This window comes from Schistocerca nitens, chromosome 3 (genome assembly GCF_023898315.1).
Source record: "Schistocerca nitens isolate TAMUIC-IGC-003100 chromosome 3, iqSchNite1.1, whole genome shotgun sequence".
NCBI classification, from domain to species: domain Eukaryota; kingdom Metazoa; phylum Arthropoda; class Insecta; order Orthoptera; family Acrididae; genus Schistocerca; species Schistocerca nitens.
In genome coordinates, this window is record NC_064616.1 from 860,020,729 (window position 1) to 860,164,907 (window position 144,179).

The 144,179-nt window shown below is 41.0% G+C and overlaps 1 protein-coding gene across 9 annotated transcripts; it reads left to right on the forward strand.

Annotated features, from left to right (window-relative positions):
• Positions 1 to 29,790: 29,790 nt before the first annotated feature.
• Positions 29,791 to 93,029, forward strand: LOC126248892 (serine-rich adhesin for platelets-like). 9 transcript variants are annotated; one of them, XM_049950353.1, is made up of 4 exons: positions 29,791 to 29,922; positions 60,413 to 60,473; positions 79,565 to 79,625; positions 89,270 to 93,029. In XM_049950353.1, the coding sequence occupies exon 4, from the start codon at positions 89,296 to 89,298 to the stop codon at positions 92,131 to 92,133; it is 2,838 nt and encodes a 945-aa protein (XP_049806310.1). In that variant the 5' UTR covers positions 29,791 to 29,922; positions 60,413 to 60,473; positions 79,565 to 79,625; positions 89,270 to 89,295; the 3' UTR covers positions 92,134 to 93,029. The 9 variants fall into 9 exon arrangements, with proteins under 9 accessions (XP_049806310.1, XP_049806313.1, XP_049806311.1 ...); XM_049950357.1 differs by having other exon boundaries at positions 29,877 to 29,918; XM_049950358.1 differs by lacking the exon at positions 29,791 to 29,922 and adding an exon at positions 30,171 to 30,385.
• The last annotated feature ends 51,150 nt before the right edge of the window (positions 93,030 to 144,179 follow it).

A 144,179-nucleotide genomic window follows, 5' to 3' on the forward strand; every position in this document is an offset into this window, starting at 1 on the left:
TTAGTTAGGTTTAAGTATTTCTAAGTTCTAGGGGACTGATGACCATAGATGTTAAGTCCCATAGCGCTCAGAGCCATTTGAACCATTTTTGAAGTATACAAGTATTTATAAACAGTAGAAGCAGGATTGCAGCGAACTGAGCACTTAACCAAATGCAACATAGAGTACCTGTGTAATGAGTCATTCCAGCTGCATAGCTGAGGGTAATATTTTTTAAGCAATTTATTGCAGAATTAATGTAATACCCACACGATGATCTCTGTAGTCATACTGTATCATTAGAAGCCCGCGAAAGTAGTACTATGTTCGTTAAATCGGATTACTCAAGCTGAGGCCAAATAAAGACAAGCGACGACGCCACAACACTATCTTTACTTAAGTCGGTAGATGAGACCGATGACCACGCTGTCTGGTCTCCTTCCCCAAACAACCAACCAACCTTAAGTCGGTAGTCAGCGCTAAATTATGTGCGCCACCATTAACGTTGCTGTAAGCAGTTTTACAGCATAACACCACCACAACTACTGACAACCTGAACCATTATCATCACGCAGTTGTAACTCGCAGTGATTATACAAGTTTCTCATGTTTGTCAAGAATAGCGGAAAGCGCCTCTGAAGTTCCATTTCCATTACGCCTAGGTCGGAGAGAATCCTAAATATCAATAATAGGTCACCTAGCGAAGAGAATAGTCCACGTATTGTCTCAAGTTCTTGCAGTTTGGTGTTAATGCAGTTCCAGATGGTTTCACTCTAACGGGTTCTTTTGGCTGTCGGAATACTCATATGGGAATTATAGAAGTGTAATTGCTAGAACGTTCAACTACCTTAATAACACCTCATTCTGGATTGAATACGACTCGGAAAGCAACGTTAATTTGACGTTTCCATCCATCTCCTGACGTCTTACTGAATGAAGTCTGATGTGCACGCACAGTTGTGTTGCCTGCCGCAAGGATTCTGTGGCAGCTGGCAGTCATTGCTGAATATCCTCACTGCTCTAGGGGAACTCGTCTTTGTTGCATTTCTTCCATGCCGTAATTAGCACAATAACATAAGGCGTGTTCTGCTGAAGAACTTGATGCCCACAAGTCCTTAAATAAGAATCTCCTAGCGTGAGTAACGCATGAAAGAAACAGACTTTTGGACAAAAGAATGGATAGCTCCCTGCTTTTTGCGTTTCCGATAGCGCCTACGATAAGAATCTGGTGTCATATTATGTTTCAGAACCCTAAACTGTTTATTTTTTTTACCTCATACTAAAACAAAAGTTATGATGTGAGAAGAGGAAATAACTTATATGCTTCTCAGGAACTTAAGTTTTTCGTGATTATTTTCCCACTTCATACTAAAACAAGGTCGTTAATTGTAAGAGGAAATGAAATATGCGCTTCCAAGACATAATACACTCCTGGAAATGGAAAAAAGAACACACTGACACCGGTGTGTCAGACCCACCATACTTGCTCCGGACACTGCGAGAGGGCTGTACACGCAATGATCACACGCACGGCACAGCGGACACACCAGGAACCGCGGTGTTGGCCGTCGAATGGCGCTAGCTGCGCAGCATTTGTGCACCGCCGCCGTCAGTGTCAGCCAGTTTGCCGTGGCATACGGAGCTCCATCGCAGTCTTTAACACTGGTAGCATGCCGCGACAGCGTGGACGTGAACCGTATGTGCAGTTGACGGACTTTGAGCGAGGGCGTATAGTGGGCATGCGGGAGGCCGGGTGGACGTACCGCCGAATTGCTCAACACGTGGGGCGTGAGGTCTCCACAGTACATCGATGTTGTCGCCAGTGGTCGGCGGAAGGTGCACGTGCCCGTCGACCTGGGACCGGACCGCAGCGACGCACGGATGCACGCCAAGACCGTAGGATCCTACGCAGTGCCGTAGGGGACCGCACCGCCACTTCCCAGCAAATTAGGGACACTGTTGCTCCTGGGGTATCGGCGAGGACCATTCGTAACCGTCTCCATGAAGCTGGGCTACGGTCCCGCACACCGTTAGGCCGTCTTCCGCTCACGCCCCAACATCGTGCAGCCCGCCTCCAGTGGTGTCGCGACAGGCGTGAATGGAGGGACGAATGGAGACGTGTCGTTTTCAGCGATGAGAGTCGCTTCTGCCTTGGTGCCAATGATGGTCTTATGCGTGTTTGGCGCCGTGCAGGTGAGCGCCACAATCAGGACTGCATACGACCGAGGCACACAGGGCCAACACCCGGCATCATGGTGTGGGGAGCGATCTCCTACACTGGCCGTACGCCACTGGTGATCGTCGAGGGGACACTGAATAGTGCACGGTACATCCAAACCGTCATCGAACCCATCGTTCTACCATTCCTAGACCGGCAAGGGAACTTGCTGTTCCAACAGGACAATGCACGTCCGCATGTATCCCGTGCCACCCAACGTGCTCTAGAAGGTGTAAGTCAACTACCCTGGCCAGCAAGATCTCCGGATCTGTCACCCATTGAGCATGTTTGGGACTGGATGAAGCGTCGTCTCACGCGGTCTGCACGTCCAGCACGAACGCTGGTCCAACTGAGGCGCCAGGTGGAAATGGCATGGCAAGCCGTTCCACAGGACTACATCCAGCATCTCTACGATCGTCTCCATGGGAGAATAGCAGCCTGCATTGCTGCGAAAGGTGGATATACACTGTACTAGTGCCGACATTGTGCATGCTCTGTTGCCTGTGTCTATGTGCCTGTGGTTCTGTCAGTGTGATCATGTGATGTATCGGACCCCAGGAATGTGTCAATAAAGTTTCCCCTTCCTGGGACAATGAATTCACGGTGTTCTTATTTCAATTTCCAGGAGTGCATATCCTTGTGTGCTACTACTGCATACATGAAAGCCCTGCAGTTAATTTTTGTATGTTGGATAAATTTTGATATCACCTCACATTCCTTTGTGAGAAGGTTCCTATTTTCTTGGTTTTCAAATAGAGTGGACATTTCATCACTGGTTAATATTCTGATGACTAATGACATGATACCCGTTGCAATTGCTCCATGGCACCTGTGAGTAAAGTCCCACGTTGGTTACTATAAGAACACGCAGGCAGTGATATCCGCTCACTGCAGTCAGAGCCAAGGTGATTTCTTTCTGTTTATGGCGAAGCGTCTGCTGCAGTGTCCACAATCAGCCAACATAAACAAATCGTGGCGGCATTGGGCACTGCTGATCGCTGCGCTTGTCGCGAGCCTCGACAACAAGAGCGCACTGTCTCTGCTAACGATACTATGGAGTTAATACATATTACTTAACGTAATATGCAGGACGTGGGTTGGGTGAAAATTCAGTCTGTAACTTCCCATAGCATTAAAATACTTTACAGTCATATTTGATGCAATATTTATTGTTGGTTGTCTCTCTAATGTTAATAGTATTGATTCAGATTGTGCATGCACACGAATACACACACACACACACACACACACACACACACACACACACAGTCATTGGTTCCAGTGAGGGTGACAACTACGGTTTGTTGAACAACACATGCACCCGTCAGTTGCCCAGTTGGCGTCGAGTGGATGAGTTTTTTCAATTACCTTGCATTGCAATAATTGTAAGGAGGAGACTGAAAGTAAATGGACTTGTATGCTAAAAGCTGAGACAAACAAAGCTTGACCGATTATCAGATAATTGTCCACATGGGTTTTGTGGACGAGTATACTTCTAGTAGCCGCGCGGGATTAGCCGAGCGGTCTGGCGCGCTGCAGTCATGGGCTGCGTGGCTGATCCCGGCGGAGGTTCGAGTCCTCCCTCGGGCATGAGTGTGTGTGTTTGTCCTTAGGATAATTTAGGTTAAGTAGTGTGTAAGCTTAGGTACTGATGACCTTAGCAGTTAAGTCCCATAAGATTTTACACATATTTGAACATCTTTTTATGCTTTTAGTAACCAACCCACCCACGATCATTACTTAAGATTTCTCGAATGCGTAGGGGAATTGATTTCATTAAGTCGTAGACAGTGCAGCGTGATGGTTTACTTCCCAACATATGTTTTCTATATACACTCCTGGAAATGGAAAAAAGAACACATTGACACCGGTGTGTCTGACCCACCATACTTGCTCCGGACACTGCGAGAGGGCTGTACAAGCAATGATCACACGCACGGCACAGCGGACACACCAGGAACCGCGGTGTTGGCCGTCGAATGGCGCTAGCTGCGCAGCATTTGTGCACCGCCGCCGTCAGTGTCAGCCAGTTTGCCGTGGCATACGGAGCTCCATCGCAGTCTTTAACACTGGTAGCATGCCGCGACAGCGTGGACGTGAACCGTATGTGCAGTTGATGGACTTTGAGCGAGGGTGTATAGTGGGCATGCGGGACGCCGGGTGGACGTACCGCCGAATTGCTCAACACGTGGGGCGTGAGGTCTCCACAGTACATCGATGTTGTCGCCAGTGGTCGGCGGAAGGTGCACGTGCCCGTCGACTTGGGACCGGACCGCAGCGACGCACGGATGCACGCCAAGACCGTAGGATCCTACGCAGTGCCGTAGGGGACCGCACCGCCACTTCCCAGCAAATTAGGGGCACTGTTGCTCCTGGGGTATCGGCGAGGACCATTCGCAACCGTCTCCATGAAGCTGGGCTACGGTCCCGCACACTGTTAGGCCGTCTTCCGCTCACGCCCCAACATCGTGCAGCCCGCCTCCAGTGGTGTCGCGACAGGCGTGAATGGAGGGACGAATGGAGACGTGTCGTTTTCAGCGATGAGAGTCGCTTCTGCCTTGGTGCCAATGATGGTCGTATGCGTGTTTGGCGCCGTGCAGGTGAGCGCCACAATCAGGACTGCATACGACCGAGGCACACAGGGCCAACACCCGGCATCATGGTGTGGGGAGCGATCTCCTACACTGGCCGTACACCACTGGTGATCGTCGAGGGGACACTGAATAGTGCACGGTACATCCAAACCGTCATCGAACCCATCGTTCTACCATTCCTAGACCGGCAAGGGAACTTGCTGTTCCAACAGGACAATGCACGTCCGCATGTATCCCGTGCCACCCAACGTGCTCTAGAAGGTGTATGTCAACTACCCTGGCCAGCAAGATCTCCGGATCTGTCCCCCATTGAGCATGTTTGGGACTGGATGAAGCGTCGTCTCACGCGGTCTGCACGTCCAGCACGAACGCTGGTCCAACTGAGGCGCCAGGTGGAAATGGCATGGCAAGTCGTTCCACAGGACTACATCCAGCATCTCTACGATCGTCTCCATGGGAGAATAGCAGCCTGCATTGCTGCGAAAGGTGGATATACACTGTACTAGTGCCGACATTGTGCATGCTCTGTTGCCTGTGTCTATGTGCCTGTGGTTCTGTCAGTGTGATCATGTGATGTATCGGACCCCAGGAATGTGTCAATAAAGTTTCCCCTTCCTGGGACAATGAATTCACGGTGTTCTTATTTCAATTTCCAGGAGTGTATGTCCAAAGGTCGCTTGCTTTTGTAGATACTGGTCCCTTTAATCCCACAAACCAACCAACCTTTAGTAGATCCACGTGGCAATGGCCTTGTTACCTCTGCCCACATATTCTCTATCTGGTTGATGTTTGGTGATCGTGGAACAAACGTCAACAGCTTTATCCTCTCTTGCCCTGAAACCAATCTCGCACTTCTCTGCTATGATGGATGGTGCTCCGCTCCTGTAAATAAACTGTTATCTCGTTAGTTCATGTATTTATATTTAAATAACGTATTTGTAATAAGCACATTGGATTATTATTTTCCACATTGTTTAAGAATTCAGGCCCTGTCATGTATAAGTGATCTATATTCAACAGTCCGATTAAGAACGTGGTTTACCCAGTCTATCATATGATGAGAGTCGCAGTCAGATATCCACATTAAGACTGCCTGGCTGAATCCGATTAGACCGATCTGGTATCGAAATGGAATTACAGAAATCGGATAATTTGAACGTCTGTATTGCAACAATGCTGCGCACATAAATTCCTATGATGGAGTAACAGGTAGCAACTGTCTAAGAAAAAGTGAGAAATATGTCTACTAGCAGCAATGTAACGTAATTATAAACCACATTTATGTGATGGAAATGCTGAATCGAACAATACACATCTATTTCAGTGGTGGGAAGATACACCATATGGGATTTGCTGATGACATAATGACAATAATAATAATAATAGTAATAATAATAATCGCGTGTGGTGGATAGGGGAAACCCTCCCCCATATGGGTGGTACCGAGGAAATCAAATACTAGAGGTGAACCAAATACTAACACTATGCTGAACGGCTACTCAATCCATTGAACCAAAATCCAGACACGTCTGAGTGAAAATCACCGCTACTCTGATCACCGTCTGTTAGCTCAATGAGCTTGGCTGAAAATATTTGCTTTCAAAGGCTTCAACACACTCTGGTCCTGTTCGGTCCTGGTATCACCCAAGCAAAACCAATGAAACACAAGCAAACATGACCTATGCAAGCAAAGTCAACTTTACTCCAGGTGGTACACAACCCGGCTGTCGACAGGCGGCAGTTGGATTTTCGGATTCTGGGGAGTCCAGGTTAGCACGGCAGAGAATATCGAAGATCTCTGGTAAATTTCCCTACAAGCAATTAACATGCATTTAAAAGTAAACATCAATACATTGATCCAAACACGAAAACTAAATAATCCCACAAAAGAAATCGACCGGCAAAAAATTCTCATCCTTGCTCTTCAAGAACCACGACTAACTGACAATGAAATCTTGCATTAGGGAAACCATTGCATCTTCAAGGGTCAAATACAACAAAAGGTAGCGAAAGGCGTACCAATCTTCGGCATTGCATTTCTCGAACACAGATGTATCATCAACTCTGTCAAAGAAATCACACCCATCAACAATCAAAAGGTTCAAATGGCTCTGAGCACTATGGGACTTAACAGCGGAGGTCATCAGTCCCCTAGAACTTAGAACTACTTAAACCTAACTAACGTAAGGACATCGCACACATCCATGCCCGAGGCTGGATTCGAACCTGCAACCGTAGCAGTCGCGAGGTTTCGGCTGAAGCGCCTAGAACCGCTCGGCCACCGCGGCCTGCCCATCAACAAGCGACTTATGACTATGCTCATTCAGAGTCCCAGTAAAAAATATACACTCATCAATGCACGTGTCCCCACCAACATCGAAAATAAGAAAAACACCGAAAACGTCGAAAAATTCTGGAACACACTCGAAAATACTATGAGAAAAATTCACCAAGATGACGTGAAAATACTAATCGGAGACTTCAACTCTCTATTTGGGACAGAAAAAGCCTGTAGAAAAATCATTCGTACAAATTCAACACACCGAAACGCTTAGACCAAAGGCACGCGTCTGACTGACATTTGCCAACAATTCAACCACAAAAGGATGTCTTCCCACTTTAGGAAAAAACCAGTTACCAGGTAACATGCTTAGCTACCAGGTGCAAGCTGCTTTCGTTCGCCTTTCGAGACTCGCTGAAAGCCAGATTTTTAATTCTTTTGTAGCACAGCTACAAGCAGGCAGATAAAAACTCAATAAGGGAATCGTAAGACAACGCTCGAGCAAAATTCGTCTTGCTACTTTCAGTAACCCTTAGTGTCAGAGCGAAAACCTTACGGTACTTCCAAATTCATAATGCCACTTTTGTTTTCTGCCGACGTATTTTTTGTTGTTATGAATACATGATTTTATCTATGAAATGTCACATTTTCATAATACTTACGAATGGAACAGGAAATGAAATAAATACAGATCTTTTCGAAGTCAAAAGTCGGTAATATACTACTAATTCGTGTTAAAATAGGCTCAATCGTCTCACAGACACTTAATGCTTTATTAAGATAGACTGCCGTCGTGATGTTTCTGTAGTAAGCTGAATTTAATTTATATTAGTACAGTGACTATTTTAATTGCATTTTCCATTAGTTTACTAAACGCAACAGTAATTATCGAAGAGAAATTAATCATCAGCAGAATTTTCTTTCACGATATCTAAAACGATCTGACAATGCTAAAGTTGTTTACAAATTCTACGCCTGTTGAAACCTACTGGTTCTAACGATGTCATTAAACCAGAGTAGTTTTAAGAGCATTTTCGTCTAGAAATGAATTGCCTTGACGGTTGATCGATCAAGAGCGGGAAAGGTAAAATTTTACAAAGATATGACGAGAGGGACAAGTGCTTGAGTGAGAGAGGTCTTCCCTATCAATACAATTTCCTGAGAGACGACTTTCCTATCAATCTCCTGGATAGTTTTCTTTCTCAAAGCAACATAGTGCGTTGTCATGCAGTAGCACAGGTGATGTAGTTTTGTTGTTCGATTTCCTTACACTGCGACCAAAAGGTGTCTTAGTTGTTGGCAACAAATTCCAGCTGTGTTGCACACACCCTGGGGGCAGAATTCGTAGCCCAAAACACACTTTTGGATTTATCAGATGTAAAATATTATGTTCACACTACTCTTTCCTCGAGTTTACGACTTTTGGTGGGGCTCAGCCTTTCATTTCTTCTTAGGAAGTTAACGATAAAGACATCATAACGCGTCACCAGTAACAGTACTGCATAGGAATGCTCGATGAGTGACCTGATGACGTTCAATAATAGTCACTCCGTTGATTTTTGTTGTTTCGAATTAGAGCATGCAGTACTCCTACACCAGACTTCTGAACTTTGCCTGTTGGATGCAAATGTCGCATGATGGTAAAATGGTAATCTATCACACATATCAGTAGGCGAAACTTCCTTAATGTGGAAAATCATTCGTGGCAGAACGATCTTTGTTGAAACACGAATATCTTTTCTGGCGTATTTTTCACCCCTCTGTTATACCAAAAGTAAACGTTGTGTTGCAGATGTTACACCTTTTTCCACTTGCGACTCAATTTTACAATGCTTAACTGTAGTTCATGATTTTCAAGTATGCAAAATCCAATGCTTAACTGCAAGATGATAACTAGAACTTCTAATTCGAAAATGACAGTTGATACATACACTGACAGCGTGGCGCCGCGTTCACATGGGCGGCGCCGGATTTCAGGCGGCGGGTGGCGTCTGGCCGGTGGCCGGTAGCCGCTGCAGCGCGAGGAAACGCTCGAACGTAAGCTGTTATGATCGCGACGCAGCCACGAGCTGTCCTGCGGAGTTGTTTCTGGAATACTTGTTATTGCTGCTGGGTAGAATGTTAAGCGAATTATCTTCGTCAATCAGACTCATAACTTTAGACCGAAATGTGGTTAAAAAAAAAGAAAAGAAAACAGTTGGACGCGAACAGGCGACCATAAGTTTAGAATGCACGAAGATTACCACTTCTTTTTTTTTGTCTCGTTTTTGTTCGTTGAATCTGCTCGGTGCGGACGTCGCAAGACACCCGTTTTAGTTCGTCGTTGATCCATTAACTAAATTTTTTTATTACAGAGGGTATCTAACCCTCTGGCCGAACACGCTGAGTTACCGTGCCGGCTACTAGACCACAGGCTCACACAATCCGAGAACATCTCGGAAGTGGACAACACTTCCTCCTAACACTTCCGCATATAACAGTGTTGCCAGATTGTGCAGATGGCCGGGGCGGTCAGTTTTATTGGCCACGTTAAGTGAATGACTAGGACTTCGTCTCTGTGGCGGCCGGCCGGCGGGCAGTTTTTATGTCTAAGACCGTACACTTGAGATATTTCGTTTCCCATGAAATGGTGGCAGACGATGCTGTGGCGTCTTCGAATCACGAGCTTTGTCAGTGCAAGATATCTCAGCACAGCTGAGCGAACGTTTTCTTCCTGCTGCCCGTCTAATGGACAATGGCAATACTGTAGAATACTTTTGACAACAATGTGACCATCGATTTATCTTCGTGAGTGGTTCATAATTATGTTAGTAAATTCACTCGATATTTTTATGTCCTTTAAATTACATTTGCTGCATGATTCACATTGAAGACGTAGGGAATGTATGTTATTTGGTCCAGGAAACACGTTCCCACAGAAATTGATGCTTATATTGACATTTATGTTTCGCATTAGTCGTCTTATCCATCACATGGATAACGAGGATGCTCCGTTTTGCTACAGTTGTTTCATAGCTAATAAGGGAACCTCCCCATCGCACCCTCCTCAGATTTATTTATAAGTTGGCACAGTGGATAGGCCTTAAAAAACTGAACACAGATCAATCGAGGAAACAGGAAGAAGTTGTGTTGAACTATGAAAAAAATAAGCAAAATATACAAACTGAGTAGTCCATGCACAAGATAAGCAACATCAAGGAGGGTGTGAGCTCGGGGGCGCCGTGGTCGCCTGGTTAGCGTGAGCAGCTGCCGAACTAGAGGTCATTGTTTCAAATCTTCCCTCGAGTGAGTCGTTAAATTTTTTATTTTCAGACAATCATCACCACACGTACTGTTTATCAACAAATGTAGGAAGTAATCATACAAATGTTCGACAATCGTTCGATCCCTTAAGGAACTTTTCGATGCCTTACAGTTCGGAAAATATTCATTGACATTGTTATTGAAGTCGCGAGCTGTAGTTGCTGGATTCATATTGCCCACGGAATGCATCTCACGTATTTAATGCACTCTCGTCCAAAGTATCGAACAGTCAACTGCCAGCCAGGGAGCCTCGTTAGCAGGAATACTCTCTCTTCCGTGCGCTGTAGTTGACTGACGTCATGTGTTTCGATGTTTGTTTAGGTGTAGCGTCATCATACTATAACGCAGTTACCTCGCATCGAACGGACGGACGGACAGATAATAATTGCCTGAAAATAAAAAATTAAACTTTTCACTCTAGGGAAGACTTGAACTAAGGACCTCTCGTTCCGCAGCTGCTCACACTAACCACGGGATCACGGCGCTCCTGAGCTCACTTTATCCTTGTGTTGCCTGTCTTGCGCATGGACTAATCAGTTTGTATATTTTGCTTATTTTTTTCATAGTTTCACACAACTTCTTCCTGTTTTCTCGATTGATCTGTGTTCGGATTTTCAAGGCCTATCCACTGTGCCAACTTATATCTAAATCTGAGGGGGGTGCGATGGGAATGTTCCCGTGTTAGTGGTATTGTGTGTTGGTGGCGTTGCCAGTTTAGATACTGTGCGTGTAACACACAATAAATGCGTTGGATGCCTCCTGTGATCAGTTTACTTGAAAAACGTTTGTTGTCATCGTAATTTATTTAACTGGCTCTCCGACTTCCAATTTGACAATTTGTGGAAAAATTGTTTACCTAGTTTCAAACATTGTCTGACAAAAAACGTAGGCATGAAGGAGTCAGTAAAAGCAATTTCTCGCTATTATAGCAAACTTTTGAATCCACTGGATACTTGAATTCTCTATATTGATTCTGAGAGTTTTGTTATTTCTCTTGTTATTTACTGTCTCAATGTCATCCGTGAGAATAAAATTAAAGGCAGTTGGATTAGGTTCCTGATCTATAAACTATGATTTAATATTCTGCGCTGCTAAATAAATTTTGAAGGTTATATTCTTTACGTAAAATAGAGTATCGGTTTCAGTCCTAGGATTGACGATAAACTTCAGAAATATAATTACAGAATAGTGGCATATCGATTATGGCTCCTCACCATCAACAATAGTTGTTACCCATAGTTTCGTATTTGCTATTTTACCGTCGTTACCCTTTAGAGACCAACCTGATCTTTCCACAATGCCATTTTTGACTTGCTTCTTAATATGTCTTATAACTAGAGATTTGTCGAAAATATTAACTGTTAAATACGCTATTCCACAAATTAAAAACTTTCAGTTATTCTTCATATCTTGAAACTTACTACCGTTGACTTTCACCGAAGAAAAGATACATAATAATAAAATGAAATCAAAGATTACAATGTCAAAGCATAGTGTGAATGGTTAAAATGAAATGAACTAAAAATCATCTTCTTGTCTAAAACACGTTACTCTTCCAGAGAACTTCGGCACCTCTCAAAATTTTTTACACCTCTGATGTTTAGCCACATGTGGACAAATAGTGGGGCTCATGATGCAGCACTGTTTAGCCGTCACAAAATAAAGCCTCAAAAATCAGTGAATAAAAGTATTCTTCTACTGTTGCTCCGAATCGCATATACCAAGCGCCCTCTGCTGCGACAACGACTCAAAGTCTATTGGGTATTTGATTTTTCTCTGCTTTTTCGGGCCTCCTTACCTCTCCTTCTAGCCCAACCTTTGTTCTCCAATTACACCTTCATCGGCGAGCTTCTCCTCAATATTTTTCATTTGTGCTGAATTGTTTTGTACCCTTCTTGCATATACACGTGTGTCATGTATTTTTTAGAGACTGCATGAATATATAAGGTGAGTATTTCTTCTCTTATCAAATTAAATATTACATATCTTGCTGTGAATTAATTTGTTTGTCCACATTCCACTTACTGCGTTTCCTTGAAATTATATAAAATACACGTCTGAAAAAAAAACTTGAAACAGCTGTTGCAGCTGATTGGTGAAGAGCTGAAAAAAAAAACACCTCTGCTGATGCTGCTTAGTATCGCGTATAGCCTCCTTCGGCTTCCACAACAGCTCGAAGTCTGTCGGGCATTGAGCCCACAACTCCAGCCACATAACTAGGATATTCAAGTAACTCATTCCAAGCGTCATGAACCACATCAGAAAGCTGTCGGCGAGTCGACGGTGACTGCCCCTTTTCTCGTATTACTCTGACCATTTCTGCCCAAATATTCTCAATGGGATTCATGTCAGCTCCTTTAGGTGGCCATTCCATTACAGCAATATTACTATGGTCGTCGAACGACCTCTTAACCACAAGTGCCATATGAATAGGCGAGCGATCTTGTTGGAACATGATCTGATCATCGCCAAATCTTGCTGTCACAGAAGGCAACATCACCTTCTCCAGAATTGATATGTAATTGCGTGCATCGAATCTTCCTTCCACTTCCCACAGGAGCCCACACCCTTCGGCCGATATCCATGCCCATACCGTTACCGACTCCCTGCCACTCCTTCGGCAAATGTAAATATATTTTCGATTATACCTAGCACCTTTAGGCCGGTAAACAAGTACTTTTCCGGTTGATGCCATAGAGAAAACTTTCTCGTCCGTGAAAATCACTCGCCTCCAAAATTGGAGAGGTTTGTAGACATTTTCAGCAGCAAAATAAAGGCGAGCTCCTCTGTGGGAAACAGTCAATGTCTCTTTCACAGCAGCGCTTCTTGCCCTCAGTCCACTTTCCCTTAGACGACGAGTGACGGTCTTACTGCTAACATTGAGACCCAAAGTTTGCTGAATTTGTCGTGCGTTGACAAATGGGTGGTTCTCACTGAAACGGCGTATCTGCACATCCTGAGCTGCTGTTGTTTTGCGGCGACGGCCATGAGGCCTCCCATTCAGGTTACCACTCTCTTCCTTTCGTCTGATCCACCTGGCTACCGTCGACTTGTGAAGACCCATAGTTCTTGCTATACAGCCATTTGAAGATCCCTTGCCGGCCGCGGTGGTCTCGCGGTTCTAGGCGCGCAGTCCGGAACCGTGGGACTTCTACAGTCGCAGGTTCGAATCCTGCCTCGGGCATGGATGTGTGTGATGTCCTTAGGTTACTTAGGTTTAAGTAGTTCTAAGTTCTAGGGGACTGATAACCACAGCAGTTGAGTCCCATAGTGCTCAGAGCCATTTGAACCATTTGAAGATCCCTTTGCATGGAATGCTATTATAGCGCCCTTGTCTGCCTCAGCCAGATGGGCCATTTAGCGTTGACTGAATGATTCGTCGCGGTTAATATCTGCTGCGGAAACGGCGCTAGCAGGAAACAGACTGCCTCCTCCACGATGGCAGCCACAACACAGTGGCCAAGTATGTATAACACGGAAATCGATGGCATAAACGAGACATCGCAAGCCCCTACCCGTGTCATTACATAGTGGAGCAACTTAGAATCTGTAATTTTTCTCAGAAGGGACTGGTCCACTCTTGTCATGTCTTATCCTGATAAATATTACATGAAATGAAATGTTTACGTTTTGCATATCCGGCAGGCCTAACGCAAGAAACATTTCTGAAATATCTTAGGCAACCTGAAGGACACTTCGTGAATTTTAGCTGTAGAAGATTGCCTTATAAGAAGGAAAACGTGTTTATCCCCGCTCGCCGTGTTTCCAAGTGGCGCAGTTTACTCTGAGGCATACATAATTCTCGCCGGGCGTAAGAAGCGACTCGACTAACGAGGGGAACTCGCCAGGTGTCATAGGCTGATTGTCCGGAAACTTTGCTCAGTGAAGGAGAGGACAAAATAAGAGAACATGTGTTTCGACTTATCTGCAGACACTCGACCGTTTCCGAGAAAACGACGGTCAAAGTTATCAACGCGCTGTTGCTGTAGTGTAGATACCTTCTGCAGCCGAGAACGCAATTGAAGCGGTGGCTCAGTGGCTACCGTCGTTCCTGCTTAACTTTGATTCCCGTGTTCGAGACCATATTGGGTATTTTTATTATTATTTTTTCCTGCCTCTCTATCAGATTTATCTACGAATGTTTTTTTCTAATTTATGTTGAAATAATGTTGTCATTATTCGCCAATTAACTTTATGTGTAATTAATGAATTAAAAAAATAATAAACGAATGAGACAAGCTGATCTAAAATCATCTGGTCTGCCTCATGTATTGTTATATCCAAATGGTTTATAAATGTTAATCTCCATTCAGATCCGATGATGGCATACGTTGAAACCGGTTATCCAGTAAACAGTATTTAAGCGATCTTGGCTTCTGAATTATTTCTACAACAGAGTGATCGCCCCACTACGCACTAAGTGTTCCCTTTTTAACTTATTTCTGTACACAGTAAATTAACTGACGAATAACGACAACATTGTTTCAACATAAATTGGAATAGACATTCGTAGATAATTCCGAGAGTTAGAGGGGGGGGGGGGAGAGGGGGAAGGAAAAACCGGGTTTCAAACTCGCAGCGCAAAGTTCCGAAGTCGCTATGGTAGCCGCAGAGCCACGGCTTCAGTTGAATCCTTACCCGCTAAGAGGTATCTACACTGTAGCAACAGCGCATTGAAAACTTTGACCGTCGTTTTCTCAGAAGCGGTAGAGTGTAAGCAGATAAGCCGAGACACGTGTTCGCTTATTTTGTCCCCTCTTTCACTGAGCGACGTTTCAGCAAGATCGGGGTATGACACTTGGCGTGTCCCCTCGTAAGTGGCGTGCGTTGGGATTCAGTAGACAGAATGTGTTCACTTTCCTCGACTACTCATTGACATGTTGGGGAAACTTTCTTTCTTGCAGTGGCACATTGCATTATGAGGGCTGGTTTTTCTGATAACGATCTACTAATGGATTTTGCTCCTAAATTACGTTACTGTGTAGTAGATCTACTGCAACCAGTCAGTTCATCTCAGTACCCAGTAAAACTTAAACTGGAACGATAGAAAACATACTTTTGTGGGGAAGGCAAACGAATGACTGCGTTTTATTGGCCGCACACATGTCAACTGAAAACACTGCCTACACTACGTTTGTCCGTCCACTGCTATAATATCCTTGACAGACCTGATTGACTGTGCACGCAAAAACGTCCAAGGAACGGTAGCACGATTTGTAATTTCACGAAATAGGGGAGAGAGGGTCCCAGATTTAATAATCGAGTTGGGGTAACATTCATGAAACCAAAAGCATTTTTCGTTGCCACGAGATCTTTATACGAAATTTCAATCACCAACATCTGTTCTGAATGCCAAAACATTATTTCCTCGGGACCTTACGCAGGAAGAAACCATAGTAATAATGTAATACAAGGCTCACAAGAAAAGATTTAAGTGGTCCTTTTTCCCGCACACTGTTAATGAGTGGGACGGTAGAGAAATAGTCCGAACCTTCTGCCAAGCACGGCCGTGCGCTTGTAGACGCTACAGTCTGGACCCGAGCGACCGCTACGGTCACAGGTTCGAATCCTGCTTCGGGCATGGATGTGTGTGATGTTCTTAGGTTAGTTAGTTTTAATTAGTTCTAAGTTCTAGGCGACTGATGACCTCAGAAGTTAAGTCGCATAGTGCTCAGAGCCATTTTTGAACCAACAACGTAAGTCTGGATTGCAAAGAAGTCCTGTTGATGTAGTCATGTAGATGTAACAACGAAATTATGTTATCTCATTCTGGAAACGAAATTATGTTGTAATTGCGACATGTGACTTTCATTTGATTTGAACATCGAAGTTGTTTGCTGTTTATTTACTTTTTGTTCATTAGTTTCAGCCGTATACGAACACCTAGGCGCGTTAAATTGATATTGAAATAAAGTGTCATGCATGGACCAATAACAATAAATTCTTGCCTACTTGTTATGGTACTGCAGAATCTGCCAGCGTCTTCAGAAGTGGATATCGCTTACGACGTTCCTAGGGTGTTTATAAATGGATATTGCAGACGACTTAGAACAAAGTTTGAATGTAGGTTCGTAAATGTTCCGTGATCAAACGATATGAGTTGCTGGCGAATACAGTTTATCCTCACTAGACAGTATATATTATCATTACACATGAGATGAATAGGGTTTCGCCGGGTGCGGTGGCCGAGCGGTTCCAGGCGCTTCGGTCACGAACCGCACGGCTGCTTCAGTCGCAGGTTGGAATCCTACCTCGGGCATAGATGTCTGTGATGTCCTTAGGCTAGCTGGGTTTAAATAGTTCTAGGTCTAGGGGCTGATGACATAAGCGGTTTGGTTGCATAGTTCTTGAAGCCATTTTTTAACCTTTCGCGTAAATTTTCTTTACATAAACGGCCGTATCTTTAGATTGCGTTGCCATAGAAGCTCACTTTTTTACACCACCAAGGGACCAGGTACCGCAAGAAGTGCGATACATTTCCGCTTATTATGTCTACCTGTTCTGGAGGTAAACGGGTTTTAAGGGTTGGGTAGACCGATAGACGGTCAAGAAAGTGAGACTAGTAGGGTACCGTTTTTATCGGTTTAGGTGACGAAACCCTAACAACGAAAACAGCTACGACAGCTACTGAAGATGAAGGCCGCATAAATAACACCCCCTACTCTTTATCCGAAATGTGCTAGTTGCAGTCGATACATCAGCATATTAATCGTAGCTACGCTTTCGATCCAAATCACGTTTACAGGAATGCAAATAGAATCCATTTGCCTATACATGTGGTAATTCACATCCCAGTATTAATGCCACCGCGTTTTACAAGTGCGAACATTCCCATTGCTAGCTAGCTTAAGAAACACTTCGGCTAATGAACGTTTTCTGGCTGTGGCGAGTCTAGTAGAGAATTCGAAACAGTGTATAATACCGTTGGCAGCTATGTAGCCGTTTATTTCCTGGGGTGGTGCAGAATTATCCTACTAAATTTACTCTCTCATAACATTGCTAAATTTGCAGTTTCATGGTAGGTCAGCAACGGTAATCCAGTATGACTGGTATGAACGTTGACACAGACCGTTTCGCGGCCGAATGCGGATAATATTTTGCTAATTCGTAACGATCTGGGGTTCTTTGTCTTACTAAAACAGTTATGTTATCTCGATAAGTTGAAATGCATTTTTTTTTGGTACAGTTCATACCAATTAGCGTTTCTTCTTTCAGTTCTGTCTTATATTTACGTGTTGTATTTAACACACTAATCAGCATTAATACACTTACAAATGATTGAAAACAGCCTAAAAAAGTTCAGATAGTTTGTCAGTTTCACGCCTGTGCATAGTATGTTGGTAGCACTCCGTCGCCTTCCCTGTTATGCTGTGTAGAAGACTTTAAAGCCGTGCGGATCAGCATAACGAAAAGGCGAGGGGTCTCGCTCGTTTTGTCCACGACTGTACATACTCCACAAGCCACCATATGGTGCATATCAGATGGTACCTTTTATCATTAATAATTATTTCCTTTCCTGTTCCAATCGCAAACAGAGCAAGGGAAATGAGAGTGTCTATATGCTTCTGTACGAGAAGTAACTTAACTTATCTTGTCTTCGTGATCCCCATGCGTAATTTACACTGGAGGTAGTAGAATCATTCTGCAGTCAATTCAAATGCTGATTCTGTAGATTTTCTATGTAGTGTTTCGTGAAAAGAATCTTGTCTTCCCTCCAGGGACTCGCATTTCAGTTCACAAAGCATCTCTGTAACACTCATGTGATAATCGAATCTACTGGTAACAAATCTAGCATCTCACTTTTCAATTGCTTCGATGTCTTCCTTTAATCTGACCTGACAGGTATTCTAAACACTCGAGCAGCACTGAAAAATGGGTTGCACCAGTGTTCCATATGCGGTCTCCTTTTTAGATGTACCATGCTTTCCTAAAATTCTCTCAACAAACCAAAGTCGATCATTCACTTTCCCTGTTACTGTCCCCAGTCTTGTTTCATTTCATATCACTTTGCAACGTTACGCCTAGATATTTAATCCACGTGACAGTGTCAAGCAGCGCACTACTAATGCTGTACTCTAACATTATGGGATGGTTTTTACAACTTATCTATATTAACTCGCATTTTTCTATATTTACAGCAAGCTACAATTCATCACACTAACTAGAAATTCTGTCTAAGTTATCTTGCATTCTCCTACGGTCACTCAACGGCGACAGCTTCCGCTTCACCACGTCACAATCAGAAAACAGCCACTGAGTGCTGCTTGCCCTGTGTGTCAGATCATTTATGAAATAAGAGCAGTCCTATAACACAATAGCAGTCCTATAACACTATATGTCACTGCTTGCTACACCGTTGTCTCTGATGAACACTCGCCATTGAGGACAATGTACTGGGTTCAATTACTTAAGATGTCTTTGAGCCACTCGAAAATATTTGAACCTATTCCGTATGCTCCTGCCTTCATAATAGTCTGCATTGGGGCTCTGTGTCAAACGCTTTCCGGAAAATGCTTTCTGTCCACACTTTATCATAAACAGTGGAGGCTAAAGGCTTGCTCAGCCTGGAAAGGAGGGTAGACAGGAATCTGTAGCAGATCTGACGATATGGTATAATACTAGTCCAGGCACAAATCTTTCAAAGCACTTTGTTCAGCACCCATGGTCGAACATGAGGCCCTGTAGCAGAAGATGCCCATGTTAAGTCGACATCATCAATTACGAATGCAGTGAGCACATGATCATCGAGATTAGACCATGCATGATTTGAAACGTATTACCTGATTGGATGAATCACGTTTATTGTTACACCAGGTCTATGAACATGTCAAGGATACACAGTCATCCAAGGGAATGTCTGTTTGAAACATGCAACACGCCATGGACACAGGGCAGTGGGGGCGGTATTATGCTATAATGGACAGTCATTTGGGCTGCCATGTGATCTGTGGTAGTAATCGAAGGGACAAGGGAGCTGTGGGCTACATGAGAATTACTGTGGACTACTTGTGTCCTTAAAGCACGATGTCTTCCCTGACAGTACACAGATCGTCCAGTAGGATAACTGTTGATGTCACAAGGTCATAATCGTGCTACAGTGATTTGAGGAGCATCATAGTAAACTGACGTTAATGTCTTGGTCACCAATTTGTTCTGATCTGAATCCAATGGGAAACGTATGTAACATTTATTTATTTACGTTGTGAATCTTTGAGGTACATATACTATACCCTTGGATGTTGGACAAACTGACATTACATTAATATACTGTTACATTGATTGTATACATTACATTTATAAGTTGTTACATTGTTATATTGTTACATTACATTTTTATATTGTTACAACAGAAATTAACTTATTTTTCAAGACACTGTAAACTGAGTAAAAACAGTTTTCCAAGAGATATGAAGTTAAAGTTTTTTAAAGCTATGGATTTTGTTTATGGCCTTTAAGTTACTTGGCAGCTTATTAAACAAATTTTTAACCTGAGTGATATACACCTTTCTTGCACAGTGTGGTATAACAATGATGTCTGAGTATGTCACTATTTGCCTTGTATGGTGTTCATGTACAGATTTATTTTGAATAACTTTATTTCCATTTTTAAGCATGCTTTTTTTAGGTACATGACAACTTCTAGTATATAGATACATGGTAGGGGTAGAATCCCCGGTTCTTTAAAGAATGGTTTGCATGATTTTCAGCTGTTAGCATTTTTCATTATCCTCACAAACTTTTTTTGTTTCTGGAATGTAATTATGCTATGAGGAGAATTTCCATCAGAATATTACGCCATATCTCAATTGGCAGTGTATGAAAGTATAATACACCGCTCTAACTGTTTCAGGACTTGTGTTGTTTCATATAATCCTCATCGCATAAGTCATTTTCGATAGTTTAGAATTTAATGATGTGATATGGGAATTCCATTTAAGATTGTCTTGTAAGTAGATGCCAAGAAATTTTGTTTCATTGACGCTGTTAATTCTTTGGTTTTCCATGGACATGTTAGGTTTTAATGGCTTTTTATTTTGTTATGTATGTTTATTCCTCATAAACCGCTCTGTGACATTTTCATTTGTGACTTTAGCATTTAAACTTAGAGCCATTTCATTTTCACCTTCAATTAATATTCTCATGTCATCCGCAATTAGCACTGGTTTGGTGTGTTGAACGTGTAGGGGGAAGTCGATTATGAAAATTAAGAAGAGAAAGAGGCCTAAAATTGAGCTTTGTGGTACCCCGTGGGTTAATGTGGAAGGTTTCGATTGGTAAGCTTGGAGTTCGTTTTTTCCAATGTGCTTTAGATCTATTATCTGAGAGCGATTTTCTAGGTAGGATTTCAGACACTCGCGTGGTAGGCCTCTTACACCACCTCTTACACTCTAACTTTCTTGGGAGAATTTCGTGGTCTGTTAAACCAAATGCTTTTGTTAAATCCAGGGAAATCCCCGAAACATTTCTGTGATTATTCACTGAATTTAAAATACGATTTATGAGGCTAAAAGTGGCTGTTTCAGTACTGCACTGAGGCCTTAAGCCATGCTGGCATTCTGAGATCATATTTTTTTGTTACAGAAATCAGTTAATTGTGACAAACTAGTTTTTCAATGATTTTTGAAAAACCTGAGAGGAATGACCATCTGCTGCCGATCGCCCTTTGTGCGAAAATACCACTTGATAGTGAAAAATAGCATATGTCTAGCAGTGGTGCGAGTATCTGTTCAGCTGATACTTTTATAATATAATCTGGCACATTGTCATTGGACGAAGGAACATGGATGTATTTTTAAACTATTTCCAGAAATTTCCTGTAATATTTTGTTTGATATTTTTCCCATTTGTTCCTTCACTAGCTCACCAGCAATATTGGTGTAGTAAGTATTGAAGTGGTTAGCAACTAATTTTGGATCAGTGATCTTGTTGCCTGCCTGTGACAATACAATATTTTTGTGTGTTTCCACCTTTCCAGTAAGTCTCTGTACCGTGTTCCACATTGTCTTAGCTTTGTTTGATGATTCCATAATAAGTTTGTCATTTTCCCTTAATTTTGTTTCCCTTATTACACGACTCAAAGTTAACTTGTATTTTTTGAAGTAGTGAGCAAATTCAGGGCTGCTATCTGTTTTTGATTGTGCAAAAAGTTCTCTTTTTCTTCTACATGATACTTTGATCCCTGATGTAATCCAAGTTTTGGGTTTACTGGGGCCTTTACAAATTATTTTCTTATTTGGAAATGCAATTTCAAAACAATACCTGTAAATTTCCATTAAATTATCCAGCTTTTCATCTGTGTTGTAACTGTTGTAGATTTTATTCCACGAGTGGGTACTTAGCATATGTTTGAAGTGCTCAATATTTTGCATGCTGAAGTTTCTCTTGTAGATAACACTTCCATTCCTAGACAAGTGAATACTTCTGCATACGGCAAGCAGCTGTTCATTGTGGTCACTGTAGCCAGTATTAAAGTTTAATGAGGTGTGCATGTTTGTGTTTACAAAGATCTGAGCACTAAGTGTAGCACTACTTTTTGTTATGTGTGTAGGGGAGTTTATTTTATTGCACAGGTTATATTCGTGAATAATATTAAGGAATTTTTCTCTTTGGGAGCTGTGTGTTAAGAGGTCAATATTAAAATCGCCACACAGAACTATAGTTTTGCAAGAATTTTTAAGTTCCCTAGTGCAAGGTCAAGTTTTTTTCAAAGAAAATGTTTACATTGCTGTTGGGTGATCTGTAAACACACATTATTATAGCTTTTCCTGATGTTATTTCAACATCTGAGGCTTCAAAGTGTTTTTCGCTTCCTAACTGATTTACACAGTCTATTATCTTATAGTCTATGTTTTCTTTTACATTAAAGCAGCTACCTCCAAGCTTTGATATTGATCTGCAAAAGTTGTTTGCCAGAGTGAAACCGATTATGTTTGAATGCTGTAAATGGTCCTTCTCTAGCCATTGCTCACAAAAACATAAAACTGATACCTCCTTCCAATCATTGCTAAGAAGCACATTTATTTCATCAAGTTTGTTTGGTAGGGACTGTACGTTTTGATGAACGACTTTTAAAGTGTATGTATAAGTTTGTTCTGTAACACATTCCCCTGGGGGACATGCACTCTTGGTGACCTCTGGTTACATAGTGCACTATCAGTGTTTTGTTTTACATGTCATGTTGCCATATGACACACATCATTGGTTGTTTAGAGGTAATATAAACTGTTCCGGCGAGCAGTGGGACCATAGAAAGCACACGAATTACTACGTAGAGTTAATCACAGACTTGGCTCGTGAAATGGCAGTGTGCACAAACGCAGAGATGGCAGATGCCCATTTGATGTATGGATTAGCTGACGGCAATGGCGGTCGCGCTCAACGTTTGTAGGGGGAGTGTGTGAAGGTGCCGCGACAGGAAAACGTTTAAAGCCATTGTGTGTCGAGTTAGGGTACGTGGGGCTAAATGCCTGATACTCGCGACTGGTGGAGGCCTAGACATATGAGGATACTGAAACAGGAGGTAGCAATTCGTCATGAAGTTGACGACGACCCTATTGCCACTACAAGACTTGTAGCTGCAGCACTGAATGTTGACCACATGACTGGTGGGTGTTACAAGACGACCAGGTGTATCCGTACTATTTACAGCATGTCCAGGCACTGTCAGAAACTGATTTTTCTGCCTGGTTACTCTTCTGCGAATACTTCATTAAACGAAGTGTCAACCTTATTTTTTGTGTAACGGCGGTGTTCACAGATGAGCCGTCGTTTCAACGAAATGAGATTGTAAATTTTCACAGTCGGTACGTATGGGCAGAAGTCAATCCACATGCAACTGTTGAAAGCTAGTTATCAACACAGATTTTCTTTGAGTGTTGGTGCTGGCTTTGTTGGTGAGTGTTTGCTAGGGCCTCACTTTCTTCCACCTAGGCTCAACGGACAAAGCTATCATAATTTCGTAGAGAATATTCTACCCGATATGTTAGCAGATGTGCCTCCAACTGTATGACAAAACAGGTACTTCATGCATGATGGAGCACACCCTCTTTTAGCGTTAATGTCAGTTGGCTTCCAAATTACAGATTCGGTAACAGATGTGTATTTAACCCCAGTACAAGACGTTCAGAGTCTCTGTGCCAGTATTATGGACAGCTGTGAAACCATGCACATACTCCAGGTATACATCAGTGCATCCGAGATTCACTATTATGGCAGAGTGATGCTTGTGTAAATGCCCATGGAAGGCATACTAGTTTGAAAAAGAGTTGTATGTGTATGCTGGTGCATTCTGCTTGTGTATGTTTCCCATGTTAAATGAGTTGGAGAAAATGAATTGTAATATAGATACAAAGTTATTCAAGACCCTTTTCATATAACATAACTTCTTTATCTACATGTGAGGAATTTGATCTGCAATTTGTGGCACATATTTTTGTTGCAACCTGTTTACATATATAAAACATAAAGAAAGTAGGAGAGGATATGACAAGAATTGGGCAGGAAGCACTATCCCACCACACACTTTAGTAAATTGGGAAAACTGTGGGAAACTCAAGTCTGGGTGACCAGACAGGGAATGAACACCACTCTACCCAACCGCGAGCCAACTTCATGAAGAGTGTCAAAGCCACCTGACTCGTTGTATGATTGGAAGGAAAATGACAAATTCACAGTCTACATTGCAACTGCATCATACACGAGAAGTAAATCAATGACATAACCAGGACATGAAATTTTGATATGAAACACCGCAAAAAAATAATAACATTATATAACACTGCTGAAAAATTCAATACACAAGAATTTGCTGACATTATATCAGCCGTAACTAACGTAGCAGCAGAGCAGGCGCTCTGAGGAGGGTATTGCACACCATTTGAAACACAGAGATCAGAAAACATGTAGCACAAAAGTTCTTTTTCAAACACAAACACAGTATAGATGGTACATCAGTTTGCAGAATCAGAAGAACACAATAATAAATGAGGGCCTAGTGTTCCTATAAGCTAACATATTCACCTACAATGTAGAAACACATTTCAACAAGAAATGATTTTAACTCTGTTGTAAAGGCTGTTTCCTTCTGCAATCTCTTTGTGTAAGGTGGCAGGCTATTATCAAGAATGACACCAAAGTGGCTCACATGTCTTTGGGTATGAGTTGTTCCAACTTCTATATGGAGGAACCCATATTTCTGTGTGTTATGACTATGGTAATCATGGTTGGTTTGCAGGTCATCAAGTCTAGCTCTTCTCATCAACACACTTTTGTGTATGAACAGGGAGCATACAGTAAGCAAACAGAACTTTTTAAATACAGGCTTCCAGTGAGACCTAGTAGAGCTGTGTGACAAGATTTAAATACCCCTTTCATGCACTGTAAAAATTTCGATGAATTGATTATCGATTTTACCCCAAAAACTATTCCATGAATTACAAAGGACTGGAAATAGCGAAAATAAGCTACTATAGCTCCATGTGAGATGCAAACTTTAGAAATAATTCTCAAAGCAAAACAAGTATGTGTTTAGTAACATGATCTTTGGAGTTTAACTCTTGATCAACATGTATCCCTAAAAATGTTGTGCATCATGCCAATTTCCACCCAGTACTAGTTGGAGATCTTGATTTTGATTCATCTTTACAAATTGAATATAATTTGTTTTCTTAGCATTATGGTCGGTCTCTTAACACTGAATGCAAGAACTTGAGGACTTGATCGTTTATTGTGGACAGGGATTCTTTAACATTGCTTACTATTCCACTAGCTTCAGTTGCAAAAAATATGATCTTGGCTGCAGTTTCTGAAATGTGTATATTATTTAAATAAATAAAGAACAAAAGGGGACCTAACATACAAGACTGTGGTACATCTATTTCGACTTTGTTTGTTTCAGATACTACCCTGATTTTATGATTAGAATCAGTAGATGTGAGCTCCCTAACCTGTGATCTATTTTGCAAATATGACTGAAACCACTTGTTTTATATTCAATTTATCCCCATTGTTTCCAGCTTATCTCGAATAATTTCATGACTAACAGTGTCGAAAGATTTAGAAAGGTCTAAATTAACTCCTACAACAATATTGTTGTTATCCTTGTTTCTACCTGGTTCGTCTATGTAAACAATTACCACTCTTTCTATGCTTCTAACCGTTTGAAAGACATGGTGATAATTATTCAGAAGACTGTGATCGTTTCAGTTAATTTAGAGAATGCTGAGAGGAGTGAAGTGAGTCGATAACTTCCAATCTTATGCCTACTACCAGTCTTGAGTAAAGGTATCGCTTTCGATATTTTTGATCTGTTAGGGAACATTCGCTAACTGAATGATAAATTAACAATTGTGAGCAAAGGGCTCTGCAATTTGTGAAGGAGTACCGATTATGTCACTGGTACATCATCCACAACCACTGACACTTTGCAGTTCGGGCTTTTAATCACTGTTACTACTTCATGTTAACAAGCTGGAACTAACCTCATGCTGTATGCAGGTGCACGATTTCTAAGTTTGTCCTGATTTCAGAAATTTAAGCTAAGTGTGTGGAAAGCATTTGTTAAGCAATCATTTATGTAATCTGGCTGCTCTGTTTTGCCAATTTTGATATTATCAACGTTTGTAAGTGTTAATTCCTGTTCTTCATGTATCTCACCTCTTTCACTTGGTGCAATATCTTGTACAGATTTTGATTTATTGTCCAACATCCTTACTACACTATTGTTTCTAAGTAGTTTTGGCTTTTCAGTTACCTGTGATATATTTGTCATAAGTCTTTATCTATTTTATAAAGTGGAGCTGTGGCTCTTTTCATTTGACAAATGAACATTTTTAAAACCCTACAAAAAATCTTAATGCCTGATGTAATCCAGGAACTAGACTTAGTAATCCAGCATGAATGGACTCTAGTCAATTCCTTTGGAAAACACATTTCAGATTTGACATGAATGTTTAAAAAAATCGTTAGTACATAAGTGTAAAAAAGTGTCTAAACAGGACTCATTACTTAGATTAACGACAAAGCTAATGAAATTTTCTGCAGAAAAATCACTTCTGTTGTGTTAGAAAAAAGTAAAGTCATTTCCTTCATGGGTTAATGCTGCCTATTTAAGGACGAGGTTATTATGATCAGATAGCTTTAAGTCAGTATTAATAATTTCTCTCTCTGTAGTGTCCATATTTGAAAACGTGTTGTTCCATCTGTTATTCTTGTGGAACTTTGGCCACTGGGTTGCAAGTCTTATTTCAGGTGACGCCACACTGGGTGACTTGCATGTCGGTGATGATTAATGATGATGAGGACAACACAACATCCAGTACACAAGTGGAGAAAATCTGCAACCTGGCCACAAATTAAAACTGGGCTCCCTGCCTGGGAGGCAAGAATGTAACAAGTAAACTAAACAGGTGGACTTATAAGAGGAAACTCGTTGAAAGTCTGTAGTTCATTAAGAAACAGCTTTCTTGATGAAGAATCATTAACAAGGTTTATATTAAAGTCCCCACAGACATTTAAAGCGGTTTTTTCAGTAAACATAATGTCCAGCTGAGGCTCCAGTCTGTTAATGATGGAGTCTACATACCCACTAGGTGCTCTATGTACTGAATTAATTATTATGTAAATCAGTTGCCCATGAAACGGAATGGCAGAAGCTTCAAAATGTTTTTCAGTACTCAATGTTCCTGTCTCACACTTCATGTTCTCTTCCACATTAGAGTTATGAATAATACAAACTCTGCCACACTTTGTATCCTTCCTAAAAATATGACTGGCCAAATAATCATCAGTGTTCCTCCATAAACATACAGCCAGTATTTGCTTCATGAACTGAAACTTCAAGTTCAAGAGATTTAGTTCACAGACTCTGGATATTATTGCTTAAAATATGGAAACCTCTAGGATATAGACTGGTATAGCTGCACTCAAACTTTGCTGTCAAATAGCTGATGTTGTTTTGAGGTGGGGTGCCAAAAACTTTTGAGCCCTATGGGTTTTTTGCACCTTGTTTGTCTTTCTTTTGGCTGTATTGAAATGCTCTATGCAGCAGTTACTGGTGTGAGTGGATCGACTGCTACCAGCAAAAGTTATCCTCCTACTATTGCTAGTGTCTGAATGCTAGCTGCCAGAGCAGCCTGGAGTGAAGTGTCTCCCACACTACTGGTGAACTGGCCTCTGCTGCCAATGAAGTGTACTCTGGTACTGATGCACGGTCCTCCTCCACTACTGATGAAGGTTCCTCTGCTAATTAGGCAGGGTCGTCCACTGCCATCTCCAGGATCCTCTGCTGCCAATGTAATGTCTGCTGCTAGAGATGTCTCTGCCTGTCCTGTAGGTGATATGGCCTCTGCTGTGGATGATGTGAGCCCTGCTGCAGGTGTTCTGAAATGTGTGTGTGGCCTCACCTCTGCCACAATGGTACAGGATTTCAGAACCCTTAGAATTTCGACTGCCATAGTTTCTTCCCATTTCTATTCCATCGATGTCATGTTAACGCAATTGGTAAATATGCTGTACTCTACTTATTAAACATAGTGGCATCATTACTTAAATATTTAGCTCTTTCTTTGATTAATATTATTGGAATGTCATCATATATGAACACGCGAATTCACATTGTAACCATGATATCAGCGTGTAGCGTTCTGGGTTTATTGTCGGTTTATAGCCTCGGATTCCTCTGCCTTGTAGCTATGTAATACAATGTGACAAAAAGTGAGTCTTGTCTAATAATTCAGTTTGTATTTAATGTGCACTATTTTAACTGAACGTCACCCATTGGGATATTTTGTGATCTCTCAAAGGCTATTGATTGTGTGAATCATGAAATTCTTCTAGATAAGCTTAAGTATTGTGGTATGAGTGGGTCAGTGCACAAATGGTTTCATTCCTACTTAACTGGAAGAATGCAAAAGAAAGAGATTAACAGTAGAGATAGTCTTCAAAAACCAGCAGAGCCCTCTAACTCGGGAAGTATCAAGAATGGCGTCCCACAGGGTTCAGTCTTGGGTCCCATATTGTTCTTAATATATATTAACGACTTGCCACTCTATATTCATGAAGATGCAAAGCTAATTGTTTTTGCTGATGATACAAGTATAGTAATCACACCCAAGAAGCAAGAATCAGCTGAGGAAATTGCAAATAATGTCGTTCAGAAAATTATTAACTGGTTCACTGCAAATGGACTCTCACTAAATTTTGAGAAAACACAGTTTATACAATTCTGTACAGCAAATAGCATTAAAACCATTGATGAATATAGACTATGAACGGAAGTCTGTTGGTAAGGCAGAATATTCAAAATTTCTGGGTGTGTGTATTGATGAGAAATTGAATTGGGAGAAACACTTCGATTCTCTGCTGAAACAGTTAGATTCAGCTACTTATGCTATTAGGGTTATTGCAAATTTTGCTGATAGACATATCAGTAAATTAGCCTACTATGCCTATTTTCATTCATTGCTTTCATATGGCATCATATTTTGGGGCAATTCGTAATTAAGAGAGAAAGTATTCACTGCAGAAAAGCATGTAATCAGAATAATTGCTGGAGCCCACCCAAGAGCACCTTGCAGACATTGATTTAAGGAACTCGGGATATTCACAGTACTTTCGCAATATATATATTCACTTATGAAATTTTTCATTAATATCCCATCCCCATTCAAAAATAACAGTGAAGTGGATAGCTACAACACTAGAAGAAACGATGATATTCACTATGTTGGATTAAATCTCACTTTGGCACAGAAAGGGGTGAATTATGCTGCCACAACAGTCTTTGGTCATTTGCCAAATAGTATTAAAAGTCTGACAGATAGCAACCAACATTTAAAAGCTAATTAAAAGAACTTCTGAATGACAACTCCTTCTTCTCAATAGATTAATTCTTATATATGTTGCAGTAACTGTAATAAAATAATTATCATTTCGAAATGTCGTATTCAAGATCTATGGAACAGGTATTAATGTATGTGTGTATGTTACAGCTTGTTAAGGATTTATCTTCGTCAGTTTAAATGTGTATACATAACATTTCATTTCCCTACTCTTTTCCAACCACTCTTCTTTGTTTGGACGTAATATTCTCCCTATTTTTCAAAATTCGTACGTCCCATCTTCTCCCCTTTGCATAAATACGTAAAGAGATCAAACCATCACAGAACTTGATTGAATAGTCCAGAGAGTACGGGAATGACGGATGTGATAAATTATGTAGTGCTCCTAAAGAGGACGCGTACAAATAAAAAAAAAGGTAGTGAAAACTTTCTTAATTTCGATAAGATAATGGTCTGTTTCGTCTTGTAAAGGGATCTAAAACTCTCCTCAAAACTGGGCACTATTTTAGTACCTTAGGTTTTTCTTCTTTGCTGATTTCCACACAGTTGATCTCTCTGCTGAACTTGACTTCGCGGCAAAGATCGTGTCGAGGGCAGGCGACATTTATGTTAGAGCGAGCCGCGATGATGGTATTTCATATCATTGAAATAATGCTATAATTAGTTGAACTTAAACAAGGGATTCGTCGCAGTTGAAGAAATACGTAGGTAAGAAAAGTTTACATTTAATTTTTTTGAGGATTTCTTTTATATTGACGTACGTGAAAATCAGGTTTTGGGCTGATCATTGTTGAATACATTCATAAAATGTTAAATGTGAGTAAGGAAACCAGTTCCGCAATAGTATGGTATGTTTTGTACGAACACATGTAACACATATTTCAAGACTGTGTGTGTAATGTGTGTATGTACGTGCGTGCATTTTGTAATGGCCACCATTACCCGAAGGTTATTTTACATTGCTACTGTTTTTCTTCTTTTTAATGGAACTAAATAAATCTGTGTTTGAGGATCTGGTGGCTAATGGTTTGCTTCAAAATAGCTCCGTTCCAAACACTGTAAAAATCCGATTAACAAATCTTCACGGTTTTGTGTTGTAGGCGTAGCTTCAGGTATAACGTTGCCTTGACTGTCTCTGCATTTGCAACGTTTGGATGACGCTTTACTGAATGTAAATACGTAGTATGGCTGTTTTAAATGCAGTTGTTTGTGGTGTGGTATCAGTTTAGTAAGCTGTAGCTTTGAAAGCTCGTTTCCTGTATGCGGGATCTTCGTTTTTCGTAAAACTGTGAAGGAAACTGAAAAAAGTGCGAGTATTATACTGTTAAAAAATAAGAATGTTACGTGTTCGTCGTACCCATGAAATTCTGTTTGGACGTGGGTTAACTCATTAATGCTTTGTTTCTCTTATTTGTTTGACATTAATTGTCTTTCCTGTCTTGTGTCTTACACACTCACGAAAATGACGTTGGTCGTGAGTTATGTAATACCACGAAAAAATTATTTTGCTTCATTTCTTCTATTCACCGGCGCAGTTGACGCTTGATTACCATACTGTCCAGCATCTATTTAAAGTTGGAAAGACTATGTTTTCTTGTCGTAGCAATTACAGTAATAAAGGAAATTAAAATTTACGTTTATTTATTTATTTATTTATTCACCCATCCTTGATCGTTGTTTGGAGCGGTATTGGATACATCATTATGCATTTAAAATTTCATCTGCTGTGTAAATTACAGTTTGCGCACATATATTATTTTACAATAGACTTACCCATATATGTAAAATAATTAATGAAAACATAGGCAAAGCCATTTTTGAATAGTAATTTAATTTACAACATATTGGCAACCAATTACAGTTTCTGCTGCAATGAATGACATAGTATATGAAGCACAGTCCTGAAGATATTGGTTTAGTACTGCAAAATCTAATTTTTTTGGAATGGTGCCTGGCCTTAAAACATTATTTAACACTTTACAATCATGCCCTTTTGAAGCACATTCTTTCTTTGGTTTTTAAACCTGCTAGTGTGTTAATATTTTTTAAACTGTTTGCTAATCTGTTGTATAGTAAGCACCCTGCTCTAGTAGAAACTTTACTGGCAAGTTGTAGTTTGGTACAATTGATGTAATAGTCATCTTTTACTCTTGTGCTATAATTGTTTCAATCACTGTTTAGCATTGGTGTATAATTTGTGTTCTAGGAGTGCTGCATTAATTAGGTTGTGTGTTCCTGATTGATACGATCGATGCCCAAATCAATCTTTCCCTATGTAGTGATATTACTTGGCATGCCTCTCTCTCATAAATGTAAAAAGAAAAATAATTTTGTTTAAATATGTCTTAACTGTATCATCTATATGCATAGAAGTTACGGTCATAATTCTATATTTTGTGAATTTAATTTTTTAGGGTGTCTCACAATTTAACCAGTAGGCTGAGCTCCAGCTTATAAAAATACACTAGTCAGTTGAAGGGACAGGTTAATGTGCTAAAGATGATCAAAAGTATGTGAAACTAATAAACATACTGATTTTTTCCCCTTTACTTGAATATCATGCTGATGTGTTCTTTACTATTCTTTGCACTGGTTGTTACCTGTTGTGATGCTAGACTTAGATACTGCCTGTTATTATTCATCCTTATCAATTTTTTCTCCACAGTTAAACACAGCCCTCTCTTGCACATCACTGCCATAACAATGTTGTCTAGTTTCTGATTATTTGATTGTAGGACTGGCATTTCAGTTGTTCCAGAAAATTGTGGTTTTGTTTTACATTACATCTTATTTATTGATGACATGTGAAAGGCCATACAGAACCTGATATATAGGTTGCCACCTATCATCACTAGTCTTTAAGAATTGAAATAGCTTATGCTTCTGAAGTCTAATTTTAACTAATTCAAATAGGGGGTCTCCCTTCTCTGAACTACAATTTTGTCACAAGCATATCTGACTTCCTGGGCATAAGCATTTTTTTTTCTCAAAATATGCCATGAATGATTCAGGGTGAGAGGGATTAGTCCTTGGTACTGCGTACAGTATCTGCAGAATGAAATGTCCAATGAGCATTAAGTTGCATTGTCATCATGCTTGTTGGCTAGTTTACTAATCAGGCATAGTATACTGTAAAGCTCGCTGAGAGAACACCCAAATTAAACTATGGCCTCAAAGTTTATCCGAAATTCTCTAATTTAATGACTCTCAACAATTTTTCAGTTGTTAGTGATGTGTGATATATTAAGATATTCACAGAGGATCTCTTTTGGGTGACATAATGGTGAAGCTGGCAAAAAAAGGAAAAAAGTGATTTTCCAATCTAACATCTGTAAAATTAGTCACATTTACATGCCCATTGTGAGAATGGCAGAAATGTGATTTGAGGATATGGTGCCAACATTCTTTTATGAAAAATGAATGTTTATTCCTTGTATATGTGTTTCCCATATAAATATTCATTGTCCACTACATGAATAGTTCCTTCATCATTCTTCCAGTCTTGAAATTTTGACTAGTGGCACTACACATTACCATTAGTGAGGAAGTGGGGGGAGGGGAGGGGGGAATGGAGCAGTTAGAGAGATGTGCAACGGAACTGAGTAGCTGTTATATCCACAGTTGGCCTAACTTTTTGTGAATGTGAGTAGACTTTAAAATTTATCTTGCAGCTGGATCAAATTTCATTTCTTTTGTTGCATATTTTGCTTTTCTTGTTCGTGAATTACTAAGAAACATCTAACAAACGGATAATCTTTATACTCACTAGCACACTGAACAATGAAATGCTCATTAAGGTGAGAGTTCAGCTCTAGCTTTTATTAGGTAGTCCACACTTAACGATTTATTCTTTAAAAAAAAGATGTTTCTCTTACCCTTGTACTTCAGAGCAAATTCATTGGAGGCACATTTAGTTAGGCTACTATCAGATTAATGTTGTTGCTAATTCACCGATGCATATCCATCATCTATTGGTTAACACTGATATCCACTATTCATTGTGCCTTCTTTCAGAGTTTCAACATTACTTGGTGGGATGCTGCACTCATATTTGATTGGATTGCATTTCGAATTCGTGTTAAGCCATCCCTACGTAAGTACACTCCTGGAAATTGAAATAAGAACACCGTGAATTCATTGTCCCAGGAAGGGGAAACTTTATTGACACATTCCTGGGGTCAGATACATCACATGATCACACTGACAGAACCACAGGCACATAGACACAGGCAACAGAGCATGCACAATGTCGGCACTAGTACAGTGTATATCCACCATTTGCAGCAATGCAGGCTGCTATTCTCCCATGGAGACGATCGTAAAGATGCTGGATGTAGTCCTGTGGAACGGCTTGCCATGCCATTTCCACCTGGCGCCTCAGTTGGACCAGCGTTCGTGCTGGACGTGCAGACCGCGTGAGACGACGCTTCATCCAGTCCCAAACATGCTCAATGGGGGACAGATCCGGAGATCTTGCTGGCCAGGGTAGTTGACTTACACCTTCTAGAGCACGTTGGGTGGCACGGGATACATGCGGACGTGCATTGTCCTGTTGGAACAGCAAGTTCCCTTGCCGGTCTAGGAATGGTAGAACGATGGGTTCGATGACGGTTTGGATGTACCGTGCACTATTCAGTGTCCCCTCGACGATCACCAGTGGTGTACGGCCAGTGTAGGAGATCGCTCCCCACACCATGATGCCGGGTGTTGGCCCTGTGTGCCTCGGTCGTATGCAGTCCTGATTGTGGCGCTCACCTGCACGGCGCCAAACACGCATACGACCATCATTGGCACCAAGGCAGAAGCGACTCTCATCGCTGAAGACGACACACCTCCATTCGTCCCTCCATTCACGCCTGTCGCGACACCGCTGGAGGCGGGCTGCACGATGTTGGGGCGTGAGCGGAAGACGGCCTAACGGTGTGCGGGACCGTAGCCCAGCTTCATGGAGACGGTTGCGAATGGTCCTCGCCGATACCCCAGGAGCAACAGTGTCCCTAATTTGCTGGGAAGTGGCGGTGTGGTCCCCTACGGCACTGCGTAGGATCCTACGGTCTTGGCGTGCATCCGTGTGTCGCTGCGGTCCGGTCCCAGGTCGACGGGCACGTGCACCTTCCGCCGACCACTGGCGACAACATCGATGTACTGTGGAGACCTCACGCCCCATGTGTTGAACAATTCGGCGGTACGTCCACCCGGCCTCCCGCATGCCCACTATACGCCCTCGCTCAAAGTCCGTCAACTGCACATACGGTTCACATCCACGCTGTCGCGGCATGCTACCAGTGTTAAAGACTGCGATGGAGCTCCGTATGCCACGGCAAACTGGCTGACACTGACGGCGGCGGTGCACAAATGCTGCGCAGCTAGCGCCATTAGACGGCCAACACCGCGGTTCCTGGTGTGTCTGCTGTGCCGTGCGTGTGATCATTGCTTGTACAGCCCTCTCGCAGTGTCCGGAGCAAGTATGGTGGGTCTGACACACCGGTGTCAATGTGTTCTTTTTTCCATTTCCAGTAGTGTATTTTGTGGTTTCCCTAGGTTTCCTATGACAAATGTCATTTTAAAAGGACTCAACTATTTTCATCCTAGATCGAAATGTTTGCTCCATATCTAACGTCCTTATCATCAGTGGGATTTTAAACTCTGTGCATTCTTCCTTCTGTTGAGATTGATAGTGGAAAAATTCCCCATGTTTGCCATTTACAGCACCACGGTTTTCTGAGAAGTCGTCTTAGTGAAAATTTATGAAGCATAACGAAAAGAAACTGCCACTTATGTGTCTCATAGTAGTATATAAGATTATTTATTGCTGTCTATAGTTTCCTGTATTTGTATTTCAAATGAAGTTGGTGGATAGTTTTCTGTGCTAATTTCTTGTCACCTGCAGGATACTGAGAAGTTTATTCTTGACAGCTTGTGTAACAACATGTCAGTGTAAAACATCATTCTTTAATTTGGATTCACTAAAATGTAATTTCTACTGCAATCATCTCCTATCTTATCCATTGTTTGGGGAAAGAATATAATGCTGAGACCCAGTTTTTGTAAAGAACAGAGTTTATAACTTTGTGGTATTCTTGAAGTGCTGCATTAATTAATATAGGGTGTTCCAGATTGAGATGATTGATGCCCAAGCAAATCTTTCCCTCTGCAGTGGTATGCCTTGGCACGACTCTCTCTCATAAATATTAAGACAAATAATTTTTTTGTAAATCTATCCCCTAAACGTATTGTATCCCACAGTACATAACAGTTGCTTTATGTTGTGTGTTGTGATAATATATCCCCATCATGCAGACTAAGTGATTGAAGCTATTGGGAACAAGCTAGAATTATGCAGTACAGTCATCAGGTTTTCCACAGGAGTCTGTATATCATTATAAAGTAATTTATAAAAAAAAAATGGAAATGAAGTATTATATTCGAAGAGAGAACCACCCAAGAATATATACTGTAAAATTATGAGAGAGAATTGCTGCCTAGTACTTTCCCTCAAGAAGTGAGAGCTAGTTAGTTTAATTTTCCATGGGTCATTTGCACAATAATTAGTAATGATGTGGACTGAGTCTTTCATATTCATATCATTAAGTATTTTCTAAATAGACCTGATCATTGACAACAGTCTTTCTTTTCTTTCGAAAATAATGAAAAGATGACTTAGAGATGGGAGTAACCACCAGCTTTTACAGATTACAATAGCAGATATTATTTCACAGAATAGGAGGAATTAACAAGGTGAAACTTTTTCATTTATTTTCAAATTAAACTTTGTTGTGTGTCAGACACATTTTACATCACTGGGTAAATGATGAAAAATTTTGGGTGCAGCATTGTACAACCCTTTCCGTACTAAAGATAGCCTTAATGTGGTGTATTGAATGTCATTTTTGTTCTGGTACAGTAATTGTGTATATCATTGTTTCTTTTCAACTGCAGTGTATTATTTACAACAAATTTCATGAGAGAATAACTATATCCTGAAGCAGCAGTCCTTAAACAGATGTCTACAGGATGATCATGGGTGAGCACCACATATTATTCTTACAGCCTGTTTTTCAGCAATGAAGGCATTCTTTCATTAAGATGGCAATATGATGAAACGGATAGATTGCTATTCCCCATAGAGAGGAGACGATGAGCCACAGGCAGGCACAATGATAAGACCTGCTATATTTTTAAGCTTTTGGCCAAAAGGTGGTGTTCTGTATTAGAAAACACGCACACATTCACAACTTGCAGGCACATAACTACTGTCTCTGGCCCCTGAGGAAAGTGGGGTAGCTCGTGAGAAGTTCAAAAAGGAAGGGTAGGTAACTGTTGCCAACAGGTAGGTCCCTCTTATCCTGGGGTCTGATATACTAACCCTTCCTAAATATTTTGGAAATCTAGTATAGTTGTCGCATGTTGTTGTTGTTGTTGTTGTTGTTGTCTTCAGTCCTGAGACTGGTTTGATGCAGCTCTCCATGCTACTCCATCCTGTGCAAGCTGCTTCATCTCCCAGTACTTACTGCAACCTACATCCTTCTGAATCTGCTTAGTGTATTCATCTCTTGGTCTCCCTCTACGATTTTTACCCTCCACGCTGCCCTCCAATGCTAAATTTGTGATCCCTTGATGCCTCAGAACATGTCCTACCAACCGGTCCCTTCTTCTTGTCACGTTGTGCCACAATCTCCTCTTCTCCCCAATTCTATTCAATACCTCCTCATTAGTTATGTGGTCTACCCATCTAATCTTCAGCATTCTTCTGTAGTACCACATTTCGAAAGCTTCTATTCTCTTCTTGTCCAAACTATTTATCGTCCATGTTTCACTTCCATACATGGCTACACTCCATACAAATACTTTCAGAAACGACTTCCTGACATTTAAATCTATACTCGATGTTAACAAATTTCTCTTCTTCAGAAACGCTTTCCTTGCCATTGCCAGTCTACATTTTATATCCTCTCTACTTCGACCATCATCAGTTATGTTGCTCCCCAAATAGCAAAACTCCTTTACTACTTTAAGTGTATCATTTCCTAATCTAATTCCCTCAGCATCACCCGACTTAATTCCACTACATTCCATTATCCTCGTTTTGCTTTTGTTGATGTTCATCTTATATCCTCCTTTCAAGACACTGTCCATTCCGTTCAACTGCTCTTCCAAGTCCTTTGCTGTCTCTTACAGAATGACAATGTCATCAGCGAACCTCAACGTTTTTATTTCTTCTCCATGGACTTTAATACCTACTCCGAATTTTTCTTTTGTTTCTTTTACTGCTTGCTCAATATACAGATTGAATATCGGGGAGAGGCTACAACCCTGTCTCACTCCCTCCCCAACCGCTGCTTCCATTTCATGCCCCTCAACTCTTATAATTGCCATCTGGTTTCTGTACAAATTGTAAATAGCTTTTCGGTCCCTGTATTTTACCCTTGCCACCTTCAGAATTTGAAAGAGAGTATTCCAGTCAACATTGTCAAAAGCTTTCTGTAAGTCCACAAATGCTAGAAATGTAGGTTTGCCCTTCCTTAATCTAGCTTCTAAGATGAGTCGTAGGGTCAGTATTGCCTCACGTGTTCCAACATTTCTGCGGAATCCAAACTGATCTTCGCCGAGGTCGGCTTCTACCATTTTTTCCATTCGTCTGTAAAGAATTCGCGTTAGTATTTTGCAGCTGTGACTTATCAAACTGATAGTTCGGTAATTTTCACATCTGTCAACTCCCACTTTCTTTGGGATTGGAATTATTATATTCTTCTTGAAGTCTGAGGGTACTTCGCCTGTCTCATAGATCTTGCTCACCAGATGGTAGAGTTTTGTCAGGACTGGCTCTCCCAAGGCCGTCAGTAGTTCCAATGGAATGTTGTCTACTCCCGGGGCCTTGTTTCGACTTAGGTCTTTCAGTGCTCTGTCAAACTCTGCACGCAGTATTGTATCTCCCATTTCATCTTCATCTACATCCTCTTCCATTTCCATAATATTGTCCTCAAGTACATCGCCCTTGTATAGACCTTCTATATACTCCTTCCATCTTTCTGCTTTCCCTTCTTTGCTTAGAACTGGATTTCCATCTGAGCTCTTGATATTCATACAAGTGGCTCTCTTTTCTCCAAAGGTCTCTTTAATTTTCCTGTAGGCAGTATCTATCTTACCCCTAGTGAGATAAGCCTCTACATCCTTACATTTGTCCTCTAGCCATCCCTGCTTAGCCATTTTGCACTTTCTGTCGATCTCATTTTTGAGACGTTTGTATTCCCTTTTGCCTGCTTCATTTACTGCGTTTTTATATTTTCTCCTTTCATCAATTAAATTCAATATTTCTTCTGTTACCCAAGGATTTCTACTAGCCCTCGTCTTTTTACGTACTTGATTCTCGGCTGCCTTCACTACTTCATCCCTCAGAGCTACCCATTCTTCTTCTGCTGTATTTCTTTCCCCCATTCCTGTCAATTGTTCCCTTATGCTCTCCCTGAAACTCTGTACAACCTATGGTTCTTTCAGTTTATCCAGGTCCCATCTCCTGAAATTCCCACCTTTTAGCAGTTTCTTTAGTTTTAATCTACAGTTCATAACCAGTAGATTGTGGTCAGAGTCCACGTCTGCCCCTGGAAATGTCTTACAATTTAAAACCTGGTTCCTAAATCTCTGTCTTTCCATTATATAATCTATCTGATACCTTCTAGTATCTCCAGGATTCTTCAATGTATAGAACCTTCTTTTATGATTCTTGAACCAAGTGTTAGCTATGATTAAGTTATGCTCTGTGCAAAATTCTACTAGACGGCTTCCTCTTTCATTTCTCTCCCCCAATCAATATTTACCCACTATGTTTCCTTCTCTCCCTTTCCCTACTCTCGAATTCCGTCACCCATGACTATTAAATTTTCGTCTCCCTTCACTACCTGAATAATTTCTTTTATCTCGTCATACATTTCATCAATTTCTTCATCATCTGCAGAGCTAGTTGGCATATAAACTTGTACTACTGTAGTAGGCATGGGCTTCGTGTCTATCTTGGCCACAATAATGCATTCACTATGCTGTTTGTAGTAGCTTACCCGCACTCCTATTTTTTTATTCATTATTAAACCGACCCCTGCATTACCCCTATTTGATTTTGTATTTATAACCCTGTATTCACCTGACCAAAAGTCTTGTTCCTCCGGCCACTGAACTTCACTAATTCCCACTATATCTAACTTCAACCTATCCATTTCCCTTTTTAAATTTTCTAACCTACCTGCCCGATTAAGGGATCTGACATTCCACACTCCGATCCGTAGAACGCCAGTTTTCTTTCTCCTGATAACGACGTCCTGAGTAGTCCCCGCCCGGAGATCCGAATGGGGGAATATTTGACCCAAGAGGACGCCATCATCATTTAACCATACAGTAAAGCTGCATGCCCTCGGGAAAAATTACGGCTGTAGTTTTCCCTTGCTTTCAGCCGTTCGCAGTACCAGCACAGCAAGGCCGTTTTGGTTAGTGTTGCAAGGCCAGATCAGTCAATCATCCAGACTGTTGCCCCTGCAACTACTGAAAAGGCTGCTGCCCCTCTTCAGGAACCACACGTTTGTCTGACCTCTCAACAGATACCCCTCCGTTGTGGTTGCACCTATGGTACGGCCATCTGTATCGCTGAGGCACGCAAGCCTCCCCACCAACGGCAAGGTCCATGGTTCATGGGAGTAGGAGTTGTCGCATACCAGGTACAATTCCTACGGTAAAGACAATTCCATTTCACTGTTGCTCAATTTGAGATATTTACCAAATTGTTTAGTTCACAGTGCTTTGTTTTATGATAAATAAACTGCTCTTCAGACCCAGATACATTTCCATCACCAACCACACATCATCTTAAAAAGTAGAGTGGATTGGAGATTTTTGTAGTTGTTTTAATAATTAATATGTTGGCCTTAATGAGGAACAACTGTTCTTGTTAAACATATCACTCCACTCTGGTTAAGCTAAATAAATAACCGTACAAGAAGGAAACTCTCTCTCTCTCTCTCTCTCTCTCTCTCTCTCTCTCTCTCTCTCTCTCTCTCTCAAACACACCCGCTGTTGGCTTTGGCTTGTTGAGGGAGAGGCCAGTGTCTTCATTACGTATTTGGAACACTTTTATGATTCACAGAAAACTGGTTTTGCTTCCTATTTCAAATGAAATACCATGCAATTCACTGTAACAGCAGTGGGTAACCAATTATTTCATGTGATGGAATTCCCTGTGTGATTTCTCCCCGCCAAATTGTTGTTGATGTCACTCTGCAAATTATTTTGTATTTCTGTTCATTCATCCAAGGATCATCTCGCAATGATACAGGGTTTGTCGAGGTAATACAGTGCCAATCAGCAGAGCAAAATACATCACACAGCACGTATAACATGCTTTAAGAGGATAGGCAGGTAGCATATGGGAATAGGACAGGTGTATGACAGTGGCCTAGTTTAAGGAACCATCATGTCATTTGCCATAGGGATCTAGGAAAACCACATAAAACCCTAATCAGAGTGGCTGGACAGAGCAGCTCCATCATCATCAATATGAGGTCAGCATCCTAACAGCTGCATTGCCTCATTTGGCAGACGTAACTGTTATGCTTTATACAGCTTCACACATGATCCTTGTGAAAGTGGTAAACCCTAACCCTGTATTGAAATGTGATAAGGTACTGTAGTGTCACCATTCATTACTATCCACTACTGTGTGTCCTCTAAGTAATCTTGAATTGTGCAATATGCATTACTTGTGAAGAACATTTTAGCTGCCTTGTTAAACAAATGTGTTTTAGTAATCTTTTCCACTACCTTTGGCAATTTGTTACACAATTTTATGCCCTGGTTCACTGCTTTGGGTTTTTGGTTGTTTTTCCTGTTTGAATATAACTCCAAACTAGCTCTTGTTCCATGATTAGGAATAGAACTATTAGTGCAGTATTTAGTAATATTTTGTCCGATATGCACCACAGATTGATGTACACACTCAATTGGTACAGTAAGGATGCCTAATTTTTTAAGTAGCTCTTTACTCTTTACAGTGAGCCCGACAGCTACTTTCAGTAATTATTATTATTATTATTATGGCCTTTTTTGCAATTGGAAAAACTGTGTCCTTTTTTGTGACTTCGATCCCCAGAAAAGAATCCCATAGCTAAGAACTGAGTATATGTAGACATAATATGTCACAACATTGGCTGTTATGACCTGACGCTAACACCCTAAAAACATAATATGTTGATGATATTATCTTTGCCAGTATCCTTGTACATACTATAATAGCTGACAATCAATGTCCATCCCTAAAAACTTTGTTGTTTGCTTCACAATCTACGTGTTTATTATTCTTAATGTGACAAGAGTTGGTTCCTCTCTTTATGCTCAAATGCATACTGTTTGTTTTCTTTTTGTTGTGCATTAATGTATTACATACTGCCCAATTGTAAACATCATTTAGCATTTCATCCACTTTCTCTAACAGGCGTTCTGATGTCTTATCAGTGACTACGATGTTGATGTCATCAGCAAAGAGAACTTTTTTCCATGTCTTGCTTATGTGGAATGTGATTTATGTATCTTGTCTGAATGTCGTTGTACCAAACATTTATCATCAGCAGATGGTTGAACATTCTTCACCTTTTGCATCCTCTTTTTGAAGTGAGACTAAAACCAGTCATTCGCTGTCCCCCTTATACCTAGCACTTATAGCTTGCTCAATAGTATTTTATGGTCAGAGGTTTCAAAAGCCTTGGACAAGTCTAATAAATTGCCTGTAACACAATCATTGTTTTTGAGAGCATCGGGTACCATCTTCATGAATTCTGCAATGGGTGTTGTTATACTACTTCTACTTCTGAATCTAAACTGTGCTTCATTAAAGATGGTTTGTTTATTCATATAGTTCATCAGTCTATCTTTCGTGATTGTTTCAGTTATTTTTGAGAATAGTGAAAGTGGCTATTAGTTTCCAGTTCTCTCCGCATTACCTTTCTTTAGCAATGGCTACACCCATGCTTGCTTTAGTTATTCTGGGAAAAAACGCCTGAACTAAAAGATTCATTTATTATGTTTGTTAACTAGTGTTGTATGCACGCCTTCAGAACAGAGACGGGAACCTCATCTATACCTGCTGACTATTGTTATGCTGTATTTCTAACTTCAAAATCTGTTGAGGGAAACATCATGATTGTGAATGCTGTGGAAACCTTTGTGGGTGCTAAATGTGTTTTAGAAAGATTTTTCTGCACCGTCTTTGCAATGCCAGAGAAATAATCATTTACAAACATTCCTAATTTCTGCGGACTTCCTGTTATTCTATCCTCATTTTTGATATGTGTACTATTATCCCTGTGTGTGCCCTCTCCAACTTCTTGGTTTATAACCTCCCACACCACTTTGCTTTTATTTGCTGAATTACATAATAACTTGTCATTGAATGGTTTTTTCTTTGTTTTTTAAATATAATATATTTTTAAATACTTCTGATAGTGTTCAAGGATATGTGGGTTAGTGCAATGCTCTTGCAAGGAACTAAGAAAATTGGGTGTCTGTGGGAACTTTCTAAAACCTGCAGTTACCCATCTGTTTTCCTATCTGCAGCAGTAGGAATGTCTACTTTTGGAAGTGTCACCTCATAAATTAATTTAAATAATGTGCAAAATTTAGAGGACTTAGCATCTACATTGCTTACCGTATACATTTCATCTCAGGTTAGATTTGCCAGTATATAGAAAAAGTATGTACCTTATGATCTGAGACGATCCTTTTGTAGGCCTGCAGTTTCACAGCTTTCATTGAGCATGAGATTTTCACTCTGCAGCGGAGTGTGCACTGATATGAAACTTCCTGGCAGATTAAAACTGTGTGCCGGACCAAGACTCGAACTCGGGACCTTTGCCTTTCGCGGGCAAGTGCTCTACCAACTGAGCTACCCAAGCATGACTCACACCCCGTCCTCACAGCTTCACTTCTGCCGGTATCTCGTCTCCTACCTTCCAAACTTTACAGAAGCTCTCCTGCGTGGTTCGCAGGAGAGCTTTTGTAAAGTTTGGAAGGTAGGAGACGAGATACCGGCAGAAGTGAAGCTGTGAGGACGGGGTGTGAGTCGTGCTTGGGTAGCTCAGTTGGTAGAGCACTTGCCCGCGAAAGGCAAAGGTCCCGAGTTCGAGTCTCGGTCCGGCACACAGTTTTAATGTGCCAGGAAGTTTCATTGAGCATGTTTTTAGCTCTATTATCTGACAGTAATAATTTGAAATGCCATGATCTCGTATAAATACCTTAGTTTTCCCTGTCAGTGCCCATAAGTACATGGTCAAAAATTGAAACTGAACTTTTTAAAATCATCGTTGCAGTGTTTACGATTCTTGCCACACCGAAAGTGTTCAAAATGTTTAGGAAGCTGTTGCTAATTTTGCCCTCATCTTATGTGTTGACATTCATGTCTCCACATATTGTTATACTAGTTTTCGTGATTGAGACCCTCTCCAGGAGTACTGTTATGAGTTTTTTTTTTTAAAAAAAAAAGAAAAAAAGCTTCTTACACCCTATGTTGTATGTTTGTTTGCAAGACAGTAAATTGGATGAAGCAGATATTTCTCTAGAAAATTGAGAACACATATTAGAACACAGGCAAATCACTGTATGGCTGTGGGCACTTATTAGAACACTATAGATTAAGGTTTGTTTTCCACCCACAGGCTCTATATGGTAATAATTACTGCAAATGCAATTTATTAGTAGTGTAATGTTATCTTGGCAGCCATTGGGGGAATGGTGTTTACAGGGCTGAATGATATTCCTAGATTCTTACTTGGAGTTTCCCAAGTATGTTTTGCGTGAGTTATTTTTAGTATATGTTACCTGAAGCTTCTATATATTTCTGCCATGCTGCAGATTTCATGTTAGTCAGACTTGATGAGAATCTATTGAAACTGAGCTGTGTGCCAGTATAGGTCACTGGGTGACCCACTGATAAACTGAAGCCTGGTCTTTGCTCTACCTCGTATTGAAATTACATGACCCATTGCTCAACTAAAGCCTGGTCTTTGCTGTACCTCATATTGAAATTACATGAGCACACATTTATCATTAACTGTGAACAATTACCCTCCAATACATTGTTTGCTCTATGTTTCAGTATGGCCCTGAATATGCGATACTAGTATCATTTTCAAATGAAAAAAAAAAAAAAAATGGAATTATCTGTTGCACTGAATAGTGAATTATTGATATGTGTATTAGGAAAACAAATGGAGCAAATGCAGTGGTGGTTCAGTGTTAGACAGACTACTGGGTTAGAAATAGCTAATGAAACATGGCCAGAAATTAGTAACATAGAAAATTCTTTATGGATAAGCTTATATGAAACAATCTATCCCACTCCCCAATAGTGTAAAGAGTTTGTTACTGACTCATTCATAGTAGATTACAGTGCACTTTGAGGTTTCTCTCAATGGAGAACACTGTACACCTGAGACCTCAGAAAAAAATATATTTTCTTCAGGATATAGAAAGACATTCATTCACTAAAAGGCTCCTGAAAATTATTTTGTCTTGATATCTTAGTTTTACAACAGCACTTATGAGAGTTCTAAACTTTTTACTCATTTGGAGTATTTAAAGCTCAATTTTCATCTTACCACATTCCAAGGAGGATATATTTCAAACTTTGTGCCAGATTAAAACTGTGTGCTGCACTGAAACTCGAACTCGGGACCTTCATCTTTTGCAGCCAAGCGCTCTACTGTCTGAACTACCCAAGCACGACTCAACCCCCCATCATCGCAGCCTTATTTCTGCCAGTATCTCGTCTCCTACCCTCCAATCTTCACAGAAGCTCTCCTGCAAACCTTGTAGAACTGGCACCCCTGAGAGACAGGATATTGCAGAGACACGGCCTAGCCACAGCCTGGACGATGTTTCCAGAATGAGATTTTTACCTCACAATATCCTTTCTTCTAGGAGTGCTAGTTGTGCAAGGTTGGCAGTAGAGGTTCTGTGAAGTTTCTAAGGCAGGAGATGAGATACTGGCAGAAATCAGTCTGTGAGGATGGGGAATGAGTCGTGCGTGGATAGCTCAGACTGTAGAGCACCTGCCTGCAAAAGGCAAAGGTCCCGAGTTTGAGTCTCAGTCCGGTGCACAGTGTTAATCTGCCAGGCAGTTTCATAGCAGTGAACACTCCGCTGCAGAGTGAAAATCTCATTCTGGAAGGATGTATTTCGTGAGACCTCTGTAGCAATATATGGGAACCTTTCAAAGTTGTATACTGGGCAGTGATTAGGTGGCTTGTGAAGTACAAGCAATCATGAACCTGAGTGAGAATTGTATAACTCTTTTTCACAGCTTCCATTTTTAGAATTCCATGTTTCTGTGCATATTTATTGATGGGATGCAGCCTCTTTCTGTATGTGGAAGTTTTGGCAATGATATGGAAATTTTGCCAATAATGGTATCTCATATACCTTGTACAGCTGTTTTAAAATGTTAGATCTTCTTATACTGTCATGAATCAATAGTCTGTAATGAGTTGCACAGTATATCAGTGTGTGATGTGATATGATAAAATACAGATAACCAAAGTTAAAATGATGGTGGTTGTAATATTAGATAGCACCTTCTTATGATTGTAATCATAATAGTTTGTTGAGATGAAAGATGGATTTTCTCTGTGTATTCTGTAAGTGACTATTTTTGTGTTCAGTTAGTATTATTCTTGATTTGAGGCTGCATTTTGTGTTGGACACATCATAGTTCACTTAGAAGAGCTGGGGAATGGGAAGTAGCTAAAAATTTTACTGATGTCAGTAAAAAAAATTATTATGTCTGTGTTATGATTATGGTCATAACTTCAAAAATAATGAGCATGTCTATAGTGCTATTTAAGAGGTGTCTGGTTGTCCGAATGATGACTACTTGTGACAGCTACACCATTGTAAGTCTGATAAATAAATTTGCCTAAAATATCCAGATTAGCCAGTAAAGTTTCAAAGGGATTTTTCTAAGGCATGGCACTCACAAGAGTGAGAAAAGTTGAAAATCTTCCAGTAGGTTTACACTCAGGGAAAACATATTGTATAAATATGACAAACTGTGAAGTTCTGGAAATCTTTCTAACTTGTTCATGGTAAACACAGACGTAAATCATTCTGAATATTTTTCAAAGTACCATTTCAACTAACTTCTGTTTATATTTCTTTTATTATACATGGGCACAAACAAGTAAGCAAAATAACATCCATTTTTCAGTTACAGATTCCTCCAAATTGACAATTCTGTCATGATTCACTTCCTAAATAACTTAGCTTTTGGCATTGGTCAGTCAAAGTGTATGACGAGGATCTTGTCTTTGAGCAAGATTTAAGTTAAGTTACTTTACCTAAACATCTGCATTGAATTTTCACAACCCTAAACAACTGCATTGAATTTTCACACTTTTAATCACTTGCTAGACATTGCACACGTGAAAACTCGTGTGTTCCAACTCTGAAACTCAGTTAAAAAAAAAAAATTAGCTTGTGCAAGTTTTGGTGACTTCACTGACACTAATAACAGTAACTCATGTCCATCATTGTAGATTGGAAAATTGTATCATATGATGTTCCTTTCTGCTCGATATTTAACGAATGGTGGTTCATTCTTCGCTGCAATGGGTTAATGAAACCAAATTGAAACATTTGTTCTTGAGGAAATTTGGCACTACATAAAGACTGTAATGTGCTTTTATTTTTTTCTGTACATTATTGGAAAAGCACTCTCATAAAATTTGAAAATGTCTACAGCAGTGCATTGAATTCACCATCGACAATATGTGCTCTATAAAATCTCTCTTTTTATAATGTTCGCTTATTTTTTATTCTATGAAAGAAGTTCTTAGAACAAGTCAGGCCTCATCTAGAACTTACTAGCAGAAAAAAATCACAATAATAAAACATTGAGCTATGAATTTTTAATATGAAAATTCAATGCAATAATAACGAAATTAGTGCAGCAAAAGAAATTACTGTTTTCACAACTATTAATAGTGGGCAAGAAAAGAACACTGTAAGGAGTTGATTTATTCCACGCACTACATTTCAAAATATATCTTCCATCTGTGTGTTTAGGTGAAGTGTTTATATAATTTCTGTTAAAAACACTTGCAGTTGGAAGGTACCTTCTGAAACATTTATTGTTAGCGGTACGAAGGTGTGCTGAGAAGTAATGTCTCGAGAGTTTTTTTACGTGAAAGCCCTTTAAGGTTATTAAATAAAACAAACTTCATTAACATTCTATATCTTTATTCATCATGTCTACATTTTTAGTTTCAATGTAGTCATCCTGGCAACAAACACATTTCACCCAATGAGAGACCAGTTTGGTGATACCCTCACTGTAGAATGTTTGACTTTGTTGGAGCCACAGTCTCACCTCTGCTTGCACTGCTTCATTCCTGTCAAAGTGAAGTCCTCCAAGGTAAGGTTTGGAAACAGATGAAAATCAGATGGGGCCAAGTTGGGATTGTACGGAGGATGACAATGAATCCAAGGCATCCAATTGTTGCAGATGTCGCAGTGCACCTGTGTGGTCTGGCATTGTCATGCTGAAGGAGATGGTGCACCATGTGTGAACAAACTCTTCTGCGGTTAGAAATTAGACTACAGCATGCTGTTTCTCATACACCGACATAGTTATGTTAAACGCCACCATGTTACACACTACAGTTTGGAGCCCTCTGTTCACAGAGGGTTGCAATGTGTGTCAGTGAAGTGTGAAAGTTGACAGAGTAAGGTGCATGACATGTAATACCTCAACCAAAATTGCAAACAGAATAAAAAATTCAGACATTAATTTTCAGCACACACTAGTAAATCAACCCTAGCAAAGGTTGGACATTTTATCATTGCGTACTCATGTTGCCATGGTCATCACCATTTCGTGTGAAGATGGACACGCGTCTAAAGAGGAATGTGTCACCCATGGCCATGGTTAAGAACTATTGTGGCATTTGCATGGAATAATTTGAAATTTGAATAATTCTTCAAAGATCCAAATCAGGATGGTCAGATCTAGTAAACACGTCTGTATTCTCTGTACATGCACTTCTTTAAATACTTTTACACACATTAAAATAAGCTGAAATGACCATAATACAGTTAAGTGGACTCAAAGTAGTAATATATGCACAGTATTATGTAATGCTACATAAGAATTTACCTGTTTCTACAAATCTTATTAGTGTGCTAGGACACAGGAACGTAATTAATAACTCACTTTCTCATAACACAATGAAGCAGGTCTAATGAGTTCCCACAGAGCCTAATTTTAGTGGTTTGTAGGAAGTTGAATGGGTAATTCTGTTTCAAATAGCAGGGTTGATCTAATTTCTTGTGTATCTGTATACTCCTATATCTGTCTTTATGCCATCCATTGTTAAAACCTGTACGTAATGAATTGGTAACCCATTTTTAATGTCTGGAAGAGTGAACACATCTACCTAAGAGATATAAACGAAAATATTTTCTGTTACTCTCCTGTTATTTTCCAGTTGGGAAATTCAATGTGGGAGGCAAATTGAATCCAGAAAGAGGATGTTTGGATTTATCTCTTCTTATCAGAATCGTAGCACTGTGATTCTCACATACAACTACAGTCTAGAAAGTCTGCTCATAAATTTTATAAAGTTAAATTTAAGGGTTGTATAATGATTCTTCTTACAAGCAAAACCCCAAAGACAACTATGAGCAAACATAAATAAATCTACAGACCAGGTACATGACTTGCATGAAGGAAATACGCTAATAATAAATACACCAAAAACAACTTTTCTGAACTTCTGTTTAAAAGGAGATCCTCCAACACCTTCTTCACAAAACTTCAGAAGCATTACACCCCGACTAGAAACAAGTTTTAGGCATATGGTTTGAGCATGATTTAAAATAGCTGACACACATGATGTTGTTGTTGTTGTTGTTGTTGTTGTTGTTGTTGTTGTGGTCGTGGTCCTCAGTCCTGAGACTGGTTTGATGCAGCTCTCCATGCTACTCTATCCTGTGCAAGCTTCATCATCTCCCAGTACCTACTGCAACCTACATCCTTCTGAATCTGCTTAGTGTATTCATCTCTTGGTCTCCCTCTATGATTTCTACCCTCCACCCTGCCCTCCAGTACTAAATGGGTGATCTCTTTATGCCTCAGAACATGTCCTACCAACTGATCCCTTCTTCTAGTCAAGTTGTGGTTAGCAAATTTCTCTCCTTCAGAAACGCTTTCCTCGCCATTGCCAGTCTACATTTTATATCCTCTCTACTTCGACCATCATCAGTTATTTTGCTCCCCAAATAGCAAAACTCCTTTACTACTTTAAGTGTCTCATTTCCTGATTTAATTCCTTCAGCATCACCCGACTTAATTTGACTACATTCCATTATCCTTGTTTTGCTTTTGTTTCAAGACACTGTCCATTCCGTTCAACTGCTCTTCCAAGTCCTTTGCTGGTGCTGACAGAATTACAATGTCACACACACAATAAAAACAAATGTCACACCTAAGAATGTATGCTACAGCCTGCATTTATTTGCTCTCAAAGCAAGCTTCCACAGTTCTCACTCCCTTGCAGTTTTGTTCTAGAAACACGTAAATATGTTTGAGAGAAACAAAAACTTTAACATAAATGAGCGTGATACCAGGCAGTCTCTGGTGTGGAGTCAGTAAGGACATCAGCCTGTAAAACCTTTACTACAAACTCCAGGTAGGAATATCAACAATTTAGGAAAAGATATTGTTACTTAGTTCAAAGAAGACACATGAAGTGAAGTGGCAGACAGTTGCAATTAAGACACTTACATAAAGATTTTGGTCACAGCCTTCATAAGCTAAAGAGAAACACACACCATTCATATGCACAAGCAAGCACACCTTATGCAGACATGACTGCCAACTCCAGCATTCCGGCCAGAGATGATGGAGTCTGCAGTCTTTTGTGCATAAGATGTGCTAGCTTGTGTGTGTGAGTGGTGTGTTTTTCTCTTTTGCTGATAAAGGCTTGTATGTGAGTGTCTTTTTAATTGTGCCTGTATGCAACTGAATGAGTCTTCTTTTTGCTAAGTAGAAATCTGCCTTTTTCTATAATGTTTGTAGAAATGGACAATGGTCTCCCACAAAAAATAAGTTATTAACCCATTTACACTTTTTATAAATCTCTAAGACCATTTTAATTATATATGAAGACAGTAACTTGTTCTCGAAAGAACAGTTACTGTTGATGACCGTGCAGCTTTTCCCTGGCAGCTGAGGTTTTCAGTTAGTCATCGTTTATTCCAGGGAAAAGCTGCATGGTCATAAACAGTAACTGTTCTTTCGAGAGCAAGTTACTGTCTTCGTATATATAGTTAAAGGCTACCCAGCCATTGACCTTCGTCTGTACAAATGCGCACAGGTTGCCCAAACTCTTACGGGAATTGCCAAAGCGTGCGCGAGTAATGAGTGGGTGGGCAAATGTCTATAAGGTACAATACATATTTAGAATTGTGGACAGTTGGGAATGTGAGTCTCACGGGAAGCGTGCAAGGGATAAGTCCCTGCAGTCGCGCTATTCATCTGTGTGCTCGGTGGCTCAGATGGATACAGCGTCTGCCATGTAAGCAGGAGATCCCAGGTTCGAGTCCCAGTCGTGGCACACATTTTCAGCTGTCCACATCGAGGTATATCAACAACACCTGTCGGCAGCTGAGGTTTTCAGTTAGTCATCATTTATACCATTTCTATTAGATCGTGGCTTTTAGTCAGTGACAGAATTTTCAGACCATGTTAAGTGCAGCAGCCCCGAAGCAAGAACATGCAAAAACAGCTAATGCTGCTAAAGCAAGATGTAATAGAATTAATTGATTGCACTAATACAATGTATTCTGATTTCTGATGTTACTTAACTTGTTTGTGTGTGTGTGTGTGGGGGGGGGGGGGGCGCTGTGCACGCTAGTGTGCATGCTCATGCTCAAATGACATCCCACAATCTGTAAACTTTTACTGGATTAATAAAGAATTTTAATTTGTACCGGCAAGAATATGCAATGGCAGCATTTATATACAAAGAAACATAATTCACATCTGTGTGGCTTGCAGCTGTAGCATCGTGGATCATATCAGGTCAGTAGATTGTAGCTATTCATGTAGATAACTTTTGCTCATGGCATGATACAATTTTCCTGCTAAAATCAGAGATACATTTACTTCAGCAACAGTTCCGTGGTATCAAAAGGTCGTTGATGGCACTAGTAAACTGTGCTGTGTATCCAGCAGAATTTGGTATGTTGTATGTTTTAAAGTTACTGTCGAATGTCTTCTTCCATCTGCTGAAGTGTCCATAGCATATTTATGATGGTTAATGGGTACTGTGAAGAGACTTTAATATCTGGAGATGTATAAAGACAACAGTCTACTTCTCTTTAGATATCCCATCACTGTGGCTTTTAACCAGTTACAAAGTGCGATGATCCTTCCAGGAGGACTGGACACATGCTCAGGATGTATATGTTCAAATTCCAGTCAGACTGACGTGTTGCATGTTGTCTGTGTTTGCTCTTACCAGTGCAGGTTAAGTCTGGGACCCTGGGTCAGAGAAAGTATAGTGCAAGAAATCTTATACATCAGATTTTATTTTAAACAAGCCATTTCTAATTTTTATATGATTTGTTTACATTCATAGGTCTAAGCAGGGATGTACTGTCAGCTGCTCAGTAGTTTACCCTGGCAGTGTCTTTATGAGTTGACTTCCAGATGAAATTACTGTCTTTGACAAAGGAATCTCTACAATCCTAAAGGAGCAGATGATGTGCATTTGTTGGAATAATTTACTCATTTGCTGTGATGCCTTGGGTGCTATATAGATCATTCAGCAAATGTACCCAGTAAACAAAGGAGTTCACACATACAAGACACCTTTCACGTAGTACAGTAGCAAGGGAATGAAGTATCATTCGTCTGGATGTCAGGCCGTGCAGGAATCCATGGAAATGAGCAAGCTTACATGGCAGCAAGGGGTGATGGCAAGTAATCAATGTACTATCCCATGCTGTCCCCTTGGCTGCTGTTACTCATTGAGTAGAAGAGTTAGGTGTCAAAAGGAGACTGAGTGGTTGGCAGTAAAAAGCACAAATTAAGCCTGATAAAGCCAACAATTTTGCCATGATGAACATCGTTGCAGTCACACAGGTAGAAATTAGTGGACTTAACATGACTGAGAATAGGGCACTGTACTCTGACACAAAGGCAACTCCAGGATTACCCACCAGGGTGCATTGCTTGTTGTGTACCAGTGGTGCTATGCCACATTTTCCTTGATTGCACTTTGTATTCCGAAAAAAGGGCAGCAGTTTGTCTTGAGAATGATTTTTCCACTGTTTTAAATACAAGGAGATGAGTGTGGAATAGGGTTTAAGGTCTTGCATATTGTGTAGATTCCTGTCCAAATTACTGAGTAGATTATTTTAATGTATCTTTAAGTGACTGGTTCATCCTTTTAGAGTTAGTGATCAAAGAAGCAACAATTATCTGACAATAGTTTTACAATTTTGCCTATATGACCATTTTGTGCCACACTTTCTGTCTATATGATCAGACTAATCCCAGGAACCACTGTACAAGTTTTGACCCGGTTTTGATCCATGTTGAGTGTGGTGGTCTATCTGACCTAGCTTTCACATTTCAGCGATGTAGAGGTGTGCTAGGAATGAAATGTAGATTAGGCTCCTTTCCACAGTAGGATACCTAGCCAGGGACATGCAGGTTGCTGAAGTGATGTTAAATTTGAAGCTCCTACTGCGCTATATGCACATTTGATACCCGTGCAGATGCCTATAAATGAAGTTACTGTTACACCCAGACAACTCATCCATGGTGTCCCTCCTAAGAGTCATGTAAATTTTCTGCTGTGTTTCAGCAGACATTTGCAATTTTGTTTTTGCAGTGTGTAGCTGGAGTCAGCCAAAGCAAATACTGCTCATCACATCTTTCATACAACTCCCTGCATCAATGAAAGCATTGGTTTGTTTCCCTGTTACAAACAAAATTATGTTTGAAGTGAAATTTTACATGCATGTTCAATAGAGTGGTCCCAAATTAGTGTAGTGCAGTACTTGTTTTATCAATTTGTATTGACAGAAACATTAAAAAATGATGAATAACCAGTACTCCGGCAATGGGGATACACTACACATGGCCTGCACCTGAATAGGATGGGGAAAAATATGTTAGCGTCTCTATTAGCAGAAGCTGTAAGGGGGTCCACGGTCACACAAGGAGTGATCCCTGTGGTTAATGGGTCCAGGCAGACAGGTTTTTTAGGTTAAAGCCAAAGTCCAGACAGATGACAATCAAGATAAATAGAATAAAAGAAACTTCATGGACAGTAAGTAGGGGTAAAGCTAAGGGCAGTATCAACTTACTTCATCAAAATATCAGGGCAATAAAACATAAAGCCGGCCAGAGTGGCTGAGCGGTTCTAGGCACTACAGTCTGGAACCACTCGACCGCTACGGTCGCATGTTCGAATCCTGCCTTGGGCATGGATGTGTGTGATGTCCTTAGATTAGTTAGGTTTAAGTAGTTCTAAGATCTAGGGGGCTGATGAACTCAGAAGTTAAGTCACATAGTGCTCAGAGCCATTTGAACCATTTAAAACATAAAGTAGATGAGCTTTTAGTGTGTTTAGATGACCTCAAAAATAAGAGTGATATTGATATACTCTTGTCTGTCTGAACACCATGTAACTGTGGGCATGGATAGTGTCAATATAAGTGGGTATAATTTAGCATCTTACACTTACAGATCTAGGATGGATAAAGGAGGAGTTGCCATTTTCATAAAACAAGGGTATAAATGCAAAACTGTAGAAGTAAGCAAATTTTGTGTTGATGGGCACTTTGAGGTTTGTGCATGTGAACTTCTGCTGGATAATGTAGTACTGATATTAGCAACAGTGTATAGGTCCCCATTAGGAGACTGGGAGCTGCTCATAAAAAAAGTGTGACTCGCTATTATGCTGCCTGTCAGACAAAAAGAAGAAGTTTTTAATCTCTGGTGATTTCAGTGTAAACGTTCTAAGTAACAGGGTGTATATGACACGGGACAACCGGGAGACCCTTGCCGGTCTAGGAATGGTAGAACGATGGGTTCGATGACGGTTTGGATGTACCGTGCACTATTCAGTGTCCCCTCGACGATCACCAGTGGTGTACGGCCAGTGTAGGAGATCGCTCCCCACACCATGATGCCGGGTGTTGGCCCTGTGTGCCTCGGTCGTATGCAGTCCTGATTGTGGCGCTCACCTGCACGGCGCCAAACACGCATACGACCATCATTGGCGCCAAGGCAGAAGCGACTCTCATCGCTGAAGACGACACGTCTCCATTCGTCCCTCCATTCACGCCTGTCGCGACACCACTGGAGGCGGGCTGCACGATGTTGGGGCGTGAGCGGAAGACGGCCTAACGGTGTGCGGGACCGTAGCCCAGCTTCATGGAGACGGTTGCGAATGGTCCTCGCCGATACCCCAGGAGCAACAGTGTCCCTAATTTGCTGGGAAGTGGCGGTGCGTTCCCCTACGGCACTGCGTAGGATCCTACGGTCTTGGCGAGCATCCGTGCGTCGCTGCGGTCCGGTCCCAGGTCGACGGGCACGTGCACCTTCCGCCGACCACTGGCGACAACATCGATGTACTGTGGAGACCTCACGCCCCACGTGTTGAGCAATTCGGCGGTACGTCCACCCGGCCTCCCGCATGCCCACTATACGCCCTCGCTCAAAGTCCGTCAACTGCACATACGGTTCACATCCACGCTGTCGCGGCATGCTACCAGTGTTAAAGACTGCGATGGAGCTCCGTATGCCACGGCAAACTGGCTGACACTGACCGCGGCGGTGCACAAATGCTACGCAGCTAGCGCCATTCGACGGCCAACACCGCGGTTCCTGGTGTGTCCGCTGTGCCATGCGTGTGATCATTGCTTGTACAGCCCTCTCGCAGTGTCCGGAGCAAGTATGGTGTGTCTAACACACCGGTGTCAATGTGTTCTTTTTTCCATTTCCAGGAGTGTATTTCTTGATCAATTTATATTCCTTTTTGAACATTTTTTCCCAAAGAAAATTACTAAATGTAACACCACACACTTTTCAAAGAAACCTTGGATTACTACAGGCATTAAAGTGTCTTCAGAAAGAAAAAGAAAACTGTATGAGACAGCAAGAACTAGTAAAGATCCAGAAGTAGTTTTACACTATAAAAATTATTGTAACATACTGAGAAAAGTTGTAAGGAAATCAAGAAATATGTATGTTAGAGAAGAAATTAACAACTCCAGCAATAAAATCAAATTAATATGGAATGTTGTTAGAAGAGAGACAGGAAAAGTAATCACTGGGGTAGGTAGTATTACTTGACTTCCGGAAGGTGTTAGATACAGTTCCACACTATTGCCTGATAAACAAAGTAAGAGCCTACGGAATATCAGACCAGCTGTGTGGCTGGATTGAAGAGTTCTTAGCAAACAGAACACAGCATGTTGTTCTCAATGGAGAACCATCTACAGACGTTAAAGTAACCTCTGGCGTGCCACAGGGGTGTGTTGTAGGACCATCGCTTTTCACAATATATATAAATGACCGAGTAGATAGTGTCGAAAGTTCCGTGCGGCTTTTCACGGATGAGTGTCGAAAGTTCCATGCGGCTTTTCACGGATGATGCTGCAGTGTACAGAGAAGTTCCAGTATTAGAAAATTGCAGCGAAATGCAGGAAGATCTGCAGTGGAGAGTCACTTGGTGCAGGGAGTGGCAACTGACCCTTAACATAGACAAATGTAATGAATTGCGAATACGTAGAAAGAATGGTTGTTTATTGTATGATTATATGATAGCAGAACAAACACTGGTAGCAGTTACTTCTGTAAAATATCTAGGAGTAAGCGTATGGAACGATTTGAAGTGGAATGATCATATAAAATTAATTGTTGGTAAGGTGGGTGCCAGGTTTAGATTCATTGGGAGAGTCCTTAGAAAATGTAGTCCATGAACAAAGGAGGTGGCTTACAAAACACTCGTTCGACCTATACTTGAGTATTGCTCATCAGTGTGGGATCCGTACCAGGTTGGGTTGACAGAGGAGATGGAGAAGATCCAAAGAAGAGTGGCGTGTTTCGTCACAGGGTTATTTGGTAAGTGTGATAGTGTTACGGAGATGTTTAGCAAACTCAAGTGGCAGACAAGAGAGGCGCTCTGCATCGCGGTGGTGTAGCTTGCTGTCCAGGTTTCGAGAGGGTACATTTCTGGATGAGGTATCGAATATATTACTTCCCCCTACTTGTACCTCCTGAGGAGATCACGAATGTAAAATTAGAGAGATTCCAGCGCAGGCTTTCCGGCAGTCGTTCTTCCCGTGAACCATACGCGACTGGAACAGGAAAGGGAGGCAATGACAATGGCACGTAAAGTGCCCTCCGCCACACACTGTTGGGTGGCTTGCGGAGTATAAATGTAGATGTAGATGTACTATTAAAGAGAACGAGACCATCCTAACCGACAGTACACAAGTAGCTAATGTATTTAACAACCATTTCTCAAGTGTAGGAGAAAAAATTGGTGGGTGAGAACAGTTCAAAAGAAAAAGCCAGGCAATACATGGAAGAGCCTGTTCTGAAAAAAATTTGTCAGATTAAGTTTCACCTAACAGCCCCCTTGTGAAATAAGTAAAATTATTATATCTTTGAAAAATAAATGTTCTGTTGGAGTAGATGACATCTCTAATAAGATATGAAAACAATGTAAAGCAATTACAGCTGATGTCACATATGTAATGCATCACTAACTCAAGGTATTTTACCAGACAGGTTAAAATACGCCATTGTCAGACCTCTCTATAAAAAGGGAGACACCACAGATGTCAATTATCGGCCAGTATCCTTGCTTACACCATTTCCAAAAATCTTTGATAAAGTAATGTACTCAAGAGTGGTTAGCCATCTCAACAGTAATGGGATACTTAGTAAATCACAGTTTGGATTTCAAAAATGCTGTTCCACTCGGACAGCAATGCACAATTTCACTGTCCACATAATAAAGTCTTTAAATAGTGAAATGTCAACAACAGGAATTTTCTGTGACTTGTCCAGAGCATTTGATTGTGTGAACCATGACATTATGTTACAGAAATTACAATTCTATGGTATAAATGGAATAGCATATGAGTGGTTCAAGTCATACCTACAGAACAGGAAGCAAAAAGTTTCCTTATATGGGTCAAGTGATTTAAATAAGTTTGCCACTTCATCTAACTGGGGTGAAATTACATTAGGTGTTCCACAGGGTTCAATCATGGGTCCCCTTCTGTTCTTGATATATGTGAATGACCTCCCTTCCTATCTGAAACAGGAAGCTGAACTAAATACAACACATCAACAGAAGTCAGTAGACAGGGTAGAGCATACAAAGTTTTTGAGTGTACGTATAGATGAGGAACTTAATTGGAAAATTCATATTTTGGTTCTTATAAAGCAAGGTTCAGCAACTTTTGCAATCAGAATAATTGCCAATTTCTGAGGATATAGAAATTCGTAAGCTAACACACTTTGCATACTTTCATCTCTGATGTCATACCGAATAATATTTTGGTGTAACTCAACATTTAGACAAAATTATTCACTGCTCAAAAGGAAGCGTTTAGAATAATGCGTGGGGTTCATAGTCGCACATCTTGTAGGCATCTTTTTTAAAAGATTGGGAATTCTTATAACAGCCTCACAGTACATTTACTCACTAATGAACTTTGTTCTCAGCAACATGGACCAGTTTGAAAACAACTGAGACATTGATGATCATAATACCAGAAAAAAGAAAGGTGTTCACTATCCTTTACTCAACCTATCTTTGGCACAGAAAGGGGTAAAATATGCTGCTATAAAAATTTTTGACAAGTAACCAGATGAAATAAAATGTCCGACAGACAGCAGTTGTTGTTGTTGTTGTTGTTGTTGTGGTCTTCAGTTCTGAGACTGGTTTGATGCAGCTCTCCATGCTACTCTATCCTGTGCAAGCTTCTTCATCTCCCAGTACCTATTGCAAGCTACATCATTCTGAATCTGCTTAGTGTATTCATCTCTTGGTCTCCCTCTACGAATTTTACCCTCCACGCTGCCCTCCAATGCTAAATTTGTGATCCCTTGATGCCTCAAAACGTGTCCTACCAACCGGTCCCTTCTTCTTGTCACGTTGTGCCACAAACTCCTCTTCTCCCCAATTCTATTCAATACCTCCTCATTAGTTATGTGGTCTACCCATCTAATCTTCAGCATTCTTCTGTAGTACCACATTTCGAAAGCTTCTATTCTCTTCCTGTCCAAACTATTTATCGTCCATGTTTCACTTCCATACATGGCTACACTCCATACAAATACTTTCAGAAACGACTTCCTGACACTTAAATCTATACTCGATGTTAACAAATTTCTCTTCTTCAGAAACGATTTCCTTGCCATTGCCAGTCTACATTTTATATCCTCTCTACTTCGACCATCATCAGTTATTTTACTCCCCAAATAGCAAAACTCCTTTACTACTTTAAGTGTCTCATTTCCTAATCTAATCCCCTCAGCATCACCCGATTTAATTTGACTACATTCCATTATCCTCGTTTTGCTTTTGTTGATGTTCATCTTATATCCTCCTTTCAAGACACTGTCCATTCCATTCAACTGCTCTTCCAAGTCCTTTGCTGTCTCTGACAGAATTACAATGTCATCGGCGAACCTCAAAGAAATAGCTTCAAAAATAAATTGAAATCATATCTCCTTGACAACTCGTTCTATACCATAGATGAATTCTTGAATAGGAATAAATAAATCTATAAATATAGTATATGCAAGGGAATGGGGTAAATAATAGAAATATTAATCTTTAACTATGTATTGTAATATCTATATATTAAAAAATCTTGTTTCATATGTGCATTTCTTGTGCACTTGACACGTTCCACATCATAACAGCTACCGTACCATGCGATTGATCAATGGAACACGCAACCAACTAACTAGCAGTGCTGCTGCATGGTGGTATCAGTCAGTGCTGGCTAGGGCGATGCGTGAATTACTGTTGAAGTACTGATACTGCTGCTAATAGTTGCACAGCTGACTGAAGATAAATGAACAAGTACCACACACATGCAAACAGAATATTTTAAGTTATTTATCAAAAACAGCTGAATATTTGGTACTAACTTCTATACATGTCTTCCTATACGAGTACTGAACTGCATAATGCAATTTTCCTGCACTTCATTAGTTTCATTGATGATGACCCCAAAGAATCCTCTACGGTAGACTGTCTCCTTTTCACATCAGAAAGCAGGCTATGTGAAGGTGTTGAACACAATTTCGTTGTATTGCTTTACTCCTGTCCCTATTTTCTAGGACTAATTGTGTTTAAGGATAATTTGGACATTACAAGTGGCTAAAAACTTGTATATCATGTGTGAAGAAAGCTCACTCCCAAGATGATACATCCTTAGTGCTCTGTTAGTGTTGTTCAGAGATGAACATGAAGATAATCTTGAACAACTCTGCTGACCCACCCTGTTGCTTTCCTTTGTGGGGCATATTTGATTGATTTTACAGGAGAGAAACCGTTGTATAGTTCCTCTCCCACTACCTCTAATACTATTCTGCGTGATAAATAGTATGAAATTCACCTTAAAGTTTCAAGTGTGTTTCCCTTCTTTCTGTGGCAAAGTACAGTTATGTGAGAAACTACTTATCACTCTCATTCCAATATTTTCCTTATTCTGAGGTGTGGAAGCGGTGTGTGGCTCAGTGGCTAGATGTCAGATGAAATATCAAAAGGTCCAGGTTTTAATCTGCAGTTGGTCCTTTTCCTATTACTTATTACTTCTTTCACATCTGGCAATGATTTGTTAGTTTGAAAAATGTTGAGATTCACCATGGCTTGGAGTCCACAGTAAACTGTGGGTTGTCGCGTAGTTGTCTGCATACGTCAGCTCAGTGTCAGAGGAAGCAAGGGGATACCACTTCCATTGGGACCATATCCAGTAATGCACTGCAGTGTTCCAAATAACCTTTGGGTTGAGGACAGCTTTATTATGTGGAAATGTCAAAGTGATTATCTGCAAAGTTAACCATAGCTTGTGTTATCAGCAAACTGATAAATATTTTGAAATTTATGTTTGTTTTTAGGTCATTTACGCGTAGGAGGAACGTCTGACTGGTGCTCGGGAACAACATATTTAATCTCTTGGTAAGCTGAGTGTTGGTCTGTAATTTTGTTGCATGCAGTGTGTTGTATTTTCACTATTTGTTTGTGTCTGTAAAGGTATGACATGACCCAACAGTAGGTGTGCCTCTTATGCCTAGTTTATTTAATTTCTGTAGTAGTGCCTCATTATCTATAATACTGAATGCCTTCAACAAGTCAAGGAATCCTCCAATAATATATTCACCATTGTCTACTTTCTGGTAAATTTCACCCAGAAATTCATAGGTAGCAGTGTCGGTCGGCTGTTCATTCTAAACGTGTTTTGCGCTATGGACAGAATTTGATATTTTTGCATAAAGCATGTCAGTCTGTTGTGGAAGACCTACTCAAAAAATTCTGAGAAGCAGGACAATAGGGCAATTGCCCTGTAATTGACAACTTCTTCTATTTTTCCTTTTTTAAATATTAGTTTCAGTTTTGCAATTTTTTGATAGGAAGAGAAGACCTTGATGTCAGTAAAGTATTGCATAAATGTGTCAATGGTTTTACAGTGATTCCACTACATCTTTTTATTATTTTATCAGGTATACTATCAACTCTAGATGATTATTAATTTCGTTTTTAAAGTTTTTATTACAGTAAAAATTTCTTCTTTATTCATTTGGTACAGATGTAATGAGGTCGCAGTGTTGTTGATCTTGAATGATGTTGCTGTTGCATTTTGGTTACTTGGGTTAATCTTACTGATTAGTTGCCTACATATATTTATTAATAGTTGTTGACGATATTTGCTATATTCCTTGTGTCGGTCACCGAACGAGGTGGCGCAGTGGTTAGACACTGGACTCGCATTCGGGAGGACGACGGTTCAATCCCGCGTCCGGCCATCCTGATTTAGGTTTTCCGTGATTTCCCTAAATCGCTCCAGGCAAATGCCGGGATGGTTCCTTTCAAAGGGCACGGCCGACTTCCTTCCCCGTCCTTCCCTAATCCGATGAGACCGATGACCTCGCTGTCTGGTCTCCTTCCCCAAACCAACTAACCAACTAACTAACCTTGTGTCGGTTATTTTCTCTTCATCTTGACATAGCTTGAATTGGCATTTCTATTAGTGACATTACCTGTCTGCTGTTTCACAACTTTTGATGTAGCTTTTGTCTTGTGGCATGTAAAGGTCATTTTTCTTCATTTTTGCTTCTGTAACAACTATTAAAATATTGATTGTATTTTCTGCAGTAAGCATGAAATTCATCACACACCCACAGTGTCCTTAATACAATATAGATTTTCTTTTTTTCCGTGAAAGATTAATTGCAGCAGGACTTGTTTTTATTATTAGACCATAGCCTGTGTTCCTACAGTGGGAATGCAGTTTCATAGTAGTTACTACATATTTCCACAGATTTGTCAGACTTTTGACATGTTCTGCCATGCTGATATACTGCATTCCATGTTACCTCAGCTAACAGTTGTCTGAAGATATCTATATTCATTATTCTGTGACTAATTCTGTTTGCATTGTGGTTTGTGGTATAGAAAACATTACACTGTCCATTATGGGCACAAAACCCTGTATTTATTGTTCTAGCCTGGAATTAATTATTTTCTGCATTTATAATTTTTTTGTTTGAGTTTTCCTGGAAATTCAATTAACCATCACACACTATTACATTTTTCTTATTATCTTTAAGCTTATTGAATGCACTGTCTTAGTTTCTGTAGGAATATAAGCTAAGATCACATTTGGGCTTCTGTACAGGCAAATTGTAATTGTTTTTAGTGAAGTTATTTCTTTAGTATAAATTTTGAAGTTTTATTTTCCTTTCCCAGGATTGTAAACAGCAGTCTCTCGTGTTACTTCTAACAAAAATGGGTATCTCGACCATGCTCAAAGGATATTGTACAGAATGAGGAGGATCGTGTAAACTGGCAACAATACAGTCCTTTATCAATGTTCACCTAAGCATATAAATAGAAGCTTCCTTCAGATGTTTCTGGTTAATTTTTTTCCTCACTGTGGACCTTTTTTTTCTGTATATGTATCTATCATTTTTGTTTTGTCACCTAAAAATGTCTCTTCTGTAATATTTCTGTGTTTTTTGGTAGTTGCACAACTTTCAACACAAACAATTTCTGAGTTTGGTGTTTGTTTGCTCAGCCTGATCGCAATGTGGTTTTTGTCGAAACTGGTTGTTTTTATTTCAATGAAGTCATCTGTGTGTATTAATTTTGTTAGTATTTTGCCAATGTATGACTTCCCAGTGTTGTTGTGATGTCTGTGTTTCATAAACAGTTCTCCTGAAATGGAAAGTTCAAAGAATGCTACAGTATGATAGACCTTGCTTTTTTTTGGAAGCTCCAAATTTATGACTGAGTCATCCTGCAGGTCCTATCTGTGAGGCATGTTAGTATTAGTGATGTTGGGCAATTGAAGATCAAGTAGTGTAGAAAATCACTGTGTAGTATGCCTACCCTCCTTTCAGTATTCATCATTACTTGCACCCATGATTATGAAAGTATCATTCTTAGATAAATCTCTGAGTGAGTTTGGTGTTTTTTGTTATTTCAGTCAAAGGTGCACTCAATTTCATCATTCCTATAGCCATACATGATGTATTACATTCATTTATTTTTTCAGATTTCTCATGGTGTGGATGTCACCAAGCATCACAACTTATTTTTTATATTCATTTGTTTATTACTTGAATACATTCTCTTGACTTTCTGCACAGAGGTGTTTATAGTGCAGCTGAAGTTAGATTATAATTTACAGAATTTATTTGTTGGCTGTCAGCTTCTTCTGCAACTAATACATTGTACGTAATTATTTTCTGTCACAACTGTTACCAATATATTGCCTGTGTGTGTATTTTCATTTTGCTGTTTGGCACACATACTTCTGTTATTATTGTTTGTATTTGTTTTTAATCTTTTCAGTGCATCTTGTAAGCACTAGATATTGTTTAATTGTGTTGCAGTAACTAACTGTTCAGTACCTAAATCTTGGTTTGTAACATCTGGGATATAGGGATGCAATGTTCGTTATTACAAAAACATAACAATTTTTTGTACTGAGCCACTGGATAAAGAAGGGATGAATCTACAGTTGAGTTTCTGTAAAAAGTTGGAAACATTTTATCACTGTTGCACCACATATATCACTATAAACACCCATGTTTCTGTTCTTAGAATGGAAGCCTACAGGATGATTGCATTGGTGCAATGCCATGAACAGTCTAAATTTTTGTCAGCATGCACACTTAAAAATTAGGTTACAGTTACGCACTGAATTTGTTTATTTTGTATTGTGAGGTCCAGGTCATGAACTACTCCATCACTGTGCATTGTCTTTTCTTTAATCACTTTCCCACGAATTTTCTTGTATGTCTTATCATATTCTGTGAATTTGTCTCTTTTGAGGTGATTGAGATATTTTTTTGTTTCACTAGATACTGTGATAGTAAATTATATCCACTGCATACTTTTCCTTTGTTCAACATTGATTTTTGTAAGGGTTTTTCTTTCTTTTGTGGAAAATGCATCACAACTGTGACACAAAAGTATGAGAAAAATGCATAGAATGAGTTATTGGTTGTTGGTTTTGAAACTATATTTCCCCATGTTTCCTTTGCTAACATTTGTATAAGAATATTCATCTTTTCTTTGTTGAAGTGCCTTTTATATTCCCACTTTTTTGTTACTGCTTGCAGTAGAGAAGAATTTGTTAGTGTCAGTAGTGTGTCATGATCTGAAAGACCTAAGTTTACATGTATAGCCTTTAGTAACACAATTTTCAGTATATGTGAAACAGGGAAGATGACACCTCTGTTTTTCTAGTAAGGTATTATGTTCGAGTATAATGACTTTCCTGGAGACTAGAAATCTACTCTGTAGGAATCAGCATGGGTTTCGAAAAAGACTGTCATGTGAAACCCAGCTCGCGCTATTCGTTCACGAGACTGAGGGCCATAGACACGGGTTCACAGGTAGATGCCGTGTTTCTTGACTTCCGCAAGGCGTTCGATACAGTTCCCCACAGTCGTTTAATGAACAAAGTAAGAGCATATGGACTATCAGACCAATTGTGTGATTGGATTGAGGAGTTCCTAGATAACAGAACGCAGCATGTCATTCTCAATGGAGAGAAGTCTTCCGAAGTAAGAGTGATTTCAGGTGTGCCACAGGGGAGTGTCATGGGACCGTTGCTGTTCACAATATACATTAATGACCTGGTGGATGACATCGGAAGTTCACTGAGGCTTTTTGCAGATGATGCTGTGGTGTATCGAGAGGTTGTAACAATGGAAAATTGAACTGTAATGCAGGAGGATCTGCAGCGAATTGACGCATGGTGCAGGGAATGGCAATTGAATCTCAATGTAGACAAGTGTAAGACATAGAAAGATAGATCCCTTATCATTTAGCTACAAAATAGCAGGTCAGCAACTGGAAGCAGTTAATTCCATAAATTATCTGGGAGTAGGCATTAGGAGTGATTTAAAATGGAATGATCATATAATGTTGATCGTCGGTAAAGCAGATGCCAGACTGAGATTCATTGGAAGAATCCTAAGGAAATGCAATCCGAAAACAAAGGAAGTAGGTTACAGTACGCTTGTTCGCCCACTGCTTGAATACTGCTCATCGGTGTGGGATCCGTACCAGATAGGGTTGATAGAAGAGAGAGAGAGAAGATCCAGCGGAGAGCAGCGCGCTTTGTTACAGGATCATTTAGTAATCGCGAAAGCGTTACGGAGATGATAGATAAACTCCAGTGGAAGACTCTGCAGGATAGACGCTCAGTAGCTCGGTACGGGCTTTTGTTAAAGTTTCGAAAACATACCTTCACAAACGAGTCCAGCAGTAAATTGCTCCCTCCTACATATATCTCACGAAGAGACCATGAGGATAAAATCAGAGAGATTAGAGCCCACACAGAAGCATACAGACAATCCTTCTTTCCACGAACAGTAAGAGACTGGAATAGAAGGGAGAACCGATAGAGGTACTCAGGGTACCCTCTGCCACACACCGTCAGGTGGCTTGCGGAGTATGGATGTAGATGTAGAAGGTCTGAATAAAGTAGTTTTCAGATAAAACTGCTTAAAAGTTTTCTTATTTCTCTATTTTCAGTTATCAGGTTATTCCTTTTTCTTCATTTTCAGGTACATGTTATTATTTTTTCTCCATTTTCAGTTTCAGGTTAATGTTAAAATCAGCATATAATAAATACACTGTCAGGAAAAAAAAATGCAACACCAGCAAGGGGTTGTGTGAAATAAACAAAAGTTGTTAGGCATGTTTCTACATTTGAACAGTGATGTCTGTTTGCAATTTTGTGCCAGTCGCATAAGAGTGGCGCTAGCAGTGACACTATGGGGATGCAAATCAGGTTTTCTTTAAATGCACTCTGTATCATTCATGGGTGTTAATTAGCCTTTATATTAGACATGGTGAGCTGATGGTAGTCAAGAAAGCCTTTATGGCAACAAAGATGCCATTACCACGTCTTACTGAGTTTGTATGCAGTTGTGTAATTACGGCTACGAGAAGCTGGATTCTTCTGAGAAAAGTGACTTCCTTCACCACCAGGACTGCTTGCTTTTCAGTTTACAGACTGACTGTACCTCCCCAGTGTTTCATCTGTGGTTCCCTTATGTAAGTAGACAAAATAACTTCACTGATGTTGTGTTTATATAGTGGAGGTATTTTCAGTTCATTGAGTGAGTACTTAATTGCAGTTGTCAAGTCAGCTTTTATGTAAAATGGATTCCTATAAACAGTGGCTGAGAAATGCTTCATTTGTAAGTATGATGTTGTCATTGGCATATGTGGTGCTAGTGGGAAAGAGACTGGGTTGGTAAATGTGGTATCTTGCTACTGCTTGTTGTTGGCAACATATTCTAAAGTTGTGTAACTATGTTGTTGTCACATGCTGGTGAATTAATGATTGACCAGAAAGTTACTGCACTTCCCTCAACTTTGTGTTACTGGTATAGCTAGCACTTGTAATAGAGTGGGCTGCAGTGACTGGAGCCACTTACCATATATCCACAGTATATCTTGCAGGGTGGGTGTCCATATCTCTGATGGAAAAGGACTTACATTCAAATTTAGGACAGTAATGTGCCATAATGCATTGCTTGACTTGTGTTGAAATCTCTGAAGTTCCATAACATTCTGGTGACATACTTCTGTTGCAGAAGGAGGCAGTTTGAGCCTCTGGGCCTCATCAGATGCTGGAAGAGCCGAGGCTGAGGGGGTGCATTTGATACTCCTCATGCTCTGAAAAGTCTTCGTCATTGATAGCAGAAACAATGAAATCAACATTGTCACACATATTGCCAGCATGCTACAGCTAGGATAGGTTCTTTGATGTGTACACAGTTGATAGCTCTAGCTGTGGACCTTTTTGACATAATAGCTCACTTAACAATTGCAAATAAATACTCGTGTAATAAAACTGAAAATAACTATATAAACATGGGCCCAGTGAAGTTATTTTTCTTGCTCATATGCACTACATGATCAAAAGTATCCGGACACCCCAAAAACATACATTTTTCATATTAGGTGCCTTGTGCTGCCAGGTACTCCATATCAGTGACCTCAGTAGTCATTAGACATTGTGAGAGAGCAGAATGGGACACTCCGCGGATCTCACGGACTTCAAACGTGGTCAGTTGATTGGGTGTCACTTGTCATATGTCTGTACGAGAGATTTTCACACTCCTAAACATCCCTAGGTCCACTGTTTCTGATGTGATAGTGAAGTGGAAATATGAAGAGACACGTACAGCACAAAAGCATACAGGCCGACCTTGTCTGTTGACTGACAGAGACTGCTGACAGTTGAAGAGTGTTGTAATGTGTAATAGGCAGACATCCATTCAGACCATCACACAAACTGCACCAGGATCCACTGGATGTACTATGACAGTTAGGCAGGAGGTAAGAAAACTTGGATTTCATGATTAAATGACTGCTCATAAGCCACACATCATGGCAGTAAATGCCAAACAATGCCTCGCTTGGTGTAAGGAGCATAAACATTGGATGATTGAACAGTGGAAAAACATTGTGTGGAGTGACAAAATCATGGTACACAGTATAGTGATCCGATGGCAGGGTGTGGGTATGGTGAATGCCCTGTGGACGTCATCTGCCAGCGTGTGTGGTGCCAACAATAAAATTCGGAAGCAGTGGTGTTATGGTGTGGTCATGTTTTTCATGGAGGGAGGCGTGCACCCATTGTTGTTTTGCATGCCACTATCACAGCACATGCCTACAATGATGTTTTAAGCACCTTCTTGCAATTCTGTTATGGCAATTGCATCTTTCAACAGGATCAAGCACCTGATCATAATGCACGGCCTGTGGCAAAGTGGTTAGATGAGAATAACATCCCTGTAATGGACTAGCCTGGGCAGAGTCTTGACCTGAATCCTATAGAACACCTTTGCGATGTTTTGGAATGCTGATTTCGTACCAGGCAGCACTCTGTGAAGAATGGGCTGCCATTCCCCAAGAAACCTAGCACCTGATTTAACATGTGCCTGCAAAAGTGGAAGCTGTCATCAAGGCTAAGGATGGGTCAACACCATATTGAATTCCAGCATTACTGATGAAGGGTGCCATGAACTTGTAAGTCATTTTCAGCCAGGTGTCAGGATACTTTTGATCACATAGTGGAAATGATGGGGGAGGTATAGTCTGTCTGTAAACTGAAAAGCAAGCCATGCTCAGGTGGGGTTGTTGCCTTTGCCTGCAGAATGCTACAGCGTCATAGAGGGTGAATAAGAATCTATTTCCCTGTAGCAGTGTAGAACAGTATGCAGAGATTTACATACAGTCTGCCCATATATATTTCTTGTGTTACTATTATTAGCGAGTCATATCTGTATTCCATGTAGTGACATAGTGGGATAGAGAGATAGAAAGTTGGGACTTGTCCACTCGCTGTTGAGTTGGCAGACCTAGAAAGGAGGGAAGTGCATGACCACGATCTGGTGACCTGCCTCATCCATCGTGCATTCACCCTCCAGCCCCCATACTCCCCCTCTCCCCTGTAATGTGGTAATTATCAGTCCTAGAGAAAAAATGTAGGCCCTTCATGTAGGAAATTTAATGTAGTTTAAATTCATACTGGGAATTAATTTTGCTAGAAATTGCAATTTTTGAGATATTCAAGAGAACCATGGAAACGTGACCTTTAAATGCCCCTTCATCCCCACGCTCACACCACACTGATCACAATTTTTGGGACGTTGTTCATGTCGCTTCCTCCTACTACTGTACAAAAAATGGTGACTGCACAATTTTTTTGCCTAATTTTGCTTCACTGACTTGGCTACAAGAAGAATATGCAGATACGGTGTACATTTATGACATTTGCATTGGTAGTGCTCCTGCTACTGTTGAAGAGTACAGGCGGCACTTTCTAACGAGTCACATTTCTGATTGTAGAGAGTTTTCAGCGTATTGTGTGAAACAGGTATTCTTCCAATAATTATTCTTCTGACCATGTAGTTCAACAACCTGTGCAGGAACGGCAACACATTGTTGAAAAGGTGCAGTGAAGTCCTACTGCCTGCACATGGCAGCTTTTTGCACGTATCTGAGACCTACAAACACTAATTTGGTAAATTAGCTGTGGAAAACTTATGTCCACATTCTTCACATTCGTTCAGTGCCACACAACTTGAATTTAGTTACTGGTTAAATATAAACTGACCATTAATTCTGTTCACTGGTGAAGCCACATTCATGTGCTATGGAATCAACAACGTGCATAATAATCATCGATGTTCACAGGAAAATCCATATGCTACTGCGGAAACCAATATCCAACTTTATTTTTTGATCAGCGCTTGATGTGGCATGACTGGTAACCTGTTGATAGGTCCAGTCATTTTAGAAGAGTGAATTATGGGACAGAATTACTTGCATTTTTTGGAAATTTGATTCCTCTGTTCCGTAAGCCACATGGACTGTAGTATACTTCCAGCATGATGGGGCCCCTCCACATTTTACCTGACATGTTAGGGAACACCCCAACCACACTTACCTGAATCGCGGAACTGGTAGAGGCTTGGATGAAGTTGGAGGTGAACAAACAAATGATGAATATGGAAGATGAACTGCTTGGTCTTAATCATGGACATTGATGCTCTCATTGCAAAATGTGTAGAGGCACTCAGACAAACAAAATAATCTATTCTCCTAAAAATGCACAAATTCATTGAAGTTGGTGGGGTATCCAAATATTTATTGTGAATTGTACAACAGCTGTAAACAGACAAGTACGGTAATGCTTAGAGGTGAATGTGTTAAAAATGTTATTTTTCAGTTGATACTTCTAAATCAAATATTGTTTTTATTACTAACTGTTGTGCATGTGCATGTTTAACCTTGACAATGTATTGAATAATATACAAAATAAATAACAGTACACAAAGGAGTTAACACATACAAGACACCTTTCACTTAGTACAGTAGCAAGGGAATGAAGTATCATTCGTCTGGATGTCAGGCCGTGCAGGAATCCATGGAAATGAGCAAGCTTACATGGCAGCAAGGGGTGATGGCAAGTAATCAATGTACTATCCCATGCTGTCCTCTTGGCTGCTGTTACTCATTGAGTAGAAGAGTTAGGCGTCAAAAGGAGACTGAGTGGTTGGCAGTAAAAAGTACAAATTAAGCCTGATAAAGCCAACAATTTTGCCATGATGAACATCGTTGCAGTCACACAGGTAGAAATTAGTGGACTTAACATGACTGAGAATAGGGCACTGTACTCTGACACAAAGGCAACTCCAGGATTACCCACCAGGGTGCATTGCTTGTTGTGTACCAGTGGTGCTATGCCACATTTTCCTTGATTGCACTTTGTATTCCGAAAAAAGGGCAGCAGTTTGTCTTGAGAATGATTTTTCCACTGTTTTAAATACAATGAGATGAGTGTGGGAAAGGGTTTAAGGTCTTGCATATTGTGTAGATTCCTGTCCAAATTACGGAGTAGATTATTTTAATGTATCTTTAAGTGACTGGTTCATCATTTTAGAGTTAGTGATCAAAGAAGCAACAATTATCTGACAATAGTTTTACAATTTTGCCTATATGACCATTTTGTGCCACACTTTCTGTCTATATGATCAGACTAATCCCAGGAACCACTGTACAAGTTTTGACCCGGTTTTGATCCATGTTGAGTGTGGTGGTCTATCTGACCTAGCTTTCACATTTCAGTGATGTAGAGGTGTGCTAGGAATGAAATGTAGATTAGGCTCCTTTCCACAGTAGGATACCTAGCCAGCGACATGCAGGTTGCTGAAGTGATGTTAAATTTGAAGCTCCTACTGCGCTATATGCACATTTGATACCCGTGCAGATGCCTATAAATGAAGTTACTGTTACACCCAGACAACTCATCCATGGTGTCCCTCCTAAGAGTCATGTAAATTTTCTGCTGTGTTTCAGCAGACATTTGCAATTTTGTTTTTGGAGTGTGTAGCTGGAGTCAGCCAAAGCAAATACTGCTCATCACATCTTTCATACAACTCCCTGCATCAATGAAAGCATTGGTTTGTTTCCCTGTTACAAACAAAATTATGTTTGAAGTGAAATTTTACATGCATGTTCAATAGAGTGGTCCCAAATTAGTGTAGTGCAGTACTTGTTTTATCAATTTGTATTGACAGAAACATTAAAAAATGATGAATAACCAGTACTCCGGCAATGGGGATACACTACACATGGCCTGCACCTGAATAGGATGGGGAAAAATATGTTAGCTTCTCTATTAGCAGAAACTGTAAGGGGGTCCACGGTCACACAAGGAGTGATCCCTGTGGTTAATGGGTCCAGGCAGACAGGTTTTTTAGGTTAAAGCCAAAGTCCAGACAGATGACAATCAAGATAAATAGAATAAAAGAAACTTCATGGACAGTAAGTAGGGGTAAAGCTAAGGGCAGTATCAACTTACTTCATCAAAATATCAGGGCAATAAAACATAAAGCCGGCCAGAGTGGCTGAGCGGTTCTAGGCACTACAGTCTGGAACAACTCGACCGCTATGGTCACATGTTCGAATCCTGCCTTGGGCATGGATGTGTGTGATGTCCTTAGATTAGTTAGGTTTAAGTAGTTCTAAGATCTAGGGGGCTGATGAACTCAGAAGTTAAGTCACATAGTGCTCAGAGCCATTTGAACAATTTAAAACATAAAGTAGATGAGCTTTTAGTGTGTTTAGATGACCTCAAAAATAAGAGTGATATTGATATACTCTTGTCTGTCTGAACACCATGTAACTGTGGGCATGGATAGTGTTAATATAAGTGGGTATAATTTAGCATCTTACACTTACAGATCTAGGATGGATAAAGGAGGAGTTGCCATTTTCATAAAACAAGGGTATAAATGCAAAACTGTAGAAGTAAGCAAATTTTGTGTTGATGGGCACTTTGAGGTTTGTGCATGTGAACTTCTGCTGGATAATGTAGTACTGATATTAGCAACAGTGTATAGGTCCCCATTAGGAGACTGGGAGCTGCTCATAAAAAAAGTGTGACTCGCTATTATGCTGCCTGTCAGACAAAAAGAAGTAGTTTTTAATCTCTGATGATTTCAGTGTAAACGTTCTAAGTAACAGGGTGTATACGACACGGGACAACCGGGAGACCCGGGAAAAACCTGGGAATTTTTTCATCCGGGAGAAAATAAGGATAAACCCGGGAATTTTTCATTGTTTTAGTTTTTGTTTTCAGTTAAATTTTTGTGATTTTGACGGGTAAGAACCAATAATCTAACAAAGCATATTACTGTACCCCGCTTCTGTCGTATTATATTGCAGCAACAAAACATGAACGGGAGAAAAAAAAACGAAAATAAAACTTAAGTCGCAAAAGAAATACGCCATATACAACAATAAAACACAGTGCTCATACAAGCGTTTGCCAACTGCAAAGTGTGTCAAAGCCTCTGGGAAGACTATGCAATGCTTCCTAACAACAAATTGTCTCCGATGAGCGTGACGTCACAACTGTTTACTTTAGATTTGTTTGAGCAGTTGCGGGCCGGCCCTTGTGCGTGTGCAGTTTAGTAAAGTATGAGAAGTATCTTTCCCCGCTTCTCGCTACAGATTTGTGGCTGTGCGCTACTATCTAATATTGCCCCGGTTCGGAAATATCGTAGATCCGGGGCTGATTCACAGAGTGGTCTGAGTTCTAGTGGGAAGTCTCCACGTGACTCGTGTTTACGTTTAGTGATTTTGCTGTTTCCTCTTCATTTATTGCTCTCACATTAAACGAAAACAAAATGGATATCTGTGGTCGTGAGCTATCAAATGAATTAAAATACATTCTCATAATTACGGAAGGCTAAAATATGTTACTAGTTTCAGGTTTTATCTCCACCATTCTGACAGTCAGGCATTAATCGCCTTGCAGAACAATGAAGTTATTTTTGTCGGTTTGCTAAAGAAATTTGGCTTTTATTAATATTTTCCGCTGGGGCAGTCAATGTATTCGAAACGAAGTGTTTAAATCCATACTATGGGTTAGTTTCAACTATTCGCTGCATTTCAAAAGTGCATGTTTTCATCCTCTAGCACGTATGGCATTATGCCATAATAAAGAACCAAACATGAGATAATACAGTACCGTTACTCAAGATAATTTACGTCCAAATCTGGACATACGAATGTGCACTTAAAGCCGAATTACGCATTGTAGTATGGTTCACGAAATTCCGATGTTCTTGGAGTATCCTGATGTTTTGTTTCTTTTATGACACAGTGTAAGATCTTTTAATGTTTTACACTTACGAGCATACGGGCTTCGTGCATCATTGTAGATGCGCAAGCGCGGTGACGCCTGTTTCTGGCACTCTCTGGCAACTACTGAAACGGACCTGTTTCTAACAGGTCACGGGAAAATATTTCAAATGGTTGTTTGAAAAGCGTTACATTCAAAGTAAATTTCCTTTTATGCAAGATGAATTATGTGCGAGAATGTACGATGAATTTCTTAAATCACAGAGTGTTTGACTCATTTAAAAATCAAGTCTTTGAGGACGTACATTTAGAAAATTTCGAGCTCAGAAGATCATACATTTATGTCTTTATTAAAAATTTTACTGACGCGTTTGTGTGTTGTACCTATAAGTGTAACACGCGCAAAAAAATCTACATTATATGAGAAAGCTTTGCTTTTCTTGTAGTATAGCTGTGTATGTTAATTTAAACCATTAACTTTTCCTATTTGTGTGTACGCGCTACTGAACACTGATTTTGCTATTGGCTGACTACGTCACGTATCCTACGCTAAAAGATCCGCTGTCATCGGCTGGCGAGATCACGTGACGAGCTAGGACTGGCTACAAAAGCGCATTGCAATCTTGATTTCAATGCTTCGGAAAGTAACATGTGGCGTTTGGTGGAATTTAAATTTACACTTTCGTAATATGCAGCGTACATGTTGCTGCACATAAAAGATCTTTCCAAAACGTGTTTTTTTTTCTATAACCATTCAAAGGATTGATAATTTTTACAGTTCTGAGGAAAAGAATACTGTCACTTGACAGGGAAAGTGTATTTTCACCCGGAAGAGAGTGTAATTTTAACCGGGAAAGCCGGGATTTTTTTTTCTTGTCCGCGTTTACACCCTGAAGTAATTCTGATAGGTAACGTGAACTAGAAATGTATATATAACTATAACTTAGAATCAGTGATCAATTCCCCTACACATATAGCTCAAGACAGTAGCACACTAATAGATAATGTATTTTTACAGAAAGAGTATGTAAAATAAACACATGCTTTTCCTGTGGTAAATGGATTGTCAGACCATGATTCACAACTGATTAATTTACAAAACCTAACAAGGTTTACAGTTCAGAAACCATTAAGTAAAAGTGTGAGGTCACTCAACCCGGTATCTATAGAGCACTTCAGAGAGAGCTTAAGACATGTTAATTGGGGAGATGTATATAATGAGCCAAATGCTAATGATAAATGCAACATATTTCTTGATCAATTTATATTCCTTTATGAACATTTTTTTCCAAAGAAAATTACTAAATGTAACACCACACACTTTTCAAAGAAACCTTGGATTACTACAGGCATTAAAGTGTCTTCAGAAAGAAAAAGAAAACTGTATGAGACAGCAAGAACTAGTAAAGATCCAGAAGTAGTTTTACACTATAAAAATTATTGTAACATACTGAGAAAAGTTGTAAGGAAATCAAGAAATATGTATGTTAGAGAAGAAATTAACAACTCCAGCAATAAAATCAAATTGATATGGAATGTTGTTAGAAGAGAGACAGGAAAAGTAATCACTGGGGTAGGTAGTATTACTTGACTTCCGGAAGGTGTTAGATACAGTTCCACACTATTGCCTGATAAACAAAGTAAGAGCCTACGGAATATCAGACCAGCTGTGTGGCTGGATTGAAGAGTTCTTAGCAAACAGAACACAGCATGTTGTTCTCAATGGAGAACCATCTACAGACGTTAAAGTAACCTCTGGCGTGCCACAGGGGTGTGTTGTAGGACCATCGATTTCACAATATGTATAAATGACCGAGTAGATAGTGTCGAAAGTTCCGTGCGGCTTTTCACGGATGATGCTGCAGTGTACAGAGAAGTTCCAGTATTAGGAAATTGCAGCGAAATGCAGGAAGATCTGCAGTGGAGAGTCACTTGGTGCAGGGAGTGGCAACTGACCCTTAACATAGACAAATGTAATGAATTGCGAATACGTAGAAAGAATGGTTGTTTATTGTATGATTATATGATAGCAGAACAAACACTGGTAGCAGTTACTTCTGTAAAATATCTAGGAGTATGCGTATGGAACGATTTGAAGTGGAATGATCATATAAAATTAATTGTTGGTAAGGCGGGTGCCAGGTTTAGATTCATTGGGAGAGTCCTTAGAAAATGTAGTCCATGAACAAAGGAGGTGGCTTACAAAACACTCGTTCGACCTATACTTGAGTATTGCTCATCAGTGTGGGATCCGTACCAGGTTGGGTTGACAGAGGAGATGGAGAAGATCCAAAGAAGAGTGGCGTGTTTCGTCACAGGGTTATTTGGTAAGTGTGATAGTGTTACGGAGATGTTTAGCAAACTCAAGTGGCAGACAAGAGAGGCGCTCTGCATCGCGGTGGTGTAGCTTGCTGTCCAGGTTTCGAGAGGGTACATTTCTGGATGAGGTATCGAATATATTACTTCCCCCTACTTGTACCTCCTGAGGAGATCACGAATGTAAAATTAGAGAGATTCCAGCGCAGGCTTTCCGGCAGTCGTTCTTCCCGTGAACCATACGCGACTGGAACAGGAAAGGGAGGCAATGACAATGGCACGTAAAGTGCCCTCCGCCACACACTGTTGGGTGGCTTGCGGAGTATAAATGTAGATGTAGATGTACTATTAAAGAGAACGAGACCATCCTAACCGACAGTACACAAGTAGCTAATGTATTTAACAACCATTTCTCAAGTGTAGGAGAAAAAATTGGTGGGTGAGAACAGTTCAAAAGAAAAAGCCAGGCAATACATGGAAGAGTCTGTTCTGAAAAAAATTTGTCAGATTAAGTTTCACCTAACAGCCCCCTTGTGAAATAAGTAAAATTATTATATCTTTGAAAAATAAATGTTCTGTTGGAGTAGATGACATCTCTAATAAGATATGAAAACAATGTAAAGCAATTACAGCTGATGTCACATATGTAATGCATCACTAACTCAAGGTATTTTACCAGACAGGTTAAAATACGCCATTGTCAGACCTCTCTACAAAAAGGGAGACACCACAGATGTCAATTATCGGCCAGTATCCTTGCTTACACCATTTCCAAAAATCTTTGATAAAGTAATGTACTCAAGAGTGGTTAGCCATCTCAACAGTAATGGGATACTTAGTAAATCACAGTTTGGATTTCAAAAATGCTGTTCCACTCGGACAGCAATGCACAATTTCACTGTCCACATAATAAAGTCTTTAAATAGTGAAATGTCAACAACAGGAATTTTCTGTGACTTGTCCAGAGCATTTGATTGTGTGAACCATGACATTATGTTACAGAAATTACAATTCTATGGTATAAATGGAATAGCATATGAGTGGTTCAAGTCATACCTACAGAACAGGAAGCAAAAAGTTTCCTTATATGGGTCAAGTGATTTAAATAAGTTTGCCACTTCATCTAACTGGGGTGAAATTACATTAGGTGTTCCACAGGGTTCAATCATGGGTCCCCTTCTGTTCTTGATATATGTGAATGACCTCCCTTCCTATCTGAAACAGGAAGCTGAACTAAATACAACACATCAACAGAAGTCAGTAGACAGGGTAGAGCATACAAAGTTTTTGAGTGTACGTATAGATGAGGAACTTAATTGGAAAATTCATATTTTGGTTCTTATAAAGCAAGGTTCAGCAACTTTTGCAATCAGAATAATTGCCAATTTCTGAGGATATAGAAATTCGTAAGCTAACACACTTTGCATACTTTCATCTCTGATGTCATACCGAATAATATTTTGGTGTAACTCAACATTTAGACAAAATTATTCACTGCTCAAAAGGAAGCGTTTAGAATAATGCGTGGGGTTCATAGTCGCACATCTTGTAGGCATCTTTTTTAAAAGATTGGGAATTCTTATAACAGCCTCACAGTACATTTACTCACTAATGAAATTTGTTCTCAGCAACATGGACCAGTTTGAAAACAACAGAGACATTGATGATCATAATACCAGAAAAAAGAAAGGTGTTCACTATCCTTTACTCAACCTATCTTTGGCACAGAAAGGGGTAAAATATGCTGCTATAAAAATTTTTGACAAATAACCAGATGAAATAAAATGTCCGACAGACAGCAGTTGTTGTTGTTGTTGTTGTTGTTGTTGTTGTTGTGGTCTTCAGTCCTGAGACTGGTTTGATGCAGCTCTCCATGCTACTCTATCCTGTGCAAGCTTCTTCATCTCCCAGTACCTATTGCAAGCTACATCATTCTGAATCTGCTTAGTGTATTCATCTCTTGGTCTCCCTCTATGAATTTTACCCTCCACGCTGCCCTCCAATGCTAAATTTGTGATCCCTTGATGCCTCAAAACGTGTCCTACCAACCGGTCCCTTCTTCTTGTCACGTTGTGCCACAAACTCCTCTTCTCTCCAATTCTATTCAATACCTCCTCATTAGTTATGTGGTCTACCCATCTAATCTTCAGCATTCTTCTGTAGTACCACATTTCGAAAGCTTCTATTCTCTTCCTGTCCAAACTATTTATCGTCCATGTTTCACTTCCATACATGGCTACACTCCATACAAATACTTTCAGAAACGACTTCCTGACACTTAAATCTATACTCGATGTTAACAAATTTCTCTTCTTCAGAAACGATTTCCTTGCCATTGCCAGTCTACATTTTATATCCTCTCTACTTCGACCATCATCAGTTATTTTACTCCCCAAATAGCAAAACTCCTTTACTACTTTAAGTGTCTCATTTCCTAATCTAATCCCCTCAGCATCACCCGATTTAATTTGACTACATTCCATTATCCTCGTTTTGCTTTTGTTGATGTTCATCTTATATCCTCCTTTCAAGACACTGTCCATTCCATTCAACTGCTCTTCCAAGTCCTTTGCTGTCTCTGACAGAATTACAATGTCATCGGCGAACCTCAAAGAAATAGCTTCAAAAATAAATTGAAATCATATCTCCTTGACAACTCGTTCTATACCATAGATGAATTCTTGAATAGGAATAAAAAAATCTATAAATATAGTATATGCAAGGGAATGGGGTAAATAATAGAAATATTAATCTTTAACTATGTATTGTAATATCTATATATTAAAAAATCTTGTTTCATATGTGCATTTCTTGTGCACTTGACACGTTCCACATCATAACAGCTACCGTACCATGCGATTGATCAATGGAACACGCAACCAACTAACTAGCAGTGCTGCTGCATGGTGGTATCAGTCAATGCTGGCTAGGGCGATGCGTGAATTACTGTTGAAGTACTGATACTGCTGCTAATAGTTGCACAGCTGACTGAAGATAAATGAACAAGTACCACACACATGCAAACAGAATATTTTAAGTTATTTATCAAAAACAGCTGAATATTTGGTACTAACTTCTATACATGTCTTCCTATACGAGTACTGAACTGCATAATGCAATTTTCCTGCACTTCATTAGTTTCATTGATGATGACCCCAAAGAATCCTCTACGGTAGACTGTCTCCTTTTCACATCAGAAAGCAGGCTATGTGAAGGTGTTGAACACAATTTCGTTGTATTGCTTTACTCCTGTCCCTATTTTCTAGGACTAATTGTGTTTAAGGATAATTTGGACATTACAAGTGGCTAAAAACTTGTATATCATGTGTGAAGAAAGCTCACTCCCAAGATGATACATCCTTAGTGCTCTGTTAGTGTTGTTCAGAGATGAACATGAAGATAATCTTGAACAACTCTGCTGACCCACCCTGTTGCTTTCCTTTGTGGGGCATATTTGATTGATTTTACAGGAGAGAAACCGTTGTATAGTTCCTCTCCCACTACCTCTAATACTATTCTGCGTGATAAATAGTATGAAATTCACCTTAAAGTTTCAAGTGTGTTTCCCTTCTTTCTGTGGCAAAGTACAGTTATGTGAGAAACTACTTATCACTCTCATTCCAATATTTTCCTTATTCTGAGGTGTGGAAGCGGTGTGTGGCTCAGTGGCTAGATGTCAGATGAAATATCAAAAGGTCCAGGTTTTAATCTGCAGTTGGTCCTTTTCCTATTACTTATTACTTCTTTCACATCTGGCAATGATTCGTTAGTTTGAAAAATGTTGAGATTCACCATGGCTTGGAGTCCACAGTAAACTGTGGGTTGTCGCGTAGTTGTCTGCATACGTCAGCTCAGTGTCAGAGGAAGCAAGGGGATACCACTTCCATTGGGACCATATCCAGTAATGCACTGCAGTGTTCCAAATAACCTTTGGGTTGAGGACAGCTTTATTATGTGGAAATGTCAAAGTGATTATCTGCAAAGTTAACCATAGCTTGTGTTATCAGCAAACTGATAAATATTTTGAAATTTATGTTTGTTTTTAGGTCATTTACGCGTAGGAGGAACGTCTGACTGGTGCTCGGGAACAACATATTTAATCTCTTGGTAAGCTGAGTGTTGGTCTGTAATTTTGTTGCATGCAGTGTGTTGTATTTTCACTATTTGTTTGTGTCTGTAAAGGTATGACATGACCCAACAGTAGGTGTGCCTCTTATGCCTAGTTTATTTAATTTCTGTAGTAGTGCCTCATTATCTATAATACTGAATGCCTTCAACAAGTCAAGGAATCCTCCAATAATATATTCACCATTGTCTACTTTCTGGTAAATTTCACCCAGAAATTCATAGGTAGCAGTGTCGGTCGGCCGTTCATTCTAAACGTGTGTTGCGCTATGGACAGAATTTGATATTTTTGCATAAAGCATGTCAGTCTGTTGTGGAAGACCTACTCAAAAAATTCTGAGAAGCAGGACAATAGGGCAATTGCCCTGTAATTGACAACTTCTTCTATTTTTCCTTTTTTAAATATTAGTTTCAGTTTTGCAATTTTTTGATAGGAAGAGAAGACCTTGATGTCAGTAAAGTATTGCATAAATGTGTCAATGGTTTTACAGTGATTCCACTACATCTTTTTATTATTTTATCAGGTATACTATCAACTCTAGATGATTATTAATTTCGTTTTTAAAGTTTTTATTACAGTAAAAATTTCTTCTTTATTCATTTGGTACAGATGTAATGAGGTCGCAGTGTTGTTGATCTTGAATGATGTTGCTGTTGCATTTTGGTTACTTGGGTTAATCTTACTGATTAGTTGCCTACATATATTTATTAATAGTTGTTGACGATATTTGCTATATTCCTTGTGTCGGTCACCGAACGAGGTGGCGCAGTGGTTAGACACTGGACTCGCATTCGGGAGGACGACGGTTCAATCCCGCGTCCGGCCATCCTGATTTAGGTTTTCCGTGATTTCCCTAAATCGCTCCAGGCAAATGCCGGGATGGTTCCTTTCAAAGGGCACGGCCGACTTCCTTCCCCGTCCTTCCCTAATCCGATGAGACCGATGACCTCGCTGTCTGGTCTCCTTCCCCAAACCAACTAACCAACTAACTAACCTTGTGTCGGTTATTTTCTCTTCATCTTGACATAGCTTGAATTGGCATTTCTATTAGTGACATTACCTGTCTGCTGTTTCACAACTTTTGATGTAGCTTTTGTCTTGTGGCATGTAAAGGTCATTTTTCTTCATTTTTGCTTCTGTAACAACTATTAAAATATTGATTGTATTTTCTGCAGTAAGCATGAAATTCATCACACACCCACAGTGTCCTTAATACAATATAGATTTTCTTTTTTTCTGTGAAAGATTAATTGCAGCAGGACTTGTTTTTATTATTAGACCATAGCCTGTGTTCCTACAGTGGGAATGCAGTTTCATAGTAGTTACTACATATTTCCACAGATTTGTCAGACTTTTGACATGTTCTGCCATGCTGATATACTGCATTCCATGTTACCTCAGCTAACAGTTGTCTGAAGATATCTATATTCATTATTCTGTGACTAATTCTGTTTGCATTGTGGTTTGTGGTATAGAAAACATTACACTGTCCATTATGGGCACAAAACCCTGTATTTATTGTTCTAGCCTGGAATTAATTATTTTCTGCATTTATAATTTTTTTGTTTGAGTTTTCCTGGAAATTCAATTAATCATCACACACTATTACATTTTTCTTATTATCTTTAAGCTTATTGAATGCACTGTCTTAGTTTCTGTAGGAATATAAGCTAAGATCACATTTGGGCTTCTGTACAGGCAAATTGTAATTGTTTTTAGTGAAGTTATTTCTTTAGTATAAATTTTGAAGTTTTATTTTCCTTTCCCAGGATTGTAAACAGCAGTCTCTCGTGTTACTTCTAACAAAAATGGGTATCTCGACCATGCTCAAAGGATATTGTACAGAATGAGGAGGATCGTGTAAACTGGCAACAATACAGTCCTTTATCAATGTTCACCTAAGCATATAAAAGAAGCTTCCTTCAGATGTTTCTGGTTAATTTTTTTCCTCACTGTGGACCTTTTTTTTCTGTATATGTATCTATCATTTTTGTTTTGTCACCTAAAAATGTCTCTTCTGTAATATTTCTGTGTTTTTTGGTAGTTGCACAACTTTCAACACAAACAATTTCTGAGTTTGGTGTTTGTTTGCTCAGCCTGATCGCAATGTGGTTTTTGTCGAAACTGGTTGTTTTTATTTCAATGAAGTCATCTGTGTGTATTAATTTTGTTAGTATTTTGCCAATGTATGACTTCCCAGTGTTGTTGTGATGTCTGTGTTTCATAAACAGTTCTCCTGAAATGGAAAGTTGAAAGAATGCTACATTATGATAGACCTTGCTTTTTTTTGGAAGCTCCAAATTTATGACTGAGTCATCCTGCAGGTCCTATCTGTGAGGCATGTTAGTATTAGTGATGTTGGGCAATTGAAGATCAAGTAGTGTAGAAAATCACTGTGTAGTATGCCTATCCTCCTTTGAGTATTCATCATTACTTGCACCCATGATTATGAAAGTATCATTCTTAGATAAATCTCTGAGTGAGTTTGGTGTTTTTTGTTATTTCAGTCAAAGGTGCACTCAATTTCATCATTCCTATAGCCATATATGATGTATTACATTCATTTATTTTTTCAGATTTCTCATGGTGTGGATGTCACCAAGCATCACAACTTATTTTTTATATTCATTTGTTTATTACTTGAATACATTCTCTTGACTTTCTGCACAGAGGTGTTTATAGTGCAGCTGAAGTTAGATTATAATTTACAGAATTTATTTGTTGGCTGTCAGCTTCTTCTGCAACTAATACATTGTACGTAATTATTTTCTGTCACAACTGTTACCAATATATTGCCTGTGTGTGTATTTTCATTTTGCTGTTTGGCACACATACTTCTGTTATTATTGTTTGTATTTGTTTTTAATCTTTTCAGTGCATCTTGTAAGCACTAGATATTGTTTAATTGTGTTGCAGTAACTAACTGTTCAGTACCTAAATCTTGGTTTGTAACATCTGGGATATAGGGATGCAATGTTCGTTATTACAAAAACATAACAATTTTTTGTACTGAGCCACTGGATAAAGAAGGGATGAATCTACAGTTGAGTTTCTGTGAAAATTTGGAAACATTTTATCACTGTTGCACCACATATATCACTATAAACACCCATGTTTCTGTTCTTAGAATGGAAGCCTACAGGATGATTGCATTGGTGCAATGCCATGAACAGTCTAAATTTTTGTCAGCATGCACACTTAAAAATTAGGTTACAGTTACGCACTGAATTTGTTTATTTTGTATTGTGAGGTCCAGGTCATGAACTACTCCATCACTGTGCATTGTCTTTTCTTTAATCACTTTCCCACGAATTTTCTTGTATGTCTTATCATATTCTGTGAATTTGTCTCTTTTGAGGTGATTGAGATATTTTTTTGTTTCACTAGATACTGTGATAGTAAATTATATCCACTGCATACTTTTCCTTTGTTCAACATTGATTTTTGTAAGGGTTTTTCTTTCTTTTGTGGAAAATGCATCACAACTGTGACACAAAAGTATGAGAAAAATGCATAGAATGAGTTATTGGTTGTTGGTTTTGAAACTATATTTCCCCATGTTTCCTTTGCTAACATTTGTATAAGAATATTCATCTTTTATTTGTTGAAGTGCCTTTTATATTCCCACTTTTTTGTTACTGCTTGCAGTAGAGAAGAATTTGTTAGTGTCAGTAGTGTGTCATGATCTGAAAGACCTAAGTTTACATGTATCGCCTTTAGTGACACAATTTTCAGTATATGTGAAACAGGGAAGATGACACCTCTGTTTTTCTAGTAAGGTATTATGTTCGAGTATAATGACTTTCCTGGAGACTAGAAATCTACTCTGTAGGAATCAGCATGGGTTTCGAAAAAGACTGTCATGTGAAACCCAGCTCGCGCTATTCGTTCACGAGACTTAGGGCCATAGACACGGGTTCACAGGTAGATGCCGTGTTTCTTGACTTCCGCAAGGCGTTCGATACAGTTCCCCACAGTCGTTTAATGAACAAAGTAAGAGCATATGGACTATCAGACCAATTGTGTGATTGGATTGAGGAGTTCCTAGATAACAGAACGCAGCATGTCATTCTCAATGGAGAGAAGTCTTCCGAAGTAAGAGTGATTTCAGGTGTGCCACAGGGGAGTGTCATGGGACCGTTGCTGTTCACAATATACATAAATGACCTGGTGGATGACATCGGAAGTTCACTGAGGCTTTTTGCAGATGATGCTGTGGTGTATCGAGAGGTTGTAACAATGGAAAATTGTACTGTAATGCAGGAGGATCTGCAGCGAATTGACGCATGGTGCAGGGAATGGCAATTGAATCTCAATGTAGACAAGTGTAATACATAGAAAGATAGATCCCTTATCATTTAGCTACAAAATAGCAGGTCAGCAACTGGAAGCAGTTAATTCCATAAATTATCTGGGAGTAGGCATTAGGAGTGATTTAAAATGGAATGATCATATAATGTTGATCGTCGGTAAAGCAGATGCCAGACTGAGATTCATTGGAAGAATCCTAAGGAAATGCAATCCGAAAACAAAGGAAGTAGGTTGCAGTACGCTTGTTCGCCCACTGCTTGACTACTGCTCAGCGGTGTGGGATCCGTACCAGATAGGGTTGATAGAAGAGAGAGAGAGAAGATCCAGCGGAGAGCAGCGCGCTTCGTTACAGGATCATTTAGTAATCGCGAAAGCGTTACGGAGATGATAGATAAACTCCAGTGGAAGACTCTGCAGGATAGACGCTCAGTAGCTCGGTACGGGCTTTTGTTAAAGTTTCGAGAACATACCTTCACAAACGAGTCCAGCAGTATATTGCTCCCTCCTGCATATATCTCACGAAGAGACCATGAGGATAAAATCAGAGAGATTAGAGCCCACACAGAAGCATACAGACAATCCTTCTTTCCACGAACAGTAAGAGACTGGAATAGAAGGGAGAACCGATAGAGGTACTCAGGGTACCCTCTGCCACACACCGTCAGGTGGCTTGCGGAATATGGATGTAGATGTAGAAGGTCTGAATAAAGTAGTTTTCAGATAAAACTGCTTAAAAGTTTTCTTATTTCTCTATTTTCAGTTATCAGGTTATTCCTTTTTCCTCATTTTCAGGTACATGTTATTATTTTTTCTCCATTTTCAGTTTCAGGTTAATGTTAAAATCAGCATATAATAAATACACTGTCAGGAAAAAAAAATGCAACACCAGCAAGGGGTTGTGCGAAATAAACAAAAGTTGTTAGGCATGTTTCTACATTTGAACAGTGATGTCTGTTTGCAATTTTGTGCCAGTCGCATAAGAGTGGCGCTAGCAGTGACACTATGGGGATGCAAATCAGGTTTTCTTTAAATGCACTCTGTATCATTCATGGGTGTTAATTAGCCTTTATATTAGACATGGTGAGCTGATGGTAGTCAAGAAAGCCTTTATGGCAACAAAGATGCCATTACCACGTCTTACTGAGTTTGTATGCAGTTGTGTAATTACGGCTACGAGAAGCTGGATTCTTCTGAGAAAAGTGACTTCCTTCACCACCAGGACTGCTTGCTTTTCAGTTTACAGACTGACTGTACCTCCCCAGTGTTTCATCTGTGGTTCCCTTATGTAAGTAGACAAAATAACTTCACTGATGTTGTGTTTATATAGTGGAGGTATTTTCAGTTCATTGAGTGAGTACTTAATTGCAGTTGTCAAGTCAGCTTTTATGTAAAATGGATTCCTATAAACAGTGGCTGAGAAATGCTTCATTTGTAAGTATGATGTTGTCATTGGCATATGTGGTGCTAGTGGGAAAGAGACTGGGTTGGTAAATGTGGTATCTTGCTACTGCTTGTTGTTGGCAACATATTCTAAAGTTGTGTAACTATGTTGTTGTCACATGCTGGTGAATTAATGATTGACCAGAAAGTTACTGCACCTCCCTCAACTTTGTGTTACTGGTATAGCTAGCACTTGTAATAGAGTGGGCTGCAGTGACTGGAGCCACTTACCATATATCCACAGTATATCTTGCAGGGTGGGTGTCCATATCTCTGATGGAAAAGGACTTACATTCAAATTTAGGACAGTAATGTGCCATAATGCATTGCTTGACTTGTGTTGAAATCTCTGAAGTTCCATAACATTCAGGTGACATACTTCTGTTGCAGAAGGCGGCAGTTTGAGCCTCTGGGCCTCATCAGATGCTGGAAGAGCCGAGGCTGAGGGGGTGCATTTGATACTCCTCATGCTCTGAAAAGTCTTCGTCATTGATAGCAGAAACAATGAAATCAACATTGTCACACATATTGCCAACATGCTACAGCTAGGATAGGTTCTTTGATGTGTACACAGTTGATAGCTCTAGCTGTGGACCTTTTTGACATAATAGCTCACTTAACAATTGCAAATAAATACTCGTGTAATAAAACTGAAAATAACTATATAAACATGGGCCCAGTGAAGTTATTTTTCTTGCTCATATGCACTACATGATCAAAAGTATCCGGACACCCCAAAAACATACATTTTTCATATTAGGTGCCTTGTGCTGCCAGGTACTCCATATCAGTGACCTCAGTAGTCATTAGACATTGTGAGAGAGCAGAATGGGACACTCCGCGGATCTCACGGACTTCAAACGTGGTCAGTTGATTGGGTGTCACTTGTCATATGTCTGTACGAGAGATTTTCACACTCCTAAACATCCCTAGGTCCACTGTTTCTGATGTGATAGTGAAGTGGAAATATGAAGAGACACGTACAGCACAAAAGCATACAGGCCGACCTTGTCTGTTGACTGACAGAGACTGCCGACAGTTGAAGAGTGTTGTAATGTGTAATAGGCAGACATCCATTCAGACCATCACACAAACTGCACCAGGATCCACTGGATGTACTATGACAGTTAGGCAGGAGGTAAGAAAACTTGGATTTCATGATTGAATGACTGCTCATAAGCCACACATCATGGCAGTAAATGCCAAACAATGCCTCGCTTGGTGTAAGGAGCATAAACGTTGGATGATTGAACAGTGGAAAAACATTGTGTGGAGTGACAAATCATGGTACACACTATAGTGATCCGATGGCAGGGTGTGGGTATGGTGAATGCCCAGTGGACGTCATCTGCCAGCGTGTGTGGTGCCAACAATAAAATTCGGAAGCAGTGGTGTTATGGTGTGGTCATGTTTTTCATGGAGGGAGGCTTGCACCCATTGTTGTTTTGCATGCCACTATCACAGCACATGCCTACAATGATGTTTTAAGCACCTTCTTGCAATTCTGTTATGGCAATTGCATCTTTCAACAGGATCAAGCACCTGATCATAATGCACGGCCTGTGGCAAAGTGGTTAGATGAGAATAACATCCCTGTAATGGACTAGCCTGGGCAGAGTCTTGACCTGAATCCTATAGAACACCTTTGCAATGTTTTGGAATGCTGACTTCGTACCAGGCAGCACTCTGTGAAGAATGGGCTGCCATTCCCCAAGAAACCTAGCACCTGATTGAACATGTGCCTGCAAAAGTGGAAGCTGTCATCAAGGCTAAGGATGGGTCAACACCATATTGAATTCCAGCGTTACTGATGAAGGGTGCCATGAACTTGTAAGTCATTTTCAGCCAGGTGTCAGGATACTTTTGATCACATAGTGGAAATGATGGGGGAGGTATAGTCTGTCTGTAAACTGAAAAGCAAGCCATGCTTGGGTGGGGTTGTTGCCTTTGCCTGCAGAATCCTACAGCATCATAGAGGGTGAATAAGAATCAATTTCCCTGTAGCAGTGTAGAACAGTATGCAGAGATTTACATACAGTCTGCCCATATATATTTCTTGTGTTACTATTATTAGCGAGTCATATCTGTATTCCATGTAGTGACATAGTGGGATAGAGAGATAGAAAGTTGGGACCTGTCCACTCGCTGTTGAGTTGGCAGACCTAGAAAGGAGGGAAGTGCATGACCACGATCTGGTGACCTGCCTCATCCATCGTGCATTCACCCTCCAGCCCCCATACTCCCCCTCTCCCCCCCCCCCTCCCTCTCTGCGGAGCCCTTCAACTCGTCACACCCTCGTATCACAGATTATCCCTTAATATATTTGTATGTAGTTAAGACACTGTTTTTAATAATTGCTATTTTTCCATCCCCTGTAATGTGGTAATTATCTGTCCTAGAGAAAAAATGTAGACCTTTCATGTAGGAAATTTAATGTAGTTTAAATTCATACTGGGAAACAATTTTGCTAGAAATTGCAATTTTTGAGATATTCAAGAGAACCATGAAAACGTGACCTTTAAATGCCCCTTCATCCCCACGCTCACACCACACTGGTCACAATTTTTGGGACGTTGTTCATGTCGCTACCTCCTACTACTGTACAAAAAATGGTGACTGCACAATTTTTTTGCCTAATTTTGCTTCACTGACTTGGCTACAAGAAGAATATGCAGATACGGTGTACATTTATGACATTTGCATTGGTAGTGCTCCTGCTACTGTTGAAGAGTACAGGCGGCATAATAATCATCGATGTTCACAGGAAAATCCATATGCTACTGCGGAAACCAATATCCAACTATATTTTTTGATCAGTGCTTGATGTGGCATGACTGGTAACCTGTTGATAGGTCCAGTCATTTTAGAAGAGTGAATTATGGGACAGAATTACTTGCAATTTTTGGAAATTTGATTCCTCTGTTCCGTAAGCCACATGGACTGCAGTGTAGTTCCAGCATGTTGGGGCCCCTCCACATTTTACCTGACATGTTAGGGAACACCCCAACCACACTTACCTGAATCGCGGAACTGGTAGAGGCTTGGATGAAGTTGGAGTTGAACAAACAAATGATGAATATGGAAGATGAACTGCTTGGTCTTAATCATGGACATTGATGCTCTCATTGCAAAATGTGTAGAGACACTCAGACAAACAAAATAATCTATTCTCCTAAAAATGCACAAATTCATTGAAGTTGGTGAGGTATCCAAATATTTATTGTGAATTGTACAACAGCTGTAAACAGACAAGTACGGTAATGCTTAGAGGTGAATGTGTTAAAAATGTTATTTTTCAGTTGATACTTTTAAATCAAATAATGTTTTTATTACTAACTGTTGTGCATGTGCATGTTTAACCTTGACAGTGTATTGAATAATATACAAAATAAATAACAGTACACATTAAATATGTGCTATCTACGAAACCATTTGGAATAGGGCATATGTACATATGCAAGTTTTTGCTTCAAACGATTGTTCCTTTCGTTTCCCTGACTATTGAGCATTCCTCTTGGGACACCCTGTGTAAGTACATATGTGTAGTATCACTCCATGTTTCTTACTGATCTGATTACAGGAGTATTAAAAGTACACTGAAAAGTGAAAAGGCAGGGTGCAGAGTTTTTCTGAATCACTATTTATTAGTTTGAAAATTTCATGGTTCTGTTAAACTTGATTGGTTGTGATGTATGTGACATCTTTTTGATTGTAAAAATTCCTGGCATTTTGTGCATATTCCACCAGGGTTTATTATTTATTTATTTATTTATTTATTTTTTTATACTGAAATCTGTTGCAGTTGTTTTAAGATTTGTTTGTTAATAGTGCTTCTGGCTCACATGTTAATCTGGTATTTAATTTGTCTTTACAGTGTCTGCCTGAGAGTGAATAGCCGGCATGAAAACCAGATCTAGTAGCAGAGGCAGAGGGGAAAGCTGCTCACTCAAGAGGACGAATGAATCAAGAGGATGTGCATCAGACATCAGTCAAAGTGCACAGCATGATAATACAAATTCTAACAGAAGTTTTATAGAATTGACCAAAAACAGCAGGAAAAGAAGGCATTCTGATGTTACATGTAGCAGTAAGAAGGCAGCGACTAACTACCAGGAAGACCAGCTTACAAATGTTCTAAATAAAACAGTGTCAGTGGTGCTAGAGCCATTTGATATGGAGAAGCATATGCAGGCTAAAGTTGCAAATCGCAATAAAAAAAAATGCATCAGTAATTACTCTGTCAGAGATGTCAAAATAACTACTAAGAGTTCAAATGGTTGCAGCACAAAAAATGAAGAGAACTCGACAACAGGAAGCAAACAAAGATGTTTTCAGAAATCCACTCCTCATGATGGCAAAGAACTACATAATAGTGATCAGAAGAATGTAACATCCCTCAGCTTGAGTCATGATGATGACCAGGGGTTGTTGGAGAGTTCGACCCATCGGAGCAGAAGACAGTTGTGGGATGCTTCCCACAAAATGAATTCAGAATTTCGTCGAGAACGCCGTACAATATATAAGAAGCCAGTTTGTATATGTTGTGTAGGAAAAGATAACAACAGTGGAAATGAAATAAGAGTTGCAAGTGATGGCTTGAAGGCAAAACATAACAAACATATGAAGAAGAGCATCAGAAATAGTGATGTAAATAGAGCAGCCAGTAGTACCCAAAAAAGAAAAACTGTCATGGGTGCTTCTCACAGCAAAGTAAAAGATGCTGATTATCAGTATGGAGGCAGACCACTAACTACAGAGCACAGCAGTACAAGCTCTGAAACTATCACAACTCTCAAGATGATGAGTGAAGTATTTAAAGATGGCCAGTCATCCAGAAACAGAGAGATTGTTAACAGCCACAGTAGTAGGAGGTCAGTCACACCAACTTCACGTTCTGTAGCCACAGCACCTTTGCAGATGAGAGAGAGTGCAGCTTCACAACCTGCACATGCACTTACACATTTAGAAATGCACCCATATTTGCGTCGACGGTCAGCATCAGCGCCTCCTCAGTTACAGTTGGGTGACACTTTTCGAAAAACTGTTGATGTGTTTGCACATTTACTTCAGGATGTGGCCGCACATCTGCAGAAATGTGCTAATAGAGTTGGTGATACATTAAGTGACCATAATTTTGAGCATATGGTAGCTGGCGTTTCTCACTTGGTGTCAAGCTGCACATGCCATTCACCCATTGGGTGTTTACTATATAGCATTCATATTATGAATGCATTAAAAAGAAGACTGTCTGCAGAATTAAATGTGGTTTCACTATCCAATGGTGATGCAGTACAGCCAGCAGCAGCAGCAGCAGCAGCAGGCATGCAATCAAATGGGAATTTAATGGGAAGATACCATCTAGAAGCAAGCATCAAAGAGAATACCAATACAGAAGCCAGTGTAGAAGGAGGTAGTATATCTGAGTCTGCACCTCAGTGTGATGCCACAACATTAACAACGAAATCCAGAAACATATTGTCGACTGCTGAGACCTGCATAAGCACATCACACAGCACTTCTCTCACTGAAGAGACAAACGACACACCATCACCAGTAGGTAGCACTGATAATGCACATATTGAAGCAAGTATCAGAGAAACAGCCCAACTGGAAGCAAACACAAAAGAGAGTACCAGCACAATAACATGTATAACAGAAGGCAGTGTCTCAAAGTCAGCATCAGAATATGGTGCAACGTCATCATCAGTTGAGCCCATAATCATGGTGTCAGCTGCTGGGACATTTACTAGTACTAGTTCTTCACCCACTGGAGGCACAAAAGAAATCCTGGACCTACATGAAGTGGATACTGTAGTTTCTGATCAGAATAATGTAAATGACAGAGTGGATGATAGAACAGGGTGTGCCAGCTCCAAGAGTAATTTAATGTGTGGGAGTGCAGAACGAGAACAAGATGGTGAACAGAATACTTTTGACTCCGTCTCTCTCTCTATGGAAGAGATTGAAATAAAGGAAGAAGTTGAAACCTCAGAAAGTGACAGTGAATTAGAGTTGTCTGAAAAACAGTACTCACAAAATGGGACAGAATCTGATGCTGCTGGATTTGGTCCTGAAGGGGATGAGACAGATAGAGATGAAAATATGGTTGAGGTTGAGTGTAACATTGATGAGGTCTCAGATCTAAGTAACCACGCAGGAAGTGTATCACATGAGGAAGATCTGGGTTTAGAGGCACAGTATGAACATTACAATGACAGCACTGGGAATGTCATTGCTGAGGATGCTGCTAGTAATGCAGCCAGTATTGGTCCTGTTGTTGACTGTAGAGATGACACTCATGGAGTCAACAATACTGCATACAATGGCAATCAGGACATTGATGGTGACATGGGTTATGGTGGCAACAGAAATGAAGATGGTGTTGGGGACAACACTGCTGAAGCTACTCAAGACCACAGTAATGAAGACGGTGTTAGGGATGCTGGTGCCACCAAGGAGGGTGACAACAGAAATGAAGGAAACGTTGGAGATGCCAACAAGAATACTGGCGCTCAGAGTAATGGTTATGCATGGCTCTTTGAAGGGCAACATTCTGGTCCAGGCTTTGCAGGGCCTGACTACCGCCTATATCGGGACCCAAACATCATCCATGTCCAAGCTTTGATATGCACTGTACGACGAATAAGATATAGTGCACATGTGGAGACAAATGTAGTTTATGATGTACGAACATATGAGAATGGAACGTGGCATGTGCAGCGTATACGATCATTTTAAATGCACCTACTTTTTATGAACATTCTCTCGAAGCAGAAAAAGATGTTTGCAGAAAACCTCTCATCATAACAGCAAAGAACTAAGTCATAGTGTTCAGAAGAAAGTAGCATCCCTCAGCTTGAGTCATGATGGTGACCAGGGGTTGTTGAAGAGTTCGACACATCAGAGCAGAAGACAGTTGTGGGATGCTTGGAAATATCTTAGTGAGTTGCTAAACTTCTACGTTATTTGGCACTTAGTACACAATAACCAAAAATTCTGCTGTGTACCATGATATGATGATTAACTGGAGAATGTGAAAAGAACAGTTCACTATATGGGAAACAGGAGTTGGCAGATGACACATATTTAATCAGTGTCCCAAACTTAACCATATTATACAGAACATAAATGTAGTGTTTTGGAGCAATGCAGTTAGTCAGTACAACATTTATTTAGCAGAAGTGACCAATGAGAATATTGTGTGAAATAGACAGTTGCACATCATGCTGAGACAAGAGGAATTATTACACTTACTCCTCAATACATTTACTTCTTGACAGTGTTGATAATTAATAATAAATTAATTTCTAGAGGAACTGAAACCCACACAACCACACTAGAAAAATACAGAAATAATATCAATGTAGATTATGCTTCCTTGCATATTATCAACTTCATGCTGATTGAACATTCACTTTGAACTTATTTTGTGTCTCTGTCACACTGGAAATCAGCATGTAGACTTAATCAGAATTGTGGAAGTGTGCTCTAATGTCTTTTAGTTTAGAAGTGGATGAAGTTCAGAAATATTTTGAGATTGTATGTCTTTTACGAATTTTGTTTTAATTTTAGAATTATCAGTTTTGAAGAACTGCATTAGCTGAACATTATTAAAATGCAGCTCTATGCTATTTACGGACAGATTTTAGTTATCTTTTGCTCTGTTATTTTGTAATAAAAATGTCAAATGCAAAACACTGTTGTTGGACTTCTTGTTTAGGTGTTGTGATGAGAAAACTTGGCTGTAATCCTTGAATTTATGTCGGCAACATCCTTGGTCATTACTTATGAATAACCACCATGTTGAGTTTACAAAGCAATAGCTCACTGGCTGAAATCTACGTGGTACTGCAATCCACAGCAGGCATCAAATCAGGATTCTGTTACTCCTGTGTTGTTTGATAAATTCCTGTTCCATCACAAAAGTATACCAACTTTGTCCTTGTGGAGCACTGCTGCATTCAACTGTTATGTTGTCCAAGAGAAATGTAGCTTTTCAGGAGTAGTAAAATGGGACATATAATACTGTGCGAACATTCATACGTGCTGCTCTCTGGCAGTGAATGACAAAATGTCTAGTGCAACAGTAAATGAAAATTCAAACTATGGTGTGTAAAAATTATATGCAATAAGTTTTGGATAACAGAATGCTGATTTTAAGGAATATCATCTTTGAATGCTTTCAGTGTTACCTATCATTTAGCTTCCGCTGTGGTCATTTCTCAGCAAGTGTTCAGTTGCCTGTCGAAACAATAAGCTCTTTTAACATGTGTGTTTTTGAGTTAGTGCATAAGTCTGATGAGGTAGTCCAGACACTTCAAGAGTGCTTAAAGTGTTTTTTCCCTCCTGTGCCACCACGTTTTTGATGAATACATAAGTAAGTTGGATTATGAACGTTTCTGATGAATGCCTAAATAAGTTAGATTACTACGTGTTCACAATGTCCAGAGAAAAATACAGCAGTTTGATTTGTCTCTTAACTGAGTGCAAAAGGAATTCTGATCACCTTAAATTTGGCTGTTCACATTTCAGTAGAGTTGTTCTCAGATGTTTGTCATAAGATGTGGCAGCAGATGGAAGTTTCAGGTTGTTATTTTGCAGCCATTCAGTGTCAGAGCCTTTAACCCACTCCCTTGCTCTAGTGGCTTCAGTTGTCTAATGACCAACAAATATTTGCAAGACAGGCACCTAAAAACAATGTGACCATTTGTGTGATAATAGAAAATGAGCAGATGGATGTTAAAATCAATAAAAGTTACTTAAATTTTGCGTTGTTGATGTAGAATTCTATTTTGGTGGGTTGTATAGATTGATTACCTCGCTTCCGAAGAGAGGAATGGGTTGCTGTCTTTGATATAAGTACTGTGAAATTATTGTATGGTACAAAACTCTGTTTTCACTTTAGATATTTAATGAATGTCAATTTCTTCCACATGACATCAACAAAAACATTTCCCATGAAGTAAATTACAGAAATCAGTATGCAGTACAGCTTGACATCAACAAAAACATTTCCCATGAAGTAAATTACAGAAATCAGCATGCAGTACAGCTTGTCATGGCTGCTTGTATCTCATTCTGTCTTCATTGCACTGCCCCAGGCTCTAGACTTGACCATAGAGTATGTACTCAAGAACTTGTTCTACAGTTCTGCACACAAATCAACAAGTGCAGTGATACAGGAAGCCACAGTTCAGAGATTTTTGAATACATCGATCTTTCTTGTTACAAATATGTGTACAGTATCAATATGACCAAAAGTACTTCCAAAGAGATACAGTCACATTTAATATTTCATTAGCAAAAGCATCAGTTCTCTTTTTGAATGATTATACGAATAATAACTGTTATATAAACTGTGTATGAAGAAGGTGAATACTTATGCATTTGATGTATCATACTTTACAATACTTTGTGAAAAACAAGGTGTCTTTCCTCCATTTCACAAATGGGATTACTGATACGGGATTAAAAGTTGTATCCTACATAGTTTACACATGGGGGGATTCAAGCAATATGATGTAGTGGCAAGGCACTGGACTCATATTCGGTAGGATGGTGGCTCAAATCCTTGTCTGGCCATCCAGTCTTAGGTGATTTCCCTTAAAGGAAAAACGATGGGCTGTTTCCTTTGAGGATGTCAGAAACAGTTTCCTTCCCTATATTCCACAATCTGAGCTTGTATGTCATTTCCATTGACCACATCATCAATGGAACAATTTATCATAATCTTCTTTCCTTCCTTTTATCATCATAGATGTATTATGTAACTTTTTAGGAAGCCTTTGGTATATCAAGATCATCTTCAAATGGTACCATCTGTAGTACATTATGACCAACATTCCCTAACTGAGTGCTGTGTGTGTTCTAATTTTACAGTAATTCTATGTCTCAACACATTTTATCTAATAATCATACCATTTCCTGATGGCTTAGGCAATTATTGTTTGTGCTTTCCAAACTCCCTGGAATGGTCTGTTGCACACGAAGTCTCATCAGCATACAAAAATCCATCCACTCTTTTGTGTGTATCTAATGTTCCTTGAGAACTAACCACCGTTTTGCTGTTACTTTTTTTATTTTTCATAATGTAACTTCCTTTGAATTTTTCTACATTAATTTCAGTTTTAGAATAACATGCGAAAGGGGTGTTTCATTTATACCACGGAAATCATTCATTTCTGTTCTCAACTTTTGTAATATATCAGGGATGTCATTCCAGTCACCTGTTGTTTTGTTGTATTCATTTTTTAAGGGTCTTGGTGTCTTATAGCTTGTTGAACTGAAATATTGTATTGAGAAGTGATGTCAAGTAAGAGAGATGCAAATACTGTGAACTACACACAAAATTAGTTTTAAAGGTTGTTCATTCCAAAATATTTACACTGTTTCATAGTTGGTGGCCAGTTCCAGTTCTGCAGTTCTCAGTATGTACAGGTAAATGGGAACACATTTCATTCTTTGTGATCTTGTAAGGAAGGAGACCCATCTGACTACTAAGCAGTGTCACAGATTTGGTTAAAGTTCAAAGTAGCAGAACATAGAAGGACAGAAATATGATTGCATTAGTCCGCTTGAAAAGATTTACAGTATGTTTACAAGTATACATAACACTATCCAGCACACATAGTTCGCAGATCATTAACACTTTCAGAATGGATGTCATTTAGTTCACCTGAGATTCATTTGATGCCACCATAAATTCCACAAATTTCGTAATCGTTACAGACATATTAGTCACTTGTATTATTTTGGGTCACAGGATTTCACTGTTAGCGACCCAAACTTGTGATGGTCAGATTAATAATATTCAGACTTTCAGCCAAGCCAACATTTTAATGTTCTCTCTGTGCTTTTTGGCTCCAAACTCTTAACATGAACTGACACATACATGTTGTCTGTGCACTAGTCTAATACAATCCAACATAGAGATCTTACCAGTGTACTGTTTAGGGGCGGACTGCAGATTTTGGGGTAGGGGTAGCTATATAAAGACAGGTGAGAGAATATGTTGTGAATTCTGAAATTATGTAATGCTTTGAATTTCTGTAAGCTTGGATTTGACTGTTTGGCATGGAGCTTAAGACTTTACTATTCTTTGGTTTGTAAAATATGTTTCAGGTTAATAATCCACAAAAGTATCTGCAACATTATTACATGGTTTCTGAAATCCCCCTAATTACTAGAATGGCATACATCTTGAAATAAATATTTTATGATTCTGAATCATTTGACATCTTAATTACTGATTGAATTAAGTAGCGAGGCTTGTTGTCTCATTCAGAAAAAACACTGCAGTAAAATTATATTTTCAAAGTTCAGAATCTTGACGTCATTAAAGCAAAACAGGTGACTGAAATGTTGTGGGTCTGAGCTTTTAATGTTAATTATATCTCAAGTGAATTTATTTGAGATAATTCTAAGAATGTTCTCAGAAAGTTGGGAGTGTCTGATTTTGAAAAAAAACCACCTCCGCTGCTTGTTAGTTCACCATGTTTTTCCTATTATATGACCTTGTCGTAACTTTGATTAGGTGTCAGTTTGTTTTTTTCTTACAAACTAAGGTTGGGATAGTTAGAGAACAGAGTGATTGTAGGAAGGAAGTACAGAATCACTCATCTCTTGGTAGCACTATGTGCCATATAGTGTGCTCAATAAAGTGTAGTGAACCCCCTACCGACTGGTGGATTCACTATGAATCTGAGCCAACGCTCCATCATCTATTTTTGCCCCTTGATGTGTAATTTCAACCTCCTACTTTAAAAAATTTGCAATTTAAGACTTCATAACAAAAACAACTGTTGTCAATTTTTTTCATTTTCACAATTTCAGCTCAATCTTGTAGCCGTCCCAAAGACTCACAATTTGTTCAACTGAGACATGGCAGAAATGTCCCTTGTCCTGAGTTATTGTGGCTCAGAAATATGATGGTTCTACAAAAACAGCCTTTAGCAAAATAAAATAATTTATGATAAAAACACTCTGTCATTTGACAAGGGCTATTTTTGTCTGAAAGCAGGTGACAATGCAACCTGAATGTTCATTGTCACCCTCGTAGAAATTGTTGGATTATTTCTACTCTTTGGCAAGTGACAGTTCTGTGTCAGTAAGGAATTCCAAAGACTGTGTTCAATAGCATAAACAGCAGAAACACCAAGAAAGAATCAAAAAAGTAATGAAGAAGAAAAATCTGATAGGCAAGGAACACATGAATGTGTTGGTTAAAGTGTTATCGTGAAATAATGTTTTGGAGAAGATTACAGGTAAGCACTGTTTACATTCTTTATTTCCACCAGTAAATTTTTCCATCTGCTTTTCTTTATGGGTAGCTGGGTATGTAACCTTTGGTTGCAGATGCAAAAGACTGCAGTGCTTTCAAACAAACACAACTGAACAAAGCAACAGCTTTTCTCAGACCTTGTATAGCAAGTAGTCAAAAATGCACAAGACTCCTATTCGGCTGGTCTTATCACTATTAATAATGTGAAACAAAGAAGATCACACGAAGTAGTGTGTGAAGAGGGTGCAAGTTGTGATGATGATGGCATTTGTTCACTGTCCAATACCCCTTTTAGACACACAATTTCTTTTTATTATAAAGTCTGACAGACTGGTGATGTTACTACAACAGAGTTAACTGTTTGTAGAGAGGTATTCATGGATTTTCACACAATCTCTGAAGGTTGACTATGCACTTTCTAATGGCATCTGCTCACAAACAACAGTTCTGCAAAGGATATTAAAGGTAGGCATTATAACAGTCCTCGTGCAGTTCATGGGATACTTGGAGTCCTTGTTGAAAATCACATATCTTTATTTAAACCAATGGTTTCTCATTACTCATTCCATAAGAATTTGTCCAATAGGTACCTGCCTGAAATCCTGTGAAGAAAACGCACTAAGTTTTTCTAGATGAACATCATATTAATGTACCCCATAAATTCTACTAAGAAGTGTTCAGTACCTTCAGTATATCATTTGGGTATCCTCAGTCTGACACTTGTTCTATCTGTGATGGATTAGAGAAGCAGATACCTGCTGCTACTGGAATCCACATTGATAGTTCAAAAAAGAAGTTCACTTCAGCAAAGTGAAAGCCATTTATGTACTAAAAGATGCTTCATGCAGAAATCTCAAAAGGGGTTAGTGAAAGTTATATCTTTCAGTAACATGCAAAACCTTCTGTTTTGGTTGGCAGGAGAGCCAACACCGTGTTACTAGAGGTGGCTGAAAGGCACGCGTTTTAGCTCACACAGGCTGGCGTGAGGCCTGGAACAGGACAAGGAAATTAGAATTTAGAAAAAAGGACGTAGCTGGAGGAATACTTAACTTTAATCCATTAATGGTGAATGTCGGTCTGGACGGTACATGATTCACAATATCAATAGTAACTGATAATGGCGCCTTGCTAGGTTGTAGCAAATGACGTAGCTGTCTTCTGCAATATATAATAAGCAACAGTACAGTTCAATGCACACATGTACTGTATGATCAGTCTGGTAGATAATTATTTTTGTGTACCATAATTTGATGATTCTTCTTCTTCTGAAGTTATTTGTAATAAAAGCAACATTAAACACTCGTGCAACAGACTGTGGACATCAGACATAACTGAAAAAGAACAATGTATGGGTGGTTTGTAAGTTAATAAATAGGTGTTCGATCATTGATTAGAGTCATAGGTACAAAATGCACGTAATTATGCATACTTCTGAAGCTTTGTTGGAGTTGGGATACTACACTGTATCATGGTATTTGCCATTTCTCTGCTGATACTGAGATCCCCGAGATCCAGCTCATGAAAAAGAGCAAATTGTAAGAGAACAGAAATCATAAATTTCATTTCAAGAACAGAAAGACACATTATTTGAACAGTGTTATGTTGATTTGAAGGACCTTATAGTTCACATTAAAAATTACAAAATTACTTGTAAATTAAAAACAGATCATCATTATTAACTGATAAATTGTTTTCACAGAAATCACAAATGAAAAGTTTATTCTACTTTTGAGAAAAACTACATTTTCCTTACTGTGAAATGAAATGGAATTTCTGTATAAATTGATCTTTAATTAAATACTTTTGATAAACATCTGGTAGGCAATGATCCCGATCTCTGAAAATGCACAAAAACATCACATTTGGAATAGTCTGAAAATTATAGTTCATCAGAATCCCAATATCAGGTGGTGCTCAAAGCAACCCCATTTGAGAACTGCAGATATTGTGATTAATCAATAAAAATCACTAAACTAGAGATTCTCTTAGCTTTTAGAATAAAGGGCATCCCTGAGATTAACGGGATAGTATGCAATGAGGTAACATATGTTACACAGAATTGTTGTTTCATAGATGCAGAATGAGGACAATGGAGAAGACATGGAATGAAAGTGCTCAGAATAAAGTTAATATACTAAACTAACACATAAATGACCAACCTCATAGGGTCTTCTTAGATCAGCAAATGACACTGGTGTGCAACAGAATATGAAATGAGAAGGCAAAACCAAAGATGTAAAGAGAGGAGATGAGAAATATGATGATTCATTTTTCTTGTACATACTTGACAGTATGTGTATTGGTGTTCACTTTCTTCTGTTTAGAGATGAGTGAAGAAGACATCTATCATACGAGGAATGGAAGTTCCTTCTATGAATTTATTAGGGTTTGTTTGCTTCATATTTATTGTTTGCCATGTTCATTTTAAATTCTATCATCCAATTTAGGAATTGTCCACTTTGGTAGTTGCACAGTCAGCACATCAGATTGCTAACCAAAGTGGCCAGGGTTCGATTCCCGGCCAGGTCGGAGATTTTCTCCACTTGGGGGCTATGTGTTAAAGCTAGTAAATTAAAACAAAATGCAATCTAGTTAACATTTGTTTCACATTCTTTCAGCTATTCCTTTTACAAAAGGAAAATTGTACCTATAAATTCTTGATTCAACGTAACTGCCTTTTTTGTTCTTTTGTTGAGCAATTGTTTGTTACTTCAATTGATGAAAACAGGGGTAACTATCTCAATGTTCAAACCAAGAATACAGTTACTAGTTTTCTCCAAAGACCCATAAAAATAACAATGTTTATAAATTACACTGACTATAGCTACCATTTTAATTTTGAAAATATTACAAAATGAAAAACTTTAAACAAGTGAAGCAATGAAATTATTTAAATTATTTTACTTACATTTGCAAGGATGGCTAAACTGCATAACATGATTGCCAGTGCAGTTTACGTTATGATGTCCTCTCTACTTCTGTTGAGCTACATCACTATTAATGACTGCACCAGTGTAGCAATCTGAGTCTCCTACACAAGTAAATTAGCCCAAGCAAAATAATATTCATAAAATATCTTGAAGTGAACTCTAGTGCACAAATATTCCATACAACAGAAACTAGGTGTGTAACATGTTATCACCAGCAGAAATGTTCTCCAGAGACTAAGTCCTTAATGACAATGCAACACCAGGGGTATGGTGGTTCTAATAAGAAGTCTGTTTACTGACATGGCATGCTCTAGTATATGCCTCTCAACAGTTCACCACACTTACAAGGAACTCTTACTGTCAATTGTAGGACACGACTGTCGACTGTAAGATGTGACTCCAGAATGCAACTGCCAGCTGCAGCTGTAGTCTTTGGGCCGCATGTTATAACACTGTGCAGATGGCTGCATTGGAACTGTATGATTAGCTATCACTGCTGGAGGTAATGAGCTTGGTGCCCATTGTCTTCCTGGCCAGATAATGTCATTGTCATTCCTGGTTGGTGTTAGTGGGAAATGTGGCAAAGTAGTTCCTTTGCTGAAGTTAACCTCTCATGAACAGCTGCCAAGACTCGTCCTGATCACTATCGTGCCAGTGGAGCAGGCAACCTGAAACACAGTGATGTGGGAAGGGGTGTATAGGCAGGGGTAGCCGGAGGATCTAACATCCCTCCTCCCAAAGGAGGGGGACGTAAAGCCTCTTCTTCTTTGGTCACTAACATGGATTGTGGACGATGTCCATCTGCATCCTAGCCTCTTTGCTGATGCTGTGGCTCTACACATCCAGGCCAAGGGCCATGCATCAGCAACAGCAGGTCATTGGCATGTTTGTTGAAACTCCCAATTCTCTCATGTGGGAAGATGCATCGTTAGTACCTGCAACTAAACAAGGGCTATAATGTCTGTAAGACAGGACCACCATGAGATGTGATCAGGTTCTGGATATGTGAGATGTGTGTGTCTGTGTGCTGTCCCTAGGAGACCATGGCCCTGGATTGGGAGCTGCTGCTTTGCTTGGCAGAAGTCAGTAATGCCCACAGTGTCCTGATGGTGGGACACCAGCAAGGACAGGAGGTTCCACGTCTGGCACCTGTGTGACCTTTCTGCTGGTGACACATTCTTATGGTGATGCTTCTGTAAGAAGAAAGACACATGAGGAGGGCATCCTCTCCAGGGTGACCAGCCACTAACTTCATATTTGTCCTGGAACATTAGAATGAACTGGTTGGTAGCCTTGTTGGTTATTTTGTGAAGGTGCTGTATGCCTTGGGTGGTTGGGTGGTTGTGCAGGAGGAGAAAAATGTTTGAATCATAATGGGGGTGTCACATCCAGCTCAGTGGCTTGAGGAAGACCTTCTACATTGAAGATCTTGTGTAATGCCTGGATTGTGTGGTACATGCCCATGTTGTCCATCTGTACCATGTAGGGGGTAGGGGTAGTCCAAGTGTGTGTCCAGCAGGATGAGCCAACTCATTCCCCAAAAAGGTCCAGTGGAATGGAGGTGGCTCTGATCATGCAGGGAAGAAGGCAGTGGTAAAAGGAACCCACCCATATTTTTGGGACAGATGCAGGCAGTCAAATTGTGAAACCTGAAACCCAGATACTGAAAGAGAGCCGGCCGAAGTGGCCGTGCGGTTAAAGGCGCTGCAGTCTGGAACCGCAAGACCGCTACGGTCGCAGGTTCGAATCCTGCCTCGGGCATGGATGTTTGTGATGTCCTTAGGTTAGTTAGGTTTAACTAGTTCTAAGTTCTAGGGGACTAATAACCTCAGCAGTTGAGTCCCATAGTGCTCAGAGCCATTTGAACCATACTGAAAGAGATCTAGTCTCAAGATACTGGCCACTGTATGTGATTTCATCACTAAAAGTAGAATTTGCACTACAGTATCTTTATACTCAATGGTACTACACAATTTCTTTAAACAAACTTCAGCCTTGTGACCCAGTTTCTGACAAAATAACCACTTGATGCATTTGTAATAGCAGGTCTGTCTACTGTGGGTCACAAAACACTGTAAGCAAGATTTGACTCAAGAAAAGGTACTAGCTGAAGATTGTGTACTCTTGTTCTAAGGTGTAGCCTGAGGCCTAGGTGCCTGGGTACATTTCTGATTCTGTTTCCCTTTATGAACATCCACATTCTTAAATTTTGTCTGAGAAAGTTGAGTTCCGTTATAGTCAAGGAACTTTTCTGTTTGTGTTGCCTGTTTGAAAGCTTGACTAACTGACAAAGATCATTCAAGTAGATAAGGTCCTGCATAGCCCTGCATCTGGAACGTGGACAACTAACATAGCCCTCATGGCAGTATCCACATAGAAAAGAGCACATCTTAGTTTTCACACAAGGAAAGATAGTGATGTGTAAGGCCTTGCATAGTAGCAACCCATTCTTTATAAGATTGGTCAGACTTACAATAAAATTTATGGTTTGCTCCCAGACTGAGAAGCTTACTCTGAAAATGTTCACTTAACCTGTCCTTGACATCTGAATAACTCAAGTCACAGTGTCTTCATCTGGCTAAAGTGACTGAACCAGTCCATAAACATAATAACCAGCATTAAACAAGAGAAATACGTGTTTAGTTAAATCACCTGACATCCTGTTTGCAGTAAAATGTTGTTTCAGTCTCTCCACATAACTAGCCTACTCTTCCTGTGCCAGATTCAGTGGATGAAAAGGCAGTGGCAGGCATCAAATTTCTACTTGGCGTTGTTCTTGTTCCTCTGGCCAGTGTAACAACAGTTCCTGAGTGGCACTTAACTTTTCCAAAGAAGCCTGCAGGGACTGAAGGAAGTTAATCGTAACTCACAAAATATCTTAACATGAAATCTGGTACTTATGTATCCCATACTACAGAAACACAGTCAGTGACAAGTTATCACCAGCAATAATGTCCTCCATAGGCTAAGTCCTTAGTGGCAATGCAGCACTTGTGCTTTGGTGGTTCCAATAACAAGCCTGTTTACTAACACTGTGTATTCTGGTATGACATTTCTCAACAGTCCACCACACTTAAAGGTAACTTTGTAACTGCAACTACTGACTGTAAAGCTTGGCTGCTGACTGTAGGATACAACTCCAGAGTGCAACCCCCAATTGTAACTCATGCTGTGGGATACAACACATGGATGACTACACTGGATCCACATGATTGGCTGTCACTGCAGGAGATAATGAGCTCATTGGCCGTTGGCTCCAGTGGCCAGGTGATGTAACTGTTGTCCCTGGTTGGTGTCTGTGGGAGTTGTGGCAAAGTGTTCCTTCACAGAAGGCAACCTCTGTTGAAGAGCCACAGAGACTTGCACTCCTCACTGCCTTGCTGCAGAGAAGGCAACCTGGATCACAGTAATGTGGGAAAGGGTATATACGGAATGGGTTGCTGGAGGTTATTATTAAAAAAAAGTGTGGCATTGTTGCCCGGGAAATCCTGTGGAGTGGATTCAACCATATGCTGGAAATAGTGTTCTTCCTCCATATTCACTAGCTCATTTCCTTTCAGATATGTGAGAGCTGTGTCATACATGTATTTGTGGAGTGTAAGTGGATTTAATGGATGCAGGTATAGTGTAGTGTTGTGTTTGTGTTGTATAATGATGAGAGACCAGTGCCAACATATAGCCTGCTCCTCTCAAATAATGCTAAAAGGGCTGCTAGCTTAATGCACCCATCTAATGGTTGGAACACCATCAAGTGTCATGCCCTCACTGCATGAGACAATGAAGAGAGGTTTGGAATTTAATCCAAGACAGTGGCAGAAAGACTGGTGATCAAGAATTTTACATCATCATCTTTCCTTCCCTTGTCAACCAAAACTTGGCAGTGAAAATTCCATCCATCACCAGAACTTGAACCAGCTTAGCACTCAGTTGAATGCCACTCCATAGGTGTGTGTTAGTGAACTCAGCTACAATTATTTCAATGAATAACATACAGGGTGTTTCAAAAATGACCGGTATATTTGAAACAGCAATAAAAACTAAACGAGCAGCGATAGAAATACACTGTTTGTTGCAATATGCTTGGGACAACAGTACATTTTCAGGCAGACAAACTTTCGAAATTACAGTAGTTACAATTTTCAACAACAGATGGCGCTGCGGTCTGGGAAACTCTATAGTACGATATTTTCCACATATCCACCATGCGTAGCAATAATATGGCGTAGTCTCTGAATGAAATTACCCGAAAACTTTGACAACGTGTCTGGCGGAATGGCTTCACATGCAGATGAGATGTACTGCTTCAGCTGTTCAATTGTTTCTGGATTCTGGCAGTACACCTGGTCTTTCAAGTGTCCCCACAGAAAGAAGTCACAGGGGTTCATGTCTGGCGAATAGGGAGGCCAATCCATGCCGCCTCCTGTATGTTTCGGGTAGCCCAAAGCAATCACACGATCATCGAAATATTCATTCAGGAAATTAAAGACGTCGGCTGTGCGATGTGGCCGGGCACCATCTTGCATAAACCACGAGGTGTTCGCAGTGTCGTCTAAGGCAATTTGTACCGCCACAAATTCACGAAGAATGTCCAGATAGCGTGATGCAGTAATCGTTTCGGATCGGAAAAATGGGCCAATGATTCCTTTGGAAGACATGGCGGCCCAGACCAGTACTTTGTGAGGATGCAGGGACGATGGGACCGCAACATGGGGCTTTTCGGTTCCCCATATGCGCCAGTTCTGTTTATTGACAAAGCCGTCCAGGTAAAAATAAGCTTCGTCAGTAAACCAAATGCTGCCCACATGCATATCGCCGTCATCAATCCTGTGCACTATATCGTTAGCGAATGTCTCTCGTGCAGCAATGGTAGCAGCGCTGAGGGGTTGCCACGTTTGAATTTTGTATGGATAGAGGTGTAACCTCTGGCGCATGAGACGATACGTGGACGTTGGCATCATTTGGACCGCAGCTGCAACACGGTGAACGGAAACCCGAGGCCGCTGTTGGATCACCTGCTGCACTAGCTGCGCGTTGCCCTCTGTGGTTGCTGTACGCGGTCGCCCTACCTTTCCAGCACGTTCATCCGTCATGTTCCCAGTCCGTTGAAATTTTTCAAACAGATCCTTTATTGTATCGCTTTTCGGTCCTTTGGTTACATTAAACCTCCGTTGAAAACTTCGTCTTGTTGCAACAACACTGTGTTCTAGGCGGTGGAATCCCAACACCAGAAAAATCCTCTGTTCTAAGGAATACACCATGTTGTCTACAGCACACCTGCACGTTGTGAACAGCACACGCTTACAGCAGAAAGACGACGTACAGAATGGCGCACCCACAGACTGCGTTGTCTTCTATATCCTTCACATCACATGCAGCGCCATCTGTTGTTGAAAATTGTAACTACTGTAATTTCGAAAGTTTGTCCGCCTGAAAATGTACTGTTGTCCCAAGCATATTGCAACAAACGGTGTATTTCTATCGCTGCTCGTTTAGTTTTTATTGCCGTTTCAAATATACTGGTCATTTTTGAAACACCCTGTATATACATGTTCCTCCCCTTTCAAAATTCTCTCTACAAGAGCTACTGATCATTTCAAATCCTGTTATTCTGGCTGTACAAGTTTGGTTTTCTTTTAGCCAGTGCTGACTTATACATAAAACTGAAATATCCTTTAACTGATCCATCAAAAGCACATCTAGTTCAGCAATCTTACTAATTAGACCCTGGACATTTTGATATAATATAGTTAATGATATATTGGCTTTTGAATCTCTCACACTGCTCACCTCGTTGTTTGGTTACTGCTTGTCTTGAATAAAAAATCCTTCAGATGGCCTGGTGGAGACACTCTTCTTTTGCTCAAAGGGCAGGTGGTTTCTAAAGCTTTTGGAGGTGTAGCAACCATCCTCGTTTGTTTGTTCTGGGGAGCCAAATCTATGATGATGATGCAGAGTTTCTACATCTACATCTACATTTATACTCCGCAAGCCACCCAACGGTGTGTGGCGGAGGGCACTTTACGTGAGAAGATTGCAGGGGAGCCGCCTCTACCGACTCTACTGTCTCCACCTGTGACACTCACAATGGGGCTCTCAGATGAGAAGATTATAGGCGAGGTTTCTTAGTAAGTGTGTGTGTATCTGTGCGTGTAATTTCATGATATACTTATAGGCTGTTGCAATGTGTGTGTTTTAGAATTACATGATGAACTGGTATTGCCGCCTCAGCAAGACGTGTCCAGCTTCGATTCTGCTGCTGATGGTGCAGAGTTTCTATGACTGCTTAACAAATATGAAGAGCTGTCTCTATCGCCTCCACCTGTAGAACCCCCAGGCTCTCAGATGAGAAGGTTGTTCAAAGAGGTTAAGTGAGGTGGAGCTTGACTCTGAGCACTATGGGACTTAACTTCTAAGGTCATCAGTGCCCTAGAACTTAGAACTACTTAAACCTAACTAATCTAAGGACATCACACACATCCATGCCCGAGACAGGATTCAAACCTGCGACCGTAGCGGTCGCGTGGTTCCAGACTGTAGAGGTGGAGCTTTTTAGTAGGTATCTGTCTATACAGGGTCGTCTGAAGTGGTCTCAAAAACTTGTAAGGGTGTTGCTGGGGATGTTGTGTTGAGAGAAGAATATAAAAATTAATCAGTTGACAGTAGCAGGAATCGGACCAGAACCATCTACGCAATGCGAAGAGCTGGCATTACCAGCATCAGCTTGTGTAGCAGACTTTTATCTGCTAGTCCTTCGATCATCTTCGGAAATCGTATTTACGCACTCGATTGTTATAGGAAGTTATTGTTTTGAACGTAGGGGTACGATGGCATCTCATCCGGTTTCGTTCGACGAGTACGCCGATGCATTTGACATGTGGCACTGGCGGCCAGAACAATTTACAACGCAAGATTTCCGAACCGCGTTATTTCGTGTGCGAATAAGTTTGCAGAGGTTGATAAACGATTGAAGAAGACCGGAAGTTTTGATATGAACGAATTTGACACTGCACGACAGCGCTACATATGGATCTTTCAACTGGAATTATATGTTCTTGATATGGTTGTTGCAAATCCTACTATCAGCTCGAGAGCCACTGGTGATTCGTAGGGAGTAAATAAAGGTAATCCGATGTTCTTAAATTATGCCTAAAAACTAAACATGGTAAAATTTATTCGTTTGTTTGTCGCTACAGATTTCGCACGCTGTAGTAGGCCTACTGGACATCCTACAGGACGAAAACCTATTTTCCGGCCGCTGTGACCTAGCGGTTCTAAGCACTTCAGTTTGGAATCGCGCGACCGCTACGGTCGCAGGTTCCAATCCCGCCTCAGGCATGGATGTGTGTGATGTCCTTAGGCTAGTTAGGTTTAAGCTTGATACGGGCAAGTCATCAGGTCCAGATTGTATACCGATTAGGTTCCTTTCAGATTACGCTGATACAATATCTCCCTACTTAGCAGTCATATACAATCGCTTGCTCACCGATAGATCTGTACCTACAGATTGGAAAATTGAGCAGGTCGCACCAGTGTTTAAGAAGGGTAGTAGGAGTAATCCATCGAACTACAGACCTATATCATTGACGTCGGTTTGCAGTAGGGTTTTGGAGCATATACTGTATTCAAACATTATGAATCACCTCGAAGGGAACGATCTATTGATACGTAATCAGCATGGTTTCAGAAAACATCGTTCTTGTGCAATGCAGCTAGCTCTTTATTCACACGAAGTAATGGCCGCTATCGACAGGGGATCTCAAGTTGATTCCGTATTTCTGGATTTCCGGAAAGCTTTTGGCACCGTTCCTCACAAGCGACTTCTAATCAAGCTGCGGGCCTATGGGGTATCGTCTCAGTTGTGCGACTGGATTCGTGATTTCCTGCCAGGAAGGTCGCAGTTCGTAGTAATAGAAGGCAAATCATCGAGTAAAACTGAAGTGATATCAGGTGTTCCCCAGGGAAGCGTCCTGGGACCTCTGCTGTTCCTGATCTATATAAATGACCTGGGTGACAATCTAAGCAGTTTTCTTAGGTTGTTCGCAGATGATGCTGTACTTTACCGTCTAGTAAGGTCAACCGAAGACCAGTATCAGTTGCAAAGCGATTTAGAAAAGATTGCTGTTGGTGTGGCAGGTGGCAGTTGACGCTAAATAACGAAAAGTGTGAGGTGGTCCACGTGAGTTCCAAAAGAAATCCGTTGGAATTCGATTACTCGATAAATAGTACAATTCTCAAGGCTGTCAATTCAACTAAGTACCTGGGTGTTAAAATTACGAACAACTTCAGTTGGAAAGACCACATAGATAATATTGTGGGAAAGGCGAGCCAAACGTTGCGTTTCATTGGCAGGACACTTAGAAGATGCAACAAGTCCACTAAAGAGACAGCTTACACTACACTCGTTCGTCCTCTGTTAGAATATTGCTGCGCGGTGTGGGATTCTCACCAGGTGGGATTGACGGATGACATCGAAAGGGTGCAACAAAGGGCAGCTCGTTTTGTATTATCACGTAATAGGGGAAAGAGTGTGGCAGATACGATACGCGAGTTGGGATGGAAGTCATTAAAGCAAAGACGTTTTTCACCGCGGCGAGATCTATTTACGAAATTTCAGTCACCAACTTTGTCTACCGAATGCGAAAATATTTTGTTGAACCCAACCTACATAGGTAGGAATGATCATCAAAATAAAATAAGAGAAATCAGAGCTCGAACAGAAAGGTTTAGATGTTAGTTTTTCCCGCGCGCTGTTTGGGAGTGGAATGGTAGAGAGATTGTGCGATTGTGGTTCGATGAACCCTCTGCCAGGCACTTAAATGTGAATTGCAGAGTAATCATGTAGATGTAGATGTAGTTCTAAGTTCTATGGAACTGATGCCCTCAGATGTGAAGTCCCATAGTGCTCAGAGCCATTTGAACCATTTTTTTGAAAACCTTTTTCCGTATCAGCTACAGAAAGTGCAAGATTCGGTGGAAGAGGACAAAACCTTCTCGGAGTTAATATTTTCTGTGGTACTTAAATAAATGCGTCCAAATTACAGATTTCGAAAGGAGAGTGTTGCAGACATACTAGGCATGTTTCACCAGAGAAGGGCCATTCAACTTGCGAAACAGGCACACTTGGAACGACAAAAATACTCATGGCATGTATGTGAGGTCAGATCAGTTTGGCGTGAACATTTCGGCAGGTATCGTAGGAGACTGTTTGTTGTGTTCCGTCGTACATTTTCCACGTTTAAACTTACGGACGTATTTAGCGCTCCATGTGAACGTCCTTCTGTTGTATTTAAAAGACGTTCCTCTGGCAGTCCGTCAGGACATGTGGTACCAACATTACGGCGCACCGCTGCACTTCGCTGTAGCGTTACGGGAGCCCTAAAAATGTTTTTTGTCGGGTGGGCGTAACGCTAATATGGTAAGTGCAGTGGTCAGCAAAGCTGAGCAGCCATATTTCACAATCTTATAGATTATTTAGCATGTCTTTGGAGATATAAATTATGTTTTATGTTTACCATGTTAGAAGAGTGGCTACTGACATAATTGTAGCGTGTAAAATTAGATCTAGGTGTCTTTTGGGTAGAAGTTATAGTTGGGGTTCTGATCCTTTTTATTTAAAACGCAGTTAAAGTCACCTCCCAATACTAAACACACATCAAAAAAGTTTTGCATCATCTCGGTTCCTAGAACTCCTGAAAATAGACGTTGACTGTGGATATTGTATCACAGACACAGTCTCTTTCACTGTTCAGAGATGTCACTAAACCCGCCCAAAGATGTAAACAACCATGCATGAACAGCGCCTATTAGACAGAGAGGTTCCGACAGCCGATCAGTTCCACTCATTCCACCAGGAAGAAGATACACGGCTCGTGTTGTCTGTAGTTCAACCATGTCTAGACGGTCAATACCGCGGTTCGATCGTGTCGGCATTGTTACGTTGCGCCAGGAAGGGCTCTCAACAAGGAAAGTGTCCAGGCGTCTCGGAGTGAACCAAAGGGCTGTTGTTTGGACATGGAGAAGATACAGAGAGACAGGGACTGTCGACGACATGCCTCGCTCAGGCCGCCCAAAGGCTACTACTGCAGTGGATGACCACTGCCTACGGATTATGGCTAGGGGGAACCCTGACAGCAACGCCACCATGTTGAATAATGCTTTTCGTGCACCCACAGGACGTCGTGTTACGAATCAAATTGTGCGCAGTAGGCTGTATGATACGCAATTTCACTTCCGACGTCCATCTTTGCAACCACGACATTATGCAGTGCAGTACAGATTGGCCCAACAACATGCCGAATGGACCGATCAGGATGGGCACCACGTCCTCTTCACCGATGAGTGCCGCATATGCCTTCAACCAGACAGTCGTCGGAGACAACCCGGTCAGGCTGAACGCCTTAGACACAGTTTCCAGCGAGAGCAGCAAGGTGGAGGTTCCCTGCTGTTTTGGGGTGGCATTATGCGGCGCCAACGTACGCCTGTGGTGGCCATGGAATGCGCCGTAACGGCTGTACGATACGCGAATACCATCCTCCGACCGATAGTGCAACCATATCGGCAGCATATTGGGGAGGCATTCGTCTTCATGGACGACAATTCGCGCCCTCATCGTCCACATATTGTGAATGACGTCCTTCAGGATAACGACATCGCTCAACTAGAGTGGCTGGCATGTTCTCCAGACATGAACCCTATCGAACATGGCTGGGATAGATTGAAAATGGCTGTTTATGTACGACGTGATCCACCAACCACTCTGAGGGATCTACGCCAAATTGCCCTTGAGGAGTGGGACAATCTGGACCAACAGTGCCTTGATGAACTTGTGGATAGCATACCACGACGAAAACAGGCATGCATCAATGCCAGAGGTCGTACTGCTCCCTGAAGGTCTCGCTGTATGGTGGTACAATATGCAATGTGTGGTTTTCATGAGCAATAAAAATGGCGGAAATGATGTTTATGATGATCTCTATTCGAATTTCCTGTGCAGGTTTCGGAACTCTCGGAACCGAGGTGATGCAAAACTTTTTTTGATGTGTGTCTTTCGACGTGTATTAATAAGAAGGACTGTGATTCCTACTCAAATTAACTCACTTCTCGCTCTCCTACCATTTCTACCCGTTGTGTTGTATATGTTTATGTGGAGCATATCTGACCGAGCGGTTCTAGGCGCTTCAGTCCGGGGCCGCGCTGCTGTTACGGTCGCAGGTGCGAATCCTGCCTCGGGCATGGGTGTGTGTGATGTCCTTAGGTTAGTTAGGTTTGAGTAGTTGTACGTCTAGGGGACTGATGACCTAAGATGTTATGCCCCATAGTGCTCAGAGCCATTTGAACCAATCTTTGGCTGACCACATCTTGGATAAGAGCTACCTCTACATCTGCTGTAAATAAACAGCCGGCTAAGCATTTTAATTCAACATCTGACTGAATTCGGTAGAGACTGGCCGTCACTATTTTATACGACTGCATGCTCACGTCAAAGAGTTGAAAGTTCTCTGACCAGATTAAGTTGTTTTCTACGTTTTACAGGTGTGTCACTGCCAATGGCTATTCCTGTCGCTCATCTACGTTCATAGTAACACCCTAGCTTCTCCACTGCAAACTTATTTTTCAGTTTTGATTTTGCTTCTTATTCTTCAATATTCTGACCTCTGTCGTTTTCAGTACGTTCACTTTCTATTCCTCCCTCCTTGTCATTTTTGTTTTTCCTTTACGCACCTTTCTTAACATTTCTACGCGCCACATTTCGATTGGGTTTGACTTTCTCGCATAGTGCCTTCGCAACACCTTGAGGTTTTGTAGCCTTAAGGTTGTTGCTCCTTTCCTCTGCTCCCCTTACAGAGCGTTTCTTTAATTTATTCTGTGATAATGGGTTCAAATGGCTCTGAGCACTATGGAACTTAACATCTAAAGTCATCAGTCCCATAGAAAAGAACTACTTAAACCTAACTAACCTCAGGACATCACACCTATCCATGCCCGAGGCAGGATTCGAACCTGCGACCGTAGCGGTCGCACGGTTCCAGACTGAAGCGCTTAGAACTGCTCGGCCACTCCTCTGATAATAATGAAATTTGGTTCAGCACGACCCTTCACTTTACCTTCCTTTTTACATGTTTCAGCTGCTATGGTTTCACTCAGCCGTTCCTGTACTGTTGCCTGCCGTGTTCCTTCATGAACAGGTTGATGTTTACTGTCCTGCTGTGTAAGGCTCAGCCCGCTATGTCTGGTTGTTGGGATTGGGGAACAGTTGTTTCCGTATGAGTTATCGTTTCCACCTCGGATCCACCCTGTATCGCTGTAACATTACCCGATTTCTGTTTCCTACGTGTCTGTGACGATCTCTTTTCGGGGTCCTCTTTTGAGCTCATCCTACCCTTTTCTCGTGCCCGTTCTTTTTTTTCCCTCATGTAATTAATTTTTTGCCGGTTCCTTATTCAAGGGTGGGAATTCTACTGCATCTAAAATAAGGGTTTGGTCAGTGGATTCCATGCGAGTACTCTCGGTGTTGTCCGATGCCTGACTCGTGTGGATCAGTTCCTATGTGTAATATGTTGTCCGCTGTTACAGGCTATTTCATAAAATAAACACCCACCATGGACAGTTTTTTCCAAGGATATCCCGGTTCATTTTCATTGCATTCCTGACATGTGAGATTTTGCCCAACATATACATTGAAGCGCCAAAGAATCTGGTGTAAGCATGTGTACTCAAATACAGAGATATTTAAACATGCAGAATACGGCGCTGCGGTCGGCAACGCCTATACAAGACAAGTGTCTGGCGCAGTTGTTAGATCGGTTACTGCTGCTACAATGGTAGGTTATCAAGATTTAAGTAAGTTTGAAGGTGGTGTTATAGTCTGCGTACGAGCGATGGCACACAGCATCTCCGAGATAGCAATGAAGTGGGGATTTTCCCTTACGACCATTTCACGAGAGTACCGTGAATATCAGGAACGCGGTAAAATATGAAGTATCCGACATCGCTGTGGCCGGAAAAAGATCCTATAAGAACGGGACCAACGACGACTGAAGAGAATCCTTCAACGTGACACAAGTACAACCCTTCCGAAAATTGCTGTAGATTTCAATGCTGGGCCATCAACAAGTGTCAGCGTGCGAACCATTCAACGGTAGATCACCGATATGGCCGACGGCCCACTCGTGTACCCTTGATGGCTGCACGACACAAAGCTTTACACCTCGCATGGGCCTGTCAACACCAACATTGGACTGTTGATGAAAAAAATGGTTCAAATGGCTCTGAGCACTATGGGACTCAACTTCTGAGGTCATTAGTCCCCTAGAACTTAGAACTAGTTAAACCTAACTTAACTACAGACATCACAAACATCCATGCCCGAGGCAGGATTCGAACCTGCGACCGTAGCGGTCTTGCGGTTCCAAACTGCAGCGCCTTTAACCGCACGGCCACTTCGGCCGGCGGACTGTTGATGATTGTAAACATGTTGGCTAGTCGGACGAGTCTCGTTTCAAATTGTATCAAGCGGATGAAAGTGTACGGGTGAGGAGACAACCTCATGAAGCCATGGACCCTGCATGTCAGCAGGTGACTGTTCAAGCTGGTGGAGGCTCTGTAATGGTGTGGGGCGTGTGCAGTTGGTGCGATATTGGGCCCCTGATACGTCTGGATACGAGTCTGACAGGTGATACGTTCGAAAGCATCCTGTGTGATCACCTGCATCCATTCATGTCCACTGTGCATTCCGACGGACTTGAGCAATACCAGCAGGACACTGTGATACCCCACACGTCCAGAATTGCTACAGAGTGGCTCCAGGAACGCTCTTCTGAGTTTAAACACTTCCGCTGGCCGCCGAACTCCACAGACATGAACATTGGCTTCAAATGGCTCTGAGCACTATGGGACTCAACTGCTGAGGTCATTAGTCCCCTAGAACTTAGAACTAGTTAAACCTAACTAACCTAAGGACATCACACACATCCATGCCCGAGGCAGGATTCGAACCTGCGACCGTAGCGGTCGTGCGGTTCCAGACTGCAGCGCCAGAACCGCGCGGCCACTTCGACCGGCACATGAACATTATTGAGCATATATGGGATGTCTTGCAAAGTGCTGTTCAGAAGAGATCTCTATCCCCTCGTACTCTTATGGATTTATGGAGAGCCCTGCAGGATTCATGGTGTCAGTTCCTTCGAGCACTACTTCAGATATCAGCCGAGTCTATGCCACATCATGTTGCGGCCCTACACGATATCAGACTGGTGTACCAGTTTCTACCCACAAGAATGTGGGAGAGGCCGGCCGGTGTGGCCGAGCGGTTCTATGTGCTTGAGTCCGGAACCGCACTGCTGCTACGGTCATAGGTTCGAATCCTGCCTTGGGCATGGATGTGTGTGATGTCCTTAGGTTAGTTAGGTTTAAGTAGTTCTAAGTCTAGAGGACTGATTATCTCAGATTTTAAGTCCCATAGTGCTTAGAACCATTTGAACCATTTGTGGGAGAGGATGTCAGACGTAACAAACATTTGGACAGACCTAATCCTTTTACAGCACTGAATTTTTTATCTATTAGATCACTTTTCGAAAGAGATACTTTTGACTTGCCCTAAATAAGGAAGTAATTGTGCCAAAGCCCTTGTTGTCGTGCTCGGAGAGAAGATTTAGCGCCCTGACAGTTTTTAGTTCACTGCTACCATTACTTATATCAATGGTCTTGACAGAATCATCACGACGACGGAATTCAAATTTCCATTTGAAGAACCCAGCATTACCACCAGAAATACCAGAATTATCATGCAGTCAGTCATGAATTTTCAAAGCTGTAGATTGTACATGTCTTCTATTCTTGTCAAAGGCGAACCTCAAAGTATTTTTCCTGATCGAAACCGTGGACATGATTTATAGCTACGAAGTGGAACCTCCGTTTCGTGAACAATACACAAAGAAGATGAATAAGAAATATTACTACTTACATGTTCAATGGTTGCACAAGGAAATGCGATGTACATGTATTAGTCGACCACAATATTATTGCACGTGGGAGTGCTGGCGCTTCCTTCTGCTTAGCGTGAGCTTTTATCGTGATACTTAATGGGGACACGCTGAACCACTTGATAGCATTGAGACCTGAAAGCATTGAGAGTGCGATGCATGTTCCTTAGTCACCGCTGTACTTGTTTACTGTAAGGTCACCACGTCTTTCCGATATCGGCCACAGGAGGCCAAGTGCAATAGCATCGTGTTTGTGTAGTACAGTAACCACTCATCTATACTACAGAGGGCCGTACCACCCGTCAACACAGGCTAAGCACTCGGCTGTGACTGATGCTATGCCACCACCCTGCGCAGCGTTGTTATTTTTAAGCCACTAGGATATCACACGGAATTCAGAATTATTTTGACGATTTCTCAAAAACCAGGGTCCTCCAGGCTAAATGTCTGTGGGTTCGATCTTCGCTATTGTCCAATGATTTCCTTTCATTTTTTGGTCTGTTTCAGGTAACCAAATGAAAACACGTTTGGCAACATTGCCTCAGGCAGCTATCTCGAATCTGTTTGCACGACGACCTGATTGCCTAATTTCAATGCTCTCAGAAATGGCGCAACGTATTGAATTTTTTCTGAACAGTTACTTCTCAGCTCAACCTCCCCCCCTGCCGCGGGGGATTAGCCGAGCGGTGTGAGGCGCTGCAGTCATGGACTGTGCGGCTGGTCCAGGCGGACGTTCGAGTCCTCTCTCGGGCATGGGTGTGTGTTTTCGCCCTTAGGATAATTTAGGTTAAGTAGTGTGTAAGCTTAGGGACTGATGACCTTAGCAGTTAAGTCCCATAAGATTTCAGACACATTTGTCATTTTGTCAACCTCCCCTGCAAAACATACACTTTTCAGACTATTTCTGACCACAGTTTAGTTTAGTTTAGTTTAGTTATGTCCTGTTCCGTAGATCATTTTCACGATTATTTTATCGATATGATGTGGAACAAGTCAGATTACAAGATATATGTATATAGTGTCTGTGTGTGTGTGTGTGTTTGTGTGTGTGTGTGTGTGTGTGTGTGTGTGTATGTGTGTGTAACGTAAGATGATACTTATAGAATGTTCTGATGTGTGCGTTTCAGAATTACTCTGGAATTACCACTTTCTCGAGATGTGTACAGAGGTGGGTTGCTGCTCCACCTTGACTTTAATGACAACAACAGCACTGGTGCTGGACCTGTCTTTTACATGTGCATTGAAGTCTAAATCACCTTGTCTGGGCCTGTCTGGCTGGCATCCCTGGCCTAGCAGTAGCAGGGCTATACTGTCGATGTCGACATCATCTCATCTGGGGCTATCTGGCTAATGTCCCAGGCTTAGCAGTAGCAACCTCACAGCCTGTCTTGTTAATGGACACCAGGTAAATCATACAGCTGCATTAGATCACTCTGTGGTTATTGGTGCTTTCAGAGGTCGGATCTTACAATCCCACATTGATAATACCAATACAGGATATCGAAATCCAGCTACCTTCCGTCGTGCATGTTGAACAGTGTTGGAAAGTATGTTCCCTGAAATCATCAACACCCAATGGTATCCCAACATCAGGTGCAAAGCAGTTATATACTGCGAACTGAAGCACCCCTGAAAGAGGTCAGTAATGATACTGCAGAAAAAAGCATCGTCAAACTTTGGGGGAGGATGGTTGTGATATCACAGGGTGTGTCAACTGCAGTGTGGTGTGGAACTTTTACCAGGAGGATCATACTGAGGCATTTTTCTGATATTAAGGGAAAGGGGTCCAATAAGGGACTCATCCGTGTACTGCACCTTGATGTATACTCTCGTGTTCTTGATGCAGTTGATGGGGTGGGGGGTTCCAGTTCATTCCTCATAGAAAGATATTGCCACTAACAAAGGTGTGTATTAATGTCGAGAATATCAAAAAGGGGGATAAATGTTGCTTCACATGGTCACTTCTGGCATGAGATAGAAATTACTTGAAAGATTCGTGTTGTATGGATACATATGAAACAACTAACTTCTGTGGGCATTATAACTGTGAATGTATCTCATTCCTCGTCACAACTTCCGCCCTGTCAAAATTCAAGAGTCATAACCCTAATTATTTGCTCCATGTTTACAATCTGGACGTAGATGAGAAAAGAGCAAGCTAGGAGATGTGAACTATAAAGCAGTTGGAGCTCTCTACTTTGAAAAGCAGTCAGTCAGTGACCTAAACATGTAAATATACTATGTAAACATACTGCTGTTCTCTGAAGGTGAGAAGCATCACTAGCTCTGGATCAAGAGCATATCCCATCAACTTTTGGCTCAGTTGTTGAAATGTCATGGCACAAGGCACTTTAGCTGCAGGTGCATCAACTCTTTTATTGAGGGAGAGTATTTAGAAAGACATCTAACTGATTGCTCGAGTCAGGAATTGGTACGTGTGCAAATGCCCACTGAGGATAACATGTTCTTAGAGTTTAAGAGCGCTCACTACCAGGACATGACACCAATATCAACAACTTTGAATCATACATTGGTGTTAATCCTGGTTGCTCTCTGTTCTCAGAACATTCACGTAGTGTGTTGATGTTCTTTATAGCAACGACATTCCAATGACCACCTCACACGAGAATGATGCCTTACACAAGCAAGCTGTTAAATGTCATATTTGAGACCTGCCTTTGGGTAGAAATGCGGAAACCCATGTAGAGATCACTGTCATCTAATGGAGAAGTCCTGCAGTGCAGCTCACAATGCATGCGACGCGAAATACAAGCTACTTTTGCCATGGCACATACCCATCCTCTTCTATAATTTGAGTGGGTATGATGCTGACTTTCTCATTGAACACTTGGTTGATTTCAGAATGAAGAATGATAAGGTCAGTATCATACCTGACAACATAGAACAATGCATTTCATTTTCCAAGCAAATCACGTAAATAATGTCATTGTGTTCCTGAAATCTTCTCCAGAAATTTGCTGAGACAATGTGTCAGGAGGATATGCATCTCAACAGAGCCACATATCCTGATGATGCATAGCTTTAGCCTGTAACGAAGAAAGGAGCCTTTCCATATGAATACTTGGATTCAGTGGAGATACTCCATGAAACTATGTTCTCCGATATAACCGCATTCACCAGCGAATCTTCAGGCACTGCCATAATGGGTGCAGAGTATACACACACATTTAATGTGTGGCAGAAATTCAACATCTCCCATTTAGAGGTATATGATAAATCGTACATGGAGACAGATGTACTCTTGCTCGCAGATATTTTTGAGAAATTCCAGAGTGTAAATCTAGGCACATGTATTCTGGATCCTGCCTGCCATTAAACCATTCCAGGGTTTTCATAGGACACAATGTTGAGGAAGACACGTATCGGCATTGAACTGTTGACAGATGTTGAGATGTTGCTTTATTTGGACATGTGATTCATGCAGTACTTTGTCAGTGCATCCACAGGTACGCTATCATGAATAACCTGCGATTGTGTGAGGAGGAATACAGGATATCTGATGATTTGAGTTACCTGATTTTTTTGCATGTAAAAATCTGTATTGGAATACTGTGCAACACACACTGCCATTTGGAGGTTTTTGATGGTTGTTCAAAGATGAAAACGACTGATTGAATGATGAAATCCAAATTGTGGATGCTGATGCTGTTGGAGGATATGTCCTGGAGACAGACATGGAACATCTCACCGATCTGCATGATCAAGCACAACGACTTGCAACTATGTGTAGAGCAACTAGTCCTATGAAATGACTCAAAACCCAAGGTAGTGACAACACTGGGGTATAAACAGAAGTATTGGGGCAAGGGGGGCATGGGAACAAAGTACCATTATCCAAGATGGCGGCGATGACGTCATCCAAGATGGCGGCCATGATGTCAATCAAGATGGCGGATTTTGGCGGGCAGCTTGAATTTTGTTGGGAAAGTGCCACACCTCCTCCCCCAGCAAAACTGTGCGACGTTCAAATTTCAGCAGGATAATGCGTCACACCCTGGTTATCTCTACTAAGCAGGAAAATGGCGGGAAAAAATACTTCTCTTTTTTTTATTTAACCAATTTCAAGCACACGTGTTTGCCACTGGGTCTGGACTCCAGCTGGCTTAATTCGTATTGGTGCCACCAGAGGACGCTTTCCTGACATTGGGTGAGGACGCAAGTACCGTTATTCAAGATGGCTGCACCCAGTGTGTTCACAGTGAGCTCCTGAGCCCAACTGACTTAGTTCATATCGTGTCCACCAGAGGGCACTCTCCTGACGTCAGATCATGATGCAAGCATCGTTATTCAAGATAGCAACACCCAGTGTATCCACCATGAGCTGCAGAGCCCAACTGGCTTAGTTCATGTCGTCGCCGTAAGAGGACGCAACCATGACGTTGGGTGATGACACAAGATTGTCTGCTCTCTCTGTCTTGGGCGTTATAACCGGACATGCGCCGCGGCAGCGGCCCACGAGCGCACGACTGCTAACATCACAGCCTCAAGTCCGCACTTTCTTACTCGCGCCGGACATAATGTGACACCAACATCGTGGATCTAACGTATGAATTACCCAAGTACTTAATTCCATTTCAATTTTAATCATATTCAATAACTCAATTTACAATTTCAATATTCAATTATCAAATGAGAAGTTCCACATTTTCCCACTATGAGCACAGAGTTTATTCATGATCTAGCACCCCCCCCCCTCCCCCTAGAATGCTGCACTCCTATTGGCTACTACATTAGTCACATGATTCGACTTTATAGAACCTAGGACTTGAAACTTAATTTTCATTAATGCCATACCCACATGGACTTGGAAGCAAATAGTTAAAGTCTCCATCACTATCTACAACCGACCGCCACAACCCCCTACCAGCACATGTTGTCGCGCTAACATGCACTAACGTGTACTAATGTGCATAGTGCATAACTTAATCCAGGATGGTTGGGCGAAATGGCGAAAAAACAGATCTGAACACAAGTTTTTATTTTGCAATCAGCCTCTCCACCATGAGATCTAGAGTCCAACTGACCTAGTACACATTACTGCCACCAGAAGGTACTGTGATCCCTCCTATGACCTAATCCCAGATGGTTGTCTGTAGGGGTAAAATAGCGCGAAAATGTCTCATGCTGCGCTGGGCTGCTGGGGAGAGTAAGGAATGAGTGCTCTCTATTTATTTTGAAACAACTTATTTAGGCATGTGGTATATCTATCACACTGATACGAAACACTCGCCATCTTATGCTTGGGATCATGTTGCACAGCCACCTTTTCTTTCTGGGGCTTTCTGTGGTTATTTTGCACAGATTGCTAAATTGCACCGACAGTTTTCTCAATCTATACGTCCCTCTCGATAGGACACACAGTCATCCAATGCAATATATACACAGTTTACACAGTGTAAGCCACAGAAACTTTACAATAAAATATATGCACATTTTTGACAAACAGTGCAATTATCTTTTATATCTCTACATCACCTAAAAAAATTATCCTATACCTACACTCACACCATCTATATGCCACAATGCTCTCCATTCCTAGGGAAGCACTGTCAACCTGTTCTTTCTTTCTACAGATGCGACACTCAGCGGTAATAAACTATTTGAAACCGATCACCATTTTGCACTGACAACTAAACATCGCAAAGTTGTCTACAGGTCATCAAATACATATGAGACTCGCAAGAATATTGGAGTGTTAAATTGATCACCAACCAGGGAATATATCACCACCTAACGTGTCGATGTAGTAAACATACAGTTCATATTCTCCACCATACAAAATCATCCCTTTTACATCAGCGGACCGAAGTCGCTCTTAGAACTCATCAACAAATTCGGGATCGTTTACCCTCGGCACAAACGTGTTACTGTTTCCTCTTACTTGCTCGCTTTTCTACAGACATCTCCAGACTCGGGGATGACAAGAACATCCATGTTTTCGCCATAAAATTATACAATTTTCGCGGTACTTCTCTATATCAAACACTAGGCAGCATCCTACCGATCGCTAACGCAACATAATGCACAAGATAAAGACTGTAAATTACACTCCTGGAAATGGAAAAAAGAACACATTGACACCGGTGTGTCAGACCCACCATACTTGCTCCGGACACTGCGAGAGGGCTGTTCAAGCAATGATCACATGCACGGCACAGCGGACACACCAGGAACCGCGGTGTTGGCCGTCGAATGGCGCTAGCTGCGCAGCATTTGTGCACCGCCGCCGTCAGTGTCAGCCAGTTTGCCGTGGCATACGGAGCTCCATCGCAGTCTTTAACACTGGTAGCATGCCGCGACAGCGTGGACGTGAACCGTATGTGCAGTTGACGGACTTTGAGCGAGGGCGTATAGTGGGCATGCGGGAGGCCGGGTAGACGTACCGCCGAATTGCTCAACACGTGGGGCGGGAGGTCTCCACAGTACATCGATGTTGTCGCCAGTGGTCGGCGGAAGGTGGACGTGCCCGTCGACCTTGGACCGGACCGCAGCGACGCACGGATGCACGCCAAGACCGTAGGATCCTACGCAGTGCCGTAGGGGACCGCACCGCCACTTCCCAGCAAATTAGGGACACTGTTGCTCCTGGGGTATCGGCGAGGACCATTCGCAACCGTCTCCATGAAGCTGGGCTACGGTCCCGCACACCGTTAGGCCGTCTTCCGCTCACGCCCCAACATCGTGCAGCCCGCTTCCAGTGGTGTCGCGACAGGCGTGAATGGAGGGACGAATGGAGATGTGTCGTCTTCAGCGATGAGAGTCGCTTCTGCCTTGGTGCCAATGATGGTCGTATGCGTGTTTGGCGCCGTGCAGGTGAGCGCCACAATCAGGACTGCATACGACCGAGGCACACAGGGCCAACACCTGGCATCATGGTGTGGGGAGCGATCTCCTACACTGGCCGTACACCACTGGTGATCGTCGAGGGGACACTGAATAGTGCACGGTACATCCAAACCGTCATCGAACCCATCGTTCTACCATTCCTAGACCGGCAAGGGAACTTGCTGTTCCAACAGGACAATGCACGTCCGCATGTATCCCGTGCCACCCAACGTGCTCTAGAAGGTGTAAGTCAACTACCCTGGCCAGCAAGATCTCCGGATCTGTCCCCCATTGAGCATGTTTGGGACTGGATGAAGCGTCGTCTCACGCGGTCTGCACGTCCAGCACGAACGCTGGTCCAACTGAGGCGCCAGGTGGAAATGGCATGGCAAGCCGTTCCACAGGACTACATCCAGCATCTCTACGATCGTCTCCATGGGAGAATAGCAGCCTGCATTGCTGCGAAAGGTGGATATACACTGTACTAGTGCCGACATTGTGCATACTCTGTTGCCTGTGTCTATGTGCCTGTGGTTCTGTCAGTGTGATCATGTGATGTATCTGACCCCAGGAATGTGTCAATAAAGTTTCCCCTTCCTGGGACAATGAATTCACGGTGTTCTTATTTCAATTTCCAGGAGTGTATATCTTGTGCATTATGTTGCGTTAGCGATCGGTAGGATGCTGCCTAGTGTTTGATATAGAGAAGTACCGCGAAAATTGTATAATTTTATGGCGAAAACATGGATGTTCTTGTCATCCCCGAGTCTGGAGATGTCTGTAGAAAAGCGAGCAAGTAAGAGGAAACAGTAACACGTTTGTGCCGAGGGTAAACGATCCCGAATTTGTTGTCTTGTGACAGCCAGAGCGAGAGCACCAGCAGCAGCGAGTACTGTTTGTATAAAGCGTTTATTTTGCATTTTGTTTACGACCTTCCACTAAGGAAGGGATTCTATTTGTGTTTATCTGCTCTGCATAGAAACTAACAGTTCTTGATCGTTAGGAGAGAAATTTATTTTGTACTTATTTGCTGCGCTTAGCTTTTAAATAGTTTTTCTGGGAAAACCTAGCGTAGTTTTCGCGTCTCGTATTTCAGTGAGTGTTTCTTGATTATCAGAGTAGCTCATCAGAAGATTATCTTGGGAATTTGTCACCGTATAGAGTAGGGTAAACATAGTCATGTGTAGGGATTGTGGTTGCTGTGAGCGGACGCAAGGAGAATTGGCCACTCTTCGGGGGCAGGTGGAGGCTTTGTCTGTTAGGCTCATCGAGCTCGAGGCGCAGGCGTCGGCTCGTAGTGGCGTTGGGGCAACTGTGGTGAGACCTATGCCTACTTCGGTGGCCTTGGAATCACATGGAACCCCTGATGTCGCTGCGTCTTCCGGCAGTGAGCATCTTACCGGTCAGCCATCACCCCAGGGTGAATGGCGGACAGTGGTGGGCTCGCGCGTGCCTGGCCGAAAGGCGAAGGTGGGATCTGGCCGCGTGGCAGCTGCCTTACCCCTTTCCAACAGGTACGGGGTGCTTCCTAGAGGTGATGACATCGTTTCCGAGCCACCACAGGATGCCTCGCCTGTTGGGCCAGTGGCCGATTCTCCGGCAAGGTCCCGACAGTCACAGAGGGCGGGCCTATTAGTTATAGGGAGCTCCAACGTTAGGCGGGTTATGGAGCCCCTCAGGAAAATAGCGAGTAGGTCGGGGAAGAATGCCAGTGTGCACTCGGTGTGCTTGCCGGGGGGTCTCGTCCGTAATGTGGAGGAGGCCCTTCCGGCAGCTATTGAACGCACTGGGTGTGACCGGCTGCAGATAGTAGCACATGTCGGAACGAATGACGCCTGCCGCTTGGGTTCTGAGGCCATCCTTGGTTCCTTCCGGCGGCTGGCTGATTTGGTGAAGACAACCAGCATCGCACGCGGAGTGCAAGCTGAGCTTAATATCTGCAGCATAGTGCCCAGAGTCGATCGCGGTCCTCTGGTTTGGAGCCGTGTGGAGGGTCTAAACCAGAGGCTCAGACGACTCTGCGACTATAATGGTTGCAAATTCATCGACCTCCGTTATTGGGTGGAGAACTGTAGGGCCCCCCTAGACAGGTCAGGCGTGCACTACACACCGGAAGCAGCTACTAGGGTAGCAGAGTACGTGTGGCGTGCACACGGGGGTTTTTTAGGTTAGAGGGACCCCCCCTTGGGCGAAACGATAAAATACCTGACGGCTTACCAGAGAGAACATCAGCATCGTTGATAAAGAACGTCCGTCCTCAGAGACCAAAAACAGGAAAAGTTAACGTAATATTGGTAAACTGCAGGAGTATCCAGGGCAAGGTTCCTGAATTAGTATCGCTTATTGAAGGAAATAGTGCGCATACAGTATTAGGAACGGAAAGTTGGTTAAAACCGGAAGTGAACAGTAACGAAATCCTAGACACAGAATGGAATATATACCGCAAGGATAGGATAAACGCCAATGGTGGAGGAGTATTTATAGCAGTAAAGAATTCAATAATATCCAGTGAAGTTATTAGCGAATGCGAATGTGAAATAATCTGGGTTAAGTTAAGTATCAAAGGTGGGTCAGATATGATAGTCGGATGCTTCTATAGACCACCTGCATCAGCAACCGTAGTAGTTGAGCGCCTCAGAGAGAACCTGCAGAACGTCGTGAAGAAGTTTCGTGATCATACTATTGTAATAGGGGGAGACTTCAATCTACCAGGTATAGAATGGGATAGTCACACAATCAGAACTGGAGCCAGGGACAGAGACTCTTGTGACATTATCCTGACTGCCTTGTCCGAGAATTACTTCGAGCAGATAGTTAGAGAACGAACTCGTGAAGCTAACGTTTTAGACCTCATAGCAACAAATAGACCGGAACTTTTCGACTCCGTGAATGTAGAAGAGGGTATCAGTGATCATAAGTCAGTGGTTGCATCAATGACTACAAGTGTAATAAGAAATGCCAAGAAAGGAAGGAAAATATATTTGCTTAACAAGAGTGATAGGGCACAAATCGCAGAATATCTGAGTGACCACCATCAAACGTTCATTTCTGAGGAAGAGGATGTGGAACAAAAATGGAAAAAATTCAGAAACATCGTCCAGTACGCCTTAGATAAGTTCGTACCGACTAAGGTCCAAAGCGAGGGGAAAGATCCACCGTGGTATAACAATCATGTACGAAAGGTACTACGGAAACAAAGAAAGCTTCATCATAGGTTTAAGAGTAGTCGAATCATAGCCGATAAGGAAAAGCTGAACGAAGCGAAAAAGAGCGTAAAGAGAGCAATGAGAGAAGCATTCAACGAATTCGAACATAAAACATTGGCAAACAATCTAAACAAGAACCCTAAAAAGTTTTGGTCATATGTAAAATCGGTAAGCGGATCTAAATCCCCTATTCAGTCACTCGTTGACCACGATGGCACCGAAACAGAGGACGACCGAAGAAAGGCAGAAATACTGAATTCAGTGTTCCGAAACTGTTTCACTGCGGAAAATCGTAACACGGTCCCTGACTTCAGCCGTCGCACGGACGCCAAAATGGAAAATATTGAAATAAACGATATCGGAATTGAAAAACAACTGCTATCACTTAGTAGCGGAAAAGCATCCGGACCAGACGAGATACCCGTAAGATTCTACAGTGATTATGCTAAAGAACTTGCCCCCTTTCTATCAGCAATTTATCGTAGATCTCTGGAAGAACGTAAAGTACCTAGCGACTGGAAGAAAGCGCAGGTCGTTCCCATTTTCAAGAAGGGTCATAAATCAGATGCGAATAATTATAGGCCTATTTCGCTTACGTCAATCTGTTGTAGAATAATGGAACATGTTTTATGTTCTCGTATTATGACGTTCTTAGATAATACAAATCTCCTTCATCATAACCAACATGGATTCCGCAAACAGAGATCATGTGAAACTCAGCTCGCCCTATTTGTCCAAGAAATTCACAGTGCCGTAGACACTGGCGAGCAGATTGATGCCGTATTCCTGGACTTCAGGAAGGCATTTGATACGGTTCCGCACTTACGTTTAGTGAAAAAAATACGAGCTTACGGAATATCGGACCAGGTTTGTGATTGGATTCAGGATTTCCTAGAAGAAAGAACACAACATGTCATTCTTAACGGTTCAAAATCTGCAGATGTAGAGGTAATTTCGGGAGTACCGCAAGGAAGCGTGATAGGACCTTTATTGTTTACAATATACATAAATGACTTAGTTGACAACATCGGTAGCTCCGTGAGGCTATTTGCAGATGACACGGTTGTCTACAAGAAAGTAGCAACATCAGAAGACTCGTACGTACTCCAGGAAGACCTGCAGAGGATTAATGAATGGTGCGACAGCTGGCAGCTTTCCCTAAACGTAGATAAATGTAATATAATGCGCATACATAGGGGCAGAAATCCATTCCAGTACGATTATGCCATAGGTGGTAAATCATTGGAAGCGGTAACGACCGTAAAATACTTAGGAGTTACTATCCGGAGCGATCTGAAGTGGAATGATCACATAAAACAAATAGTGGGAAAAGCAGGCGCCAGGTTGAGATTCATAGGAAGAATTCTAAGAAAATGTGACTCATCGACGAAAGAAGTAGCTTACAAAACGCTTGTTTGTCCGATTCTTGAGTATTGCTCATCAGTATGGGACCCTTACCAGGTTGGATTAATAGAAGAGATAGACATGATCCAGCGAAAAGCAGCGCGATTCGTCATGGGGACATTTAGTCAGCGCGAGAGCGTTACGGAGATGCTGAACAAGCTCCAGTGGCGGACACTTCAAGAAAGGCGTTACGCAATACGGAGAGGTTTATTATCGAAATTACGAGAGAGCACATTCCGGGAAGAGATGGGCAACATATTACTACCGCCCACATATATCTCGCGTAATGATCACAACGAAAAGATCCGAGAAATTAGAGCAAATACGGAGACTTACAAGCAGTCGTTCTTCCCACGCACAATTCGTGAATGGAACAGGGAAGGGGGGATCAGATAGTGGTACAATAAGTACCCTCCGCCACACACCGTAAGGTGGCTCGCGGAGTATAGATGTAGATGTAGATGTAGATGAGTTCTAAGAGCGACTTCGGTCCGCTGATGTAAAAGGGATGATTTTGTATGGTGGAGAATATGAACTGTATGTTTACTACATCGACACGTTAGGTGGTGATATATTCCCTGGTTGGTGATCAGTTTAACGCTCCAATATTCTTGCGAGTCTCATATGTATTTGATGACCTGTAGACAACTTTGCGATGTTTAGTTGTCAGTGCAAAATGGTGATCGGTTTCAAATAGTTTATTACCGCTGAGTGTCGCATCTGTAGAAAGAAAGAACAGGCTGACAGTGCTTCCCTAGGAATGGAGAGCATTGTGGCATATAGATGGTGTGAGTGTAGGTATAGGATAATTTTTTCGGGTGATGTAGAGATATAAAAGATAATTGCAATGTTTGTCAAAAATGTGTATATATTTTATTGTAAAGTTTCTGTGGCTTACACTGTGTAAACTGTGTATATATTGCATGGATGACTGTGTGTCCTATCGAGAGGGACGTATAGATTGAGGAAACTGTCGGTGCAATTTAGCAATCTGTGCAAAATAACCACAGAATGCCCCAGAAAGGAAAGGTGGATGGTGCTTCGATACCGACGGCGTTAGTAATTCGACTGGTAAATTCGATAAGAGCCAATGAGAATTCTCGATTGATTGTGGTTGGTTATAGGAGCCGTGAGAATATGTGTATGTTGAGAGCAGGAAAGCTACCACATTATGTCCACGAGGAGGACTGGATTCGGCGATATTTTCGTAAACAGGTTCTGTTAGAGTAGGAATTGTGGTGCATACAAGCTGAGACAACAAGAAACCGAGCGTTAACTATTTTTGGGCACTCCAAAATTACGGAGAGCTCTACTTGGATGATATTTTTTTTCCCAAAGCCATGTGACGTAAGATTAAGATTGAGAATGTTTTATATCGTGAGGTCTCAGTCACGCTGGGGTGAGTGCACGCGGCGGAACGCGTTTGTCAACATGCTCTGTACTATTCTGCCTTCAGTGGTAAAGACAAGTGGTGCCTGGAGATGCCTCAAACATGAGACTGACGTGAGCGTGCTTTGGAATGCTGTTAGGTCTGTATAACCGTGACTGTATACAGGCATGGAACTTTCACCTATGTTCGACGATGCCGGCTCAGCGACTGTGGAGATGCACGCAGGACCCGAGTTGCGGCTGCCTCACTTCGTGGGTGTTGTGGCATGCGCGGCCCTAAATGGACGTCTGTGAGAGCTTTGACAGCTGACGGCCTCATCGACCGTAAGTGCGATCGCGTCGTCATTGGTGTATAGCCGATACGGATTTTTCAGGTAAAAAATGGTTCAAATGACTCAGAGCACTATGAGACTTAACATCTAAGGTCATCAGTTCCATAGAACTTAGAACTACTTAAACCTGACTAACCTAAGGATATCACACACATCCATGCCCGAGGCAGGATTCGAACCTGCGAACCTAGCGGTCACGCAGTTCCAGACTGTAGCGTCTAGAATCACTCGGCCACCCTGGCCAGCAATTATAATGATCAATTAATTAACCTTTCTGGTGGGAAAGCGCCACGCAACCCTGCCACGCCCCCTGGCGGGAAGTTCAAATTCCATCAGGACAATGCATCCTCTAGTAACCTAAGAAAATTGCAGGAAAGAAAGGTCACTTGGGCTTCCTCCACTAATCTGTCACCCGACCGCCACCTCTTCCTAGGAATTGACGCGTAGTTTGAATTTTGGAGAGAAGATAGGTCAATTGGGCTACCTCCACTAATCTAAGAACATGACGGGAAAGATAGGGCTCTTGGGCTACCTCCACTAACCTAAGTCATCCAATCGCCACCTCTTCCTAGGAAATGGTGGGAAGAGGGCTTGACCTGTGTTGGCCATAAGTCTTTATTTTGCATTCACTATTTATTTAAATAATTAGAGGCAAGACCTCCATCTACTGTGTTAACCACGAAGTCTGGGAGTCCAACTGACCTAGTACACAGCACCACCACCAGAGGGCACTGTTGTCCCTTCCATGACGTAATCTAAGATGGCGGTCTGGTGGTGGAGAGGAAGGGTCTCATAACAGGAAATTCGAAGGTATATTGTTTATTTATAAAAAAATCAGTTTGTAGGGGTTGGATTTCTCTTGGTCATCATTCTGTGCTATTTGGAAACATGTAGGTCTTGTAAGAAGTAATTACATGGAGCAGACATGCTGCATGACCTAATGGTCAGCCCTCTACTCTGGGCGTCTTAGCCTATTGCTTGGGCCTCTTAGCCTATTGCTTGGGCCTTTGTTAGCACTTAACCTATTTTCCTGTTAAGTGGTTTTCCATGTCACACCCATTTCCTTAAACTATTGTACCGCCTTTGATGACGAGTTAAATAATTAGTTATACCCTCCCACCATTTTCTGGTACACTTTTCGAATTTCACATGCTTTTGAAGGTCATTTCTTGCGCATTCTTCTGTAACATACATCCCCTTAAACTATTGTACTGCATTATACATAAAAAATATTCAAATTATCTTAGTGTTCTGCACTTAACCTGCTGTTCTGCTCCATGTCAGCCACTCACACACAGCCTCCACTTAACGATTGTACCGCTAACACCACGGTGATATAAAAAATTTACGCAAATTAATTAAATGATATTTTTCACATGTATGGGGTAGTTTTCTTTATAATTTGCGGCATCCTTTTGGTATTAGAGTATTGTTTGTCTGCATGGGGTGCTTGCGTGTTGGGTCTGATTCAAGTGATTGAGAAGGTAAAAAGAAGAACTGAAAGATTCATGACTGGTACATTTAGCCACCGCAAGAGCATTACATATCTCATTGAAAGTTTGAAATGGGACACACTTGCAGACAGAAGATGCACTAAACGAAAGGGGCTGCTCACTAAATTCCAAAATCCTATCTTTGCTGAGGATGTACAGCATATATTGTTACCACTAACTTTCACTGCGCACAATGATCACCATTCAAAGATAAGGGAAATTAGAGCTCTTACTGAGGTGTTCCAACAGTCTTTTTTTCTTCACATGATCCACGAGTGGAACAGAGGGGGGAAATATGACTTTGTCGCGAATAGTGCACTCCACCGCACACCGCTTGGTGGCCAGCGGACTAAATGTATAGATGTAGATGGAATATAGTTTAAATTACAAAAGATCGCTAGTGAAAAACACATCCCGCCACCCGCCACCTGACACCAATGCCGGAGTTGGGGCGCATCAGCAGTCCCCCCGAAGGTACAAAAAAAAAATGGTTCAAATGGCTCTGAGCACTATGGGACTTAACAGCTATGGTCATCAGTCCCCTAGCACTTAGAACTACTTAAACCTAACTAACCTAAGGACATCACACAACACCCAGTCATCACAAGGCAGAGAAAATCCCTGACCCCGCCGGGAATCGAACCCGGGAACCCGGGCGTGGGAAGCAAGAATGCTACCGCACGACCACGAGCTGCGGACCCCATGAAGCTACGATGCGACCATTCGGGTCCTGCAATGATGAGACGCTGGAATCTCTTTGATACTTGACAGTTGAGAAATTCCTGTCGAAATACGTTTTCACCTAGATACCATTGCTGGTGCAATGACGCATAGGGTCGAGCATGGAGAGAGAGATGTTGAAATACTTCCCAGAATAGCACAGGGTGTATTCCTAACGATACAGCCCATCCATCACTGAAGTTACCCATCAAACTGCCTCTGCTACCTGCTTCGAAGCGCCATTCATCTTTTTTTCTTCTTTTTGCAGACGAGACTCTTAGCCACAAAAAACTATTTTACACAGATAGCCATATTGTATCCACAATTAAGCCTTGCAAAGTACCCTACATATCATCCAATACGGAAAGATTCCTACTCAATTACACTGACCTCACACTGAGGACAGGAGCTAGAATATTAGAACGTGAAACCAATCTCTGACCCATCAATATATCACCGCGTACCGTGTCGTTCTAGCAAACATACAAATCGTATCCTGCGCCATACAAAATCAGCTCTTTTACATCATTCGTGTATTTGCCACTACGACAGACAACACCGTGTACACTCCCTGCAGCACTAGTTATTTCCCTGCGAGGTCGGTGGTCATCCACCCCCGACGGGTGACCAGTGCACCCTCAATGGACAGAAGTCACTCTCAGAACTGTTCTACAAATTCGAGCTCGTTCCCCCTTGGCACAAACGCGTTACTGTTTCTGGTACCGACCTGCGTGCTTGCTTGCTTTTCTACACCCATCTCCAGACTCTGGGATTACAAGAACACATGATTTACGATGGTTTACCGTAATATTATACCAATTTCGCGGTACTTTTCAGTATCAAGCACACAGCAGTATGCTACTGATTCCTTGCGCAACATACGAGGGCAGTTCAATAAGTAATGCAACACATTTTTTTTCTGAAACAGGGGTTGTTTTATTCAGCATTGAAATACAACAGGTTATTCCCCAATCTTTTAGCTACCCAACACTATTTTTCAACGTAATCTCCATTCAATGCTACGACCTTACGCCACCTTGAAATGAGGGCCTGTATGCCTGCACGGTACCATTCCACTGGTCGATGTCAGAGCCAACGTCGTACTGCATCAATAACTTCTTCATCTTCCGCGTAGTGCGTCCCACGGATTGCGTCATTCATTGGACCAAATATATGGAAATCCGACGGTGCGAGATCGGGGCTGTAGGGTGCATGAGGAAGAACAGTCCACTGAAGTTTTGTGAGCTCCTCTCGGGTGCGAAGACTTGTGTGAGGTCTTGCGTTGTCATGAAGAAGGAGAAGTTCGTTCTGGTTTTTGTTGCCTACGAACACGCTGAAGTCGTTTCTTCAATTTCTGAAGAGTAGCACAATACACTTCAGAGTTGATCGTTTGACCATGGGGAAGGACATCGAACAGAATAACCCCTTCAGCGTCCCAGAAGACTGTAACCATGACTTTACCGGCTGAGGGTATGGCTTTAAACTTTTTCTTGGTAGGTGAGTGGGTGTGGCGCCACTCCATTGATTGCCGTTTTGTTTCAGGTTCGAAGTGATTAACCCATGTTTCATCGCCTGTAGCAATCTTTGACAAGAAATTGTCACCCTCAGCCACATGACAATCAAGCAATTCCGCACAGATGGTTCTCCTTTGCTCTTTATGGTGTTCGGTTAGACAACGAGGGACCCAGCGGGAACAAACCTTTGAATATCCCAATTGGTGAACAATTGTAACAGCACTACCAACAGAGATGTCAAGTTGAGCACTGAGTTGTTTGATGGTGATCCGTCGATCATCTCGAACGAGTGTGTTCGCACGCTCCGCCATTGCAGGAGTCACAGCTGTGCACGGCCGGCCCGCACGCGGGAGATCAGACAGTCTTGCTTGACCTTGCGGCGATGATGACACACGCTTTACCCAACGACTCACTGTGCTTTTGTCCACTGCCAGATCACCGTAGACATTCTGCAAGCGCCTATGAATATCTGAGATGCCCTGGTTTTCCGCCAAAAGAAACTCGATCACTGCCCGTTGTTTGCAATGCACATCCGTTACAGACGCCATTTTAACAGCTCCGTACAGCGCTGCCACCTGTCGGAAGTCAATGAAACTATACGAGACGAAGCGGGAATGTTTGAAAATATTCCACAAGAAATTTCTGGTTTTTTCAACCAAAATTGGCCGAGAAAAAAAATGTGTTGCATTACTTATTGAACTGCCCTCGTAATTCCGAAGATGTTGTTGTTGTTGTTGTGGTCTTCAGTCCTGAGACTGGTTTGATGCAGCTCTCCATGCTACTCTATCCTGTGCAAGCTTCTTCATCTCCCAGTACCTACTGCAACCTACATCCTTCTGAATCTGCTTAGTGTATTGATCTCTTGGTCTCCCTCTACGATTTTTACCCTCCACGCTGCCCTCCAATGCTAAATTTGTGATCCCTTGATGCCTCAAAACATGTCCTACCAACCGATCCCTTCTTCTAGTCAAGTTGTGCCACAAACTTCTCTTCTCCCCAATCCTATTCAATACCTCCTCATTAGTTACGTGATCTACCCACCTTATCTTCAGCATTCTTCTGTAGCACCACATTTCGAAAGCTTCTATTCTCTTCTTGTCCAAACTGGTTATCGTCCATGTTTCACTTCCATACATGGCTACACTCCATACAAATACTTTCAGAAACGACTTCCTGACACTTAAATCTATACTCGATGTTAACAAATTTCTCTTCTTCAGAAACGATTTCCTTGCCATTGCCAGTCTACATTTTATATCCTCTCTACTTCGACCATCATCAGTTATTTTACTCCCTAAATAGCAAAACTCCTTTACTACTTTAAGTGTCTCATTTCCTAATCTAATCCCCTCAGCATCACCCGATTTAATTTGACTACATTCCATTATCCTCGTTTTGCTTTTGTTGATGTTCATCTTATATCCTCCTTTCAAGACACTGTCCATTCCGTTCAACGAAGATATAGACTGGAAATTACTTCTCTACACCAGAATGCAGTAGCAAAATCCACATCCTTCCCGCCAGTTCCCGTACTGTCTTTCATACTACCTCGCGTTGTTTCAGTCGAATGATCAAAACAAGGTCCTTTCGCAGTAACTCAGCTTCACTTATTTCTACATGGGTTGCAGAAGGTGGTGGATATGGCTTTCTCCGACTTCTGCTCAGTTCCAACTTAAATTGGAACGATCACATGTGCAAAGCTACAGAAATGGCAGCAGTCGTAAGATGCGTACGGACTACCTAAAACGAGGGTGGAATTTTATTGAAGCAGATAGGTTCGAGAGAGGTGACTCGTTTCGAGATATGAGAGAGTCAGAAATATGATTCACTTTTGGCTCGAATCATTAAATGGCTTCTCCGTGGGATACAACGCAGGTATGTGCTTGAATGGAGGGACTTGATTCCAATTCCCAGACAGCATTTCCAGCGGACTGCGTTGAATTTGAGATCTGAATAGTTATTCTACATTTCTTACGATCTCAATGAGCACAGCATCTACTACTGTCTGTTATCCTTCTCAATCAGCCATCGCCTATAACTCGGTGGATATATCGCACAACCTCTGACATGGTATCGAGACAGAATACATTACAAATACTGGAGAAATGTCTAGCAACGTGAGGGAGTTGCAAATAACAGTGATTCGTAGGTAATGCCATGTCTCGATTTATAAAGCCAGTATAGCTTTTAACGTGGATAATTTTGTGCACCTGTAGAACCAAAACCACTTGTGACAGTAGCATATAGTAGTTGTTGCGATCGGGTTTTTTAACATCTGGCAGTTTGTAAGACGATAATAAGACACATTGGTACCACTAGCAAGAAAAACTAATGAAACCTGACCACCCATCGTTGATTTTCGGTCAGTATTATTTCGCATCGCCGGCAATCATTTATTGGCTACATATTAAACATAGTAGTAGGGGGTGCGTGACAAGTTGGCCTTGAGCATCAGGCTTAAAAAGTATGTGTTTATGTTCCGACATGTATAAAGGAAATGACTATGTCCATTCGTAAGGAAGGTATGGATTTGACGTGGAATGCTGTGATGGCGAAGGGAAGAGTATGTCAAGTCATAAGAATGGTAGAAATGCTTCTATTTCCAGAGCCACTGCCGTCAACACGGTATATTTCCGTTACTTCGCTCATTGTCGAATGTTGTTCAACTGAGACTGCGATCGTAACATTTAGTTGTAAGTACAGGGACAATCCTACTGTTAATGGGAAACATGAATCATCCCTGCACAGGTCATCAGCACTACATGCCAAGCACACACAGGTAGAATCATCACCCTAAGAAATTGGCCGCATATATATATATATATATATATATATATATATATATATATATATATATATATATATATATATATGCGACCGATTTCTTAGGGTGATGATTCTACCTGTGTGTGCTTGGCATATATATATGCGACCGATTTCTTAGGGTGATGATTCTACCTGTGTGTGCTTGGCATGTAGTGCTGATGACCTGTGCAGGGATGATTCATGTTTCCCATTAACAGTAGGATCTGTCTGAATGGAGAGACCTGTTGGATCGTAGGAATGTAGTCATCTTAACTGGGTTGTCCTCTAGACGGCAGAATAGCGAACTAATACTGAGTATGTGTTGGGCAGCTTTCGTGATCGCGTGGAAATTCGAGAAGATTGAACAGGGACATGTGTTTGCACTGGGCCATTATTCCCACCCATGTAGATTGTTCGGTTGACTACTTCTGCACATTTCGCGCCATTATTTAGTGGAGGGAACATGGATTGTGATGTGTGCATCTAGCAGGTGAAAATTTCGCGCCTGTATTTAGTTGAGGGAACATCGATTGTGGTGTGTGTATCTAGCAGGTGAAAGACACATTTGCTGGTTCTCTAGACATGAGAAACACCTTAGTTGACCTTGTAAATTATCGGAATGTTTTATAATCTGTTACATTACCGATATCAGTATTTGCGAATGTAAATATCAGTTATCCTGCTCTGGTGACCCGTCGGCGGTGTATGTCTGCTGACCTCACAGGGAAATATCTAGTGCTGCAAGGAGTGTATATGGTGCTGTCTGTCTTAGTGGTAAACGTACAAATGATGTAAAAGGGCTGATTTTCTTTGTCGCAGGATACGATTTGTATGTTTACTAGAACGACACAGGACGTGGTGATATATTGATAGGACGGAGATCGGTTTCACGTTCTAATATTCTAGCTTCTGTCCTTGGGGGGAGGGCAGTGTAACTGAGTAGGAGTCTTTCCGTATTTGACGATATGTAGGGTACTTTGCAAGGTTTAATTGTGGGTGCAATATGGCTATCTGTGTAAAATAGTTTTTTGTGGCTGAAAGTCTCTTCTGCAGAAAGAAAAAAAGAAAGGCGTACGGTGCTTCCACTCCGGTAGCAGCCGCAGTTTGAGAGGTAAGTTCAGTGATGGATGAGCTGTACCGTTAGGAATACACCCTGTGCTTTTCAGGGAAGTACTGCAACTTCTCTCTCTGCACTGGACACTATGTGGCATCACACCAATTATGGTATTTAGGTGAATACGTATTTCGACAGGAATTTCTCAGCTGTCAAGTATCAAAGAGATTCCAGTGCCTCATCCTTGCGGGACCCAAACTGTCGCATCGTAGCTTCAGGGGGACCGCCTATGTGCCCCGACTCTGGTGTTGGCATCAGGTGTCAGGTGGCGGGATGTGTTTTTTACTAGATATCTTTTGTTTCAACTATATTCCATCTACATCCAGATATTTAGTCGGCTACCCACCAAGCAGTGTGTGGTGGAGTGCACTATTCACGACAAAGTCATATTCCCCCCCTCTGTTCCACTCACAGATCGCATGAGGGAAAAACGACTGTCTGAATGCCTCAGTATGAGCTCTAATTTCCCTTATCTTTGAATGGTCATCATTGCGCGATATGAAAGTTGGTGGTAATAATATATGCTCTACATCCTTGGCAAAGGTAGGATTTTGGAATTTAGTGAGCATCCCCTTCCGTTTAGTGTGTCATCTGTCTGCAAGTGTGTCCCACTTTAAACTTTCAGTGAGATTTGTAATGCTGTCGCAATAGCTAAATGTACCAGTCATGAATCTTTCGGTTCTTCTTTGGACCTTCTCAATCACTTGAATCAGACCCAACTGGTTAGTGCCCCATGCAGACGAACAATACTCTAAGACCAAAAGGATGCCGCAAATTAAAAAGAACTACGCCATACATGTGAAAAATATTGATTTAATTAATTCGCATGATTTTTTTTATAGCACCGTGGTGTTGGCGGTACAGTGCTTAAGGGGGGGGGGGCTGTGTGTGAGTGGAAGACGTGGAGCACAACAGCAGGTTAAGTGCAGCACACTAAGTTAATTTGAACAATTTTTATATATAATGCAGTACAATAGTTTAAGAGGTGGATGACAGAGAAGAATGCGCGAGAATGGCTTTCAAAAGCATGTGAAATTTGAAAAGTGTAACAGAAAAGGGTAGGAGGGTATAACTGATTACTTAATTTGTCATCAAAGGCGGTACAATAGTTTAACCACTTAACAGAACAATAGGTTATGTGCCGACAAAGACCAAAATTAGGTTAAGACACCTAGAGCAAAGTGCCTAACATTGGTTTATGCAACATGTTTGCTCCAAGTAATTACTTCTTACAGGATCTACATGTTTCCAGAGAGCAGAAACGCTTTCCTTGCCATTGCCAGTCTACATTTTATATCCTCTCTACTTCGACCATCATCAGTTATTTTGCTCCCCAAATAGCAAAACTCCTTTACTACTTTAAGTGTCTCATTTCCTAATCTAATTCCCCCAACATCACCCGACTTAATTCGACTACATTCCATGATCCTCGTTTTGCTTTTGTTGGTGTTCATCTTATATCCTCCTTCAGTAATTATGACAGAATGGTTAAAATTCGTGGGATGTATTGGGAATGTGGCATCTACATTGTATTAAAATGTGGTCATGATGGGCCTCTATGTCTTTATTCTAAACTCAGTTTCTAGACGATTCACTGCTTCTGGTTTTTAGGAGAATCTAGTAAGACACTGATCCTGCCCGTCTAGCCGTGCAGTCTAACGCGCTGCTTCCCGAGCGGGAAGGCGTTCCGGTCCCTGGCATGAATCCGCCCGGCGGACTAGTGCCGAGGTCTGGTGTGCCGGCCAGCCTGTGGATGGTTTTTAAGGCGGTTTTCCATCTGCCTTGGCGAATGCGGGCTGATTCCCCATATTCCGCCTCAGTTACACTATGTCAGCGATTGCTGCGCAAACAGTCTCCACATACGTGTACACCATAATTACTTTACCATGCAAACACTTAGGTTTACACTTGTCTGGTAGAAGACGTTCGTTGGAGGGAGGGAGGGGGGGGGGGGTCCACTGGAGGCCGAACCGCCCAAAAACCCTAGGTTCGGTGTGAGGCAGCGATGGGGTGGGTGGACTGCTGTAGCCTCTTGTGGGGTTTTGAACCACTGAGGGCTCCGGCAGGGATGAAGCCTCTCTGTCATTTCTAGGTCCCGGTTCAATATGCAATACACAAGACACTGATCACAAACGTAAAGAAAGCTTGATAAGTATGCAACACACCTACTGTGCAGGTACGACCTTAACTGACCAAAGTTGCTACGAAAACCACAACAGTCTCCACTTACTTATGGTAGTCTACGGTAGCCTAAGGTAGTTTTACAACTCTAAAACATTATGGTTAATCTATACAATTCGATAAACGGAACTATGTGACTAACGTTTAACAATATGCAACATGTAAAGACTTGTACCACTGTTCCATTTGAATTTCCGATGTTACTGCAATGTCCTGCAGAAAACTTTGCAAAACCTGTTTCAGTGCTTATGATAGAACGGTTAAAATTTGTGGGAAGTATCGGGTATATGGCATCTGTATTGTGTTAAAACGTAGTCATGATGGGACTCCACGTTTTTATTCTACGAAATATGAATTATCCTTCCGTCCGCTTCTCATCAAACATGAATAAGGAACAAAAATGTTTTGTGCCAGTCTTTGTTGTACAAAGAAATGAGTTTAAATTTGATATGATAAACACTGAAATATGTCCAGTTGATTCCCTGGAAAGCTTCGAAGCCGAGTGCGGGTTTCAACGGACGAAAACTCAGGACAGGGACTCAGCACGGCGCCCTTAACAGAACAAAATCGACTGATGTAAGGTAATTTCTGGAGTACCTCAAAGAAGTGCGATAGGACGTTACTGTTTACAGTGTATGTAAACGATCGAGCAGAAAGTGTCGGAAGCTCTGTAAGACTGTGGTTGCCTGAATGATAACAGCAACGCCAAAGGACACTATCGATTTGCAGAATATCGTGCAGAGGATTGTTGAAAGTTACAGGCTCTGGCAGTTGACCCTAAACGTTAATAAATGTGACGTACTTCGCATGTAGATACATCTGAAAAGATATCCACTACTGTAGAACTACACTATTGACGACAAGCTGCTGGAAACAACATTTACCGTAAAATATGTAGGAATAACCATCCAGAATGACCTTAAGTGGGGTGACCACATAAAACAAACATCCCTGTAATGGGCTGGCCTGCACAGAGCCCTGACCTGAATCGTATAGAACACTTTCGGGATGTTTGGGAACGCCGACTTCGTGACAGGCATCACCGACCAACATTGATCGATACCTCTCCTTAGTGCAGCACTCCGTGAAGAATGGGCTGCCATTCCGCAAGAAACCTTCCAGCACCTGATTGAACGTATTCCCAGAACCAGCACGCAACGAATTCTGAAGGAAGACATGCATCTTTCGGCCTATAAATGAAATTAAATGATCGTATGGCATTTATTGGCCGACCTATGAAATTCATCTGATGGAAGAAGTGAAGACGGAAGTTCATTAAAAGAGTTCAGCATTTGCCCATTGGGTACTTGTGAATATCAGTATTTCAACAAGAAAATAAAGTTCACTTATGAGGCACACTTTATGTTCAATGGTTTCGTGAACAAGCGAAATTATGTCACAGAAAACCCTCGACTAATTTTGGAGATGCTATTATATCCTCAACAAGTGACTGACATTTGGACTGAAGGCCTAATTTGGCCTTACTGCTTAACAGTGGATTGCGAACGCGACTGTAATATGTTTTGATTTCGCACCATATAATTTCATTCTGTGATGATGTTTGAAATATCGTGTGCATGGCGACAAACCACGATCACTTTTAGAGCTCAAGGCAAGTGTGCCGAAAAATTACGGAAAATTTAGTCGAAAGAACGAGAGTGGACTTGCAGAGTCGTGGGAGGCATTTGAGTACTACCATACTTCATAAATAGTCACAGCTGCCGTAAACTGAAATTATATGTAAATTACTTAATCTCATCAATAAGTTACAATACGTTATTTTCAAAATTGAAACACAGATTTTCGCTTGCGTATGAGTCTCAAATTTTTGTTCTTTCTTTTAAAAAAGTAATAGTTCACATTGATGTTCATAAATCATGTTGAATTTGCTGTGGTAGAGCCCGCAGCACAATTTCAGTCCTGAACAGGTGCTTACTATGGTGTTACCTACTATGTATTAGCAATGGTTCTTGCAAGTCAGATAGTATCGTCGTCATTGCCACAGTGGGTTTTGGGGCATACTTCAGCATCACTAGCACAGCTCTTAGTTCTGCGGTCATGATAGATACTTTGTGGGGAAGCTCGTGCTTTCCCCAGTCACTGCCAATAAATGCAGAGCTGGCTGGAGATCTGATGCGAAGATGCTCAAGTCTTGTCAAGTTTGTAAACATCCAAGAAAAATCTTGTCTGCTGGATCGCCCCCAGTGGATTTTCTCTCGCAGACGAACTCTAATAGTGCTGATGTGTGTAATGCTGGAACTGATCGATGACCAATGACCTCTATCCTTCATGTAGATATATCGCTCTAACGCAGCGTCAGATGAGGAAATCTCATAATTCCCAATAATTGTCAAAACGGTCATTGTGAGAAGAGGTATTGAAGTAATTAATTAAGAGGTATACACACGATGCTTCCTTATCGGAAAATAATAATAATAATAATAATAATAATAATAATAATAATAATAAATAACTAAACAAGCACATAAATTTCTGGTCAGTGTTTCAATCTAATTACAGATTTTAGAATCATGTACAGGAATGCGCACTAGAAACCGCCTTAAGTACTTTCCGATATTTCCTACTGTTTCTGTAGTTGTGAAACATGAGATTGTGTTTTGTGCACATTTAGAATTTTTTTTTTAATTTCTAGACAAGCAAGTGCTGTATGCTACATTAATGCTGTTTGAAAGGTATTGTAAATTCTTCAATTACAAAATTTGATGATGAGTAAAATTCTATTTATTTTTAAAACTATTTATACAACGTGTGAACGCTTAAACCATACTGTCGTTCCTGCACAATTTTGTACCTTGACATGGAAGAACGTCTTTGCAAATTAACTGAATTTCTTTAATACCTTAACATTTTACCAATCTTGAAAATGGAAGTTTGTGTTAGTTTACAATAATTTCTATTTCAAAATATATTTGTCTTGTAACTGGTTTTTGGTAACACACCTACTTAATTTGTTTTCATTTACTGAGTTTTGGTGTGTAATAGGGTAACAATGTAACAGATAAGCTATTAATTGCAATACTGACAAGATTTTCTCGACTGCAACACTTTCAAATTTCAGTACAGTATTTGTTCCTAGGAACATCTTTTCAGATTTGGTAAAAAAACTTACTTTTCCCGAGTAATTTCCATGATTTCAGAGTAAAACTGCAGCACACTGAAAGTGAATGGTATCATTTAAGAAATGGAATAAGAAAATATATTAAACTTCTCTGACAGGGCTAGAGGCTGGACGAGCATGGCTTAGAAGTGTTATAACGTACAACACTCTCACTTACACCCAAAAGGCAGATGCCTATATTATGCTGAACATAAATCTGATATATTTAGCAATGAACGTTGTATTGTCTTTAGTGCTATAGTACAAGTTTTTGTGAACAATTGTGCAAGTGTACAGATTGGCTGTTCTTGAAATGTTAAAATACATCACATTAAATAAAGAAGTCAGATGAACACTCTTTGCAACTTGTTCTTGAAGCTTGTCTTATATTTTGAACACGTGAAGCAGAAAGAAAGTTTTAGGCGAAGTGAACTGATCTGTTAAGGTATGATTTATGTAATCATTAACTTTCGTCAGTTGTAATACTACATAATGTTTACTGCGTATTCAAAACACTGGTGAGGACAAATTTAAAAACATGCATATGAGAAAATGTTTACTCTATACTGTGGATACTTGCCCCAATAATTACAGCTAATAAAAATGTCATTTATGTTGAATGATTTTGTAATTCATAGGTGTTAAAATAAGGATATTGTTGCAGGTTTAAGAAATTCAGACCCCATCACATGAATCACCTGTTGCCTCTATGTTAAATTAGATATAAATGAAGTTTACAGTTTTTGCAGGAAGTGCTATTCGTATGATTCAGTTTGTGCTTGCTGTACAAGAAGATGTTCAAATACAAGGCCCATTATAAAAACAGTATACAGCTGTTTTACAGATACATTTCCAGTTAGTCGAAATGAACCGATGCATTTTTTCTTCTCTTCAGTACGTTCAGATTTTTAGGTGAAAGTTTTGGTTGTGCAACTGCAGCAATTACTTCACGAACAAATATTGTGGCCACAGCCATTTTCTTTTTCTCTTGCCGGTGCTCCTTTATCGAACTCGACCTGGAAGACAAAATCACTTTAAAACTTATACTACACATATCAGTTTACTACTTAATTATATAAAACTGATTAGTTATCAAGAGATTTTCCTTAAGAGTTAACCAACCTTCGTAGTCTCAGCACAGCACTAAAAAGTTTCACAGAAACAGGTATAACGTCAGAAAGTCAAATAACTGCCTTTTCTGATATGTGCAAAGCAACAGAAACTTGTCAAATTCCATTCTTTGTCGCTCTGACTTTTATAAAATAATTGATTTGTTTGATTCAAAATGGTTCAAATAGCTCGGAGCACTATGGGACTTAACATCTGTGGTCATCAGTCCCCTAGAACGTTGAACTACTTAAACCTAACTAACCTAAGTTCATCACACATACCCATGCCCGAGGCAGGATTCGAACCAGCGACCGTAGCAGTCATGCGGTTCCAGACTGAAGCGCCTAGAACCGCACGGCCACACCGGCCGGCTGATTTGTTTGAAGTAATGTAAATTTTCTAATCGGCGATATTTATCAAAGAATTATGCTTCAGCGTCCACTGTTACATCTGCACCGTCGTTGACAGTAGGACACTCGTTAAATTGTCAGGAGCTTCATAGTTTGTTTGGAGAGCAGAAATTTATGGTTATTTCTTGATTTTGTTTATAAAATTACTCCCACAGTCAATATGAGGATGAAGGGTAATGTGGGAAATCATTGTGTCAAACACTGTAAAAAAATTTCAATATGAGCAGCCATGGACAAAGTCAACATCAGAAATAACGATAGTGCTAATGGTATTTACAAGTGAGAACAAGAATATGTGTCACCTCAGTTCATTGTAGCGAAGAGCCTTTATTCAGGTAGTTTGCTTTTCTTTCCAATCTAGGCTCCCTAACAGTAAACTGTGTGAATTTAGATATATTGCACTGTTTGTGAGAGACAACCTACAGCAAATTTTTTAGGTGTAATTCCATCTTTTTTAAATAGCTTTTAGGCATTTACAAGCACAGATTTATAGCTTGGAGAATATTCTAGTTAGGTTTTAGGAAACTGATTTGGCTTGCCGTCGGTTCATATTTTGCTGTAAAATAATTGGAACATTGTTTCTGAGGGAAGTTTATTACCTGAAGTAGCGAACTGAAACATCCGACTATGTCACTTGCAGCCACTACAGGGGCAGGAGGCCAGCCAATTAGTGACAGGACCAACTGTGTGGAAACAATCGATTCAGTCGCTTGGTTGAAAACAGTCGACTCATTCGGTTGTAGTTTTACGATTGAATTATTCTTCAGTCAGTAGTAGTTTTACATATTCACTCATTTCTTTCGAGTGAAACCAGTTTGTGGGAGCAAACGAATGAAAATAGTCGACACAACTCTCTCTCTCTCTCTTTTTATTTAGCTATCCATTCATTCATTCTTCTTCTGAATCCCACGGGAGTACGGGAAGGCATCACAGGCGCTCATGAATGTTTAA

What these genes read in the sequence shown, in the direction of transcription:
- LOC126248892 (XM_049950353.1), top strand. Translation starts at nt 89,296, where the DNA reads ATGAAAACCAGATCTAGTAGCAGAGGCAGAGGGGAAAGCTGCTCACTC.